A 144,179-nucleotide genomic window follows, 5' to 3' on the forward strand; every position below is an offset into this window, starting at 1 on the left:
CCGCCATTCAATAAGATCATGGCTGATCTTCTGCCTCAATTCAACTCCTTCATTCAGAGGGTGGTGTACCTGTGGAATTCTCTACCACAGAGGCTGTGGAGGCCAAGTCATTGAATATATTTAAGAAGGAGATAGATAGATTTCTAGACACAAAAGGCGTCAAGGGGTGTGGGGAGAGAGCAGGAATATGGTATTGAGATAGAGGATCAGCCATGATCATATTGAATGGTGGAGCAGGCTCGAAGGGCTGAATGGCCTACTCCTGTTCCTATTTTTTCTATGTTTCAACCTTCCCACACTATTCCCATATCCCTTGATTCCCGTAGTATCCAAAATTCTGTCGATCTCTGTCTTGAATATACTCAATGACTGAGCATCCACAGTGAGTATCTCTGGGGTAGAGAATTCACTTATGAGACTCCACAGGAATGCCCATGCAAAGCCAGGACCCAGCTTATCCAGATCCTGGAATATTTTCAGGATATTATAGTCTTACGTGTAGCATGTGTTTTGTCCACCACACATTGGGTATCACACTTCTCGGGTCACATCTATATAAATGCAAATCCCTGTGTCACACTTTTATTCAATTGGTTCAAATTTCATGTTCATAAACAGCAACATAGCAAACGAATAGGTAGAAACTATACCAATCAAAACTGCAATGAAAAATTACAAAGAATGCATAAAACTAACCAAACAACAATGAACAGTAAACAGATGCTACCAATAAAAACAGGAGAAATCGAACCAATCAAGCCATTCCAACTATTTCTGAAAATTCTTTCAGATACTATCTTGTCTCTGATGGTAGATTTCAGTTGCTTCCCCACAAATGATGTTAAACTGACAGATCTGTAGTTATCTAACTTCTCTCCCTCCAATCTTAAATAATGGAGTGACATTTGTAATTTTACAATCCAAAGGCACAATTCCTGAATCTAGAGAGCTTTGGAAAATTATGACTAATTTATCTGCAATTTTCTTATCTATTTTATTTAAATACTCTGGGGTCCTAGAGATCTGTCTATCTTAAGTCCCATCATTTCCTCTATTACCATTTGTTTTACTACATTCGTCCCCTAGACTTATTTTTAGGTTCCCTTGTACCGCTGGTATTTTGTCCTCTTTTTCTACTGTGGAAAGGATACAAAGTATTCATTTAATAAGTCTGCCCCTTTCTTATTATTTATTATAATCTCACATGTATCCACGTTAAATGGGCTCACATTCTCCATTACTACTCTTGTTCTCTTAATATATTTATAAAAACTATTGCTATTAGCTTTGATATCCCTTGTGAGATTTTTACATATTCCCTCTTTGCTCCTCTTATTACATTCTTTGTATCCCTTTGTTGCTTTTTATAGCTCTCCCAGTCTGCAGGATTTCCTCTAACCTTATTCTGGCTGGAGGAACATAGTAAGGGATTATTCTTTATGTGGAACTGTACAAGATTAAAGTGGGAAGGATTGTAGAGAATAGGGGCAGGCTTGTATGGGCCTGATGGCCGTTTCTCATCCTGGATCCATAATCATTGTGTTCACAGGGGCTATGGTGCACTTAAGTGGAACTGATCCATTATATTCTGAACAAATAAATTGTCTGCATATGTTACTGCCACTTCTAATGTTGCCTATAATTGGCTTCTTGATTTAGCCCCACCCTTTATGTACTGCCAAAAGGGTTGCTATGTTGTACTTCTAAATGTAGTTAACTGTTTGCGGAAATTTTCTGAGGTTTTCTTGAATGTATCTTGATATACTTGTTATGGAAATGCTTACATGGGTCACCCAGAGCCATCAAAATAACTTTATCTCCAGCTAAAAATGGCCCTCAAAAGGTAAATTGAAGCTTTCTGAATTGGTACCAAGTCTGTAAAATACAATCCCAGGAGCCAAGCTACTGGGGTCAGCCATAGAAGCCACATAGCTGGTTGTCCAACACAAATCCAGGTTTGATCAGGTAGTCAGTCTCATAGAATCAGAGATCTTGAAAATCCTGGGTCCAGAGAAGGCACAAAGACTGATTTCTGCCTGGTGGGGATGCAGGAATTTGGGGCAGAACCTGATTCTGCCATGATGTAAAACTGTTTACACTGGTCCTTTAAATTCCAGATCTTCCACCCACCCCCTATGTCAAGGGACTGTGCCTGGGGGAGTTCCCAGGCTCGATTGATTACCTTCCCCAATAAGCCCACTTGCTCCACTGGGACCAATTGAAGTGAAGGGGAGAATTTCCTTTGGGCCCTTACTGGACGTGCTTTCTGCCACTGGAGTAACGAGACGCTGCTCTGCCATTCCTGCCAGTTGCGACAGGGTCTGCTTCTTGAGTAATGGCTGGATGGGGTTTCTGCTCCACTGCACTTGCGCTGGCAGAGTAAACTCCAGAAATGTTGTGGTCATAGAGTGTTACAGCACAGAAGGAGGCCATTGAGCATTAAGCCTATATTGGTGGTTTTATCCACATGGGCTATCTACTCTAACTCAACTCTCATGTTTTCTTCCAAAGACCCCAGCCACAGCCATTCCCTCAGAATACCAATTACCCTTCTTATATTCCTCTTTTTCAAACAACTAACTAATTTAGGGTGACCATATTTTCTAAACCGAATCTGGGGACACACAGGGAGCACAACAAAGCAGCCAGGATGGAAAATGTAGATTGTGCAGCGTAGCGAGGCAATTTTTTTTAGCAGCCTATATTTTAACAGTTGCACATATACACTACAATTGCCAAACGAATGTGCATATAACTAACGCGGATGTGACGTCACACTATTGAAGCGCATTCAGACACCTGACCCCTCCCTCCGTGACTGAGGTCACACCTGACCACCCTCCCCCAACTGATTGAGATCACACCTTAACATCCCCCACTCCCCGCAGTAACTGAGGTCACACCTGACCCTGCCCCGACCCCGCCCCCGGTGACTGAGGTCACACCTGACCCCCTCCCACAGTGTCTTGGATTAACCCGCCCCCTTCCCCTGGTTACTGTGACCGGGCCCTCCCCAGTGGCCTCTCCCTCACCTGCTCCGGTTGCCGTGCTCCCAGGCACTTCCGGCGCAGACAATCCAGCAGCACGAGCCCAGCGGGAAACTCAGAAACAACAACCAGCACGTGCACAGAAAGACCGTCCAGTCGCGCATGCGGTGTGAGTCACTCTTGGCCATTATACAAGTTGCTGTTTAATTTAGCCTTAGAGCCACAAACTGACAGCTCTGGGGGGTACACTCACTGCCCAGGGGTACACTTCGGGGATGAGTTTGTGAGCCGGGGACTCTTCCGGGGATATTGTTTGCCTAGGGGCACAGTACCTCATCCAGGGACTGTCCCTGAAAAATGGGGATTTATAGTCACCCTAACCTAATTGCCTTTTAAAAGAATGTATTGATGAACTCTGCTTCAACAATGCTTTGTGGCAGAGAATTCGAATTCTAGCCATCACCTGTGTAAAAGGACTTTTCATATCCTGAGCTTTAATTCATATCTATTGGAATTCCAAACCCTGAAATTTCACAGGGATACTACCAGTCTGTATGGCATGAGGCAGGAGTTGGCTAGGATGGATTGGGGAACGTTACTTAAAGTGTTGACGGTGGATAGGCAATGGCAAACATTTAAAGATCGCATGGATGAACTACAGAATTTGTTCATCCCTGTTTGGCATAAAAATAAAACAAAAAAGGTGACTCAACCATGGCTAACAAGGGAAATTAGGGATAGCATAAGATCCAAGGAGAGGACATATAATTTGGCCAGAAAAAGCAGCAAACCTGAGGATTGGGAGCAGTTTAGGATTCAGCAAAGGGCGACAAAGGGATTAATTAAGAGGGGGAAAATAGATTATGAGATTAAGCTTGCTGGGAACATAAAACTGACTGTAAAAGCTTCTATAGATATGTGAAGAGAAAAAGATTGGGGAAGTCAAGCGTAGGTCCCTCGAAGTCAGAATCAGGGGGATTTATAATGGGGAACAAAGAAATGGCAGACCAATTAAATACATACTTTGGTTCTGTCTTCACAAAGGATGACACAAATAACCTCCCAGAGATGTCGGGGAACATAGGGTCTAATGAGAGGGAGGAATTGAATGAAATCAGTATTTGTAGGGAAATGGTGTTAGGGAAATTGATGGGATTAAAGGCCGATAAATCCCCAGGGCCTGATAATCTACATCCTGGGGTACTTAAGGAAGTGGCCCTAGAAATAGTAGATGCATTGCTGGTCATCTTCCAAAATTCTATAGACTCTGGAAGAGTTCCCATGGATTGGAGGATAGCTAATGTAACCCCACTATTTAAAAAGGGTGGTAGAGAAAAAACAGGGAATTATAGACTGGTAAGCCTGACATCGGTAGTGGGGAAAATGCTAGAGTCCATTATAAAAGACGTAATAGCAGAGCACTTGGAAAACAGTGACAGGATCGGATAAAGTCAACAAAAGGTAAATCATGCTTGACTAATCTACTGGAGTTTTTTGAGGATGTAACTGGTAGAATAGATAAGGGAGAACCAGTGGATGTGCTTTATTTGGATTTTCAGAAAGCTTTCGATAAGGTCCCGCATAAGAGATTAGCGTGTAAAGTTAAAGCACATGGGATTGGGGGTAAGGTACTGTCTTGGATAGAGAACTGGTTGGCAGACAGGAAGCAAAGAGTTGGAATAAATGGATCTTTTTCCGAGTGGCAGGCAGTGACTAGTGGGGTACCGCAGGGATCGGTGCTAGGACCCCAGCTATTCACAATATATATAAATGATCTAGACAAGGGTACTAGATGTAATATCTCCAAGTTTGCAGACAACACAAAGTTGGGTGGGCGCGTGTGCTATGAGGAGGATGCAGAGAAACTCCAGTACGATTTGGACAGGTTGGGTGATTGGGCAGATGCATGGCAAATGCAGTATAATGTGGATAAATGCGAGGTTATCCACTTTGGTGGCAAAAACAGGAAGACAGATTATTATCTGAACGGCAATAGATTGGGAGAAGGGGAAGTGCAACGAGACCTGGGTGTCCTTGTGCACTAGTCACTGAAGGTAAGTATGCAGGTGCAGCAGGCGGTTAAGAAGGCAAATGGTATGTTGGCCTTCATAGCGAGAGGATTCGAGTACAGGAGCAAGGGTGTCTTGCTGCAGTTGTACAGGGCCTTGGTGAGACCACACCTTGAGTATTGTGTGCAGTTTTGGTCACCTTATCTGAGGAAAGATGTTCTTGCCATGGAGGGAGTGCAGTGAAGATTCACCAGACTGATACCTGGGATGGCAGGAATGACGTATCAGGAGAGATTGGGTCGATTAGGCTTATATTCGCTAAAGTTTAGAAGAATGAGAGGGGATCTCATTGAAACTTATAAATTCTAACAGGACTAGACAGACTAGATGCAGGAAGGATGTTCCCGATGGTGGGGGAGTCCAGAACCAGGGGTCACAGTCTAAGGATAAGGGGTAAGCCATTTAGGGCAGAGATGAAGTGGAATTTCTTCACCCAGAGAGTGGTGAACCTGTGGAATTCTCTGCCACACGGGGCAGTCGAGGACAATTCATTAAATATATTCAAGAAGGATTTGGATATATTTCTTGAGGCTAAAGGGATCAAAGGATATGGGGAGAAAGCAGGGACAGGGTACTGAATTTGGATGATCAGCCATGATCTCATTAAATGGCGGAGCAGGCTCGAGGGGCCGAAAGGCCTACTCCTGCTCCTATCTTCTATGTTTCCATGTTTCTATGTTTCTCCCACTTTAAATCCAGCAGGAGACTGGCAAAACCCAAGAATACAGTGGAAGCCATTGTTTATGCTATTTCCCTAGGGGCTTCTGCCATGGAAGACTGGTAGAATCATCACAAAATTTCAGGGCCTCAATATTTTGCAGGAAAATGTATCCATTTAGATAATGAGCCAAACAGAACCAGTAATCTATGAGGTTGTGTCTGTATGGTTGTAAATTTACCACTGGGCTAGGGAGCATATTTCAGTGAATGGGTCTATTTTTGAAGTAGCACTTATAAGTTAATGAGGTGCGTCCGTCTCAACCAGGTAGAGCTGTATGTTCCTTTGCTATTTACCAAACCAAAATATGATAATAATTGCCTTGTTTCTGTAGCTCTTAGTTAATTTTCACTCATGAGCATTTAGTAGAAAGCACAAAAAAAGTATCACCATCAGAGTATAAGATAAATTGGAAAAGAAAATATGTCATGTACAGGAGAAGTAGGGTCATAGGGGGAGAAATTTGGGAGCGCTCCGTTTGGGGCACTAACTTTTGAAAGTTGGAAAAATTAGCGCCAGATGCTAATAATTCACAGCTTTCTCTAAATTTGGTGCTAGCGCTCCACTTCCTTCCTGGAGCGCTAAAGGTCGCAGGTGGGATGGTAGGTGTGAAGCGCTGCACAATGTCCCGTGCAGTGCTGCCGAGATCCGAGGCTCCTTCCCTCTATTAAAGGGAAGGGCCATCGCTGCAGGCTCTGCATTGGGACCAGTTAGCTGGTCCCTGACGGCAGCCGTGATCCGGACCGACCAGCCCCATGCACTCCAGCAGAGTGCCGGGCTGATCGATCGCGGCTGAAGAAAAATGGAAACAAATTGAAATAATGCATTGCAACAATTTCTATACTTACAGCGTCAACATCCCCTTTACCTTGCGCCCCTGAAGCGCCCGGCCTCCCAAACAACGCCTCCTGCAGCTGTCGGTGTTGTCGCCCGGCGATGCTGCGGGGGGGGCGGAACCGAAGTTCGGGTCCGGGGCGCTACCGGGGCGATGCGCACAGCAATGATGTCACAATCTCTGGGCATAGGAGATCGTGGCACAAAGTGTTACCGCCGCCGCAAACCTCTCGTCCAATTTAGCGGGAGTCGTTCATTTCGCCGTGCCCGGTCGGTAAGTCATTAACGCCCCATTATCGGCCCCCAGAGGTGATAACAGGAGGCTCTAAGGAGGCCAATTTCATAATCTTTGTGACTGAAAACAAAGAACGAGTAATGTGCCCCTTTATGCCATCAATCAAATCATTAACAGCATTCGCTGCAAAGAAAGGGCAACTCATACTCAGAAATACTCTTTGGAATTAAATAATGAATGTAACTGTCTCCAGAACATCTGAATAACTCCATTTGAAGCCGTGGCTGGTTCCTCCTTGGCACCTTTCCATGGTTTTGTCTGACCACCTCAGAAACATAGGCCTGGATTCTCCTCTGAGTTACCACCTGTTTTTAAGAATATAAGAAATAAGAGCAAGATTAGGCCATTCGGCCCTCAAGCCTGCTCTACCATTAGATCATAGCTGAACTTCCACATCAACTCCACTTTCCTGCTCTATCCCCATATCCCTTGATTCCCTTAGTGCCCAAGGGGCTTGGGACAGTAAATATAGGAAATTAAATTCTTAAAGGCTCAATAAGCCACAAAGAAGCTGAACCTGAATTTTCCTCCGAAAAGAATCACCAGTTCCCTTTAAGAGCTGGTACAAGTCTGGCCCACCACATGTGAATGGGGTCAAAGGAGCATGGTTAACCCCTCTGCCCCATTCCCCTCCATTTCAGCCCCAAACCAACTCCATATAATTACCACCACTATATTAGTGACAGGATGAGCTGCTGCAAGGTATCGCTGAGTTGGATACCACATTGAGGCAGCCATTTTGTGTGCTGCTACTGAAGGTGGGTGTTTCTTTGCCTGTAAAGTTATCTTTCTAGTCTTTTATGTGTTGAATCAGTGCTTTTGCTGCTACTTTTACTCAGCTCTGTTCAAAGTACCACTTTGCACTCTAATCATGGATTTTATAATGGGAATATCTGTATTTTGATATTATGCAGAAGAGGAGGATGAATACATGGAAGAGGAATTCCCTGTCTTTCTTAGGAATTCCAAACTTTATGCCCTCCTTAGGCTTTATCAGAATTCATAGCAGCCATGAGCTGGCATGAGTTCCCCTGAGAGCCTTAAGAGGTCCCAAACCTTTACTAGGAACAGGTTATCTATGCTGTAGGCACTGCTCCAACATTGCAGTTCCCAGTTCTGGGCAGGTGCCACTGATATGCCTACCCCGGCCATGCAAATGAACCTGTCCCCAGGATTTGGGACTGGATCTTTGACTGGGTCTTATGGCAGATGGGGATTTCGCTCTGCTGTACCTGCTCCGGTGGAGCAGACCTTTCAAGACTTTGCGGCCCAGGACTTTTACAGCTGCCAAGAAAATATATCTATTTAGAATGAGGTATTTTGAATTCTGTGAGATGTGTCACAAGTGCTTTCACTTGTGGGTGTAAGGGGTGGTGTGTGTGGTCAGCTTTGTCTCTGACTCCTGAGCGGTTCGAATCACTCCCAGTCCCTTGGTTCTAGACCCTGGACTTATTTGGGGGTTGGTGAGCTGGTGAAAAGAACTTGGATTTTATTTGAGACAAGAAAATATACACAACACAACAATCCTATCACTCTAAAAGGGGGAACACTTCGGAATATACGAGGGAGAATAACAATAGACAGAATACTTCACCCCTCCCAATCCCACTACACTAAGTTGGACTCCAGAGGACCAAGGATAACGCTCACCAAACGACTTCCTTGACAGTTGTAGAGGTTCGCGATTTCGGGGTTCTCTAGGTGTGGCAGTTGGGGCCTGCCATACCCCGGATGCGATAGAAGACTTCACCTGCGTGGCTTTTTCAGTCTTCGCGTGTCCGCTGATGCGGTCGGGTGCGTATTGGATCTATCGGGTAAGTACCCAATTTTCTTTGGTCAGAAATAGGGTTTAGAGTCTTTTCATCAAATCTTACCCAGGGGTAAGTCAGAATAGTTTGTAGAGTGGAAACAAACTTGCGGATCTTCGGTTTCTTCCAGGTTGGTTTCCTGTTGGTCGCGGTGGCCCAATATTACCTAGTTGCTGGTAATATTTTTGGTTGTTGGTTTCTTGGAGCCCTTGGTTGCCGCGATTCCTTTCTCCTTTCCTTTCGTTCTCCTTCTGTTGTCCTTCCATCGATGGATTGTTGTTTCTCCGATTTTCCGACTGTTGTTCTGAATGACTCTCACCGATTGACTGTGTTCAATTAACTGTCTTGAACTGAAAAAGCAGGCCTCAATTATACCGTTTGAGGCCTTGCTTACCTGCCCACCAAATCTTCTCTGGCCCATTGTCATTTTTGACGGGCTCGTTAACATTAATAGTTTAAAATTCTTTAACGGGTTTCGAGCTGGTCCCATCTATTTTTAAATGATTTAAGTTGGTGTAAACTAGGTTCGGGATGGTCCATCGAAACCTAAATTGGTTTTAGATGACTGTTTAATCTTTGGTTCGATTAGTAAGTTTTGTCTTCTCCTGCTGGGGTCAGGGTCCCTTCTGTTGGTCAGTGGCATGTACTGCATTATGCATACTCTTGATGGCTCTGTAATTTTGGCGGGAACTGCTCTTCCGTGGGCCTATTGTCATTATGTAAAATGACTGAGACAGCTCAGAACATTCCCAGACAGTTTGGCTTATGCCAATACCCAAACTGCTTGTTTTACAGAGGCCCATCCCAACCCCCTTGTCGCAGCCTTCCACAGGCCTGGACATGACCTTTTAAAATAGCCAAAATCCTGGGGTTTTGACTTTGAGCCCCTTTTTGGCCCAATATTCTTTTTTTTAAACAGTCCAAAAATCTCTTCTTTGGGGTAATCTTCTTGGTATGGGGGAATCTGCAGAATTTTGTTAATCTTACATGGGACATTCCAAAACTAGGGGCCATAAGATAGTCATTAATAAATCCAATGAAGAATTCAGAAGAAGATTATTTACTCAAATAGTGGTAAGAATGTGGAACTCGCTACCACATGGAATGGTTGAGGCGAATAGCATAGAGACATTTAAGGGGAGAAAGGAATGATATGTTGATAGTGTGAGATGAAGTAAATAGAGTGGGAGGAGGCTCGTGTGGAGCATAAACACCGGCATAGACCGGTTGGGCTGAATGGCTGGTTTCTGTACTGTACATTGTATGTAATTCTATGTAACACTGTCTGAAAACTGTACACAAGACATAACACCCTTCCTTTCAATGCACGCTGCATACACTTTTGAAAATTATGACAATTTTTGACAACCCCTTATTTAAAAGGTCTCTGCTCACAAAACGTTTATGTCACAGATGAAGTATGCTTTCTTGGTGCTGCTGTTACTGGTGATGCATTCTACATTTTTTTTTAAATTCAATGGTAACAGTAAAATAATCAGAGCATCAACCAGTCTGGAGTTAGGAGATGAGGAAGCAATATCACCATGAGAACGAGACTTGTTGGTGTCAAAGATGAGCGTGTGCACTTCTGAAGATAATACTGCATGGGTCCATCCTTCTCCAACGCCTCTGCACCGTCGTCCAGCTGGGAGGGACTGCATTCACCTGGTCCCATTCTTATCTATCTAATCATAGCCAGAGAATCACCTGCAATGGCTTCTCTTCCCACTCCAGCATCGTTACCTCTGGTGACCCCCAAGGATCTATCCTTGGCCCCTCCTATTTCTCATCTACTTGTTGTCCCTTGGTGACATCATCCGAAAACACAGCGTCAGTTTCCACATGTACGCTGACGACACCCAACTCTATCTCACTACCTCTTCTCTCGACCCCTCCACAGTCTCTAAATTGTCAGACTGCTTGTCCAACATCCAGTTCTGGATGAGTAGAAATGTTTTCCAATTAAATAGTGGGAAGACCGAAGCCATTGTTTTTGGTCCCCGCCACAAACTCTGTTCCCTAGCCACCGACTCCATCCCTCTCCGTAACATCTGTCTGAAGCTGAACCACACTATTTACAACCTTGGTGTTATATTTGACCCTGAAATGAGCTTCTGACCACATATCCGCAGCATAACAAAGACCGCGTATTTCCCCCTCCGTAACATCGTCCGTCTCCACCCTTGCCTCAGCTCATCCGCTGCTGAAACCCTCATCAATGCCTTTGTTACCTCTAGACTTGACTATTCCAACGCACTCCTGGCTGGCCTCCTACATTCTACCCTACGTAAACTTGAAGTCATCCAAAACTCAGCTGCCCATGTCCTAACTCGCACCAAGTTCCATTCACCCATCTCCCCTGTGCTCGCTGACCTACATTGGCTCCCGGTTAAGCTGCGCCTCGATTTCAAAATTCTCATCCTTGTTTTCAAATCCCTCCATGGCCTCGCCCCTCCCTATCTCTGTAATCTCCTTCAGCCCCACAACCGCGCCCCCCCCCGAGATATCTGCGCTCTCTAATTCTGCCCTCTTTAGCATCCCTGATTATAATCGCTCAACCATTGGTGGCTGTGCCTTCTGTTGCCTAGGCCCTAAGCTCTGGAATTCCCTGCCTAAACCTCTCTGCCTCGCTACCTCTCTTTCCTCCTTTAAGACACTCCTTAGAACCTACCTCTTTGACCAAGCTTTTGGTCACCTGGCCTAATTTCTCCTTATGTGGCTTGGTGTCAAATTTTTTGCCTTATAATACAACTGTGAAGCGCCTTGGGATGTTTTACTGTGTTAAAGGCACTATATAAATAAAAGTTGTTTTCAGCTTCAAATTATGAGTTGACACACTGGTGAGCGTTAAGGTGGATTATTGTCCCCAGAAAGATATGGGTCATTGGGACTAATCTTGGATTTTCAGGAGGAGTCAATAGTTCTCCCAAAGTGTGAACGTGCATAAAGGTGTAATCTATGTCTGTGTGAAATTATGTTCCATACTGACCCAAATAGTCATTGTACACGTATACAGCAGGGTCTTTATTCAACAAGAAACAAGATTTACAAATAAATTGATGATCCCCAGCCTCCCCCACCACAAACAATCAATCCCTTGAAGTTTACATGTGAAATATCCTTAAACTAGTTTTTTTCCATCTGTATTCCACGCTCATTATTGTGAGCTTAAAGTGGTTTCAATGCACATCTTACTGTTGTTTACACTTTATTACAGATTCCTTTTATTTCAACACTTCTTTATGCAGCGGAACATTTTATTTTACAATCATTTCAAATGTTCCCTTTTATTATAAGTTTGGTCTGCTCAGGCTATTTACAATGGGTGAATCTCCTGCGACAGAAACCTTGTTCGGACAAGGTTCGGAGGTGGAGCAAGAGCAGCTACGAATATTTTTTTCCATAGAAGTCCAATAACAACTGAAGTGCTTGTCAAGTGATCAGGGCTGTCATTTTGTTCATGTAGGTTTTTGCAAGCAAAGTTACCTCTAAATCAACTGTACATGCAGACTTATTCCTGGTGATACATCTGCATTAATCTACAATTTAATACAATATACCTTATTTACCTCTTTTATCAAAAATGCGACATTTAACAACCATAAAAATATTCCAAAGTTCTAAAGAAAATGTCAATTCTGTATTTGTAAAATTTATTTAAACTTATATTTTACCCAGAAGCCTCTGCAATGATTAAATCTGTTGATTGAATGTTGCACAGTCTGAATATGGTTAATTAAAATGTGTTAATTAAAAAACGACCTTCAGAAAGTGTTTATATACAATACAAGGGGCAATTTTAACTCTCCCCGATCGGCCGGAACAGAGTGTGCGAGCAGTTAAAATGGAGCGGCTCCATTTCCCGCTCTGTTCCTGCTGATCTGCAATCTTATTTTGGTTTTGGTGGAAGATGAAGCTCCCGCTGGATTCTGCCAGGCGCCTCATTAAGAAACGCAAATCCAGGTCCCATAAGGTACATGGGACCCCGGTGAAATTTTTTACCTTCTCCTGAGTGAGACGCCTGCCACAGCCAGCCCCGCCCCCCCCCCCCCACCCCCAGGTGAAGCTGCTCCTCCGGGACCAGGGCTCATCACCCCACCCTCCCACTGGCTGTGATACCCTCGCCACAGCCCCCTTCCCGCACACACCTTGCTGCCAGCAGTCTTCGCTTGATGCCAGCGGGCCCGATCTTCATCTACCTCCCACCGCCCAGCTGTTGCTTTCCACTGGAAATGGCTGAGTGGCTGACCCACTCCCATGCAAAATTGCCCTCAGCTCCTGCCGCCTAACTTCCAGCAGTTAAAGTCGATCCTACATTCATTCACATTAGAAAATGTATGAATGAAGTCAAATTTAGGCCAAGTCAGCAATCTAGAACCTTGCCATTCCCTTCTAGAACTTTGAAGAGAGGTCAAGGCTAAATGACATTGACTTTATGTTAATGTTAACATATAAAATGCAAATAAATCTGTTATAAAATATAGAAATTGCAGGTATGGTGTGCACAATTTAGAAAATTGGATGGATCAATATGCTATATATGTTAGTTAACCATACAGAATAGGAACTTTCTAGGCTTGATCCTTGGTCTATGCTGGGATGACTGAGGTGCCAGAGGACTGGAGAACAGCTAATGTAGTACCATTATTCAGGAAGGGTAGTAGAGATAAACCAGGGAATTACAGGCCAGTGAGCCTAACATCAGTGGTAGGGAAATTATTGAAAAAATTCTGAGGGACAGAATTAGTCTCCACTTGGAGAGGCAAGGATTAATCAAGGATAGTCAGCATGGCTTTGTCAGGGAGAGATCATGTCTGACCAATTTGATTGAATTTTTCGAGGGGGTGACTAGGTGTTTGGATGAGGTTAGTGCAGTTGATGTAGTCTACATGGACTTCAGTAAGGTTTTTGACAAAGTTCCACATGGGAGACTGGTCAAGAAGGTAAGAGCCCATGGGATCCAGGGCAATTTGGCACATTGGATCCAAAATTGGCTTAGTGGCAGGAGGCAGAGGGTGATGGTTGAAGGTTGTTTTTGTGACTGGAAGCCTGTGTCCAGTGGTGTACTGCAGGGATCGGTGCTGGGTCCTTTGCTGTTTGTAGTGTACATTAATGATTTAGATATGAATGTAGGAGGTATGATCAGTAAGTTCGCAGATGTCACGAAAATTGGTGAGTGGTAAATCGCGAGGAGGGAAGCCTCAGGCTACAGGATGATATAGACGGGTTGGTCAGATGGGCAGAACAGTGGCAAATGGAATTTAACCCTGAAAAGTGTAAGGTGATGCATTTTGGGAGGACTAACAAGGCAAGGGAATGCACAATGAATGGTAGGACCCTAGGAAGGGCAGAGGATCAGAGGGACCTTGGTGTGCATGTACATAGATCCCTAAAGGCAGCAGGACAGGTAGATAAAGGCATATGGGACACTTGCCTTCATTAGCCGAGGCATAGAATATAAGAGCAGGGAGGTTATGATGGAGCTGTACAAAACGCTAGTTAGGCCACAGCTGGAACACTGTGTGCAGTTCTGGTCACCACACTATAGGAAGGATGTGATTGCATTGGAGAGGGTACAGAGGAGATTCACCAGGATGTTACCTGGGCTGGAGCGCTTCAGTTATGAAGAGAGACAGGACAGGCTGGGGTTGTTTTCGTTAGAGCAGAGAAGGCTGAGGGGGGACCTGATTGAGGTGTACAAAATTATGAGGGGCATAGATAGGGTAGATAGAAAGGAACTTTTCCCCTTAGTAGAGGGGTCAATAACCAGGGGGCATAGTTTCAAGGTAAGGGGCAGGAGGTTTAGAGGGGATTTGAGGAAAAACGTTTTCACCCAGAGGGTGGTTGGAACCTGGAACTCACTGCCTGAAAGCTTGGTAGAGGCAGGAACCCTCACAACATTCAAGAAGCATTTAGGTGAGCACTTGAAATGCCATAGCATACAAGGCTATGGACCAAGTGCTGGAAAATGGGATTAGAATAGATAGGGCTTGATGGCTGGTGCAGACACGATGGACTGAAGGGCCTCTTTCTGTGCTGTATAACTCTATGAACTGACCTCATCCAGGATAGCAGTCGGGTGCTGCAAATGGCATTAATGCCTCTGGGCAACAAAGGGAAAGCATCAGCCAAGGTTGCCGCTTCCAATTCTGGAAAATGCCCTTCTGTCAATGTCAGATGAAGACAGGGTCATGTTCCCCTATGGCTAAATAACCTATCGATGGTCACTGTCCTGCACATGCATAATGGCCACTGAAGTGAGGATAGGTTATTTGCACCAACAGAATTACACTGCAGTATGGGTGATTTATCTTCAGGAGAACACAGGAGAAAACTGGGTGGGGAGGAGAGAAGGAAAGGAATATGGGAGCAAGCGCATAGAAGTTCTAACCTTGCACACACAGAAGAGTGGGAGGTAGAGAATGGGGAAAGAGCTAAATGGCAATTGAGAAATATCATCAATCAACCAGAAAAAGAAAGATTTGTATTTATATAGTGCCTTTCTCAACCTCAGGGCATCCCAAAGCACTTTACAGCCAATCAAGCACTTTTGAAGTGTAGTCACTGTTTAATGTAGGAAACGTGGCAGCTAGAAAAATCAGAAAAATTACATATGGCCATGCAGAGTGAGGGGAGAAATTCAACTCACAGCCATCCATTCTGCACCTAAGTAATGGGTGGCCAGCAGTTGAGAATTGGGGAGACACCTTGGCTGCCCTTTTCAGGTCCAAGGCCTGCCTGATGGGATATTCAGGCAGGCCTGTAAATGGGCGAGCAGTGTAGTCACCTGGAGCAGGCGAAAGACTGTTTGAATATGCAAATTAAGGCTCTGTGCCAGTTCTAGGACTCCAATTGCAAAATTCAGATACAAATGGGTGCTAGCTTGTGCTGTGCTCTTCCTAGTTGCACTAGGCACTGAGTGGTCTAACTAACGGTCCTTAAATGGAGGCCACTCAAAAAAAGCCGAAGAAATCCTTAATTTTTATTTTTGTGTTGCAGGTGTGCTCCTCCTGGGCCCATAACAATCTCTGTCCACGGCCAGCACTTTCAAGGCCCCTCATGGAATTGCCTCCTCCCCCCGCCCCCCAAGACCCTAGATGCCAGCCAGCACCACCTGTGAACTGGCCGATTTCCCGCCCTCCCTGACTGGTGAGCTGGAGCGGGGCACCGGCAGCTCGCGTGTGACATTGAAACGAAATCCAAAGCCAAATCTGACTCAGGCCTCTGGTCGGTATGGACCGAAGGGTAGAGCCATTGCTCTGCCAACTTTGCATCCGTTTTGGGCGCCAGTCAAATTTCTTGGTCTCGGTTTTCAAAATGGAACAAAATGCAAATTTAGTTGGACAGTTGATTCAGAATTTTTAAGATATGATCAGTAGTTTGCTGACAGTGCCTAATTTTGTATTGGATCTGAGTGACATTCATTGTTGTTTTCTTTTTTGTGTTTTAAGAAAACCTTTGGAACAGTCTTCAAATATTTCAAGTGCATTTAACTGTCCAATGAACAATTGCCTATTTGCTCCATCATTTACTCATCCTTTTTTCTCCCTTCCTGATCCTGTCCAAGTCACCAGAGATTTAAAATAATGTCTATATTCTCCTAAATCCAAATACTTTGGGGTATGCTTGTAAATCTAATGTATTAAAATGTTCTAACTCATTAATTACAACTCTGCAAAACATGGTATATATATTAAAATGGTCCCTGACATTGTGCTCAGGGCAATTCCATACACACCTTGATTTCCTTAGTGAATCCCACATGACTGACCTGACATATGTGTATGTATTATTAAGATCAAATGTTTCAATCTTCAGCACTATTGATGTTTCCTGTAAGAACATCAACACATTTCCACTGCTAAATAAAAGAAAAACTCCCATGCAAAGTGCAGAGGAAGTGAAAAAGAGGGAACAGTAGAACTCAAAGGGATACAAACAATTAAATTTAAGTCAAAAGCAAAATACTGTGGATGTTGGAAATCTGAAATGAAAACAGAAAATGCTGGAAATACTCAGCAGGTCAGGCAGCAACTGTGGAGAGAGAAACAGAGTTAACGTTTCAGGTGAGCAGGTTTCACCTGTCCCTTTACCTCCTTCCTTCCCACCATCCAGAGCCCCAAACACTCCCTCCAAGTGAAACAGCGATTTATTTATACTTCTTTCAATTTAGTATACTGTATTCACTGCTCACGATGCGGTCTCCTCTACATTGGGGAGACCAAATGCAGATTGAGTGACCGCTTTGTGGAACACCTCCGTTCAGTCCGCAAACGTGACCCTGCGATTCCTGTCGCTTGTCATTTTAATTCTCCATCCCACTCCCACTCTGATCGCTCTATCCTTGGCCTCCTACATTGTTCCAATGAAGTTCAACGTAAGCTCGAGGAACAGCACCTCATTTTTCGATTAGGCACTTTACAGCCTTCCAGACTCAACATCGAGTCCAACAATTTCAGATCATAACCACTGCTCCCATTTTTTCAGACAGCAGCTATTGGTAATGATTCTGCTGTTGCCATTTACACCTCCTCTAGTTTATTTTACTTTACTTCTCCCATTACCCATCATCCCTTTTGTCATTTAATCTCTCCTGCCTTCCACCCTATCACAGACCTTCCCTTTTGTCCTTTCCTCTGCTCCCCCTTTCTCTGCCTCTGTACCTGCTTAAAACCTGTTACATCTCTAACTTTTGCCAGTTCTGATGAAAGGTCATCGACCTGAAACGCTAGCTCTGTTTTTCTCTCTCCACAGATGCTGCCTGACCTGTTGAGTATTTCCAGCATTTTCTGTTTTTATATTAGATGAGATTAAAGTAATGCACACATCATTGCTTCTCCTGCCAATTATATACAGTAACATCAAGATCAATTTCCTGAAATAGAGTTGCTAGAAATCAAAGTGAAGCTTGTTTATAACAACTCGAGTTGAGACTGTCTTTGGGCAACCGAGTCCTAATACAGAATCCAGAATAAATAATTCACACACTAATATTATTCCAAACCTGAGTACAAATCTCATGAGCTGAGGTGCATTGACTAATGTTGGCTCAGGTTCACCAGGCAAGTTACATTTTGGAGCAGGACCGTGCTAATGGCAGCAATGTATACCCTGCATCATATGGCACATGTATACCTAGACAAGTACAGTGGTGGTCTCAGTTTTGGAAGATGCCAATATACCTGTTGTATGCAGCCAATATCATCAGGCCACACAGATGTTTTAACTAAATATTGGCACATCATTTGCCAATGTATATAGTTGGAACGTCTTTGTCGGCTGATTCACCATTGGTAGGTAGGCGTAAATAGTGCGTCTTAAACAGCGACATTGTAAAATCATGAAGTGAATTGGATAATATAGAGCTCCTTATTTTACATTGGAGAAAACACAATGGGGGTGAATTTTCTCGGGACTTTTCCCACCCTGCTGCCATGACATCAGCGGAAGTTTGTTAGAAACTCTGTTTATGTGCGGAAACAGGGTTTCCACCAAACTTCCACCGAAGTTACAGTGACAGAGCAGAAGAATCCCTGAGGAAATTCATGCCAAATGTTACGCCACTGTCACATCACTTGGTTAGTCGTTGGAGGAACCAATGCAGTCAGAATCATTTTGAATCAGCCCTATCCTGGGATTTTCACAATTAGTCACACCATTGTCAGGAAATGCATGCTGTGTTGCTACTAATATAAGGGTAATGCTTACTGTTGAGGCTGTCACTAATTGATCATAATAGACAGGTATCTATGCAGATAGACTTTAAGGCAGGTTTCAGACAGATTTCACTACACATGTAATACCGTAATCATTATTTCCTCTTAACATTAAAGGCTGATTTTGCACTCTTTGAGACATTATTTTGAACATAATGGCTATCTAGAATGATTATGAGGCAGACTAATTGAGGGTTGAGACTATCATAAGCTTAAGCAAACATTTAAGAATAATTATCTGAATCAAGAGTTAGGATTGCTACCCAATATTAATTCTTGGCATCTAATATTTGTTTTTATAGAACGTACTCCTTTAATTTCATGGAGGAGGGATTATTCAGTCGGCCCTGTTTTAGTTTCAATAACAGCTGATTTACACGACTGCTAACCTGCTGTATCTCACTCTATGCATTCAGATTGGAGTATTAACATATCTTCATTGCAAGCTGATGGAGGAATAATTTGCAGTTGATTATCAGGGTATTCAATGGTCAGTGTATATTATATTTTCAAAAGCTTATCTTAAGGTATTCATTATAGGTGAGAATAAATTTATGAATTGATTCAGATTCACAGTTTTGGCAAGGTAATCCTTGTGTACATCATAATCACAAATGGTCATTCTCGACTTATCCTTACTCAATCAAAATTGTGATGTTTCTGTGACAGCTACAGCGTCTGACTTATCTACATCGAATGCCCCATTGACATACGCTTCCTTTATCTTCATTTCCTCTTTCTCAGATGCAGCAGTTTCCAAAGCAAATGGATTCACTATATCAATGCCACTTGTGAGGTCCATCTGCTGCAGTTCTTTTCTGGATAGCTTCTCCACAATTCCAGCTCCAAACGAATCTCCAAGTACGTTTACCATAGTCCGAAACCGATCCCTGAGGAAGCGAACATGAGAGGTTAGGGATCAACAGCAAGCAGAATGAGTATCTGTGCAAAGTGAGGTAGACTATTTTCTGACCATTCTATCTGTAATAAGATATAATCCTGAAGTAGTCTGGCCATCCATGATTTTTATGCACTTTTGTAATAAACTAAAGTAAGTGCTCTGAAATATAATTGTTTCTATTTAGTTTGTTATCAATTTCTCGGTTTCCAAAAGCACTTTTTGGAATCCAGTGATTGTTACAAATATTTGACTTTTGTGTTGCTACTCTCTTGAGTTCAGGATCACCAGTCACTTCTGTAAATCGACCTCATGTCTCCAATGATTCTGAGAGTACCTTTCTACTGCTCAACATCTAGTTAAACAGTAGTGTGATCCAGAGATCATAAAATAGAACATGTGCATTCTACTACTGTAACTTTCCACATGCTACCATGTGCATTCACCTACCTTTCTGAAAGAGACCCTAACAGGATGAGACATGATTTTTAGCCAACAAACTGGTTTTATTTAAATAAAATTCATGGCACATGGGATTGGGGGCAAGGTATTGACTTGGATAGAGAACTGATTGGCAGACAGGAAGCAAAGAGTTGGAATAAACGGCTTTTTCCGAGTGGCAGGCAGTGACTAGTGGGGTACCGCAGGGATCGGTCCTTGGACCCCAGCTATTCACAATATATATTAATGATCTGGATGAGGGAACTAGATGTAATATCTCCAAGTTTGCAGATGACACAAAGCTGGGTGGGCGTGTGTGCTGTGAGGAGGATGCCGAGAAACTCCAGTATGATTTGGACAGGTTGGGTGATTGGGCAGAAACATGGCAGATGCAATATAACGTGGATAAATGCGAGGTTATCCACTTTGGTGTCAAAAACAAGAAGGCAGATTATTATCTGAATGGCAATAGATTGGGAGAAGGGGAATTGCAACGAGACCTGGGCGTCCTTGTGCACCAGTCGCTGAAGGTAAGCATGCAGTTGCAGCAGGCGGTTAAGAAGGCAAATGGTATGTTGGCCTTCGTAGCGAGAGGGTTTGAGTACAGGAACAAGGATGTCTTGCTACAGTTGTACAGGGCCTTGGTGAGACCACATTTTGAGTATTGTGTGCAGTTTTGGTTGCCTTATCTGAGGAAGGATGTTCTTGCCATGGAAGGAGTGCAGCGAAGATTCACCAGGCTGATACCTGGGATGGCAGGAATGACATATGAGGAGATATTGGGTCGATTGGGATTGTACTACTGGAGTTTAGAAGAATGAGAGGGGACCTCATCGAAACTTATAAAATTCTAACAGGACTGGACAGACTAGATGCAGGAAGGATGTTCCCAATGGTCGGGGAGTCCAGAACCAGGCATCACAGTCTAAAGATAAGGGGTAAGCCATTTAGGACAGAGATGAGGATGAATTTCTTCACCCAGAGAGTGGTGAACCTGTGGAATTCTCTACCACAGAAGGCAGTAGAGGCCAATTCATTAAATATATTCAAGAAGGAGTCGGATATATTTCTTAAGGCTAAAGGGATCAAGGGATATGGGGAGAAAACAGAGATATGGTACTGAATTTGGATGATCAGCCATGATCGCATTGAATGGCGGAGCAGGTTCGAGGGGCCGAATGGTCTACTCCTGCTCCTATCTTCTATGAATAAGCAGAATACAGTTTTCACAGTGAGATCCATTAATTTTCTCTTTGTTCCATGAAAATAACAAAAACATAAGCCTTACTGACACTCTGGTCAAACTGTAACTTTGAAGCTAATTAATCTTAAACTGACTAGCTTTCTATTTTTGGTTATAAGCTGCACAGGTTTGTGCACCCAATCTGTCTGAGAGACAGCGATATCGAAAAAAGCTAGCCGCTTACGAATAATGTCCGTGGGGGTGGGATTAGCCCACTGAGCTGTCAATCAAAGTTACCTCTGATCAAAATGCTTCTTTCTGATGTGTTTGTCCAAATAGCTTAGCTAAACCCTCTGCTGGTTGCAATGAATGAACCAATGCCTGGTTGCTTAGGTGTCATAGAAAAACTAATCCATCATAATGAGATTAAATGCTTGAGATTTTACACAATAATCTCCACCGTTAATTGATTAACATTTCAAATGCCACCGTCCTACTTTCATGTCTGCTAGTTCATGTGAACCAAAAATGCTACATAGAGTCATAGAGTTATACAGCACAGAAAGAGGCACTTCGGTCCATCGTGTCCATGCCGGCCATCAAGCCCTGTCTATTCTAATCCCATTTTCCAGCACTTGGTCCGTAGCCTTGTATGCTATGGTGTTTCAAGTGCTCATCTAAATGCTTCTTGAATGTCGTGAGGGTTTCTGCCTCTACCATCCTTTCAGGCAGTGAGTTCCAGATTCCAACCACTCTCTGGGTCAAAAAGTTTTTCCTCAAATACCCTCTAAACATCCTGCCCCTTACCTTGAAACTATGCCCCCTGGTTATTGGCCCCTCTACTAAGGGGAAATGTTCCTTTCTATCTACCCTATCTATGCCCCTCATAATTTTGTACACCTCAATCAGGTCCCCCCTCAGCCTTCCCTGCTCTAAGGAAAACTACCCCAGGCTGTCAAGTCTCTCTTTATAGCTGAAGTGCGCCAGCCCAGGTAACATCCTGGTGAATCTCCTCTGCAGCCTCTCCAATGCAATCACATCCTTCCTATAGTGTGGTGACCAGAACGGCACACAGTATTCCAGCTGTGGCCCAACTAGCGTTTTGTACAGCTCCATCATAACCTCCCTGCTCTTATATTCTATGCCTCGGCTAATGAAGGCAAGTATCCCATATGCCTTTTTAACCACCTTATCTACCTGTCCTGCTGCCTTCAGGGATCTATGTACATGCACACCAAGGTCCCTCTGATCCTGTCCTTTCTAGGGTCCTCCCATTCATTGGGCTGGATTTTGTCAATGGGGAGCTTTGGAGGCGGGACTCCCACTTGTTGGGTTTTAGTCCCGCCTCCATTGACTTGTGGCCAACCCACACTATTTTCCCTTGATTGACCTTGTTAAGCCCGCCCAGAGGGCTTAGCAGGCCAATTAAGGGAAAGCCAGTTACAGGTGACATCAGCGAGTGCTGTTTCATCTGTCAAGAACTTTTGACAGATGAAATGTCATCATTTGACAGCTCTGTGAAGCTGTCAAACACTGACAATCTGTCTTCTAAGTTGTGTTTTTACTCAAGACTCAATTAGAAAGCCTTCCTGACCACAAAGCAGAAGGCTGCAGCTTTTGACAGTTCAGCGGCCATTCTGCTTTCTGTGCCGGTGAGCTGAGGGACTCCCGAGACCTGAAGGGAGGAAGCCTGCAAGAAGTAAGTAAAACTTATTAAAACACTTTACACACACCTCACACACTTACCTCTGCACACATGCACCCATTACTCACCTGCACACCGGACATCTCGGCCCCCCCGACCCCCGCAGATCGATGGCCCACCTTGCTGACCCTGGCGAGGTTCGGAGCTGTCGGGAAGCCCGCATTTTAGGGCTCAAAATAGGGATTAGCCAAAAAACTGCCTGTTAACAGGCAGTTAATTGGCATTAATCCCCTTCCCGCCTCGAGGAGGCAGGACCCGGTGCGGATCGGCTACCCGCCTCCTGGCAAGATGGCACGGAGGTGGGTTGGGGGCGGATTGGGCACCCGCCCCCAAATTCTGCAATTTTCCCGGCAATCCCGCCTCCAAACCCGCCTCCCCAGGGCTGGCAAAATCCAGCCCATTGTGTATTCCCTTGCCTTGTTAGTCATCCCAAAATGCATCACCTCACACTTTTCACATTTCACTGAAAGTTAATTCCTTAGAAGCTGTGTCTAACATGATGGGAATATCATACATCCCTTATAAATACAGGTAAACCCCTAAAACATTGTATTGTTTTGAAATACTGTGGTCTATAATACCTCTGTTGCCAAGAATTTCAACATGATGAGTCACACTACTTTTAAGCTAATGGTAAAAGAGTTGATGGCCTGCACACGAGAATTTGCTGGTCAGCTCATTTGTATATACTTTGGAGTAGTGATTGGCGTAAAACCTATGTAAAATGGGAATAGTCTTCTGAGGTGTTGGAAATTAGTGTGAAGCCTTGAGAAAGCCAGCTGAAGAAAGGGTTTCGACCCGAAACGTCAACTCTAATTTCTCTCCACGGATGTTGCCTGGCCTGCTGAGTTTTTCCAGCATTTTCTATTGTTATTTTGAAGATTGTAGCAGCAGGTTAGGGGAGTAGCAGGTCAGTAAGGAACAGTGCTTAGTTCACTCAGTTGACTGCTAGCTTATCTGGATACCTCATTACTGTTTTTGTATTTAACACAGGATCAGCTGGCACAGGCAGCCAAACAAGGGACCAGGGCACAGCACAGAGACATACTGCTGGGTGTTTGTGGCAGAAAGTCTGTCAAAAATGTCTCTCTTGCCATGTTGTGGGGGTGGAGCAAACACTGAGTGCCATCTCTCACCCCCAGGACTACAAATCAATGCTGCAAACAATATAATGGCCTGATCAGGGCAGACAAAGTGACACACTGGCTACTCTCCCTTTTTTTCCTTGCGCACCCCAATTACCAGTCCACTCTTCAAACTCTAAAAGTAACAGTTGTTCATCTAACCTTTCACAATGCACTCTGGTTAAGGGGCATTAACTTGGAATCTTAATTATGGCCACCCATCTCCCCTAACATAATGTTTCCTCATTCCCAAGAGGGTAATGTTCATCAATTCTTAGCTCATACACTCCTTTCCTGAAGACCACAGCCACTTGAGTAACAGGAGAAGGATTAGGACAATGATGATGATGAAGACGAGCACTGGGGCATACATTTCTTCCTCATTGACTATGACAATAATGATGAAGAGAACCAGGCCACACAGGAGTCTCTGGAGCGTAATCTTCCCCATGTTTCTCTGCCTCAAACCCCTCAAAGTCACCCACGATGTCACTGCTTCTCACTCCCAGACACCAGCTCAGATACTTTCACCCAGGGCAGTTAGATAGTGTTAATGAGGATGTGGCACACGGTGATTCACAAAGCATGAGGGAGCCAAAGGAGTGTGAACTGCATGAGGGTGTGCCACATTCCAAGTGGAAACTGAGGAGAAAGCTGCCTATGGCTTTGGAGTCATGTGATCCAAAGCTCATGGATACTTGCCCGAAAAGGTGAATGTTCCAGGAACATTGGCTGCTAAATTGGATAGCCCCCAAAAATGGGCACGGGGATCTTGATGTGCGATTAACCCATGCCCGTTGATTGAAATGCAGGCAGCATGCCATCTTCGTGCCGCCTGCTGATTAGCATGATTGCTGTGTCCAACCAGCGCTGGCGCTTAGCTCAGTCTTGAAGGATGTGCAGCAACTGACATGTGTGACTCTTAAATCAGCAGTTCTCATTTGAGGCAAAATCAGGAAAGCTATTTACAGACATCAATGGAGCTTTTCTTCAGAGCACTGCATCAGCAACACCCAACAGGTGATATCAGGCTGCCCAGAAACAAGCTCCAGATATGCAGCCAGGAGCAAACTGCCATGAGAAGAAGGCCACTGTAGTCCCATGAGCTTTTTGTAGAGCATGAGCAGCCAATCATCTCTTAGACTGTCTCTCAGACTACAACTAGGAGAAGCACTAGAATAGGTAAAAGAAAGGCCAGTGGTAGGAAAGAATAGGTTGGATTGTGTTCACTTTGGACTTTAATCTAATAAAATAGAATGTGCATTGACATCGGGCTTTGTTATTTATGGCAGTTAGAGTCATACAGAAAAAGGGTGCATTTATTTGGTGCTGACTTATTAAATCAGGTAGTGATTATTGGCACTCTCATGTAGAGGGCTATTGTGTTGTCATGTTGTAAGATGGGTAGTAGATTGAATGAATGTTCTTTTATTTGAAAGTGGGGAGATGGAGATAGGCTCTGGTGTCAAAAGTAGACTGTATGATGCAGAAAAGAAGATTTCAGTAATGAGATATGCTGTAATGCCCATGCATCAGTCACTGCAGATTCTGAGTGTAAATAACATGCATCTTGACCATTGGCTACAATTTTCTTTTCCATTCCAGAATTATAATTCATTTCCTACGAGATGGATTTGTTCCTTCATGGACACTTACAGAAGCCAATCTACGGCAATGATCAGAGTGACGTCATTAGCAGGTAATCCAACTGCAGTAAGAACAATCACCATGGTGACCATTCCAGCCTGAGGAACTCCAGCTGCTCCTATACTAGCTGCCGTTGCTGTAATGCTAGAAATAAACAGACACACGTTTAAAAGTTCAATTGAAAAACATTGAGATCATACTCTACGTCATTTGCTGATGTTCCTTCTGTAAGAAAAATTCTAAAATCCTGTCACAGCTCGTCCAAATGTAGCACTTTGAAACTGACCACAGCCTCAGGATGTTGCGCACGTGCATCCTAACGTGGAAATCCTGAAGTTGCGGTCAGTCACTCACTGCTTTGACACTGGCTGCACTGTGCCCACTGCCTCCATAGTCAGCAATCAGTGTAATCTGTCAAATCATGGAAACTGACAAAAACTTTGGCTTTTCCATGGTAATACCGCGTATTGACTGATAATCAAATGTTAAAACCACGAGATCTTTGTGGGAAGCTTACTTTGGGGCCAGAGGCGAATACCACAATTTCTTCAAGTGCATTATGCATGGAAAATAATAGTAAAAATGTGAAAAATAGCTCAATTCTAACAAGGCAATACAGGTAGACTATCCTTTATCCGAAAACCTCGGGACCAGCCGTGTTTCGGTTTTCGGAAAATTTCGGATTTCGGAAGGTGGGTCGGCGGGGGTCCGCGGGGGGGTCGGCGGGGGTCCGCGGGGGGGTCGGCGTCGGCGGGGGTCCGCGGGGGGGGGTCCGCAGTCGTGGCTTGTCCGTCACTGCTAGCCTGGAATGCAATGAAGTTCCGCATTTCCACCAACAGGTCATCGTGCTCGGTCGGAACAGGGGCCGGCACCGCCGCGGGCTCAGAGCTCTCGTTGCTTTCGAGCCTTTGGAAGAGAGTCAGGTGGTTCCGCGGGGGGGTCGGCGGGGGGTCGTGCGTACGACTTACGCTGACCCTCTGCTCAGCGTAAGTCGGCGGGGGTCGGGGTCGGCGGGGGTCCGCGGGGGGGTCCGCGGGGGTCGGGGTCGGCGGCGGTCCGCGGGGGGGTCCGCAGGAAGGTCCGCGGGGGTCGGGGTCGGCGGGGGTCCGCGGGGGGGTCCACGGGGGGTCGTGCGCCACTCTGGTCATGTCGTGCGCACGACTTACGCTGACCGAAAAAACCTTCGGTTTTTAGAGGGTTTCGGTTTTCGGAAGTTCGGATAAAGGGTAGTCTACCTGTATTATAATTTTGACAGCACCAGCACCTTCAAAATAAAAGCAACAAAATCCTTACACCTTGATTGAAGCCAGAAATGGAGGTCTCACCTGATAGTGACTAACTGTCCTGCATCCAATGGATAGTCATTAAGTTGAGCAATAAATATAGCAGCAACTGCTTCATATAGAGCTGTTCCATCCATGTTTATTGTGGCACCCACTGGCAACACAAATCTAGTGATCCTTCTGTCCACTTTGTTTTTTTCCTCAGCACATCGGAATGTCACTGGCAGAGTCGCCGAGCTGAATATAAGAATGAGCGTTATTGCCAGAGCAAAATTCTCTTTAAAACAAGCATTTTCACATCTTTGTGTAATCCTCTGCTCTGTTGGAAGTATCTATTTTGTGACTTCAGTGATCTAAATCTAACAGGAGTATCTATCGCCTCTTGTTCCCCTCCCCCCTTCTCACAAATCCACTTTCTCCACATACACACTAACAACAGCAGACCAGCATATTTGGTCAATTACATAGAAACATAGAAACATAGAAGATAGGAGCAGGAGTAGGCCATTCGGCCCCTTGAGCCTGCTCCGCCATTCAATGAGATCATGGCTGATCATCCAAACTCAGTACCCTGTCCCTGCCTTCTCCCCATATCACTTGATCCCTTTAGCCTTAAGAAATATATCTAACTCCTTCTTGAATATATTTAATGAATTGGCCTCAACTGCCTTCTGTGGTAGAGAATTCCACAGGTTCACCACTCTCTGGGTGAAGAAATTCCTCCTCATCTCTGTCCTAAATGGCTTACCCCTTATCTTTAGACTGTGACCCCTGGTTCTGGACTCCCCCGCCATTGGGAACATCCTTCCTGCATCTAGTCTGTCTAGTCCTGTTAGAATTTTATAAGTTTCAATGAGAACCCCACTCATTCTTCTAAACTCCAGTGAGTATAAGCCCAATCGACCCAATCTCTCCTCATACGTCATTCCTGCCATCCCAGGTATCAGTCTGGTGAATCTTCGCTGCACTCCCTCCATGGCAAGAACATCCTTCCTCAGATAAGGCGACTAAAACTGCACACAATACTCAAGGTGTGGTCTCACCAAGGCCCTGTACAACTGCAGCAAGACATCCTTGTTCCTGTACTCGAACCCTCTCGCTACGAAGGCCAACATACCATTTGCCTTCTTAACCGCCTGCTGCACCTGCATGCTTACCTTAAGCGACTGGTGCACAAGGACACCCAGGTCTCGTTGCACTTCCCCTTCTCCCAATCTATTGCCGTTCAGATAATAATCTGCCTTCCTGTTTTTGCCACCAAAGTGGATAACCTTGCATTTATCCACATTATACTGCATCTGCTGTGCATCTGCCTGTTATATCGCAAGAGTGTATAACCTTGCTTGTATAACAATTAAAAGTGTACGCAGGAGACAGAGTTCAGTTATCAGCCATCTTTACTTCCAGAAGAACCTCTCACTTAATGCACTCTATTTCCCATAGTGCATTGCACATCACAACTATGGTAAGCTATGTGGAACAATTCAAATAGAACATTCAAAATACACAACACTGCCCAATCACCCAACCTGTCCAAATCATACTGGAGTTTCTCGGCATCCTCCTCAAAGCACACACGCCCACCCAGCTTTGTGTCGTCTGCAAACTTGGAGATATTACATCTAATTCCCTCGTCTAGATCATTAATATATATTGTGAATAGCTGGGGTCCTAGGACCGATCCCTGCGGTACCCCACTAGTCACTGCCTGCCACTCGGAAAAAGACCCGTTTATTCCAACTCTTTGCTTCCTGTCTGCCAACCAGTTCTCTATCCAAGTCAGTACCTTGCCCCCAATCCCATGTGCTTTAACTTTACCAATTCCGATGCATGTTGGGGGGAAAATGTTTGCCTTATTGCTTTTATCTTTAATTTAAATAATCACTTCAGCACCAATATAAAGGGAAACAGGGGTTACTCAAGAGAAAGTTCTCAACAATAATTTCTGCAAAGGATTCACTATCTGCTAGCTCCTTAGCGAGGTACTGACTCATGCCAGTGTCTGTTTCTAAAGGCTCCAGCACCCCTCTGGCACCTCACCCAAGAGGTCATTCCCCATATTAGAAGATACAGCGAGTGTATAAATGGAGCATCAGCAACCTGTGCAACAGCAAGGAATATCGCAACCAAGCCTGATCCAGTCCTTGCCCAACATCCATACACTTGCACTTTCCAACAGGGATCGCTGGATAGCAAGCAGAACCAAGAACCTTGGATGATTATCATTCTTCCTGGTCCAGGGATGCTGAAGACAATTATAGCAACTTTACTACTGCCCCAGCTGAGAGCTGTTAAACCAGCATGTAGGGATTAAAGTTGCAGCCTACCTGATCTGTACGCTTCAGCAACAGATCATGAATTGCATTAACTCAATAAGTCTTCAGGGATTCAGTATTTTGAATTTTAATGGGTAAGCCTCTTAATTACATTCAGTTGCAGAATAAATGATTAATGAGGGTAAATTACTTCTTCTATTCTGTGCAGTCACTATAAATTCCTATATCAGAAATGTCCCTGCTGCTTACAGAATTGTACTCCCTTACTATAATCTGTCCTGTACCTGGATGAAATCATGACAGATGTCAGTAATGCCTCAGCCATTCCTCCAGCGAATATGAAGGGGTTTTTCCGTACCACGATAAAGTAGATCATGGGTAGAATAATAGTACCATGGATGGCTAATCTGCAAAAGCAAATTAAAACAAAGTTAAAATGAATCAGGTGTTATATTTAGTTTACAAAAAAGCAAAATACTGTGGATGCTGGAAATCTGAAATAGAAACAGAAACTGCTGGAAATACTCAGCAGGCCATGCAGCATCTGTGGAGAGAGAAACAGAGTTAACGTTTCAGGTTGATAACCTTTTGTCAGACTGGAAAAAGTTAGAGATGAATAGATTTTAAGCAGAGGCAGGGAAAGGGGGGAGGGGAGGAAAGAACAAAAGGGAAGGTCTGTGATAGGGTGGAAGATAGGAAAGATTAAATGACAAAAGGGATGATAGTACAAAGCAAAAGGAGATGTTCATGGGACAAGTAAAGAATCAAAAGATGAGTCTAGAAGAGGTGTAAATGGGAATGGCAGAATCATCAACAGCTGCCATGTGAAAAAATAGGGGCAGAGGTTATGATCTGAAATTGTTGAACTCGATGTTGATTATGTTATATTTAGTTTACTAACTCTCAAGTACTCTCTAACCAATAAATGCTAATAAAATCCAATATAAAACCATTTTACTTGACACAATTTATGTCAAACACTACATGGTTACTCACTAATTCTTTGTTGAGGTCCTCAATCGTATAATTGCAATAGCTATCATTCTCTTGCTCTCTGTCTCTCTATTACATACACCCCTGGTCCAGCCAACATCATAGTTTCCAGGAGATCCAGGGATACATAGAACAGTAGGGGTCCTGAGAGCCAAGATGATCCCCAGCCCATGTTGTGAACATCATTGAACTGAGATGAGGTACGTTCCTGTGAAGCACCTTGGGATATTTTACCACATTAAAAAGTACTATATAAATGCAAGTTGTTTTTGTAGTAAACGTGTAAATCTTTTTCACTAAAACTTTCTCTGTGCATTTGCTCAGCAAGGTAAAGAATAATAGCACTGGAGGATGGAACACCTTTCAATTTTACACTCTTATGTCCCCCTCCTGGAACTCACATATACACAAACACACACAAAAATGACATTACAATACACCTCAATCCTTATCCCAAAAGAGAACTCTCACTAATGTGAGATTACCATTGTCACATACTCTCAGTCCTCACGTTATGGTTTTATAGAGTGAGATACCTAAACCAATTTGAATTAATGATGAATTTGAAGGCAGTTTTATTCTCTGAATTCTTGTCCAGTGCAATCTGGATTAAGACTGCTTCTGCCTATTTAATATAGAGATGTCAACAACTATCACCCTATCCATTTGTAGTAGATTTAAAATAGGCCTTAGAGATAATTAACACACAGAACCACCCAATCATATAATATTTAATCCTGCATCATCACTGAAAGATTTCAATCCAGCTCTAATACTTAACTCTATAAAGCAGCATTAGTCCATACATTTTCTCTGAAATGACTCAGTAACCTGGACTCTCTTTCTTTAAATAACAATTGTTTTTGTTACTATTCAAAATTTGGTTCAGTAATTCCCAAAAGCATTTTAAAGAACTGTGATACCTACCCACTCAGCACTGTAGCCATATAAAGTCCAAGTCTACGGAAAATTTCCCAGTCATCCACTTCCATTACTTTTGCAGCAATGAGGAATAATATACCTATTGGCATATACCTAAAAAAAATCATTGACAAGTGGTCATATTAGGAAAATAAATTTCAACTGAATCTCAGTACATTTACATTTCTGATACTCATTATATTATTTCAGAAATAATAGTTAATTTCATTTGATTTGCAGCTCAAATAAATAGTACTGATCAGCTATGATCTCATTAAATGGCGCAACAGGCTCGAGGGGCCGAATGGCCTACTCCTGCTCCTATCTTCTATGTACTACTGAAGCAGCAAAGTTATACACTGCAGTAGGAGGTTAAATAGTAGGTGTAACAGTGAAACAGTCATTGCTGGGGATTATATAAATTCCCATTTATGATGGTAAAACCACATTTAAATATGTGGACTTAATATAGTGTAGTAGCAAATTTTCTTCACTGGCACCAAACTACAATGGCTGAAGTCTTGGTCCAGGGGTTAAGTAGCTTTTAGTTTGTTTTTTCACACTTTACTTACCCTTCCCCCATAATATAGTTGACAGGACTCTTTGGCTGTTGAAAGGTGGAAAGCTACTCAGGAACTTGATCCCTGGGACTACAGTGGGAGTAAATGTAACTTTTAACTGGCTGTGTCTCCACCAAAACTGGAAACAACCATTAAAGGAGAAATATGGGTCATAGGTGACAATGAGAGTTTTCACCAATGTTCTCTCTTATTCTTTTTTTGGGTGTGCAGCTCCTGTAAGGGGCTGCGCGGTCCATTCAAACTTCCACGCATATGTGTTTTTTCCATTGAGAAACCGGCAAGCAGCCTGCGCGGGAGCTTCAGACAGCTGCGTGGTCGTGTGGCCACTCAGCTAAATGGGAACATTGGTTATCACCCCTTGCTCTTGTAGACCAGTCCAACCCTTTCTTGCTAGAACAATAGCAAAATACTGCGGATGCTGGAAATCTGAAATAACAACAGAAAACGCTGGAAAAACTCAGCAGGCCAGGCAGCATCCGTGGAGAGAGAAACAGAGTTAACGTTTCAGGTCTGGGACCCTTCATCAGAACTGGAAAAAGCTGGAGATGTAACAGATATTAAGCAGGTGCAGAGATGGTGGGGGGGGGAGGGTGGGGGGGTGGGAGGGGGGAAGGAATTGAAGGAACATACTGTGCTTTTGTAAGAGGCAGGAGAGATAAAATGTTGCAAATGGGAATGGCAAAATCATACAGCATGAAAAATGGGGGCAGGGGTTATAGTTTGAAATTGTTGAACTCAATGTTGAGTCCAGAAGGCTGTAAAGTGCCTAATCGAAAGATGAGGTGCTGTTCCTCGAGCTTACGTTGAGCTACATTGGAACAATGTAATAGGCTGAGGACAGAGAGATCAGAGTGGGAGCGAAGCAGTGAATTATAGTGACAAGCGACCATAAGCTCAGGGTTACCCTTACGGACTGAACGGAGGTGTTCCACAAAGCAGTTGCCCAATCTGCGTTTGGTCTCCCCAATATAGAGGAGACCGCATCATGAGCAGCGAATACAGTATACTAAATTGCAAGAAGTACAAGTAAATTGCTGTTTCACCTGGAAGGGGTGTTTGGGGCTTTGGACAGTGGGAAGGGAGGAGGTAAAAGGGCATATGTTGCATCTCCTCCGCTTGCACGAGAAGGTGCCGGGCGAAGGGGAAGGGCTGTTAGGGCTGATTGAGGAGTGGACCAGGGTGTCGTGGAGGGAGCGGTCCCTTCGGAATGCTGAAAGGGGAGGTGAGGGGAAGATGCGTTTGGTGGTGGGATCACGTTGGAGGTGGCGGAAATGGCAGAGCATGATCCGTTGAATGTGGAGGCTGGTGGGGTGAAAGGTGAGGACAAGGGGAACCCTATCATGGTTCTGGGAGGGAGGGGAAGGGGTGAGAGCAGAAGTGCGGGAAATGGAACGGACATGGTCAAGGGCCGTGTCAACCACAGTAGAGGGGAATCCTCGGTTGAGAAAAAAGGAAGACATGTCGGAAGCACTGGTATGGAAGGTGGCATTGTCAGAACAGACACGGCGGAGACGGAGAAACTGGAAGAATGGAATAGAGTCCTTACAGGAAGCAGGGTGGGAGGAAGTGTAGTCCAGGTAGCTGTGGGAGTCAGTGGGCTTGTAGTGGATGTTTGTCGAAAGCCGATTGCCAGAAATGGAGACAGAGAAGTCAAGGAAGGGAAGAGAAGAGTCAGAGATGGACCATGTGAAGGTGAGGGAAGGGTGGAAATTGGAAGTAAAGTGAATGAACTTATCTAGTTCAGGACGAGAGCAGGAAACGGCACCAATACAGTCATCGATATACCGGAAAAAGAGGTGAGGGAGGGGACCTGAGTAGGACTGGAACAAAGAATGTTCCACATATCCCATGAAAAGGCAGGCATAGCTAGGGCCCATGCGGGTTCCCATAGTAACACCTTTAATTTGGAGGAAGTGAGTGGAGTCAGAGGAGAAGTTGTTCAATGTGAGAACAAGTTCAGCCAGGTGGAGGAGGGTGGTGGTGGATGGAGACTGGTTGGGCCTCTGTTCAAGAAAGAAACGGAGCGCCCTCAGGCCATCCTGGTGGGGGATGGAGGTGTAGAGGGATTGGATGTCCATAGTGAAAAGGAGACGGTTGGGGCCAGGAAACTGGAACCTGTTAAAGTGATGGAGGGCATCAGAAGAGTTGCAAATGTAGGTGGGAAGAGACTGGACAAGGGGAGAAAAAATAGAGTTGAGATAGGAAGAGATAAGTTCCGTGGGGCAAGAACAGCCTGAAACGATGGGTCTACCAGAGCAGTCCTGTTTGTGGATCTTGGGAAGGAGGTAAAAGCGGGCTGTGCGGGGTTGGGGGAATATGAGGTTGGCGGCCATGGAGGGAAGATCTCCAGAGGAGATGAGGCCAGTGACAGTGTTGGAAACAATGGCTTGATGTTTGCTAGTGGGGTCATGGTCCAGGCGGAGGTAGGAGGAGGAGGAGGAGAGTTGGCGTTCAGCTTCCGCAAGGTAGAGGTCGGTTCGCCAAACAACAACAGCACCACCCTTATCAGCAGGTTTAATGATGTTAGACATTTTTTGCTAGAGCTGTTTCTGGCATTAAGGGGAAGGAGGAATCAGAGACTTGATCGTAGTTTATGGTTCTTTTTATTGCCAAAGGGGAAAGCCAATCCACAGATGGTGTCAATGCCTCCCTCAGTTAGCACAAGTAGAATGGTGTTGAAATAACGCAGAGCATAATTTTAGTGCAACATCCTACTCACCACATGATGATCTGTACTATTTTCATGGTGGCTTCATTCAATGCATCAAAGAAGTCAAGCAGAATTTTGCCTTTTTCGCCCATCTGTCCTATGACAATCCCAAAAACTAGGCAGAAGACAATGAGGCCCAGTACATTGATTCCATCAGAGTATGCGCCAATCACTTTGTAGTCCTTGGTTTTAGTCTATGAAGATTTTTGAAAAGATTAAAAATAAGAATTGCAGCCTAATTTATAGTTTTGTTATTTGTATATGATTTGTTTTCAATTATTCAATACAATTTCAGTGTCTTTAGTAACTCACTAATGGACGTGCACCAGACGACCAAGGCTCATAAATGTTATTTTTATATGATTAAAAATAAAAAAGGATCGTACGCGCAGGGCCATACCAGGAAAGACCCCCATAGCTGCACAATATTTTTTTAGACATAAATATTATTGTGGTTCGCAGGGAATCACAGCCATGTTTTCAAAATTGAATAAAAAGTGGTTCTGCACTTTTCAGCGTGGGCCATTGAATAACTATTAAGCAGATTAAACGCTGGGACTGAATCCACCCCCACTCCCACCCCCTCCCCACCGCAACCCAACGACACTGAAGCCAATTGCAGTGCACACCAGGTGAGATCAGGTATCAATCTTGGGATCTTCCTGCTCTGTTTGGCTCAGTATCTATTGTGTAGGAGAGATAACCATCTGGTAATTAACATCTTTGGTGCACCAATTAACAGGTATTTACAAAAACTCAAAAATCCCATTATTTTTGCCAAAGAGATATCTGAGTGAAAGTGGCATGAGCAGTGTCCCTGCATTGCCACAGTAGTGGCATTAGAGGATAATGCCAGCATGGTGGGGAAACCATCACTGGAGAGGCTATTAGGATAGAAGTTAGTTGTCAGTTTGCAGCAAAACTGACTGATGTTTATAAATTACAGATTTATGTTGTCAAAATTCTTGAAGTGGAGTGGAATGTGGAGGGGCAGGCAACTGGGAGATTCTATGCTATACTGTAGTCACTCTAGGGGGCCGAATGCTGTGGGACCAGACCTTGTGAGTCTCCACATTATATTTATGTTTCCTTCTTCCACATTGAGAAAGCAGTTAAAAAAACTTATGGGATCCTGGGCTTCATGAATAGAAGTATAGAGTACAAAAGCATGGAAATTATGATGAACCTTTATAAAACACTGGTTCGGCCTCAACTGAAGTATTGTGTCCAATTCTGGGCATCGCACTTTAGGAAGGATGTGAAGGCCTTAGAGAGGGTGCAGAAAAGATTTACGAGAATGATTCCAGGGATGAGGGACTTCAGTTATGTGGACAGACTGGAGCAGCTGTGGTTGTTCTCCTTAGAGCAGAGAAGATTAAGAGGAGGTTTGATAGAGGTGTTCAAAATCATGAGGGGTCTGGACAGAGTAGATAGAGAGAAACTGTTCCCATTGGCAGAAGGGTCGAGAACCAGAGGACACAGATTTAAGGTGATTGGCAAAAGAACCAAAGGCGACATAAGAAAAATCTGTTTTACGCAGCGAGTGGTTAGGATCTGGAATGCACTGTCTGAAGGGGTGGTGGAGGCAGACTCAACCACGGCTTTCAAAAGGGAATTGGATAAGTACCTGAAAGAAAAAATATTGCAGGGCTACGGGGAAAGGGTGGGGGAGTGGGACTAGCTGAATTGCTCTTGCAGAGAGCCAGCACGGGCTCGATGGGGTGAATGGCCTTCTTCTGTGCTGTAACCATTCTATGATTCTATGGGCTGGATTTTCATTCAGGAGTCGGGTTGGAGGCGGGACTACAACTTTTGGGGTTGTAGTCCCGCCTCCATCGAGATGCGGCCAATCCACGCGATTTTAACTTGATTGACCTTGTTGAGCCTGCCCAGCGGGCTCAGCAGGCCAATTAAGGGCCACCCAGCAACAGGTGACGTCACAGACTGAAATTTCATCTGTCAAGAGGTTTTGACAGATGAAATATCAGCGTTTCACAGCTGTTTGAAGCTGTCAAACACTGACAGTCTTACTTCTAACCTGAGTCCTTCTCCACAGACTCAGTTAGAAATCTCTGCTGCACACAAAGCTGAAGGCTGTCACTTTTGGCAGTTTGCAGCCATTCTGCTTTCTGTGTCAGTGAGACGAGGGACTCCCGAGACCTAAAGGAAGGAAGGCTGAAAAGGTAAGAAAATGTCATTTAAACTTCTTTAATCACTTTAGACACACCGAACACACTTACCTTTGCACTCATGCACACATAACTCACCCGGACACCGACATCTCGACCCCTCCAAGTCCTTGAACCCGACGGCCCACCTCCTCTAACTTGGCGTGGTTTGGAGCCATCGGGAATCCCACACTTCAACCTTTAAATTAGGGATTAGGCTATAAACTGCCTGTTAACTACCTGTTAACAGGCAATTAATTGCCACTAACCCCTTCCCGCCTCGGGTAGGCGGGTCCCAGTGCGGGGTGGGTACCCGCCTCCTTTGAAACTGGCATGGAGGCGGGTTTGGGTGCGGGATGGGGTCGGGACCCCTGATTTCAGGATTTTAACCCCCCCACACGCCTCCAATCCTGACTCCACGGCCCAATGAAAATCCTGCCCTATGATTCCAGAAATCTTATCAAAATTGTTAGGTTTTCCCTAGCGTCAGCTCTTATCTTTAAAAGGCTACTATAAGAAAAATGTAGCACCCGTTTAAAGGATAAAGGCCTTTCCTCTTTCCTTGCTCATGTTTTGCTCAGATACCTTGAGAAAGGATTCACTTTTTCTTTACATTTTTAAGTAGAGAAGATGTGGAGCTGTTCAAAAATTAAAAAATCAAGTCCACGATATGCGTGCATTACACTGTGATGTTATGACATATGTTTTGTGCTGTAGCCATACTGACATATCATACTGCTTATCTCTAGGCCCAATTTTTGGCAGAAAATGAGAAGAAGGCTGTGCAAACTGAATTTTCATTAAATGGGACCGGGATCTTCTTTAGCTACTGCTGTGAAGGTAATGCTGTTTACACATTAGCAAACAATGTTTGAAATGAAAACTAGCTTTTACTGATTTTCTCTCAATTTACATAGGCTTTTGGGGGTCTAATTGTATTCCCTACTGATTTTTCCCCTTTTTTTTACACACTAAAAATAAAAATCAGAAGAATTCCAGGGTTTTAAATTGACAATACAAACCTCAGTTTAATGATCCTTATTTATCTTTAAAAATTAAGGTATGAAAATCTGTTTTGTTCCTATTTTTCCTCCTACAGCCTGACCAAATCACACACTTCCTATGTTCACAGTTCACAATTGTCCCATTTAAAACAAGGCTGCTGAGAAAAACAGTGGAAGCTGTGTTCCTTCACTCTGTGGTGCTATGTATTGGTGTTCTGAGATGCTAGTGGATTAAAGCTTTTTTCCTTCATTCTGTTGTAAGGTTTCACAAGAATTTCCAAAATTTCTACAGCCCCGAAGATTATATTTTTGATTAAAGAAAACCTGGGTAGAATATACCTTAAAAATCCAGGGCATCAAAAGATGGCTGTCCGGCCTCGTGGCAAAAGACACAAGGCAGCCTGTGTGTATCTGAAAAGGAAAATCAAAGATGGCTGTCCGGCCGCATGGCAAAAGACACAACACAGCCTGTGTGTATGCGAAAGGAAAATCAAAGATGGCTGATAAAGGATTTGAAAAAAAAACAGCCTCTGAAGTAATGAGCTATTTAAACTGTCAATCAACTGCAGTTTAGGAAGTCTCACCGCAGGACAATGGATGTTTGTTTACACAAACTCTCTACAATGTTGACTCAAGAGATTAAGTACTTGAGACTGTCAATCAATTGCAGTTGGGCGGTGACTGCAGGACAATGGGTTTGTTTACACTAACATCCAAGGGCTGTTTACTCAGCACTTAAGGAAACAGACATTTTTTTTCAATCTAAGACAGCTTTATTCAAACCATTCAATGAATGGGGAATACATTCAAGCCATCACAGTCAATGGGGACAGATCGATTCCCTTTTGTATAACCCAGATACATCCGGATTTGGGCGCGAAGATTATGGCTCCCAATGGGTATAAAATAGCCTCTCAGGAAGCCATCGCTCTCTCTCTCTGCCGCCTCACCTCCATGCTCTGCCTACAGAAGAACAGCTCAGCAAGCCCACCGAAAAGAAGTGGAATACCAGCAGTTACTTTTAAATACTGGGGTATCTCTACTTCGGGGCGGTGAAGAATAAAGACCGCAGGGGCACGGAGCAGGCATTTCACTGGTGAGCATAGATTTTCTGGCCCATTACAAGGCAACTTAGATAAGTATTAGGGGTGGGAATTAAGGGGAATTTTGTTAAAATTGTAATTTTAGTCAATTTTCCCTCGATGTGTCCGTTTCCTCTCCCCTATTAAGTAAAAGAGTGTTGTACTAAGCAAAAGAGTGCTGTAGTAAGCAAAAGTGTACTGTATTAAGTAAAAGTGTGCCGCACTAGGTAAAAGTGCTGTAATAAGCAAAATAGTGCTGTATTAAGCATAGGTGTGCTGTATTGATTATTTTCAATTTATTTCCCTTTTATTTCAATAAATACTGGTCTTCTTTGCACCCAACCACGAGTCTCGTTTTGTCTACATCGCTACTGAATAAGTCCGGCGGTCAGAACCAAGAAAAGGGGAGCGATTCAAAACCGCACGGGGCTCTGGAGCAGCTCAGATACTTCTGACTGGCCAGAGACTATAACCCCAGTTATAACCCCATCCCCCTTTAATTTCTACAAAATGGCGACCGTGGCAGGACCGTCGGCAACGGTATGCGATGTAGCAGATGGTGGTTTGGGTCTGGAGAGAGCAACAGTTATTGGTTTTCTTTTTATCACCCCACTGGTCTGTTTGTGGTTAGGTGCCCGCAGGATTGGGGAAGTTACCCACAGGCTTAGGGAATCTAGAGCAGAGAGTTGGGATAGGGAAAGGGAGGTTGAGGAATACCAGGCCAAGATAGAGCGCCTGGTGGTCCAGTTTAGTGAGGGCAAAAGCCACACGAGGCATGAGTCAGAGTACCTGAAGTGCCTAGTGGCAGAGGCCAAGAGCAATGAGATGAGGGTGCGGGAGGAGAACACCTGCCTCATCATACAAGAAATAAAAGAGCAGGAGGAAAAGGTTAGGGAGGTAAAGGCAGCATATAAGCTGGCCTGCGAGCAAGGGTTTGAGGAAGCAGATCATGGTCCCTGTAGGGAAGAGAAAGAAAGCTTGAATATGGCTTTAAAGAGGGCAAAGGGGATGATATGTCTGATCAGCCCGAAGGCAGGTCAGCCGGATTTTACCGGCAACCCAAATAAAACCGTCCCACAGGCAACACCCAGGAAAAGGTTGGTCAGGGAATCAGAGGTCCCACGACCACCACCCACGGCTCCGAGCTTTCAGGAGCTCTGGCAGCAAAGGGGGGTGGAGGATGAGGTGGTAGAGGAAGCACAGCAGGCCCCGCTAGATAGGCCGGGACCAGGACCAGTGTACCCTCTCCGACAACGGAGGTACGGTCGGCCCGTTGATGAAGATGACCCAGAGGCCCTCCAGAATCAGTTTGTGGTGCCGTATGGCACCCACCAGCTCAGGGACATGGTTAGCCACATCCCCAAGCTCACTAAAAAGGGGGACCCCTCTCTGCACTTCAGGGAGATAGAGCAGGCAGCTTGTGTAAATGACTGCGATGACGCAGCGCAAGCAAAAATGCTGCTGTTTTCCCTGGCAGGTGATCTCCTCCAGGCCCTGTCTGGTGAGTGCAAAAGGGGGCAGAGGGATTATGAGGGTCTCAAGAATGAAATATTGGAGGCCATGGGACTCAATGATGGTAGTCCGTTCGCCCGGGTAGAAAGAACGGTGCAGCTCCCAGGGGAGTCCCCGCAGGCGTTCGCTGACAGGCTGTGGCCAGTCTACCAGAGCGCATGCCCGGGAATGCCAGGGCGGGCAGCACTGGACCCAGTCTAATTGACCCACTGGCTCCGTTGTCTTATGACAAATAGCCGACCCCAGATCCAAGCCCAGGTCACGGCTTGGTTTGACCCCCGAACCCCCCAGACCACCGAAGAAGCGGTGATCCGCCAGCTCACAGTAGCCTTTAGAAACCTAAGGTGTATCGAGATGCCCCAACCCAAGGGAAAGGGCCATGAGGTTAAACCTGGGAGCCAGAGTAAGAAAGAGTGGCACCAGGAGGGGAACCGTCCCTCCCAGGCTAGGTTAAATTGTTATGGGTGCGGGAAAGACGGTCACTGGAGAAAAGACTGTAAGAATCCCAGAGCCCCGAGACCGGAGAAGCAGCGGACCTGCGCGGGAGCAGCCCGAGGCGGCTGAGTATAAGAGGGAGCAGTCAGAGGCACCGAGGCCCACAGCCCCGAGACCGGAGAAGCAGTGGACCTGCGCAGGAGCAGCCTGAGGCGGCTGAGTATAAGAGGGAGCAGTCAGAGGCACCGAGGCCCACAGCCCCGAGACCGGAGAAGCAGCGGACCTGCGCGGGAGCAGCCCGAGGCGGCTGAGTATAAGAGGGAGCAGTCAGAGGCACTGAGGCCCACAGCCCCGAGACCGGAGAAGCAGTGGACCTGCGCAGGAGCAGCCCGAGGCGGCTGAGTATAAGAGGGAGCAGTCAGAGGCACCGAGGCCCACAGCCCCGAGACCGGAGAAGCAGCGGACCTGCGCGGGAGCAGCCCGAGGCGGCTGAGTATAAGAGGGAGCAGTCAGAGGCACTGAGGCCCACAGCCCCGAGACCGGAGAAGCAGTGGACCTGCGCAGGAGCAGCCTGAGGCGGCTGAGTATAAGAGGGAGCAGTCAGAGGCATACCAATCCAGTTTCCGGGAGAGAGGTAAAAAGTAATCCAAGTGTGATGTCAGCAGGAAGCAGGTAAGTGATTGGTTGGTGAGTATTTCTCTCTTTTCAAGACAAGCTTGAATTCTGTGGTGTTAAATTTCTAGGTTCTCTGAGGTGTAGTGGGGACAGTTGGTAAATAAAGCGCCCTAGAATATACCTGTAACTGGGGTATTGAATAAATTTTAAAATTAATTAAAGGAGTAAGTCATGGCAGGAGATTTCAGACCCGTGTTCTGCTCCTCTTGCTCCATGTGGGAAGTCAGGGACGCTGCCAGTGTCCCTGACGACCATGTGTGCAGGAAATGCATCCAGCTGCAGCTACTTGTAGACCGCATTGCGGCGCTCGAGCTGCGGGTGGATGAATTTTGGAGCATGCGCGATGCTGAGAGGGTCGTGGATAGCACGTTTAGCGAGTTGTTCACGCCTCAGGGTAGGGCTGCACAGGCAGAAAGAAAGTGGGTGACCATCAGGCGGAGCAACAGAGGCAGGCAGGAAGTGCAGGGAACACCTGCGGACATCCCCCTTTCAAACAGGTATACCAAGTTGGATACTGTTGAGGGGGATGACTCACCAGGGGAAGGCAGCAGCAGCCAGCTTCCTGGCACCAGGGACGCTTCTGCTGCTCAGGAAGGGAGGAAAAAGAGTGAGAGAGCAATGGTGGTAGGGGATTCTATCGTAAGGGGAACAGATAGGCATTTCTGTGGCCACAAACGTGACTCCAGGATGGTTTGTTGCCTCCCTGGGGCCAGGGTCATGGATGTCACTGAGCGGCTACAGGGCATTCTTAAGGGGGAGGGGGAGCAGGCAGAGGTCGTGGTCCACATTGGGACCAACGACATAGGTAGGAAGGGGGATGAGGTCCTGCATCAAGAATTTAGGGAGCTAGGTAACAGATTAAAGAGCAGGACCTCAAAGGTTGTAATCTCTGGATTACTCCCAGTGCCACGTGCTAGTGAGTATAGGAATAGGAGGATAGTGCAGATGAATGCGTGGCTAAAGAGTTGGTGTAGGAGGGAGGGTTTTAGTTTCCTGGATCACTGGGCCTGCTTCTGGGAAAGGTGGGACTTGTACAAGTCGGACGGGTTGCACCTGAACCAGAGCGGGACAAATATCCTTGCGGGGAGGTTTGCTAGCACTGTTGGGGGGGGTTTAAACTAACTTGGCAGGGGGATGGGATACAGAGGGGAGCTGAAATAGGGGGTGATGTGCTGCCAATTATAGAGAAAAAAACAAGTCAGCTTGGTAGACAGGGCAAATATATAAGGGCAAGGCTGGATGGCATCTATTTTAATGCAAGGAGTCTTGCAAATAAGGTGGATGAACTGAAGGTGTTGATAAACACATGGGAGTATGATATTGTTGCTATCATGGAGACATGGCTGAGGGAGGGGCAAGACTGGCAGCTCAATATTCCGGGGTACAGAATCTTCAGGCGAGACAGAGGGGGAGGTAAAAGAGGAGGGGGTGTCGCAATATTAATTAAGGAGTCAATTACTGCAGTAAGGAGGGATGATATATTAGCAGGTTCCTCTAATGAGGCCATATGGGTGGAGCTTAAAAACAAAAAGGGGGCAAGCACTTTGCTGGGAGTGTACTATAGGCCTCCAAACAGTCAGGGGGAGATAGAGGAACAGATATGTAGGCAAATCTCAGAGAAATGTGCAAATAATAGGGTAATAATAATGGGGGATTTCAACTTCCTCAATATTAACTGGGATAGTCAAAGTGTGAAAGGCTCAGAGGGTGTAGAATTTTTAAAGTGCATCCAGGAGAGCTTTTTGAGCCAGCATGTAGAAAGTCCTACAAGAGAGGGGGCGGTACTGGACCTAATTCTAGGGAATGTGGCCGGCCAAGTGGAAAAAGTGCTAGTAGGTGAGCACTTTGGTGACAGTGACCATAATATGGTGAGATTTAAGGTGGTCATGGAAAAGGACAGGGATGGGCCGGAAATAAAGGTTCTAAATTGGGGGAAGGCCGATTTTAATAGGATAAGGCAGGATCTGGCCAAAATGGACTGGGATCAGCTACTTGTAGGAAAATCCGCATCGGAGCAATGGGAGGCTTTCAGAAGGGAGATTGAGACCATACAATGGCAACATGTTCCCGTAAAGGTCAAGGGTGGTTCCAAAAACCACAGGGAACCTTGGATGTCAGGGGAGATGCGAGAATGGATTAGGAAAAAAAGGAGGGCTTTTGGCAGATACAAAAGGCTAAAGACAGAGGAAGCCCTAAAGGAGTACAAAAAGTGCAGGGGGATACTTAAAAAAGAAATTAGGAGATCAAGGAGGGGCCATGAAATAACACTGGCGAGCAAAATAAAGGAAAATCCTAAGATGTTTTATAAGTATATTAAGGGTAAGAGGATAACTAGGGAAAAAATAGGGCCCATTAGGGACAAAAGTGGCAATCTGTGTGTGGAGCCAGAAGATGTAGGAGGGGTTCTTAATGAATTTTTTGCATCTGTTTTCACTATGGAGGAGGACGATGTAGACATAGAAATAGGGTGGGGGACTGTGATATGCTCGAACATATTAACATCGAGAGGGAGGAGGTATTGGCGGTTTTAGCAGGCCTAAAAATGGATAAATCCCCAGGCCCGGACAAAATGTATCCCAGGCTGCTGTGTGAGGCAAAGGAAGAGATTGCGGGGGCTCTAACACATATATTCAGGACCTCTCTGGCCACAGGGGATGTGCCAGAGGACCGGAGAACCGCTAATGTAGTACCATTATTCAAGAAGGGAAGTAGGGAAAAACCGGGGAACTACAGGCCAGTGAGCCTAACATCAGTGGTAGGAAAATTATTGGAAAAAATTCTGAGGGACAAAATTAGTCTCCACTTGGAGAGACAAGGATTAATCAGGGATAGTCAACATGGCTTTGTCAAGGGAAGATCATGTCTGACTAATTTGATTGAATTTTTTGAGCGGGTGACTAGGTGTGTGGATGAGGGTAACGCAGTGGATGTGGTATACATGGATTTCAGTAAGGCCTTCGATAAAGTCCCGCACAGGAGACTGGTCAAGAAGGTAAGAGCCCATGGAATCCAGGGTGCCTTGGCACATTGGATACAAAACTGGCTTAGTGACAGAAGGCAGAGGGTGATGGTCGAAGGTTGTTTTTGTGACTGGAAGCCTGTGGCCAATGGGGTACCACAGGGATCGGTGCTGGGTCCCTTGCTGTTTGTGGTCTACATTAATGACTTGGATATGAATGTAGAAGGTATGATCAGTAAGTTCACGGATGATACAAAAATTGGTAGGGTGGTAAATAGCGAGGAGGGTAGCCTCAGTCTGCAGGACGATATAGATGGGTTGGTCAGATGGGCGGAACAGTGGCAAATGGAATTTAACCCGGAAAAGTGCGAGGTGATGCACTTTGGGGGGACTAACAAGGCAAGGGAATACACAATGAATGGTAAGACCCTAGGCAAGACGGAGGGGCAGAGGGATCTGGGTGTGCAAGTACACAGATCCCTGAAGGCGGCGGAACAGGTGGATAAGGTGGTAAAAAAGGCATATGGGATACTTGCCTTCATTAGCCGAGGCATAGAATATAAGAGCAAGGAGGTTATGATGGAGCTGTATAAAACACTGGCTAGGCCACAGCTGGAATACTGTGTGCAGTTCTGGTCGCCACACTACAGGAAGGATGTGATCGCTTTGGAGCGGGTGCAGAGGAGATTCACCAGGATGTTACCAGGGCTGGAGCGCTTCAGCTATGAAGAAAGACTGGGCAGATTGGGTTTGTTTTCCTTGGAGCAGAGGAGGCTGAGGGGGGACATGATTGAGGTGTACAAAATTATGAGGGGCATAGATAGGATGGATACTGAGGAGCTTTTTCCCTTAGTAGAAGGGTCAATAACTAGGGGGCATAGATTCAAGGTAAAGGGCAGGAGGTTTAGAGGGGATTTGAGAAAGAACTTTTTCACCCAGAGGGTGGTTGGAGTCTGGAACTCACTGCCTGAAAGGGTTGTGGAGGCAGGAACCCTCACAACGTTTAAGAAGCATTTGGATGAGCACTTGAAATGCCATAACATACAAGGCTACGGACCAAATGCTGGAATATGGGATTAGATTAGACAGGGCTTGATGGCCGGCGCGGACACGATGGGCCGAAGGGCCTCTATCCGTGCTGTATAACTCTATGACTCTATGACTCTATGACTCTAATCCCTGGAAGGATAACCAGGGAAAGGATCCCACAGCCCCAGCCCAAAAGGCAGGGCCAGATATCCCTCCCGCTGCGATTGAGTCATTTTTACAGTCCCTATGGTCTCTTCTGACTGGCCAGGGTAGAGTAGCAGCCACCACCGGTGCTTTGACCCCATCTTCCCCATCCCACTCCCAGCAATGACTAGAGCCAGCGCAGCCTGTTGACCTGTGTCCCCGCGTAAATGCTCAGGGGAGCAGGCCCTATGTTAAGATGGGGGTGAAGACAGTGCAGGGGAGATATTTGGTGGACATTGGAGCCTCCAGCATGGTGGTCCACTCGGAAGACCTGACCAATTCACCCCAGTCTAACAAGGTCCCATTTAGCTTAATGGGACCCACAGGGAAACGGGCAGCTGGGAGTGAACCTGAGGACAGAAATGCTCAGCCTACAGTGGGTACAAGCTCACAGGCTGCACAGGCAGGCGCTGTGGCTTGTGTTAGGAGAGGAGCCATTCATGACCAGTGTAAGTTGTTCAAGCAGGGGGACAGGGAAGGAGAATTCTGGGACCCTTGTAGAGCAGGTCCAGTAGCAACAATCTGGGACAGGGGAGGCACACAGGGGATAGCTTTGGCCCTGGACCAAAAGCAGCTCCAAGCCCAAGATTCCACCTTTAAGGCCGCCCTGGTAAGGGAAAAGGATTTAGAACAGGATTACTGGCAGGCAGCCAGTTATATTAAACAATGCAGATAGTTTGCGCCGGAGGCAGGGAAACAGGCAGCTGGGATTGAACCTGAGAATAGAAGTCCTCAGCCTGCAGCGCATACGTTCACACAGACTGCACACGCAGGTGCAGTCGCGTGCGGGAGAGGAGAAGTTCCCCAGCACTTGGCCCGAGCGATTCCCCCTCTCTTGTGGGACTCCGGGGAGGAGCCTGAACCAGGTTTTAGACCTGAAGGGGCAGGCTCTCAGCCACCGACAGCCGGCGGCAAGGGATTGCCTGTCCCCAGCCTAGGTTTGAGAAGGGAGGGACCCGAAAGAGGAGGTCCCCAGCCAGCAAGGAGTGTGACCCAAGCTAAGGGTCCGCTCACCGGGGTAGCCCCACCAGCGACACTCCCTAGGAGGTCTCTTTGGGTACCCCAGCCCAAGAAAGTATGGTCACCAGCTTTCCAGTGGAAGAGAGCGGTCTCCCGAGTCAGGGAGAAGCCAAAAGACAGAAGTCCCCAACCAGCAGCCATAAGCTGCAAGGGACTGAAAGTTGGGATCAGTCCAGCCATGCCGCAGGGAGCAGCCTGTGGTAGCCCAAACAGGGATTAGGCTGGCCGCCCGGAGACAGGCAGCGCTTGTATATAGCTTTGTTCAAGTAATGTGTATAAAGGATTAAGGTAGAACTGCGTAATTTTAAATTTTATATTGCAATTTCGGTAGTGTTAATTATTAGAATATAAGTTTTATGTATGGTACCATTCCAGAAGTTGTATTATGTGAGCCAAGGTCACGGGACCTGATCACACTTCCCCGAGCCAGGGGACCTGTTTTCTTTTTAAAGTCTTTTTCAGAGTTCCGGAAGGTACACAGGACCATCGTGTCTTTGGATGCTCGAGAAAAGGAGCACCCCTAGCCCACGACGGGAGGGGTCTGCAGGAGGCAGATGCCCACAGCATTTAAACTGTTATTGGAGATCCCGATTAAGATTAAGAGTTTACAAAAAGCTTGTTAATTATTTTATATTTTGTATTATGTATTGGTCCCAACTCCAAAGGAAATAATGTGTGAATTTAGTTCCTAACTGTAAGATTGTACTACTTGTTTGGAGTTAATTGAACAAATTGCATATGCCTATGGATTGTCGTGTTTGCAGATTGTAAAATTTGAAATACATTTATGGCTGTAGAATGGTGCCATTTATTAAAGTGTCAGGCTATTGCATTATATAAAGAAAAGGAAAAGGGAAGCTCGTTTTCTTCCATTTGTTTTTTTAACAGATATGTTTTGGCTTGGTGGTAATCCCATTAAATATGTTGTATTGTGTTAAAACTATGTCACAAGTGGTGCAGGGGCATTGGACCCCCTCCATGCTTGAACTATTGTAAAGACTCAGTGGTGCAGGGGCATTGGACCCCCTCCGTGTTTGAATTATTGTACTAATCATGTTTTTCTGTCGATAGATGCCTGCCGTGTACTGCAATTCTCTCTGGGTAGGGGAGATGGAGGTGTCAGGGGATCAAAGATAGATATAGATAAGTATAAGGGAAGGTTGTTTGTGGGGGGTCAGAAATTATTTCTCACCTTTGGACAGGATACTACAAGCAAGTTTTAGTATCCGATGGGGGACTGTAAGGTTTCGCAAGAATTTCCAAAATTTCTATAGCCCCGAAGATTATATTTTTGATTAAAGAAAACCTGGGTAGAATATACCTTAAAAATCCAGGGCATCAAAAGATGGCTGTCCGGCCTCATGGCAAAAGACACAAGGCAGCCTGTGTGTATGTGAAAAGGAAAATCAAAGATGGCTGTCCGGCCGCATGGCAAAAGACACAACACAGCCTGTGTGTATGTGAAAGGAAAATCAAAGATGGCTGATAAAGGATTTGAAAAAAAAACTCAGCCTCTGAAGTAATGAGGTATTTAAACTGTCAATCAACTGCAGTTTAGGAAGTTTCACCGCAGGACAATGGATGTTTGTTTACACAAACTCTCTACAATGTTGACTCAAGAGATTAAGTACTTGAGATTGTCAATCAATTGCAGTTGGGCGGTGACCGCAGGACAATGGATTTGTTTACACTAACATCTAAGGGCTGTTTACTCAGCACTTAAGAAAACAGACATTTTTTTTTCAAACTAAGACAGCTTTATTCAAACCAGTCAATGACTGGGGAATACATTCAAGCCATCACAGTCAATGGGGACAGATCGATTCCCTTTTGTATAACCCAGGTACATCCAGGTTTGGGCGCGAAGATTATGGCTCCCAATGTGTATAAAATAGCCTCTCAGGAAGCCATCGCTCTCTCTCTCTGCCGCCTCACCTCCATGCTCTGCCTACAGAAGAACAGCTCAGCAAGCCCGCCCAAAAGAAGTGGAATACCAGCAGTTACTTTTAAATACTGGGGTATCTCTACTTCGGGGCGGTGAAGAATAAAGACCGCAGGGGCACGGAGCAGGCGTTTCACTGGTGAGCATAGATTTTCTGGCCCATTACAAGGCAACTTAGATAAGTATTAGGGGTGGGAATTAAGGGGAATTTTGTTAAAATTGTAATTTTAGTCAATTTTCCCTCGATGTGTCTGTTTCCTCTCCCCTATTAAGTAAAAGAGTGTTGTACTAAGCAAAAGAGTGCTGTAGTAAGCAAAAGTGTACTGTATTAAGTAAAAGTGTGCCGCACTAGGTAAAAGTGCTGTAATAAGCAAAATAGTGCTGTATTAAGCATAGGTGTGCTGTATTGATTATTTTCAATTTATTTCCCTTTTATTTCAATAAATACTGGTCTTCTTTGCACCCAACCACAAGTCTCGTTTTGTCTACATCGCTACTGAATAAGTCCGGCAGTCAGAACCAAGAAAAGGGGAGCGATTCAAAACCACACGGGGCTCTGGAGCAGCTCAGATACATCTGACTGGCCAGAGACTATAACCCCAGTTATAACCCCATCCTCCTTTAATTTCTACACTGTGGATTTATGTATTGGTGTTCTGAGATGCTGGGAGGCTAAAGCTCTGATCCTTCACTCTGTGGTGCTATGTATTGGTGTTCTGAGATGCTGGGAGACTGAGCAGTGTTCTTTCACTGTATGGTGCTATGTTTTGGTGCTCTGAGATGCTATGCCAATTCAATGCAGACTAAGCACACGTAGAAACTTTGATCTTGAAATGGCGTTTCATAAAAATTACTTGGCAAATATCATGATACCAATGAATAGCAAGTAAGTTATGTTACCTCATTTATTTGTGTTGTCATGACAACAGTAACTGTTGGCCCAGTAGTAATACTGGTATTGTTTACAGGTTCAATTTCTTGTCGTTTGCTTTTATACTGAAAAAAGAAAAAGGAGGTCACACACAACATGTTTTGAATTATACCTGGATCGACCATGACATTATACACAGCTGTAAATAACTATCAAAGCTATTCAATTCATTCCTGTTTTTAAATCACCCAAATGCAGCTTGAGTAAATATGAAATATTTTAAGGGGCAAGAAAGGTTATTGGTGTCTAGTACAGGAGTGAAAGTATGGTCTTTCATCTCTGGGATCAGAGTACAAATCCAGCCCAGCCTGCTGGGATGAGTGTCTCTTCTAACTGTTGGCTATATGGGTCATGTGTGGGGCACATTGATACAGTCTCAACCCAGTTCCTAGTAGACATGGACCTATAGCACAAAACTGAAAATAGTTGACAATCTCACTCAGAGATGCCACAGGATGGCACAGGGGTGCTCTTCTGAGATTGGAGCCAAGGAACTGCCATCAGGAAAAAAGGCCATCAGTTAGCATGCTGCAGCAACACCACTGGAGCAGCCTTATGGCAAGAGCCTTGAAATGACAGTTCTCTGTTGGGTTAGATCATTTTGAAAACATCAAGGATATTTTTCCAATTATATGGGGGTAAATTTCCACGCGGTGTTTTTACATCAATGGAAAAAGTTTGTGTCCGCTGATGGTTTGCAGACACAGGCACAAAATATTAAAGGTTTATTGTCACTTGATTTTATTTATGCCTTAATGATACATTTTTCACTTGGCTATAAGTTGGTATTTTAGATCACTCAGCAAGTATCAATATTTAAGAGATATTTAAGTGAATGTAGCATCAGCTGGGTTATTTGGCTGATACAGAAGTTTTCCACTTTTATTCCTGGTACATTATGTATGATTTTATTTACAAACTATGGCAGGATTGTATTCGGATTCATTCTTTTGCAATATTTTCATGATAGTAATTTTGATTTTTCAATCATTTACAGGAAACTTTCGATTAACCGGCCCCTAAATAACCGGAAATGTCGGTTAACCGGCAAAATTCAGGAGTCGGTTTCAGGTAAGTTTTATAACTTTTATTACTTGCACAGTAACAAATGGAGGAAGGCAAGGGTTTGGCTGCAGCTGTTGCTAAGCTACAGAGATGCTTGCAACTTGTGGACGTTCTTCTGAAGCTGTTGCTAAGCAACAGGGTTTGTTGCTTTTTACGGAGCTCTGAGCTCCGTATAGCGTTCGGTTATCCGGAATTGTTGCTGAACCGGCACCACGTCGGTCCCGTCTGTGCCGGATACCAGAAAGTTTCCTGTATATGGCAGCAATTTCAAACCAAAGCAAAGTAAAGTTAATCCAATGCTGCGCAACTGGCTGAATCTGATGGTTTTCAAGTACCCGGAGAAAATAGCAACTCAATTACCTGCTGAAAGCTGGCCTGTACCAGGTTTTCTGGGAATGCATTCCTGTGTGAAAAAAACATTGGCTATAAGAGTACTTCACAGAGAAGTGGATATGTGGAACAAACTCCTACCAAAATGTAGTTGATGCTGCAGTGATTAACTTCTGCAAAAAGAGCTGAATAAATGCCTGGTACCGCTCACAACTGACTGCCATCAGTCTAATGTAAATCTGGAGTATTATAATGAGCTGTTCCTCTTGCAACTATCTTGTTACATTTCCAATCAGCAGACCTCATGTCCCTTATGATCAGAAGCTGGAGCCACTCAGTTTCCTGCTCCTGAAAAGGCCTTGTACCTTTAGGACTCACAAAATCCTGTATTGACAGTGCCCGCTGGGCACCACACTGTAATTTTCTCTAAGCCACTCTGGAAAATGTTATTATCAACATGCTACATTTGAACTGGGCTCAAATTCTAAAGTAACTAACTTGATTTATTTACAGAAATTAAACACATAGGGAGTGATAGGGAGCATAGTCTAAGAATTAGAGCCAGATCTTTCAGGAGTGAAATTAGGAAACACTTCTACACACAAAGGGTGGTAGAAGTTTGGAACTCTGTTCTGCAAACGGCATTTAAGAACATAAGAACATAAGAAATAGGAGCAGGAGTAGGCCAATCGGCCCCTCGAGCCTGCTCCGCCATTCAATAAGATCATGGCTGATCTGATCCTAACCGCCAATCCACTATCACAGAACCAGATCAATTGTTAATTTTTAAATATGATAGTTTTTTGTTAACCAAAGGTATTAAGGGATATGAGCCAAAGGAATTAGGTCGCAGATCAGCCATGATCTCATTGAATGGCAGAACAGGCTCGAGGGGCTGAATGGCGTACTCCTGTTCCCATGTTCCGCTGTTCCTAAGGTTAAAAGAGATAATGAAGGGGAAGGGTAGAGACGCAGTGGTGATAAGCCACGTATGGATAAATGATATAGCGAGGAATGATATATGGGCTTTAAAAGTCACTTACATGAGAATCGTCTCAAAATGCAAAGAAGGGGATGTAAGGTAATGCTCTCAGGATGTAAATGAGTGACTGGGGGTATGCTGTAAAAACCATCATGTGACTCATAAATAACTGCCCATAATTTCAGAACAGAGTCTGTTACAAGAGAGATGGGTTGCACTATAACCAGGTAGAGACTGTAGGGTTCTCAAAATTCCCACATTCCCCAAAAGTTATGGATAAAGGGACCCTGTATGGACAAGTTATTAAAAAGGGTACCCAAAATGACTTCTGAAACCTCATGACCAAGGCTTGCAGGATTTTAAAAGCAAGGCCCTGCAGAAGGCAGGCCCATTCAAATCCTGAAACAAAACCTAACATGCATGGATCTGTGAAAGACTTTACCATTTTCTAGAGCCAGACAGCTAGGTAAACACAGAATATGCATTCTTCACCTTGGAACAGATCAAGTCAGGATGGCCCTAATCTGAAGGCCATTAACTCTTCACATAAATAATCGGTAACAGCTCACAGGTAGCTGCCAAGCCAGGAAAGACGATTAAAATTCATAAATGACAAACAGCCAGGATATTGAAGCCATTAAACAGATCGGACCAGGAGAGCACCGAGGCGGCAGATAAAAGGAGGAGCGAGGCGAGGCCCGGCCAGATCGGACCAGGAGAGCACCGAGGCGGCAGATAAAAGGAGGAGCGAGGCGAGGCCTGACCAGATCGGACCAGGAGAGCACCGAGGCGGCAGATAAAAGGAGGAGCGAGGCGAGGCCCGACCAGATCGGACCAGGAGAACACCGAGGCGGCAGATAAAAGGAGGAGCGAGGCGAGGCCCGACTAACTCAGCAACGGGGAGAGAGGTAAAAAGTAATCACAGTGTGACGTCACCAGGGAGCAGGTAAGTGATTGGTTGGTGAGTATTTCTCTTTTTTAAACTTTAACTCTGTAGTTTATAGTTACTAAGGTCTTTTCTGGTGTAGCAGGGACTGTTGGTAAACCATACAAGCGCCTTAGAGTTATCTTTAATTGGTGATAGTGAATTAATTTAAATTAATTAAAGGGTAAGTCATGCCAGGAGAGCCCAGCCCCGTGTTATGCTCCTCTTGCTCTATGTGGGAATTCAGGGACACTGCCGGTGTCCCTGATGACCACGTGTGCCAGAAATGCATCCAGCTGCGGCTACTAGCAGACCACATTGCGGCGCTGGAGCTGCGGATGGATGGGCTTTGGAGCATTCACGATGCTGAGAGGGTCGTGGATAACACGTTTAGTGAGTTGGTCACACCGCAGGTAAGGGCTGCACAGGCAGAAGGGAAATGGGTGACCATCAGGCAGAGCAGTAGAGGCAGGCAGGTAGTGCAGCGGACCCCTGTGGCCATCCCCCTCTCAAACAGGTATACCAAGTTGGATACTGTTGAGGGGGATGACTTACCAGAGGAAGGCAGCAGCAGCCAACTTCCTGGCACCAGGGGTGCTTCTGCTGCTCAGGAAGGGACGAAAAAGAATGGGAGAGCAATAGTGGTAGGGGATTCTATCATAAGGGGTACAGATAGGCGTTTCTGTGGCCGTAGATGTGACTCCAGGATGGTTTGTTGCCTCCCTGGTGCCAGGGTCAAGGATGTCACTGAACAGCTTCAGGGCATTCTGAAGGGGGAGGGTGAACAGTCAGAGGTCGTGGTTCACATTGGGACCAATGACATGGGTAGGAAGCGGGATGAGGTCCTGCAGCAAGAATTTAGGGAGCTAGGTAGCAGATTAAAGAGCAGGACCTCAAAGTTTATAATCTCTGGATTACTCCCGGTGCCACGTGCTAGTGAGTATAGGAATAGGAGGATAGAGCAGATGAATGCGTGGCTAAAGAGTTGGTGCAGGAGGGAGGGCTTTAATTTCCTGGATCACTGGGCCTGCTTCTGGGAAAGGTGGGACTTGTACAAGTCGGACGGGTTGCACCTGAACCAGAGCGGGACAAATATCCTTGTGGGGAGGTTTGCTAGCACTGTTGGGGGGGTTTAAACTAAAATGCCAGGGGGTTGGGAACCTGAGCAGGGAGACAGAGGAAAGGGAAACAGGGATAAAAGCAAAAGATAGGAAGGAGAAAAACAAAAGTGGCAGTCAGAGAAATCAACGGTTTAAATCAAACGTGGCCACAGTAAATAATAATTCTAATAGGTCTAAGTGCATTAAAAAAACAAGCCTGAAGGCTTTGTGTCTTAATGCGAGGAGCATTTGTAATCAGGTGGACGAATTGGCTGCGCAAATAGAGGTAAACGAATATGATTTGGTTGGGATTACGGAAATGTGGCTCAAGGATGGCCAAGACTGGGAACTCAACATCCAGGGGTATTTGATATTCAGGAAAGATAGGCAAAAAGGAAAGGGAGGTGGGGTAGCATTACTGGTTAAAGAAGGGATTAATACAATTGTAATGAAGGATATTAGCTCTGATGATGTGGAATCTGTATGGGTAGAATTGAGAAATACTAAGGGGAAAAAAACATTAGTGGGAATGGTATATAGACCTCCCAACAGTAAGGCGGAGGTTGGGGATGGCATTAAAAGGGAAATTAAAGAAGCGTGCAATAAGGGCATAGCAGTAATCATGGGTGACTTTAATCTACATATAGATTGGGCCAACCAAATTAGTAACAATACTGTGGAGGAGGAATTCCTGGAGTGTTTACGGGATGGTTTCCTGGACCAATATGTCGAGGAACCAACCAGAGATCAGGCCATCTTAGACTGGGTATTATGTAACAACAAACGATTAATTAGCAATCTTGTTGTACGAGGCCCCTTGGGTCTGAGCGATCATAATATGATCGAATTCTTCATTAAGATGGAGAATGAAGTAGTTGACTCAGAGACTAGGGTCCTCAATTTAAATAAAGGAAACTACGATGGTCTGAGGAGCGAGTTGGGTAGGATTGATTGGGGGATGGCACTCAAAGGGTTGACGGTGGATAGGCAATGGCAAACATTCAAAGACCGAATGGATGAGCTACAGAATTTGTTCATCCCAGTTTGGCATAAAAATAAAACAAAAAAGGTGACTCAACCGTGGCTAACAAGGGAAATTAGGGATAGCATAAGATCCAAGGAGACGACATATAAATTGGCCAGAAAAAGCAATAATCCTGAGGATTGGGAGCAGTTTAGAATTCAACAAAGGAGGACAAAGGGATTAATTAAGAAAGGGAAAATAGAAAATGAGAGTAAGTTATCAGGGAACATAAAAACTGACTGTAAAAGCTTTTACAGATATGTGAAGAGAAAAAGATTGGTGAAGTCAAGCGTAGGTCCCTTACAGTCAGAATCAGGGGAATTTATAATGGGAAACAAAGAAATGGCAGACCAACTAAATTCATACTTTGGTTCTGTCTTCACAAAGGAGGACACAAATAACCTCCCAGAGATGCCGGGGCACATAGGGCCTGATGAAAGGGTGGAACTGAAAGAAATCAGTATTTGTAGGGAAATGGTGTTAGGAAAATTGATGGGACTAAAGGCCGATAAATCACCAGGGCCTGATAATCTACATCCCAGGGTACTTAAGGAAGTGGCCCTGGAAATAGTAGATGCATTGCTGGTCATCTTCCAGAACTCGATAGACTCGAACAGTACCCATGGATTGGAGGGTAGCTAATGTTACCCCACTATTCAAAAAAGGTGGTCGAGAAAAGCGGGGAATTATAGACCGGTAAGCCTGACATCGGTAGTGGGGAAAATGTTAGAATCTATTATAAAAGATGTAATAGCAGAGCACTTGGTAAGCAGTGACAGGATCGGACAAAGTCAACATGGATTTACAAAAGGTAAATCATGCTTGACTAATCTACTGGAATTTTTTGAGGATGTAACTGGTAAAATAGATAAGGGAGAACCAGTGGATGTGGTGTATTTGGACTTTCAGAAGGCTTTCGATAAGGTCCCACATAAGAGATTAGCGTGCAAAATTAAGGCACATGGGATTGGGGGCAAGGTATTGACTTGGATAGAGAACTGGTTGGCAGACAGAAAGCAAAGAGTTGGAATAAACGGGTCGTTTTCCGAGTGGCAGGCAGTGACTAGTGGGGTACCGCAAGGATCGGTCCTAGGACCCCAGCTGTTCACAATATATATTAATGATCTGGACGAGGGAATTGGATGCAATATCTCCAAATTTGCAGACGACACAAAGCTGGGTGGGAGGGTAAGCTGTGAGGAGGATGTCGTGAAACTCCAGTACGATTTGGACAGATTGGGTGATTGGGCAGAAACATGGCAAATGCACTATAATGTGGATAAATGTGAGGTTATCCACTTTGGTGGCAAAAACAGGAAGGCAGATTATTATTTGAATGGCAATAGATTGGGAGAAGGGGACGTGGAAAGAGACCTGGGTGTTCTTGTGCACGAGTCGCTGAAGGTAAGCATGCAGGTGCAGCAGGCGGTTAAGAAGGCAAATGGTATGTTGGCCTTCGTAGCGAGAGGCTTTGAGTACAGGAACAAGGATGTCTTGCTACAGTTGTACAGGGCCTTGGTGAGACCGCACCTTGAGTACTGTGTGCAGTTTTGTTCGCCTTACCTGAGGAAGGACGTTCTTGCCATGGAAGGAGTGCAGCGAAGATTCACCAGGCTGATACCTGGGATGGCAGGAATGACGTATGAGGAGAGATTGTGTCGATTGGGCTTATACTCACTGGAGTTTAGAAGATTGAGAGGGGATCTCATCGAAACTTATAAAATTCTGTCAGGCCTGGACAGACTAGATGCAGGAAGGATGTTTATGATGGCCGGGGAGTCCAGAACCAGGGGTCATAGTCTAAGGATAAGGGGTAAGCCATTTAGGACTGAAATGAGGAGGAATTTCTTCACACAGAGAGTGGTGAACCTGTGGAATTCTCTGCCACAGAGGGCGGTGGAGGCCAGTTCATTAAATATATTCAAAAAAGAGTTGGATATATTTCTTAAGGCTAAAGGGATCAAGGGATATGGGGAGAAGGCAGGGACAGGGTACTGAATTTGGATGATCAGCCATGATCTCATTGAATGGCGGAGCAGGCTCGAAGGGCCAAATGGCCTACTCCTGCTCCTATCTTCTATGTAGGAGACAACCACCCCAGAAGTCATTAAAGTAAATGACTGTAATCATTTTTGACGAGCCCGCCAAAAGTTAGACAAAGAACTGACTTGATTTGGCGCGCAGATAAGGGGTGAAGAACCGGGTATAATTGTAGGTCCACCGGTAGTGCTCGGTCTCTTGTTGCTTGCCTCTTGCCTCTCGCTCTCTTGCTCGCTCCCGACACCAAGGACGCCCATTACAACACCAGGGGCCAAACACGGGGAGGAGAACGAGACCTGAATCGAAAACGCACAGGATATATGGGGCCACAAACAAACGAGACGAGACGAGACGAGAAAAACGGTAAAACTGGTAAAGACAGAGAAGGGCAGCGGAAAGACGCATTGGGGGACAAACGGCCTAGTTATAAGCTGGCGTTTGATGAATAAGTCGGCGTTTGAAGCATGGATAGCAAAGTCAATTAAGAATAAGCTGGCGTTTGAAGCTTGGGTAGAAAAATCATAGTAATGTTAAAAACCGCCAACCGAGCCCCAACTGCAGCAAAACCGTCGGCAACCGAACCGCCCGAAGAAGACCCATCGTGACAAAGTACTCAACGAAGACATTAACAGAGGAAAAGGAGGTTGCTTCGCACAAACAACTCCATCGCCGCACCCTGTGACCACGTGACAACGACGAACCCCAAAGGACAACAAGGGTGAACCTCAAAACCCACAACCAGTTAAATCAACAGGTTTCGAATTGGTGAGCATGAATTCCTGGCCCCTCGTAGCTCAATCTAGTTAGGTATTGGGGGTGGGATAAGGATAAGGGGATTTTTAATGTATCTGTTTCCCTCGATGTGCCGTGTGTTCCCCATTCCCATATAAGTGTAATTTTATATGCCTGTAATTATTTCAGTAATTCTCAGTAAGATTGTGTTTTATTGTGCCTTTAATAAAAATTGCGGTTTTCTTGCACCAAACCACTTGTCTACTCGATTTTCTGTATCGCCGCCTGTACCTAAGTCCGGTGTCTAGAACCCAGGGGTGTGGGAGTGATTCGAACCGCTCAGAGACAGTCAGGGGCAAAGCTGACTGGGCACACGCCACCCCCTACAAGACGAAGAGACTTCAAAGTAACATTGAAGCAGAAATTAAGAATAATTTAAAGTAGATAGGTGGGGGAGGGCAGGGAGGAAACACTATTCCAAATGAGATCAAAGCAGAGTAGAAGGTAGTCAGCATGTGAGCAATATCACAGAGACTCAGAGATATATGCATGAACTGGGGACCAGCAAATGGGTCACAAAAGGAGGTAAATGTATATTAAGATCTACATATATAGCATTAGAAATAAGATGTTGAATATAGAGGCTGTTGTGGCAGCAGGGAATTGCAGTGCAGTAGAAATATCAGCAACATGGCTAACTCCAGAAGATGGGAATGAGTTTACCATTCAAGGGTGTAATGTCTTCAGAAAAGATAGAGCAGATAGCATAGGATGTGGTGCAGCCTTACATGTCAAGGACACTTGGAAGGTTAATGAATTCATTCCTACAAGAGGTAGAAAGCTACAAAATGAACTAGTCTGCTTGGACATGCATATAAAAAAAATCCAAGCTAACACTAGGGGGTATGCTTTGGACCTCCAAGTCAGTGCAAGAAGGAAGACAGTTCACTCTATGAAGAGATAGGAAGGATATGTGGGAACAGAAAATTTGCTTTAATTAGACATTTCAATCAACCTGTTAAAATTTGGAAAAGCTAAGTGGTTTAGAATGAGTTGGTAATTGTGATGCATGATTGCTTGTTGATCTACAATGTGAGAGAAACCACAAGGAGTAATGCTAATATTCACCTGGTATACTTAAATGATTAAGTTCAACATGATCTGGGATTCAGGAAAAACAAAATCAGGAACTAGTTAAATAGCTTTAGCAGGGCTAATTTCAATGAAATGAGGGAACATAAGCAAATAGATTGGGGGCAGTTGTTCAACAACACTTCAGTTTAGGCCAAGTGGAACACCTTTAAAAGTACAGTATAATGCTAAGCTCTTCGAGTCTCTTCGCCGGGAGCAAGTGGAAGCCAAGTGCACATGTCAACCCAAGCACCCCACCCACCTGCCCCTTCAACCACCTGTCTGCCCCACCTGTGACAGAGACTGTAGGTCCCGCATTGGACTCATCAGTCACCTGCAAACTCATTTTTAATGTGGAAGCAAATCATCTTCGGTTCCAAGGGACTGCCTAAGAAGAAGAATGCTAAGCATACAGGAAAAGTACATATGTAAAACCAATAGATACAGACTAAATAGGCATGATCCTAAATGGATTAACAAAACAATCAAAAGTGAAATAAAGAGGGAAAAGTCCTCTATAGATCTGCAGAGAGAAAAGGGATGGGCTTCACTGGAATGAACCTAAGAACATACAGAAACATGTTAAAATGTTGATAAGTGGTGAGCAGGGACCTAGAGAAAAACAAAGGGAGCAATTTTAACCCTACCCGCACAGCAGAAATCAATTGGGTGGGTAGTTAAAATCGCAAAATACATATCTGCCGGAAATCAACCAACAACTCAACATTCTGACTTTTAACCTGCTCCCCTGAGCAGGCAGAAGGGACACCCGCTGAAAGTTGGTGGGGTCCTTCTTTGCATGTTGAATCCTGATGACGGCATTGAGACCCGACTGCAATTTTAACTGGTGGCCTGAGTGGAGAAGCCACTATAACTTTTCCACCAGGTGAAGACAGCGGGAAGATTAGCCGGGGCCAGTAATGTTTTTTTACTTTCCCTGTATGCCACGAGGAGCAGGAAAGCTCCACTAAGACCCACAAAGAAAGCTATGGCTCTGCCCGTTTTCCAGGCATGGATGGGGCCTAGCAAGTGGCTGCAAACCAAAAGGGTAAGTTTCATTTTTTTTTAGTTTAATTTGGTGTCAGGGGGAGCAGAAGTGCTCCTCCTGGTTCCACAGCAGTCCTGATGGCTGCGTTCGGATCCCCCTCCCGGTACTGACCTGAGGACTGCTGCCAGTGAGGCAAGCAGCCCAAAAGTGGTTGTCTGAAATTGGCAAGCTGCCTGTGAAAGCGCGGCAGACGCTGGCAGCTCGCCCGCATTATTTAGATGAGGTTTGAGGCTCGATTTCTGGCAGGCCATGGGCCTTCTAGTCTGGCCCCGTATGTCTACCCCAACATGTCCAACCAATGTAGAGCAACAATCAACAAAGCCAATAGAATGTTGAACTATATAGTGAAAACAGTAGAATACAAGTCAGAAGAATTCATGACCAAACTTGGTAAGACCACACGTTGTGATACTGGATCCAGTTCTGGTCACTGAAACACAAGGGAGACATTAAAGTGTTGGAGGCGGTGCAAAGAAGAGCCAAAAGATATATCTCTGGGGTTAGGAGCCTGAGTTATGAGGAAAGACTGAAGAGATGTGGGCTTTTTAGCCTAGAAAAGAGGTGATCTTTAAGTGGTATGTAAGATAGTTAAGGTAATAGAAAAGGTAAATCCAGACTATTACTCTACATAAACCATGAATGTAGAACAACGGCCCAAATTAGTAAAAGGCAAATTTAGGACTGATAGCAGGAGGTTCTTTTTCACGCAAAGAGTGAGCAACACTTGGATGGACTTCTGGTAGGGTAATGGAGCTGAGAACCCAGGAATAATGCTGCAATGGGGGACTTTGGGGTCATTCTGGATGGACGAGTTAAGATGGGTTGAATGGCCTTGCTAATCCATAATTATTTCATGATCTTGTGAACAGTGGGGCCTACCCAATGAAGGAGCTGGCACCTTGGAGCAACACCCTGCTGCTTTGAGAAGGGGAACCAAAGGCCGGTGGAGCCAAAAATGACAAGGTTCAAATTTTATGTTTGCTTTCCTCCTGAAACACAAAGCCCTCAATGCAACAGCAATTGATCCCTCTGGGATCAAATGCCATTTGCACCTGTACTTCTGGGGTCCTTAATAGCTGTCAGCAGACTTAAGTTCTACTGGGCAAAACAGAGGCCTATCTGGATGGATTACTGTGGTAGCCTCAGACACAGCCCCAAACTATGCCAAGATTTAAGGGATGGCCTAAGAAGTGCTCACTGTCCTGATGAAATGTGTTGCCATTGTAGTGATCGAGTTTGATCCCATTTCCTAACCTCCCTGGTCTCATCTTATGATTTACATCACACAATTTATACCCTTCAATCTTTAAAAACTGCACTCTGCTCCTCACAGCAATGAACGTCGTCAGACTCAGGTTACTAACAGTTTTTAATATGCACCAGCCCGCACTTTCGAATCCGTTTCAATTGGACCACTTTGGTTTCCACACTTTTTGGTGCAATCTTTCTTTCTGTTTCCGCACCAGAGGTTTGATTGTCCCATTAGCCTTTGAGCTGCCTGGAATGCATGTGAATTCTGGCAAATGTAAGAAAATGCCTATTAATGGTCTAATGATTCCTTTGACAGTTCCATTTCCAGGCTGAATGGTCCCGAGGATAGTGTTGCTCACATGATCCAAATGACACCTTTCTGATTTAATTAACACTTTGATACCTTAAGTTGAAGACAAAAGCCACCTTCTGAAAACAAGACACATTTTAGCTGTGTAGTGATCTTAAGCTGTTCCCAGCCTTCACATTATATTTGTAAAGAGCACAAAGTAGTAATTTATATTAATACATAAAACTAATTCTGCCTCTATCTACCTAACTATAGTGACAGTACATGGAATTTGTCACAGATGTGTTGATTCCTTAGCTGCGAGGGGAATGTTGTCTGTGGAAGGTAGACCAGGGCTGAACAGTAGGGATGTGAGAATGGATGAATATTGTGGAATTTTGTTTGATAATTTTTGAAGATTAAAGGGTATTTATGCTTTCTTACCTCCTCAATATGAATATTTTGAATACAAACAGATCAATTCTCCTTTGTTAAAACCTTTGTGATTTGTTCTGTTCATAAAAAAAATTAGCTTTTTTGTGTACTCTGAATTTCTGAGGTTGTATATTGATTTACACAACTGAATACAGCTTTAGTCAATTAGAAGAGCAAATACTTGAGCTTGGAGTGATGTCTGATATAATATATTAAATAATTTATTTACACCGTATTGATTCAAGGACTACCTGCTGGTGTTACAGCAGTTTTAGCATGAAACAAATGCATTGCAGCCCACTCAACCTGTATGAAACTTTTGTCTGTATGTTACCAATAAATATAATTTAAAAAAGACACATGCAATTGGTTAAATGCTAAACTGGCTAAAAAAAGTGATAGCTGTGACACTTTTACATGTGGTGTAATGGGGAGTGAAGTGCGGTTAAGCTGTACCCACACAAGATGTGGATGTTAATCATAGATAATGTATGTAGAGGTAAAGGTTTACTAATGGCTGCCTCTATGGCATATGTAAGTGAATTACTCACCTGAGGAGGTCTAACATGGCATCCACAGTGGTGACCTGTGGGGTACTTCCACTCCTGTCAATTTCTTCAGCTTTTTGGGAGACGCCAGGTTTGATGGTCATCACCAACACAATTCCTTATACAAAATAAAGTATATAATTTGTATGTAAGGCCAGCTTTTAAAAGTATATTTAAACTTTGTTCAGTAAATGAATGTTGATGGAATGAGGTTTGTACATAATTTATATTCATACATTTAATTGTGTATATTAAAAAATAAATCTCACGATTTAATGCTAGTAATGATCTCCAAGATATGCACATGTCTGTGTTTTACTTTTGAAGCATTTATGTAGCATGCTGTTTTACCTTGCGCAAAAATACTCACTGGGTTGCAAAATTTAATCTATGGGGAAATTGCTATTCTCCTCAGGATTCTTTTTGAGCACGTTTACAGTGTCGCTACACAGCGTGACCAGAATAATTTTTTATACTTCATGGACTTTCTAAGTGAAACAGTAAGAAATTTCACCATATATGCAATATTATACAGCATAGTTTATTACCTAGAATTACAGCAATAACAGTGGTGGAAAAATAATATACCACTGCCCGTACTCCGACTTTTCCAGAGACATCTGAATCCAAAGTAGCAACTCCTGTGGAGAAAAATTCAGGTGCTTAGCATAATGTTTTGCATATATCTACTGCACAAACATTTTAAATTAGTTATTTGCTAATTTACTTAAAATATGTAAAAGCAAATCTGTAGCCCACCTCTCTTAGTGCTCCAATGTATTGCACCATTGTTTTGTTGTCCAAATCTTTTAAAATAATACTTTATGAGTTCTTCTTTATTTAATATAACAAAGTAAGAAAGCACTAGCATTCATGTAATGACTTTCATGATCTCGGGATGTCACAAAATGCTTCATAGTCACTGTAGTCACTATCATAATGTAGGGAAATGCGGTGGCCAATTTGCACAGAGCAAGGTCCCACAAACAGCAATAAGATAAATAACCAGATCATTTGTTTTAGTGATGTTAGTCGAGGGATAAATGTTTCCTAGGATGCCAAAAGAACTCCCCTGCTCCTCTTCGAATAGTGCCATGGGATCTTTTAAATCCAACTGAGAGGGTGGATTTAAAAAATCTAGGGGGAAAAATTCAGTTGCTTTGCGCCCCCCCATTAGCGCCCTAAGAGGGCACTAACGGGGAGCAAAGCAACTAGCGCCCGGGCGTGGCGCCACCAACGCCTCCCGCAAAATTCAGCGGGAGGTTAGCAGCGGTGGTAACCGTTAGTGCCTCGTGGCGCTGCGCCGCCGGCGATGACATCATCGCCGTGTGCAGCACCCCGGCCGCAATCTTCGGTAGCGCCCCTGGCTTACCGTTGGACACTATATCCGCCAGTGTCAGGGGGGCCTACCTGCAGCCGGGGCGGCGCTAATTAAAGGCGAGGTGCTAGGCGGACATTTTTGTTGCTGGCCGCCATCCAGCACCTGCCCCCGTTGCAGTCTCCGGCCTCCTGACCAGCACCCCCGCGGAGTGCCGGCTGTGCTCCATGAGCCCAGCACTTCTCTTGAGTGCCAGGCTCTTTTGCTGGCACTCCGATCCCTGGTGGCCCAGCTGGGCCCTGGGTCGTGTTGTGCAAGGCCCCTCCCCTTTAAGAAGGGGCGGAAGGCCTGCTGTACCACGGCACATAGCGCCGCGATATTTCCTCGCAGCGCCCCAAGAGGGAGGTGGGGCGCTTCCAGTAGTGCCCCGCTTCCCTCTTGGGGCGCTACCAATGAATTTTGGCCGCGGTGTTGCTAATTCTTTCGGGGCGCTAAAAGTAGCGATCCGGCGAAGTTAGCACCTCCTAATCTAAAAGACAGCACCCCCAACAGTGCAGAACTCCCTCAATACTGCACTGAAGTGCCATCTTAGATTCTGCACTCATGTCTCTGGAGTAGGGTTTAAACCCACAACCTTCTAACTCAGAGTAAGAGTGTAATGAAGGCTGCAGCTTTAAAATAATTGTAACATTAGAAACACAATTGAGATACATTCATATATAGTCAACACTATTGGATCACCTTATCACGATTTTACCAGCCCCGGGGAGGTGGGTTTGGAGGCGGGACTGCTGGGAAAATGGCAGAATCTGGGGGCGGGTACCCATCCTGCCCCCAACCCACCTCCGTGCCATCTTCCCAGGAGGCGGTTACCCGACTCGCGCCGGGTCCCGTCTCCTGGTGGCGGGAAGGGGATTACAGCCACTTCATGCCTGTTAACAGGTAGTTAACAGGCAGTTAAAAGGATTATCCCCATTTTTCCAGCAGAGGCGCGGGCTTCCCGATGTCGGAAAACCCCACCAGGGTCACCGAGGCGAGCAGTGGGTCTGCGGGGGTCGGAGGGGTCCAAAAGTGCGGTGTGGAGGTGAGTGATGGGTGCAAGTGTGGAGAGGTAAGTGTGTGAGGTGAGTGAAAAGTGATAGAAAATGTTTACTTACCTTTGTTTCTTCCTGCAGGCTTCAACAGTTGGGAACGTGGAGACTCTCGCATCTCACCGGCAGAGATGACAGATGGCTGCTGTATTCTCCAATGCAACAGCCATCTAATTTCTGCTCACAAAGGAGGTTTGATGAGTCTTGAATACAAGAACTCCTCAAACAACAGAGAATGTCAGTGTTTGACAGCTTCACAGAGCTGTCAAATGATGACAATTCATCAGATGAAACGTTATACGCTGACGTTCTCTGTAACCGGCTTCCCCTTAATTGGCCTGCTAAGCCCACTGGGCAGGCTTAACAAGGTCAATCAAGGGAAAATAACTTGGGTTGGCCACAATTCGATGGAGGCGGGACTAAAACCCGACAAGCGGCAGTCCCGCCTCCAACGCGCCCCCATTGACAAAATCACCCCCTTGGTTTCACTCTTACCTCTACACGAGTAGGTTGTGAGTTCAAGCTCTTCTCCAGGCCTTAAACATAGGTTGACAAGCCAGTACAGTCTGAGGATGGTTCAGATGAGATATTAAATTGAGACTCTATCTGCTTGTTTCAGTGGTTCAAATAGCAATGGGGTGTTCTCCTGGTGTTCTGGCCAGCATTACTCTTTCAACCAGTATCACCAAAAACAGATCAACTATTAATTTATCTCATTGCTGTTTGTGGGGTCTTGCTTATGCAAACTATTTACTCTGGTTGCAGGCATTGCACTTTGTTTCATTGTATGTGAAACACCTTACAGAGAATTACACCAGTAATGCATTTCACACCAATTAACACACATCGAAATAAAAATAGCAGGATTCTGAATCTCCCTGATTCCAATACTATCATTCAATAATGTGACTCAATAAGATTATTTACCTGTAATCATACTGGAGGCAATTAAAGGTAAAATAATCAGCTTCAGCATTCTCATCAGGATCTCTCCAGGAAACCCAAAGTAGAATTTGTCTAGGTTTGACAAAATGACAAATTCACGCACCAGAACTCCTGTCACAATACCTGGAAAGTAGAATATTATTAAGCTGGTAGAACAGCATTTGAGATTCTTTATCATTTCTAGAGACATTTGAAGCCTATCACATTCTGGGATTTTTGATCATATTTTACTCCACTGAAAGAATTTTGGAATTGATCTATGATGAAGTGTGGTGGTACAAAACAAAATGAATTCACACAGGTTTTTTTTTCAATACAAAGGACACAGGCTGCAGGAATTGAAGGTTTGTATTAAAGCCAGACAAGACAGTTTGTGGAATGTTGCAGCACACAGTCTATTTCAAATGAGGGCTCATTGTTTCTTCACAGACCTATTAGCCAGGATCAGTGGGGATGTTAAGTAATTCATAATCTTACCTCATATGACCAAATAATATTCAAAACCATTGCAGTGAGGACAATTCCATTCATGTAAATACCATGGGGGTATTTTTTAACTGACTGATAGAGCATAAAACCAGCATTGGGGTTCAGGCATTAGAAACCGCCCTATTCTCCTTTCCATTGGTTTGACAATACAGCTTATTACCCCCACCCCTATGCTCCTTGGAGCAGGATTAACAAAAAGAAGACAGTTTTTAAACAAAGGACAGCAAGGCATGGTTAAAAGGCAGGAGGTCAAATTTTGCAGTTAGATATTATCTAGAAAGAAAATAAGTCATCTCACAAAGGGGGCATGACAGGTTTATCTTTGTTTCTATTTTTGAGGAGAGAAGTCAGATTGAGCTAATTAAGTATAATGTGCTTTGATTATTATTCTGTATGCTCACTTATTTTGTGTTAAATTAAGCAGCTTAATGATTCATATCTGGCCGTATCTCACCAAATGTTTCATAGAAACATAGAAGATAGGAGCAGGAGTAGGCCATTCGGACCCTCGAGCCTGCTCCGCCATTCAATGAGATCATGGCTGATCATCCAAATTCAGTACCCTGTTCCTGCCTTCTCTCCATATCCCTTGATCCCTTTAGCCTTAAGAAATATATCCAACTCTTTCTTGAATATATTTAATGAATTGGCCTCTACTGCCTTCTTTGGCAGAGAATTCCACAGGTTCACCACTCTCTGGGTGAAGAAATTCCTCCTCATCTCTGTCCTAAATGGCTTACCCTTTATCCTTAGACTGTGACCCCTGGTTCTGGACTCCCCGACCATCAGGAACATCCTTCCAGCATCTAGTCTGCCTAGTCCTGTTAGAATTGTATAAGTTTCAATGAGTTCCCCTCTCATTCTTCTAAACTCCAGCGAGTACAAGCCCAATCGACCCAATCTCTCCTCATACTTCATTCCTGCCATCCCAGGTATCAGCCTGGTGAATCTTCGCTGCACTCCTTCCATGGCAAGAACAACTTTCCTCAGATAAGGCGACCAAAACTGCACACAATACTCAAGATGTGGCCTCACCAAGACCCTGTACAACTGCAGCAAGACATCCTTGTTCCTGTACTCAAACCCTCTCGCTACGAAGGCCAACATACCATTTGCCTTCTTAACCGCCTGCTGCACCTGCATGCTTACTATCAACAACTGGTGCACAAGGACGCCCAGGTCTCGTTGCACTTCCCCTTCTCCCAATCTATTGCCATTTAGATAATAATCTGCCTTCCTGTTTTGGACAGCAAAGTGGATAACCTCGCATTTATCCACGTTATATTCTGCCCAATCACCCAACCTGTCCAAATCATACTGGAGTTTCTCGTCATCCTCCTCACAGCACACACGCCCACCCAGCTTTGTGTCGTCTGCAAACTTGGAGATATTACATCTAGTTCCCTCGTCTAGATCATTAATATATATTGTGAATAGCTGGGGTCCAAGGACCGATCCCTGCGGTACCCCACTAGTCACTGCCTGCCACTCGGAAAAAGAGCCGTTTATTCCAACTCTTTGCTTTCTGTCTGCCAGCCAGTTCTCTATCCAAGTCAATACCTTGCCCCCAATCCCATGTGCCTTAATTTTACATGCTAATCTCTCATGCGGGACCTTATCGAAAGCCTTTTGAAAATCCAAATACACCACAAATAAGGGTTCTAAATTGGGGGAAGGCCGATTTTAATATGATAAGGCAGGATCTGGCCAAAGTGGACTGGGAGCAGCTGCTTATAGGAAAATCCACATCAAAACAATGGGAGACTTTCAGAAGGGAAATTGAGAGAGTACAACGCCAACATGTTCCTGTAAAGGTCAAGGGTGGGACCAACAAGCAAAGGGAACCTTGGATGACAAGGGATATACAAAAATGCATTAGAAATAAAAGGGGGGCTTTTAGCAGTTACAAAAGACTAAAGACGGAGGAAGCCCTAGAGGAGTATAAAAAGTGCAGGGGCATACTTAAAAAAGAAATTAGGAGGGCGAGGAGGGGCCATGAAATAACACTGGCGAGCAAAATAAAGGAAAATCCTAAGATGTTTTATAAGTATATTAAGGGCAAGAGGATAACCAGGGAAAGGGTAGGGCCCATTAGGGACCGAAGTGGCAATCTGTGTGTAGAGCCAGAGGATGTAGGCGTGGTTTTAAATGAATTTTTTGCATCTGTGTTCACTATGGAGAAAGACGATGCAGACATAGAAATCGGGCAAGGGGACTGTGACATACTTGAACATATTAGCATCGAGAGGGAGGAGGTGCTAGCGGTTTTAGCAGGCCAAAAAGTGGATAAATCCCCAGGCCCGGACGAGATGTATCCCAGGCTGCTGTGGGAGGCAAAGGAGGAGATTGCAGGGGCTCTGACACTAATTTTCAGAACCTCTCTGGCCACAGGGGATGTACCAGAGGACTGGAGAACAGCTAACGTAGTACCATTATTCAAGAAGGGTAGCAGGGATAAACCAGGGAATTACAGGCCAGTGAGTCTAACATCTGTGGTGGGGAAATTATTGGAAAAAATTCTGAGGGACAAAATTAATCTCCACTTGGAGAGGCAAGGATTAATCGGGGATAGTCAGCATGGCTTTGTCAAGGGTAAATCATGTCTGACAAATCTGATCGAATTTTTCGAGGGGGTGACTAGTGGGGTGGATGAGGGAAATGCTGTGGATGTGGTTTACATGGACTTCAGTAAAGCTTTTGACAAAGTCCCGCATAGGAGACTGGTTAAGAAGGTAAGAGCCCATGGGATCCAGGGTGCCTTGGCGCGTTGGATCCTAAACTGGCTGAGTGGCAGGAGGCAGAGGGTGATGGTTGAAGGTTGCTTTTGTGACTGGAAGCCTGTGTCCAGTGGGGTACCTCAGGGATCGGTGCTGGGTCCCTTGTTGTTCGTGATCTACATAAATGATTTGGATGAGAATGTAAAAGGTATGATCAGTAAGTTCGCAGATGACACGAAAATTGGTGGGGTGGTAAATTGCGAGGAGGAAAGCCTCCGGCTACAGGACGATATAAACGGGTTGGTCAGATGGGCGGAAAAGTGGCAAATGGAATTTAACCCTGAAAAGTGCGAGGTGATGCATTTTGGACAGACAAATAAGGCAAGGGAATACACAATAAGTGGTAGGACCCTAGGAAGTACAGAGGGTCAGAGGGACCTTGGTGTACATGTACATAGATCCCTGAAGGCAGCGGAGCAGGTAGATAAGGTGGTTAAAAAGGCATATGGGATACTTGCCTTCATTAGCCGAGGCATAGAATATAAGAGCAGGGAGGTTATGATGGAGCTGTACAAAACGCTGGTGAGGCCACAGCTGGAGTACTGTGTGCAGTTCTGGTCACCTCACTATAGGAAGGATGTGATTGCTTTGGAGAGGGTGCAGAGAAGATTCACCAGGATGTTACCTGGGATGGAGCGCCTCAGCTATGAAGAGAGGCTGGACAGGCTGGGGTTGTTTTCCTTGGAGCAGAGAAGGCTGAGGGGGGACCTGATTGAGGTGTACAAAATGATGAGGGGCATAGATAGGGTAGATAAAGAGGAACTTTTCCCCTTAGTGGGGGGGTCAATAACAAGGGGGCATAGATTCAGGGTAAGGGGCAGGAGATTTAGAGGGGATTTGAGGAGGAACTTTTTCACCCAGAGGGTGGTTGGAATGTGGAACTCAATGCCTGAAAGGGTGGTAGAGGCAGGAACCCTCAACATTCAAGAAGCATTTGGATGAGCACTTGAAATGCCATTGCATACAAGGCTATGGACCAAATGCTGGAAAATGGGATTAGACTGGACAGGGATGGATGGGCGGCGCAGACACGATGGGCCGAAGGGCCTCTTTCTGTGCTGTAAAACTCTATGACTCTATGACATCCACTGGTTCTCCCTTATCTATTTTACCAGATCCATCCTCAAAAAATTCCAGTAGATTAGTGAAGCACGATTTACCTTTTGTAAATCCATGTTGACTTTGTCCGATCCGGTCACTTTTTTCCAAGTGCCCTGCTATTACATCCTTTATAATGTACTCTAGCATTTTCCCCACTACCGATGTCAGGCTTACCGGTCTGTAATTCCCCGTTTTCTCTCTACCACCCTTTTTGAACAGTGGGGTAACATTAGCTACTGTAGGATTCGCAAAAATCCAGGTAAATACAGTCTACATTGTAAAACCCCTGAAATGGCCACATTTTATGAACACAAGATGGAGTTGACAGATCACATGACTCATTTCAGAAGGACATACCACTGCAGTATCTTAAAGAAACCTGAGTCGCCACCGATTAGAAGATTCCAGAACTGACTGCAATTGATATGGTAAAATGGTTACAGTAATAACGGAGTCAAAACAAAAGTATTTACACCTCAAGGTGTGTTAATTGCTAGCAAAACGCAAAACCATCTCTGAAATCGCAGAGCACAGACAAAACCTATTGGCCTAGAAATTGGGTTTTGGCTTAGCCAGGGCTTTAGCGCCGGAAATTAGTGCCGGCGCTAAGTCCCCTGCGCGCGCCAAAAATTCAGTGGCGCCGCGCCCAAACGGCTGCCGGCGCTACTGAAGGGTCTTAGCACCTGGAAAAGGGCGCTAACTGCCGTTTCGCGCCGCAATTCCGGCGCTGCGGCACCCGATGCGGTGCGGCAGGCTGGGGAAGTGCAGGCCTCCTCCTTCCGTTAAGGAGGAGCTGCCTGCACCCGGCCGCGGCCCGCGCAAATCTGCTTAAAAATGAGCCTGGCACCTCGGACAAGTGCCGGGCTTGCATCTGTTCCGGGGGTGGGGGGGGAGAGAAGTCCGGGGAGGGAGCTGCGGGCAGGCAGCCGGCGGGAAAGCGGCCGGCCGCCACGGGGCCTTTAATGCGCCGGCGCTAACTGCAGTAAGGCACCTCTGACAAAACGCTGGTTGCGGCTGCCACGGGCGAGGCGGCCGCAACTCAATTTCGGAGTTCGGGCGGGTTACCACGGCAACCGGGACGCTGCGCACACCGATGACGTCATCGGTGCCGGCGCAGCGCTACCAGAGCAACGCCGATTTAGGGCCCCAGGGAATTTCACTACTGGCCATAACTCCGGCGCAAGGCCCTCTAGCGCCTCAAATGAGGCGCTAAGGCTACTGAATTTTCAGCCGATTATCTGTACCAAACTCAGAGGGACACAGGACAGATCCCATTAGTTTCATTTACAAGACATTAAAATAAAGTACCCGCTTTTGTCAAAGCAGCCTGCCCATTACTTTAACAAAAGAAAACCCCTGATTTGGCGCCAAGATAAGGGCAAGAAAACAGTATAACTGTTGGGGGAAAAGAGACATTCAAAAAAAACAAACAGTTTCACACAGGCACGAGGAAAAAAGGCAGAGCGAGTGGAGAGGTTCGATTACGGTTCGAGGAGCACGGAGGGCCTACAAGTTCGAGCAGGAGAGCAGGTTCAGGAGCCGATCCCATAAGGAAGATTGGAGATCCCGGACGATACAGGAGCACCAAGGTCAAGGACAGTTTTAAAAACCCTGGTGAGCATAGAGGCCGAACTCCACCTAGCTGATCTAGTTGAGGCATACTGTAGAGACAGGAGGGTTTTTAATATTAAGGGCTTTGTAATTCGGGAGTGTTATTCATCCTTCGTTGTGCCGTGCGCTTTCTCCACCCCCGTTTTATTATATCGCTGATCTAGAATTGATGTATTATGATAGTCAAAGTAACTCTTGTGTGTTAAATTTTAGTTCCCATTGAGAGGCGTGTTCATGATTTTTGTCTGCATTGTTTCTTCATTCTCTATGTTTTATTCTCCTTAAAAATAAAGATACCTTTGATTTAAAACTTACCTTGTCTCACCTGATCCATTTGTCTTCCGAGTCACAAGTTGGGCCAACACATCAAGGTGGTCTGGCAATAAGCCCAGTGTCTAGAACCGGTGAGGGGGGAGCGCTTCGGAACCGCTCACGAGCAGTGTGAAATCAAAAACCGATCTCGCACACCACAAGCTCGTTAAAACAACCCCTTACACTACCCTGCTAATGTTACTTCTCAGTCTGCCTTCAAAAAGATTGGACAAGCGTGCAAGGACACATGCAAAAGACACAATATCCACTCCGGACCGCAAGGAATTCATATTGTTAGACCCCTAGGTTAGGCTATTGTATAATTAGATATTGGACAATATGGGCACACTTCAGAACATAAGACACTTCGGGCTAGAAATTCGTCTCGGGCGGTGGCAGAAAGTGGGCGATATCGGATCGACCGGTCTTTACATGCAGTGCCTGATATTCAGTTCTATTACAGACAAGGGAACTGAATTTCAGGCATTGCATATAATGGGCGGCTGATCCGATACCGCCTGTTTTGTACAGTGGAGACATTTTAATAGTAATTGACTGTGTATATTAGTAAAGCAATAAAACTCATGATTCATTTTTGTACATTTTAAAGGCTTCGTGTATGCAAAATCAACAGTTTCTGAAGTCCAACTTGATGCAGATGACCTAAGAAAATGAATCAGTGATTTCAAGTATACTGCGAGCGATAAAGTGGCACATAAAAATAAACAGAGTCTCGATGAGCAAAGAGGGCAGAATGCTGCCAAACAAATCGTTGACATTGCAAACATCAAAATTTTCAAACTGCCTGACATTTTAAGAATAATAATTGAGCCAACACCACGGGCTGCATTTTCAGGCCTCCAGCCAGCCAGAAACAGAGCGTTAGCGCACCAAAAATCTGGGAAAAACCTACCACTCCCTGCCCCCCCCCCACCCCACCCCCCAGATTTCATCATTGCTGTGACCTTGGCACTCCTCTCCCCAGGCAAACTACTGGGTCGCCACAGTGACCCCGAGTCAGGCAGTAAGTCAGTTAAAATGCAAATTGGGTACTATGATGTACCTAGGACCCCAAATACCATTTTAGGAGAGCATTGGGTGGAGCGTGCACTGCGCATACTTTGTCCAGTATCAATTGGAGGTCCAGCTGAAGAGGATCCCTCAGGTAAGTCTGTATCTATTTTTGTGAGTCTGGAGGAAATTTTAACTTTAGGATCCGCCGGGAGTGGGGAGAGGGTGGGGAGCCCAGTAGGGCGCGGGAAATCTGGGTTACCCCGCAGACTGAGGAGTTTTAACGCCATAGCATGCGTGTGACATCACTGACAGGTTCCCCGCCCAGATGACAGCTTGGCTTCCAGTAGGGCTGGAGAAGAGGCCGCAGCCCCAGGGAGGTATGATCCCGGGGTGGTCTGATTCCCGACCCCGGAAGGGGGTCTTGTTCCTGGCAGGTCCAACACTGGGGGGATCCAAACTCCAATCCTGGGGGGGGGACTGATCCCAAGGGAGGTCTGGTCCCCGACCCTGAGGCAGGTACGATCTCGGCAGGGGCGGGGGGGGTCTGGTCTCCAAAACCGAAGGAAGGGGGGTGGTGGCCGTCCAATCCCCGAGGCTCCGATTCCAGGGGGAGGTTTGTATGGGGTGGGCTGATGGTGGGAGAGCTTAGGGAGCCAGGGAGAAGCACTCCTGCTCTTTCTGGCCCATGAGGAATGCTGCCCGAGGCTGTCCTCACCTTGCTGTAGCTGCCGGGATTTCTTAGACCCTGGAACCCTGGCCGTCTACAGTAAAAACTGTAAAGCAGGTTAAAGCCAAGGCTTCTAGCCTCATTACCATATTTAAAGTGCCAACCCCCATCCTGGGAGCTGGTTGGCTGCCCGCCCTCTATCTGATCTCCGTTAAAACCGGAAATGGGCGGGTTGGATGCGGGCTGGGTCAGGATTCAGATTTTTAACACTTTAACCTCCCAATCAACCCAAATCTGCCCATTTTTGGGGGTTAAAATCCCCCCCCCCCAGGAGTGGCCAGCGTGCTCCTCTGGTCGCCAAAATATTGTAGGTACCACCCCCCCCCCACCATTCCACAGTCCGCCGGCCTGCGCCCCTGGTCAGTCCCCCAAAAGTCCAAATCTTCCTCCAACCCAATTTTCCCTTTAAGCTGTGCAGCTGCATGGCTGCGCAGTGCTCTCGACGTCCTGTGCAGCCAGTGAACCGGCTTTTAAATTGAAGAAAGCACGTGTGCGCGGAATTTTGAAAGGGCCGCGCATCCCGTTAAGGGGCCGTGTGGCCCAAAATAAAATTACATGGCACATTGCTCCCACCTCTTCTGAGACTTCAGGTATTGGTAAGTGAGATATAGGTTTTCAAAGCTGCTGAGTAAGCAGTAATGTCACAGTAAGTTTTATCATTTGATTTATAGCATGCTGGTCAATGATATTTATTAATCCTTGCCAATCTCATGTATAATGCTCTTTGTCCTTAATTGTGTGCTGTGAGTGCAGCAGACACATTTATTATTAGCCCTCTGTCATCTACACAAGCCTCATGGTAAAAACATTGCAGTTCATGTATAATTAAAAATCAATAAAAATATCCTTTCATCTCCCCAGCTGATGTTTGCACATCCTTGGAATTATTCCAAGACTCAAAAGAGGAAAACAAAGAGATGACAAAGACAATGTTGAGATGTCTGGCAAGGGGATACACACCACAGTGTTTGAATACAAGAGATCTATTAACCAGTCCACAATCTATACACTTCAGCTGCAGGGAACATATGTTTGACGGGATCTTCCACAGTTTTGCCTCCAGATAGTGTCTTGCAAACCGTCAATTCCAGTATCATTCTGACAGTGACTTTCAATTTAATCTCAAGGTCCTTAAGCTATAATCAACAACATTAACTTGTATTTATATAACACCTTTATCATAATAAAGCCTTCATTATCTGGTCATTCACTCATTTGTTGTTTGTTGGATCTTGCTGTGCGCAATTTGGCTGCCGGGTTTGCCTACATAACAACAGTGACTGTTCTTCAAAAATAATCCACTGGTTATTAATAGCTGTTAAAGAAAGGAAATTTTTCTTCATTTAACCTGAAGTTGAAAAGAGAATCCCCACTGTACCTTTTACTATTTCCTGTACCAGCCATCTTTGTAGCCTGTGTCAAGAATGGTGAATTAATGAGTTTCAACCAATAACATTTTTTAATGAATATTGGTTAGTTTTGTTATACCCTGTAGGAACAGTAAACCTCATTTCATGTAGGACCCCAATAGCCAGCACACTTTCATCTATTAGTCTAGCCGGGAGTCAAGCCCAGGTCTCACATGTGAAATGATAATGTGCTAACCCACTGTGCCATCCAGCTATCTTCTAAGCAATTTCTTAAATCTCACAGTATTTCCCCCTTGGTAGGCTCAATGCTACCAAATGTTCATTCTTTAGTTTTGCCATTAAATTCTCTTTTCCATTCTTTTTTTTTTCAGTCAGATTCTCAGACTTCAAGCCTTCACGGCAACAACCTCAATCTTTATCTGTTCTTGTATTCATTTAATTTTCTATCTTTGGATTGTGTTAAATTTCTATAAAAGTACTTGACAGTTTCCAATTCATTATTTTACTAAATAAATTACAGGTATTCAGTGGTGTATGTGAACGTTACATTCTGTACAGTCCAATCAGTTTATGTTATTTACTGCTGTCCACTGTATTATAATCCTTGTTATATCTATTTCTAAGCAACCTTTCTTGGGTGCCCATTAATCAGGTGCCTATTCACTCGTGGGTTCATCTTGTACATGATGTTATTTTCTCCAGGTGACTTGCACTGTAACAAAAGTGAATTAAAATGCTTCACCCTTCATCATGCCATAGTTTGAATATAGAACAAATACACTTTAGAGCTGAATTTCCCATTAAAGCTGTGATGGTGCTATCTTCAGTACAAACTCAGCACAAAAGGGTACAACATGATATAAATCTCCAATGCTGGCTTGCATTTTAAATGTATTTAAACTGCATGTATATAGAAATGCAGAGTGATGACCTGAGCAAAACTGGATACTGAGCACAGCACATCTCGGAATGTATGCAGCCAGAGGCGGCCTTAGGACCATGCAATTACACAGGATCCCCCACCAGCTATAGGCCCCATGTAGATCCAATGATATGTTTGTCTAGTAAAATATAGCGCCCAAAACCGAACGCTTGTGTGGGGCCCCAGCAAGGCAAACGCTGCTCCTGTATGCAGCTAAACATCTGTAAAACCCCAGCTTTAGATAATTAAACAACTTGGTGGGAAAAATGTTCTTTCTGCTTTGCCAGGAACAGAAATATGTTTATTATTTTACATCAATGATATGGGAGTCTCTGCTCTGCTCAGCACCAATTCTCAGTTCTCAATTTCAGCTCTAACTGTTTCTCGCTACTCCCTGGGGCAATATTCGTATGTGACATAAATCGGGTGGGTGGTCACTGGGTCGTGCGCTCGATGGAGTTGGTGAGGGGCCTGTCTCATTTTGTAGCAGTGACTAATTTGTAAAGGTCTTGTGACATCCTGAGGTTGTGAAAGACGCTAAATAGATGCAAGTTCTTTCTTGCTTTACATGTACCACACACTCTCATTCCGTGATGTGCTGTGCTCCAGGGTTCTGTTCCTTGCCGACTTGTTATACTCCATATAAATACAAGTTTTTTCTTTCTGTCTGTAATTTAAATCCAACCAGCAAGCTACTAGCCTATATCATGCTCCCTAAAGGCACATCTCTCTTACTCGCTGCACAGCCCTGCACTTTATCCCCAGCACTCTCAATCATCCCCTCCCCGTGCTTCCCCGTGTCTTTTCTCCAATCAGAATGGGACAGTTCATTGCACCTCATTTTGCTTACATTCACACGCTCAAAACCGGCTACTGCTTTTATAAGCTAAGCTAAGCTGCTTCATACATCTTTAAAGCACTTCAAGAGGGCACAGACTATTCCCATTCTTGCAGGAAAAGCTACCTCAGAACAGAAGGGAAAGTAAGAGAACAGGAGGAGATCCTGACACCAATGAAAGAGACTGCCATCAGCAGAGGGAGGGCACGTAGCATTGGAGCCGGCCAGGCTGGAGGACACACACAGATGTTTGGGCACCTGCCTTTCCTTTTCTCTTTCTACTTGTGGTGTCAGTCATGGTTCAGTTGGTAGCCCTCTCGCCTGTGAGTCAAGTCCCACTCCAGAGATTTGAACACATCATGTATTGTTGTTAAATTGACTTCTCTTCTGTAGATCCCAAGTTAAGGCAGCAGATTGATGCAAAAACGAATTAAGCTATTAAAATAAAAGCTGGTGGTAGTGATGCAAATAGTACACTTAAGGACTACTTGAGTTCTTATTAGATTAATTTGTAAATGAATATGGTACAAAGGTGCACAACATCAGTCGTAAAAAAAATTCTGAGCCATAATTTAAAATATATTTGTATAACAACCCTCGTTAGGTAAGGGTATTAAGAGTTATGGAACCAAAGCGGGTAGATGGAGTTAAAATACAGATCAGCCATGATTTAATTGAATGGCGGAACAGGCTCAAGGGGCTGAATGGCCTACTCCTATTCTTATGTTCCTAACTGATTATATAGTACTAGCTGGAGTACCCGGCATTGCCGAGGGAACTGAAGAACCCTCTGCCATGTTTATAAAACTGTTTATGAAACTGTTGGGATTGAAGAACTCTTCCTAAGCGAGAGAGGGGGAAGGAGAGAGAGAGAAAGGGGGAAGGTGAGAGAGAGAGGGAAGGAGAGAGAGAGGGAAGGAGAGAGAGAGGGGGAAGGAGAGAGAGAGGGGAAGGAGAGAGAGAGAGGGGAAGGAGAGAGAGAGAGAGGGGGATGGAGAGAGAGGGAAGGAGAGAGAGAGAGGGGGAAGGAGAGAGAGAGAAAAAGAGAGAGAGAGGGGGAAGGAGAGAGAGAGAGAGAGGGAAAGAGAGAGAGGGGGAAGGAGAGAGAGAGAGGGGGAAGGAGAGAGAGAGAGAAAAAGAGAGAGAGAGGGGGAAGGAGAGAGAGAGAGGGAAGGAGAGAGAGAGAGGGAAAGAGAGAGAGGGGGAAGGAGAGAGAGAGTGGGGGAAGGAGAGAGAGAGAAAAAAAGAGAGAGAGAGAGGGGGGGAGAAGAGAGAGAGAGGGGGAAGGAGAGAGAGAGAGGGGGAAGGAGAGAGAGGGGGAAGGAGAGAGAGAGAGAGGGGGAAGGAGAGAGAGGGGTGATGTGCCTCAATGAATCCGAGACTCGACGTTAACGGAGCAAAGCAAGGCTTTTATTAACTAAGAAAGTAATACACAGTGGAGAAGTGTCTCCCATCCAAAGATCTGCTGTACTGCCTGTGAGACAGTGCAGCCTGCTTAAGTAGTGGCCAGGTATGGGCGGAGCCCTACACACAATACAGTACCGGAGGGGAAATGAAACTGAAACTAAACTAAACACAGAGAATACAGTGCCTGAGAACACAGAGAATACGGTGCCTGATGAATGGCATATTTCATCACAAGGGGGAAGGAGAGAGAGAGACAGAGGGGGAAGGAGAGACAGAGGGGGAAGGAGAGACAGAGGGGGGAAGGAGAGAGAGAGGGGGAAGGAGAGAGAGAGAGGGGGAAGGAGAGAGAGAGGGGGGAAGGAGAGAGAGAGAGAAAAAGAGAGAGAGAGAGGGGTAAGGAGAGAGAGAGAGGGGTAAGGAGAGAGAGGGGTAAGGAGAGAGAGAGGGGTAAGGAGAGAGAGGGGTAAGGAGAGAGAGAGGGGGAAGGAGAGAGAGAGAGAGGGGGAAGGAGAGAGAGAGAGAGGGGGAAGGAGAGAGAGAGAGAGGGGGAAGGAGAGAGAGAGAGGGGGAAGGAGAGAGAGGGAATGAGAGAGAGAGAGAGGGGGAAGGAGAGAGAGGGGGAAGGAGAGAGAGAGAGAGGGGGAAGGAGAGAGAGAGAGGGGGAAGGAGAGAGAGAGAGGGGGAAGGAGAGAGAGAGAGGGGGAAGGAGAGAGAGAGAGGGGAAGGAGAGAGCGAGAGAGGGGAAGGAGAGAGAGAGTGGGGTAAGGAGAGAGAAGGGGAAGGAGAGAGAGGGGGGAAGGAGAGAGAGAGAGGGGGGAAGGAGAGAGAGAGAGAGGGAAGGAGAGAGAGAGGGAAGGAGAGAGAGAGAGAGAGAGGGAAGGAGAGAGAGGGGGAAGGAGAGAGAGAGAGAGGGGGAAAGGAGAGAGAGAGGGGGAAAGGAGAGAGAGAGGGGGGGAAGGAGAGAGAGAGGGGGAAGGAGAGAGAGAGAGGGGAAGGAGAGAGAGAAGGGGGAAGGAGAGAGAGAGAGGGGAAGGAGAGAGAGAGGGGGAAGGAGAGAGAGAGAGAGGGGGAAGGAGAGAGAGAGAGAGGGGGATGGAGAAAGAGAGCGAGGGGAAAGGAGAGAGAGAGGGGGAAGGAGAGAGAGAGAGGGAAAGAGAGAGAGAGAGAGGGAAGGAGAGAGAGGGGGAAGGAGAGAGAGAGAGAGAGGGGGAAGGAGAGAGAGAAAGAGGGGGAAGGAGAGAGAGAGAGGGGGAAGGAGAGAGAGAGGGGGGAAGGAGAGAGAGAGAGAGAGGGGGAAGGAGAGAGAGAGAGAGGGGGAAGGAGAGAGAGAGAGAGAGGGGGAAGGAGAGAGAGAGAGAGAGGGGGAAAGAGAGAGAGGGGGAAGGAGAGAGAGAGAGGGGGAAGGAGAGAGAGAGAGAAAAAGAGAGAGAGAGAGGGGGAAGGAGAGAGAGAGGGGGTAAGGAGAGAGAGGGGGAAGGAGAGAGAGAGAGGGGGAAGGAGAGAGAGAGAGGGGGAAGGAGAGAGAGGGAATGAGAGAGAGAGGGAATGAGAGAGAGAGAGAGAGAGAGGGAAGGAGAGAGAGGGGGAAGGAGAGAGAGAGAGAGGGGGAAGGAGAGAGAGAGGGGGGAAGGAGAGAAAGAGGGGGAAGAGGAGAGAGAGGGGGAAGGAGAGAGAGGGAGGGGAAGGAGAGAGAGAGAGAGGGGGAAGGAGAGAGAGGGGGAAAGGAGAGAGAGAGAGAGAGGGGAGAGAGAGAGAGGGAAGAGGAGAGAGAGAGAGAGAGAGTGAGGGAAGGAGATAGAGAAGAGAGGAAGACACCCCGGGTAAGGGGTTGGACTCAGAGCCCGGCCTTGGTGACCCGGAGCCCCCGTGCGCGGCGTAGCGCCTCAGGCCCGGCTCGAGTGACCCCAGCTCAGCTCCTGCTCCAGCCCGTCGCTGCCGCTCCCCCGCTCGATGTCTTTCGGGCTCTCAGGCTGCGCGGGTGTATCTGCGCTCCGGCCCGCCGCCGCTGCTCGCCCGCTCAATGTCTTTCGGGCTCTCGGGCCGCGTGGTTGTCTTTGTCTATGTCTGTGTATCTGTTTTCCCGCTCCCGCACTCACGGCAGGCTGCAGGATTAGGCCCTGCCCACACATGCCATGGAACATCCCCCGTGACGCACCGCGCTTCCCCCATAGGACTGGTCAACCATCACGTCACTCAACGCTAATGAGCGGATTTTGTCCATTTTTTGAAAGTTTTCTGTATACTGTCCGAGCAATTTTTGTCTGACCAAAATGTAAATACACCTGTGACACTCCCCTAATCATAAGCTTTCTTTTGATATAACATATGTGTAGGTACGCTCTATAACTTTAGAGTTTACCGCGGACATACACACAAACAGACAGACAAACTCATTATATATCTATATATATAAATAAGATGGTGTCACTTTGAAGAATAATGGTGGATTTAATATGCATTAATGTTGGTAATCCTACAATAATACAAGATTGTGAGTAATCAATGATTCCACAAATGCATGAGTAGAACATTAGATTTTGCTTGCCTTTTGCATGAGTTGTAATACGTTAATAACTTAGAGTAAGGCTTATTAGCACTTTCAATTGATAAACATTCTGTCCATCATGTGGACCATTTTGATCTTGCCAATAACAGAAGTTGCATTCCCATTCTATTACCTAGTATATGTTTTTTGTGTTTTATAAAATAAATTTTGTTAAGATTTTACCCAGAGAGTGGTTAGAATGTGGAACTTGTTACCACAATGAGTAGCTGAGACGAATAGCGTGGATACATTTAAGGGGAAGCTAGATAAACACATGTGGGAGAAAGTATTAGATATGCTGATGGGGTTAGATGAAGTAAGGTGGGTGGAGACTTGTGCAGATCATAAACACCACATAGACCATTGGGTCAAATGGCCTGTTTCTGTGCTGTAAGTTCTATATAATTTAGGCTGACACTCCAGAACAGTACTAAGGGGGTGCTGTGCAGTCAGAGGTACTGTTTTTCAGATGAGATATTAAACCGAGGCCCCATCTGCCCTCTTAGGCGGACATGGCACTATTCAAAGAAGAGCAGGGGCATTCTCCCGGTGCCCTAGAATCATAGAAAGTTACAGCACGGAAGGAGGCCATTTCGGCCCATCGTGTCCGCGCTGGCCAACAAAGAGCTATCCAGCCTAATCCCAATTCCCAGCTCTTGGTCCGTAGCCCTGCAGGTTAGAGCATCCCAAGTGCACATCCAAGTACTTTTTAAATGTGGTTAGGGTTCCTGCCTCTACCACCCTTTCAGGCAGTGAGTTCCAGACTCCCACAACCCTCTGGGTGAAGACATTTCCCCTCAAATCCCCTCTAAACCTTTCCCCAATTACTTTAAATCTGTGCCCCCTGGTTTTTGACCCCTCTGCTAAGGGAAATAGGTCCTTTCTATCCACTTTATCTATGCCCCTCATAATTTTATACACCTCAATAAGGTCTCCCCTCAACCTCCTCTGTTCCAAGGGAAACAGACCCAGTCTATCCAGTCTTTCCTCATAGCTAAGATTCTCTACTCCCGGCAACATCCTTGTAAATCTCCTCTGTACCCTCTCTAGTGCAATCACATCTTTCCTGTAATGTGGTGACCAGAACTACACACAGTACTCTAACTGAGGCCTAATTAGTGTTTTATACAGTTTAAGCATAACCCCTCTGCTCTTGTATTCTATGCCATGGCTAATAAAGGCAAGCATTCCGTATGCCTTCTTAACCACCTTATCTACCTGGCCTGCTACCTTCAGGGATCTGTGGACATGCACTCCAAGGTCCCTTTGTTCCTCTACATCTGGCCAACATTTATTCTTCAACCAACTTGACTAAATCAGATTATCTGGTCATTATTCAATTCAATTCAATTCAAATGCTTTATTGGCATGAAAGTTTACAGAGAACCATATTGCCAAAGCTTACATAGCAAAAAGGTACAGTTTTCCAGCATTCTGTAGGTGTCAATCGATTTGACATTTGTTGGGTACATACAATATTACTTTTAACAATATTAATTTTAAACAGTCTTACTTTTAAACAGTCCTCAGGTTGTGACATGTTGTTACATATTTGGCCCCAAGGTATGGTCTGTCTCCTTCTCCCAGGACTAATCTCAATTATTGCATTGCTTTTTTTGGGACCTTGCCCTGCACAAATTGGCTGCTGTGTTTCATACATTGCAACAGTGACCACATTGCAAAAGCATTTCATTGGATATAAAACCCTTTGGTATGCCCTGAGGTCATGAAAGGAGCGATATAAAAACTTGATACAAAAAGTTCTTATTATTTTCACTTAACTCTCTCACTCATATATTCCCATACTGTGCATGACAACCTGATGGTGCATTATGTTAGTGCTCATCTGCTACTGCTTACCCTTGCCACTACATGCTAACTCTTGTCCCTCTACCCTTTTCCTAGGTCCATCAGGCATCTTGGGCTTGCAGTCGCACAGACCTAGGGGAGAACCTGCTTAAGATGCACCGTCAGTCGCTCTTGCCTTCCAAGCACAGAAGTATATGATACAGATAATGAAATGGCGGAGTCTGCACTGGATGAATCACAAATGAGCAGGAGCAGTTGCAGATGGAAAGTACAGCCCAGGAAACAGCTCCCGGATGACAAGTGTATGTCCTAGCTCTACTGAAATGGACAGAGATGCAGACTTTATGGCCCAGCCTTTAAAAGAAAACTGCTTTCTGTGCACCAGCAATTTCTCAATGAAGTGGACTGTCTGCCAGGAAACACTGCATGGCATCGACACTCTGCAGTGAACCATGGAGCATGTGGTCACCTCGGTTGACACTACACCTGGGACCTCCCTGCATGAGTCTATGGCATCATTAATAGCATCTCTCAGGGATGTTCATACTGGGGCCGTGCAGCCTTTGAGCTCAACCACCTCTTCCACTTTGGACAGGCTGAATCTCCTCATCTGCTCTCCTGCAGATTAGTGGGAGTGCTGAGCCACAGCCCAATAGCAGGGGCAATCATACATTGGGAAGGGAACATGTTACCATCTCTCAGGATGACAGCATGTGTTGGCCCTCGTGGCTCACTCAACCAATGCCCACCCTGGTGTCGGAAAGCCAGCTTGGCCTGACTGCCACAGCAGCCACTGGATTTGCTGTCTGCAGCCGGGCCCTCTCAGACCCAAGCTCCTAGGGCTCACTGACCAGGAGCATCTCACAAGCCCTTGATTTAGCCGCAGCAGCCTTCTACCTTCCATGCTCAGACATTGGGGGAGCACCTATAGGAGCGCTAGAGTAGGAACGAGAGAATTTAAGATAGGCATTAGGGCTCACACCAGGCTGATAATTAATAAGGCAGTAAAATTATAATCCTTTCTGAAATCTTTGCATACAGAGAGGGTGAATGCAATTTATTTGGAAGGGGTATTGGTCATAACTATTAATGCAAGGGGGCTCGGATTGTTCAACTGAAGTGGTCTTCAATGTACTGCTGCCTCTGTCTTCTCTCCCTCATTATGCTAAAGGTCCTTGCCCAATCGTGGGTCCATATGTTGCCCTGTAGAGCAAAGTTATGCAAGATGGGTGTGACACGAATCTTGTCATTCATGTGAAAATGACTTATGTAATAATACTGGGCGGCCTGCTGGTGGCGCTGTCCAGGGAGAGTATAAATACTCGGGCATGGGCCCAGCTTGTGCAGGACATTCTTTAACAGGAACTAGTGAAGGACACAACTAGATCTCCATGTTGAAAAACAGTTGATTAAAGCCTTGTTTAATACTCAGACCAAGTGTCTAGTAGTTTTCTTACGTCAGGGTGCATTTCCCGCCCCCCCCCTGCTCAAAGTGGCATGTGAGTGGCTGGCTACCTGGTAGTCCCGTCGGAAGGCTCGGTGCATTTTGAGGACCGGCCTTATTTGCATCGGGTTGGTGGGCTATGCCCAGAAACCGAGCACCCAGGAACAGGCTGGCAGCTTCAGGCTGCTGCGATATCAGGTGGCATGGCCATCCTCTGGACTAGGAGAAAGTAAGTTCCTGAGGGGGTCCCCGATCTCTGGAAATGGTGGAGCTACAACGGCTCAGGCTATGTTTATGGAGCTTGGATGACCTGCTCCTCTTCGCCCCACAAAAATGAAGAGAAACTCACCTGCAGAATCTTCTTAGGCTGGACCACCCACCTGATGCTGTTCAGAGCATGCATGGTTCAAGTTCTGCCCAGCTTAATCTAAAAATGGCAATTGGAGTCCTGTGTACATCACGGGACCCTGATTAGAATTTTAAATGGACCTACTGCCTGACTCAGGGGCCACTCTGGCCACCCAATGGTAGGCCCAGGGAAACATTGCTGTGGCCACAATGACGATGGCAATGGAGTGGTAGGTCATTGTCCTCAATTTTCGAGGCGCTACTGCCCCATTTCCGCTGGAGGCCTAAAAATTCACCAAAATAGCAAGTTGCTATTATATGGAACACTTTGTTGGCTGTATTACAGGAAGCCACCAGACCTGCTTAGGCATCAGAATTATTGACGGGGGCACAGGAGTGCAAAATGACTCCTTAGTTATGGAAAGAAACTCATAAAACTGAATTTATTTTCAGTGGTGAAAAGATTGAAAGGGTACATGACCCAGGTGCTTGAAGTGCTGAGAAGCATAAAAGATGTAGCTATAAGCTGACTATTTGACTTAGACTGTGAATGCAGAAGAGAAGACACAGATTTAAAATTAAAAAGCCTCAAAGGAGACTAGAAAAATATTGTAGATATGTGAAATAGATTCCCAGAAAATGCAATTGAGTCTGAGTTTATTAGCTCCTTCAAAAAAAGGCTGAATAAATGCCTGATTGGAAATAGGATTAGACGCTAATGGGTTAGTTATAGATTGAGATGATCAAACACAACATACATTTCCGCTGGAGTTCTGTACTGCTAGGACTGGACACAGGCATGTTGTCAATGCAGGGTAACAGGCCAGGGTTGAATAGTAAAAATGTGCAGATCGATAAATATGGCAACTGCCAAATTTCACAAAGTTGTGTTTGCCTTTCAGCTTTGCGTATTGTTCCACTGTTAATTTTTAATTATTTTTGTTGCAACTTACACCAAATTGTCTGAGTCTTCTGTGCACCTTAGTCAATGAATGCCGCACAAAATTGAAACTCAACTAACTGCATAGAACAAGAAAGATTACAAATCAAATCTGAGAAACAGATCTATGGATCCTATTGCAAATAAAAGGGGGTTGGGGGTGGGTTCTGTACTAAGATGCTCCCAGCAGGAGCGTTTCTCTCAGAGATCACAAATGCATGGCTGATTATTTTCTGTCAATTATGGACAGAAAATCACAGGTTGCGCACCTGTGATTCCCTGAGTTGCATTCTATGTGTGCACCATTCCCTGCTGGGAGCCAGATTGTGGAATTACTCCCATTGTTTTCAGCTAGCTAGAGAACAAGCTAGACATGTTTCACAAGAGAATGGGAGGTCAAAACCCTTGGTTCATTCAAGAGGCAGTTAGGCTGTAAGGGATAGTAGATTTTAATGAAGGGAGAGCTAGATAGACCAAATGGCCTCTCTCATCTGTACTTATCTTTATGGAGATCCTCAGAGTTTAGTTGCAAAACTCACAATTATCAATAAATTGTGGACAAATGCTAATATATGGATATAATAAACCTTACTTCTAAGAGACTTAATTTAATACTCAACCTCATTTGAAGGATGACTTTACCCTCCGGCTGCAGAAGTGCTATTTTGTGATATGAAGTAGGATACCATCTTACAGTACCTGAATTGCAATAGAGTGCAAAAACTTTATTGGGCAGTTCTAAAAAGGTTCTCAGCAATCTTTCAGACCCTAACTGATACACTTTGCATTTCTAGCTTTTTCTATTCATGTTTTACTTTTTCAGCTTGGGCTACATTTAAGATTGCTGGATGTGGCCACCTTATTAGATATTTGTATGGGTGTGAACAGAATGCCATAGGCCTACGTCCTCTAACTTATTTATTTAAAATATATTTAAAAAGTTAACTATCCTTTGTATGGAGGTAAGACCTGCTTTTTGTTTAATTGATTTTACCATTAGATCTGCTGTGTATGTCACACCAGTTGTAAAGTTGCCATTTTGGCAAGAACCCTAAAAGCTGCACTGATATATAAGTGGCTCACTTTGAACTCGGCGAGATGTGAAAGGTGGATGAGCCTTGTGAAGAAGACTAATTTTACTGACTCCAGCAGGAAAGCATGGGCCCTGCTCCGTTAACTTGGCAGGGTAAACCTCGCCTATAAACACAGGACGACCATCAGAGTGGACGCCACTTGATGCAAACATCAAAGGCTCCAATGGACAAAAAATTTTGATGCCAAGTGAAGCGGCAGCTTTCGACAAACTTGATGGCGGCACCAGGATCGTCTACTGTGCCTGATCCATTCACCTTGGATGAACTAAACGCAGGCCTGTTGATGACCAAATCTGAAAAAGCTGCTGGTCCAGATGGTGTTTACTCAGAATTCTTAAAAGCACTGGGACCCACAGCGCAGAGCTGGTTGACCTCCTTCTTCTCTGCCACGTGTGTGCAGTCAATGGCGCCCTGCACCATGGGGAAGCCCGCCATCCTCGCAAAGCCCAATGCGCGTTCATGCTGTTTGGCCTGGATCATCGGGAAAGAGATGTACTGTCGTTTCCTTTTACAGAGGGCATTTGTGACCTGACGGATAGAGCAATGGACCGTGAATTGGGAGATATTGGCGATGTCCCCAGTAGCTGCTTGAAAGGAGCCAGTGGCATAAAAATTCAGAGCCACTGTGACCTTCACTGCCACCGACAGAGACGTCCTGGTCTTCAGTTGAGGCTGCAGATCTGGCTGCAGCAGATGGCAGAGCTCAGTGACCACCTCCTTGCTGAAGCGCAGCCCGCGCAAACACTGCTCCTCAGACAAATTAATGTAGGAGAATTGTTCCCAGAATACCCTGGGAAGGTAAGGTCTCCTGTGCAGAGGCCTGTTGGCCCTCCTCCGTCTGGCCATGATTGCCACTCTCTCTCTGCGTCTCTGTTGCCTCCGATTCTGCAGGCGCAGGATGACGCCCAGAATCATTGCAGCCCCCATAGACTCTTAGCAATCAAAGTAATGAAGGTCAAATCCAAAAGTATCTGCAAAGTGATGCTCAGTAACCAAAACTACTTCACACAGTGTTGATTCTATGCAGAAGTCTCTCTATCTCTCAGAATCTCTCTCTCTGTCAGAATGAGTGGTGCAAAAATGTCTGCTACAGAAAAAGCCAGGAAGAGGGCGCCTTTAAATAGTGCCCCCCCAGCCCCTCACCAACTGTGAAACATTCCAGTCTCCCTGTCATTGTTTGCGCCAGGTGGAAAGGAGGGGGGCGCCACTCAATATCCGGTCCGGAGCGCCACCAGGGCGTTGCACGCTCGACTGATGTCACGATCTGTGGGCGCAGGAGATCAGGGCGGAAAACTTTTGCGCCACTGCAAAAACTCGTCAATTTCGCGAATGGCGCAAACATTGCCGCACCCAGGCGCTAGTTGCCTTGCGCCCCATTAGCGCCCTCTTAGGGTGCTAATGGGAGGCGCAAACCAACTGAATTTTTCCCCCCAACATCTCCAGAACCTTGGGAAGAAACTAAAGATTAGGGTCAACTTGATCCAGAAATTCGCCGGATCCACATGAGGAGCAGACGTTCAAATCCTCTGTACGGCTGCACTCGCCCTGGTGTACTCTACAGTGGAGTACTGCTCTCGGCATGGCTATCAAGTCCGCATGTCAAATCCATTGGTGTCCAGCTGAATTCTCCTATGAGAATTATCACCAGTACGCTTTTATTGACACCAACACCTTGGCTGCCTGTGCTTGCAAATATCGCACCACCACACCTAGCTGCAAATATGCAGTCTCCAGCGAATACAACCGCTACACCAGCAAAGACATACCGATCCAGGCCGACTTGAACAACCTATAAGCAACCCGTCTCAAATCCAGAAGGCCATTTTGGACTGTCGCCGAAGCCCTTCAGCGATATCCCCTCAGCCTTGATGACTGATAGAGAAATGCTTGGATAACTGCGACATACGGAATGGATTCCTTATAGAGGACCCCACAGTAAAACCTGAAGGATCAAACCCTCCTCGCAAACAGTGGACAACCATCAACTGCCTCAGAACTGGTCATGGTAGATGCTGCCAGCTTCTCCATAGATGGAAAATTAAAGCATCCCCATCATGCAACTGTGGAGCACTTAATCAGACCCTAGAGCACATCATTGCGCACTGCCCTCAGAGGAAATTCGCAGGCAGCCTACAAGATATCCACACTGTTACACCGGAAGCTTTGGCCTGGATATCCAACTTAGATATTGAGATTTGATTTGCTTTGCTACTACCATACGAAAGAAGAAGTGGCTCACCTATATTCAGAGGGTATAAACTCATGCAAGAAAATCTTATACATCAGATTTCACCTTGGGGGAGGAGATAGCAGAATGGCTTGCCATAATTTTCCAATCTTCCCTAGATGTGGGGGAGGTGCCTGAGGATTGGAAAGTGGCAAATGTGACACCATTGTTCAAGAAAGGGTGCAAGGACAATCCTAGTATCTACAGGCCAGTCAGTTTAACATCAGTGGTGGGTAAAGTTTTAGAAACAATAATCAAGGAAAAAATTAACAGGCACTTGGAGAGGTTTAAACTAATTAAGGAGAGCCAACATGGATTTGTAAAAGGCAGATCGTGTTTGACTAATCTAATTGAATTTCTTGATGAAGTAACAGGCAGGATCGATGAAGGGAATGCAATGGATGTTGTCTACGTGGATTTTAGGAAGGTGTTTGACAAAGTACCACATAGGAGGCTGGTTAATAAAATTGAAACTCATGGAATAGATGGGCCAGTGGCAGCTTGGATAAGGAATTGGCTTAAGGACAGAAACAGCGAGTTGTGGTAAATGGCTGTTTTTCAGACTGGAGGATGGTAGACAGTGGTGTTCTCCAAGGGCCAGTGCTGGGGTCACTGCTTTTTTTGATTATTATATATATAAATGACCTGGATATTGGAATACAGTATAGAATTTTTTAATGTGCCGATGACACCAAACTTGGGGGTGTGGCAAACAGTGAGGATGATACCAATCGACTGCAACAGGACATAGAATGGCTAGCAGAATGGACAGACACGTGGCAGATGAAATTTAATACAGAGAAGTGTGAGGTGATGCATTTTGGCAGAAGGAACAGGGAGAGGCAATATACACTTAATGGCACAGTTGTAAAGAGTGTGCAGGGACAGAGCAAACTGGGTGTTAATGTGCATAGGTCCCTGAAGGTGGCAGGACATATTGAGAGAGTGGTTAACAAAGCATATGAGATCTTGGGCTTCATAAATAGAGGTATTGAGTACAAAAGTAGAGAAGTTGTGCTGAACCTTTATAAAGTGTTGGTTAGGCCACAACTGGAGTATTGCATTCAGTTCTGGTCACCACACTTTAGGAAGGATGTGAAGGCCCTTGAGAGGGTGCAGAGGAGATTTACCAGAATGGTTCTGAGGATGGGGCATCTTAGCTCCAAGGACAGGTTGGAGAAGCTGGATTTGCTTTCATTAGAGCAACGGAGTTTGAGGAGTGATTTGATAGAGGTGTACAAGATTATGACGGGTTTGGATAGGCTAGACGGGGAAAGGCTGTTCCCATTAATTGATGGCACAAGGACTAGAGGACACAGATTTAAGGTTTTGGGCAAGAGATACAGGGGGGACGTGAGGAAAAACTTTTTTATACAGCGAGTGGTGAGGACTTGGAACTCGCTGCCGACGGAAGTGGTGGAAGCGGAGACACTCAATGTTTTCAAGGGGAGAATGGATAGGCACTTGAGGGAAATAAACTTGCAGGGTTACAGGGATAGAGCGGGGGAATGGGATTGACTGGATTGCTCTACAGAGAGCAGGCATGGACTCGATGGGCCGAATGACCTCCTTCTGTGCCGTTATGACTCTCTATCTCCTTTGACGGTAACAGGGAAACATTCAGTTAGATTGGGAAGATCATGAGAATTGATCTATTGAAGTACTCTCTGTTGTCAGCGCTGAAGGACACAGGAATTGCAAGAGCAATGCAATTCCATAACTTACGGCAGTGCCTTGTAAAAGTCACTTTTACTTTGATTCATAGGTGACTGGGGATTCAAAAAGGATGAATTCAGTCCTATATCCTTTTTAAAGGTCAAGTTTGGGGTAATAAAAAATTGGACTTATGGAGAGTGGAGGAAAAAATCTACACCAGTCACAACATTGTAAAAGAGCTAAATAAAGATTTCCCCCAGTTGGTGTTTCTAGCACAATCATAAACACCTTCTTCTGTAAGAATACATCATTTGCTGTAACTTGATCAAATTTAAAGTTGACCACATTTTATGTACTGGCATGCTTTGCGAGGCCAAGCGACTGGTTACTGAGAGAACATTTGCAAAAATAAGATGCTACGGTTAAGGCTGTGAAGGCTGCCAGCTGTCCTTCAGCAGCTAAGTGAACAGATCTTGAGAGTTCTGTAGGAACAGACTATTGAACTGTGGAATCACTGCAAAAACAGGAACATCTTCAGACTTTGGAATGTAACCGGCCTTGAGGCCTGCTGACTGACCACCGATAAGAAGAAGAGAACAACTACTGACCATTATTCACACAGTTTGGGACACGTATGCCCTGGGCGGGTTGCCAAGTTTTGGTGTATAAAAGGTGCTGTTAAAAGACACTCGGGGCTGCAGTCAGGCAACTTAGTCAGTTGCCAGTTAAAGAAGTACTACTAGTCACAGCTGAACCAACCACTTGTATGTATGGCCCGTATTTTCTAATCGGAGGCTTCCCGCATGCGGAGGCCTTCGATCTGGAAAAAATCTACAGACTTACCTGAGGACTCCCGAGGTGCGTATATTCCTGTTCCTGGGCCTCTCCAACTCGAAATGTGCAGGGCCCACGTATCCCAGAGGCACATGCAGTTCGCAAGCATCCCTGGGATCATGTGGGCCATGGGGAGCCAATAGGAGAAGGGAATCTCCCTTCATACACTTGACAAGATAGAACTGTCAAATATATGAATGAAGATCACCCCAAAAACACTGTAAAACATTAAATAAATTGAAAAAAAAAATCACATTTTTAAAATGAGTTGAAATTACAATAAATTAAATATTTTAAGCAAAAATTTAATCTTTTGAAAAAATAATTAAAGGTTTTTACGAGGCTAAAAATAAACTTACCTTTTTTTAAAGTATTGAGTGAAATTTTTAAAACTTTTTTTCAACTCTTATCAACTTCAAAGCAAAAGTGGAAGGCAGAGAAATCAAGGGTGTAAATCAAACAGGGCCACTGTAAATAAGAATTCTAAAAGGAATGAGAGTGTTAAAAAATCAAGCCTGAAGGCTTTGTCTCTTAATGCAAGGAGCATTCGTAATAAGGTGGATGAATTGCTGCGCAAATAGATTTAAACGGATATGATATAATTGGGATTACGGAGACATGGCTCCAGGGTGACCAAGACTGGGAATTCAACATCCAGGGGTACTCATTATTCAGGAAAGACAGGCAAAAGGGAAAAGGAGGTGGGGTAGCATTGCTGGTTAAAGAAGAGATTAACACAATAGTAAGGAAGGATATTAGCTCTGATGATGTGGAATCTGTATGGGTAGAGCTGAGAAATAGCAAGGGGCAGAAAATTTTAGTGGGAGTTGTATACAGACCCCCAAACAGTAATGCTGAGGATGGGGATGGCATTAAAAGAGAAATTAGAGACGCGTGCAATAAGGGCACAGCAGTTATCATGGGTGACTTTAATCTTCAAATAGATTGGGCTAACCAAATTAGTAACAATACTGTGGAGGAGGAATTCCTGGAGTGTATACGGGATGGTTTCCTGGACCAATATGTCGAGGAACCAACTAGAGATCAGGCCATCTTAGACTGGGTATTCTATAATGAGAAAGGATTAATTCGCAATCTTGTTGTGCGAGGCCCCTTGGGGCGGAGCAATCATAATATGATAGAATTCTTCATTAAGATGGAGAGTGAAGTATTTGACTCAGAGACTAGAGTCCTGAATTTAAATAAAGGAAACTATGATGGTATGAGGCGCGAGTTAGGTAGGATGGATTGGGGAATCTTACTTAAAGGGTTGATGGTGGATAGGCAATGGCAAACATTTAAAGATCGCATGGATGAATTACAGAATTTGTTCATCCCTGTTTGGCATAAAAATAAAACACAAAAGGTGACTCAACCGTGGCTAACAAGGGAAATTAGGGATAGTATAAGATCCAAGGAGAGGACATATAAATTGGCCAGAAAAAGCAGCAAACCTGAGGATTGGGAGCAGTTTAGGATTCAGCAAAGGAGGACAAAGGGATTAATTAAGAGGGGGAAAATAAAGTATGAGAGTAAGCTTGCAGGGAACATAAAAACTGACTGTAAAAGCTTCTATAGATATGTGAAGAGAAAATGATTGGTGAAGTCAAGCGTAGGTCCATTGCAGTCAGAATCAGGGGAATTTATAATGGGGAACAAAGAAATGGCTGACCAATTAAATACATACTTTGGTTCTGTCTTCACAAAGGAGGACACAAATAACCTCCCAGAGATGTCGAGGAACATAGGGTCTAATGAGAGGGAGGAACTGAATGATATCAGTATTTGTAGGGAAATGGTGTTAAGGAAATTGACGTGATTGAAGGCCGATAAATCCCCGGGGTCTGATAATCTACATCTGAGGGTACTTAAGGAAGTGGCCCTAGAAATAGTAGGCGCATTGCTGGTCATCTTCCAAAATTCTATAGATTCTGGTACAGTTCCCAAGGATTGGATGGTAGCTAATGTTACCCCACTATTCAAAAAAGGTGGTAGAGAGAAAACAGTGAATTATAGACTGGTAAGCCTGACATCGGTAGTGGGGAAAATGCTAGAGTCTATTATAAAAGATGTAATAGCAGAGCACTTGGAAAACAGTGACAGGATCGGACAAAGTCAACATGGATTTACAAAAGGTAAATTGTGCTTGACTAATCTACTGGAGTTTTTTGAGGATGTAACTGGTAGAATAGTTAAGGGAGAACCAGTGGATGTGGTGTATTTGGACTTTCAGAAGGCTTTCGATAAGGTCCCGCATAAGTGATTAGCGTGTAAAATTAAAGCACATGGGATTGGGGGCAAGGTACTGACTTGGATAGAGAACTGGCTGGCAGACAGAAAGCAAAGATTTGGAATAAACGGCTCTTTTTCCGAGTGGCAGGCAGTGACTAGTGGGGTACCGCAGGGATCAGTGCTAGGACCCAAGCTATTCACAATATATATTAATGATCTAGACGAGGGAACTAGATGTAATATCTCCAAGTTTGCAGATGGCTCAAAGCTGGGTGGGCGTTTGTGCTGTGAGGAGGATGCCGAGAAACTCCAGTATGATTTGGACAGGTTGGGTGATTGGGCAGATGTATAGCAGATGCAGTATAATGTGGATAAATGCGAGGTTATCCACTTTGGTGGCAAAAACAGGAAGGCAGATTATTATCTGAATGGCAATAGATTGGGAGAAGGGGAAGTGCAATGAGACCTCGGTGTCCTTGTGCACCAGTCGCTGAAGGTAAGCATGCAGTTGCAGCAGGCGGTTAAGAAGGCAAATGGTATGTTAAATGTAAGAAATCACACAACACCAGGTTATAGTCCAACAGCTTTATTTGAAATCACAAGCTTTCGGAGCGCTGCTCCTTCGTCAGGTGAAGTGGAGAGATGCATAAAAACACAGCTTATATAGTCAGAGAATAATGTCAGATGTTTACAGGTAATCTTTCTAACTGCCATTTATCACACCTCAGCAGAGAGATAATCACAGCAATCAAAGGTGTAAATGGTGTCCAAACAGGTCAGTCAGGAAAACATGACATCAAAGAACAATGAGGTGGGGTCACAAGGGGTCAAATGTTGCAGATGCTGGGGTCTGTATGAAAAACAAAAAAACAGACAAAAAACAAAAGCCAAGTTCCGCACCCATGAGGACGGCCTCAACCGGGATCTTGGGTTCATGTCACGCGACATGTAACCCCACCTGACGTAGGGTCATCCAGACTCGAGTCGTCGTTGGCTTGTTCTCTCCACACAGATGCGGCCGGACCTGCTGTGATTTCCAGCAAAAAAAATGTTTTTTGTCTGTTTTTTTGTTTTTCATATAGACCCCAGCATCTGCAACATTTGACCCCTTGTGACCCCACCTCATTGTTCTTTGATGTAATGTTTTCCTGACTGACCTGTTTGGACACCATTTACACCTTTGATTGCTGTGATTATCTCTCTGCTGAGGTGTGATAAATGGCAGTTAGAAAGATTACCTGTAAACATCTGACATTATTCTCTGACTATATAAGCTATGTTTTTATGCGTCTCTCCACTTCACCTGACGAAGGAGCAGCGCTCTGAAATCTTGTGATTTCAAATAAAGCTGTTGGACTATAACCTGGTGTTGTGTGATTTCTTACATTTGTCCACCCCAGTCCAACACTGGCATCTCTACACAATGGTATGTTGACCTTTGTAGCAAGAGGATTCAAGTACAGGAACAAGGATGTCTTGCTGCAGTTGTACAGGGCTTTGGTGAGACCACACCTTGAGTATTGTGTGCAGTTTTGGTCGCCTTATCTGAGGAAGGATGTTCTTGCCATGGAGGGAGTGCAGCGAAGATTTACCAGACTGAATCCTGGGATGGCAGGAATGATGTATGAGGAGAGATTGGGTCGATTGGGCTTATACTCGCTAGAGTTTAGACGAATGAGAGGGGATCTCATTGAAATTTATAAAGTTCTAACAGGACTAGACAGACTAGATGCAGAAAGGATGTTCCCAATGGCGGGGGAGTCCAGAACCAGGGGTCACAGTCTAAAGATAAGGGGTAAGCCATTTAGGACAGAGATGAGGAGGAATTTATTCACCGAGAGAGTGCTGAACCTGTGGAATTCTCTGCCACAGAAGGCAGTTGAGGCCAATTCATTAAATATATTCAAGAAGGATTTAGATATATTTCTTAAGGCTAAAGGGATCAAGGGATATGGGGAGAAGGCAGGGACAGGGTACTGAGTTTGGATGATTATTGAATGGTGGAGCAGGCTCGAGGGGCCGAATGGCCTACTCCTGCTCCTATCTTCTATGTTTCTATGTTAAAAGCAAGCCTTATGCCTGCTTTTACCAGGCGTAAGATTTCTAAGGGTTTTCTGCGGGCGGAGGTTCTCCAGAAAGCGGAACTATTCGCCCGCAGAGGCCCTTCTCCGGGGCAGGCGACCGATTTGTGAAGAGCATTCTTGGCAGATCGGAAATGCTGGTTTTCAGTGCATGCGCCTGGCATGCCTGAAACCTGCATTTCTGATGTCCCTATGGGTGTGTACACAGACCATACACACCCGTAGGCATTGGAATATACGGCCCTATGTGTTTGCTTATGATCGCTTGAGCTTAAAGTAAAAGAGTAAATCCTGCGTGCTCACTTGTAATAAGTAAAGGAAATGAGTACGGGTTGTAGCTTTTACTATATGTAACAGTTTGTGTGTGCTTACTTGTAACCTCTTGCTGATTTATAAGTAAAAGAAAGTTTCCCCTGAAATCCGTGTTTTGTGTTGTCTGTTCCACGGGTCTAGATTTCAGTAACTGTTGGACGGGTTAAAGGACCTGGTGAATTTAAACATCTTATATTTCTTACTGGTGATACCAGCCAGAAGAAATCTTCATGAATATATTTTTAATGTGACGTCAGCAGCTCTTCCCGTTGGCAGTAAAGGAACTGCAATCTTTGGATAATATTGCTAAATGTTTAAATTTGCTGAAAATTTGTGTCACAATAATGGCGCACCTACAGTGTACACCATTATACTAGCACAGGACTTTGAGGAAATGATAGTGCAAGTTGCTTATGCCATTACTTATGCAACTCCATAATTTCCTGGGACTTTTTCTCCACTCCACTGTTACCCCTCACCAGCTGGATGATAATGATCCTAGCTCCATCCTACTAAACTGAATGGCGACCATGAATTAGTTGCATTTAATGAAGTCTTCACGTCTCTGCTACTTATTATTGTGATGCAGACCTGGCAACCGTGTGATTTATGTCTTTATTCAAGATGGCTGCAGGAGGGGTGTCCTTTCTGCTTCTAATGCCTCATTATCCACACTTTGTGCACATAAGATCAATTCAAAGACAATCCCCAGACCTAATCTCATAAATGGAATCACAGCTACCACATCTGTCTACAGGAGTATAGAATTCAACTTAGCAGCCAATAAGTCACCTATCAAAGAAATCTCATTGAGATACATCATTTGGCATTGTAATCATTCCCATTGTAATAAGCATTAGGGTAACTGAATATTTCATATTACTTTATTGCTGTTGAGTTCAGAGCTTCAGTATTACCACCATAACAAAGAAATCGCACCATTATATTATCTCTTACAGATGTGCTAAATTCTAATTATTCCCATATTGCATTCACAATGAGGGTTCAAAGCAAACCACACTGTACTGTGTTTACAGGCAAGTAAACAGACAATAATCTTGCTCACATTGTGTAGAATATCAGGTAACTAATTGTGGCCTCAATAAAGTTTAACAGAATAAATAGTAGCAGAATAATGGCAAGTGTTTGTATATCCCATTAACTTTCTCCATTCCATTTATTAAGTGGGGTAGTGAAATCCATCTACAGTATAATGCTCTGATGACTCTTAAATTCACATTTAGAGATGAATTGATTGATGAAGAATCACGTAGGGCTTCTCTACACGTTTTGTTACAGGTGGTCATCGAAGTGGGTTTTACCATAAAGAATTAAACAAACCTCAAAAATCTTTGTGGTACTTTAGGCAGCTAAGCTTACAATCTGCCACTAAGGCATCTTTATAACCATAAAGTAATCTATTGGTATATTAAACAGGGTTGATGGAAACTCAATGGCAATCAGAATTATTTACATACTACATAACCAGGGTCAATACATTGGCCATTGGCTGTGCCATTTCTGATGCTCGCTGCAGGATATTCTAACCAGTTCTCCAGCAATATCTGGCATAAATTCACCATTTGAGGACTGGTCTAACATATGTCATTCATCGTCGATATTGCCATTGCATCAAATTCTGGGCCTTTGTTTCCAAATAATGTTTTAATGGTTGTAGTGGTTTTAACATTAACCAAGGAAACTGTGCTTTGAAACAACTTGGACATCAGGCTCTTCTTAAATGGTGCTATGGGACCTTTTAAGGGCACCAGAACAGGCAGACAAGACTTGGGTTTAACATCTCATTAACTACTCAAATCAACAGTGGAGCATGAGCCCACAATCTTCTGATACAGAGGTGACAGTGCTATCAACCAAGCCAAGATGACATTTTTAAATTGGAATTTAACAAGTCATTTTAGATTAATCATCAACAGATGTTTTCCTGTTCGACATACCTTTTTCAGAAGAATTTTGAAACAAAGTATCCATTAAGCTTCTCTGAAGTTCAATAGCCTGTTTCCCATTGAACTTTTTTAACCTCTTCCCTCCCTCATTCACGTGACTGACTTTATTTTCCACAGCACAGGGAAATTTGTTCTTCTGGATACGGTGTATGTAAAGTTGAGGGGTCTGGGGCATTGCTGAGAAATAATGACACAGACCTACTCTGTAAAGTACTCACTGAACCAAACGCAGCGTGCAAAAATGCTTCATAGTTTTTTTATCTTTTAGCATTGGGCCAGAAATTAGGATCGGGTGCTTGCCGCACGTGCAAGCCCCCGATCTGCACTCACCCTGCGCGCTGACATCTGAAGCCCGGGCCTGCTTGCATTTCCTGTCACAGGCCCGGTTCCGATGTCGGCGCGATGTGCTTACCTGATCCAGCGGCGTAGTTAGTGCGATGTGCCGGCTGGGATCAGGTGAGCACTCTGCAGCCAATCAGGGGAGGGGAAACTCATTCATGAGTTTGATAGTAAAGACTGTCAAACTCATGAAAAGTACGGGCACCCAAAAGACTACTTTAACTTTAATTAAAATTTTTAAAAACATCCCAATAATTAAATAAACTATAATTAACTTAAAAAAAACTATTTAAAACAAATAATAACATTTTTGAAATTTTTTTTTTTTCACGGATTCGTGTCTAAAAATAAACTTACCTTACTGTAAAGTCCTTAAAAACAATGAAGCTGTGGAAAAAATGTAATAATTTTAAATATTAGACCACTTACCTTCAAGAATCCACTGCTTACGCCTCCTTTTTTCATTTCCAAAAAGTTCAGTCCCTTGCACACGCGCAAACCTGTCTAAACGAAGGAAGTTCAACGTGCGCGCGCAGAGTCCTGCACGCACGCGTTGGACCTCTTAACCCCTTAGTTCAATGGAGAGGAAATGCCGGGTTCCCACGCATGCGCTGTGCATGCTGGAATCCGGCACTTCCAACAGGCCCACACGTGAGTACACCGTCCGTACTCACGCGTTGGGACCGGAATTACTGGCCCATTGTGTTTTTCCTTAATTGATTTTGTGATTAAGGTTTGATTTTTAAAAGTTTGTCCGTCTTTGAGTAAAAATTAAATAAACATATCTTTGGATAGGTTAGCACCACTGTGTACCAATTTGGTAAGTATCGGCAGGACATGCCCACATAATAAGCATCTGCTTTAGTGGAGGTACCAAGTGGGTACATGTTACTGGGTGAATGTTTCCAGGCTGCTCCTTAATACCAGACAATGGTAGCTGACAAAGTTGCATTGGCAGGCCCTTGCAGCAGTGTAAAAAAAAATTGAAGATTAGTTCTAATCTTCACTCTGAACCTCGAATTTTAGTTTGATTTTACTTATTAGGGGTGGTTTGGGATCCCCTTCATTTGATTTTGTTCAATAATTTCCAATGCATCCTTCCAGCACTGGGTGTGTCATTTCATCAAATTACCCCTGTAGTTTTCAGTAGAAGTTTGGCCCTGGTTTTAACCTTGTCTTTTGTTTGCAAATTTTAGTTTGACATGCTTAGAAAAAATGGGATAGATTTTATCTATTGGGCAGCCGACCAGCGGAAGGTGCATTCTCCAATTTTTTCGAAGGTGGACTGATATACTTGCAGAAACCAGGCCAGATACGAATCATTAAGCTGCTTTGTTTCACAGATAGCAAGGGAACAGAGTAACAGTCAAAACAAATTCCACTGATTTAACTCAAAGCTCATTTCTTTCCTCAAAAAAATGTGAAAAATATAATAAGCCATGTGCCCCGTCCCTTTTGTGGGCTGACTAGCATTTTACATAGGATTATGTAGAATGTACAGCACAGAAACAGGCCATTCGGGCCAACTGCTCTATGCCAGTGTTTATAGTCCACACGAGCCTCCTTCTATTCCTTTCTCCCTCATGTACTTATCTAGCCTCTCCTTAAATGCATCTATGCTAATTGCCTCAACTACTCCATGTGGTAGCGAGTTCCACATTCTCACCACTCTCTGGGTAAAGAAGTTTCTCATGAATTCTTTATTGGATTTATTAGTGACTATCTTGTATTTACGGCCCTTAGTTCTGGACTTCCCCACAAGTGGAACCATCTTCTCTATGTCTACTCTATCGAACTCCTTCATAATTTTAAAGACCACTATCAGGTCACCTCTCAGTCTTCTGTTCTAGAGAAAAGATCCCCAGCCTGTTCAGTCTTTTCTAATAATTGTACTCTCGGTTTTTGGCATGCCATTTTCCCGAGACAACTTCTAATTGCAAGACATGACCCCCTGCACTTTTAGCCTCCAGCTTTCGGCCAACTGCTGTGTCTCACAAAAAAATTCAAAACCTGACTTCCTCCCGAACCAGGATTTTTCCTTCTTTTCTGTTAAATCTGAACCCAGGAAACAGAGAGGGGGTGTCTCAAATGCCTTCCCATGCAGGAATTTGCCAGCAGGATTTTAATCAAACTGACTGACTCTCACCCAAGAATATAGGGAATGGTAGCATAGTGATAATGTTACTGGATTAGTAATCCAGAGGCCTGGACTAATGATCCAGAGATAAGAGTTCAAATCCCACCACTACAGCTGGGGAATTTAAATTCAGTTAATTAAATAAATCTGGAATAAAGGCTAGTAATGGTGACCATGAAACTACTGGATTGTTGTAAAAACCCATCTGGTTCACTAAATGTCCTTCAGGGAAGGAAATCTGCTGGCCTATATGTGACTCCAGACCCACAGCAATGTGGTTGACTCTTAACAGCCCTCTGAATGACCTAGCAAGGCACTGAAAGGCAATTAGGGATGGGCAATAAATGCTGGCCTCGCCAGCGATGCCCACATCCCGTGAGCGAATAAATAACAAATTGCTTAATGTCCCTGGTCATGCTGGCTAATAGGATAGCAAAATACTGCAGATGTTGGAAATCCGAAATAACAACAGAAAATGCTGGAAAAACTCAGCAGGTCAGGCAACATCCGTGGAGAGAAATTTGAGTTGACGTTTCGGGTTGGACCCTTCTTCAAAACTGAAAAGAAAAGAAACTAGATCGGAGGCAGGGCTGCGATTGGACAAAAGAATAAAAGAAACAAAAGAAGTAAAAGAGATTAGAAGCTAGACGAGACAGTAATAGGCCTGGGATGAAGCAATAGATTCTTTGTTGTATCAGTTTGAAATAGACTGAGTTGTGACATTCCTCCAGACTGGCTCATCTTCAATGTCTGCAACCTATGCTTGTTTTAAAAACCTGTGTGAATTCACTGTTTTAAAACGTAACTGTTAAAATACCAAATCCTTTTTGTGAATAAAAATTCAACAAAAATCCCAAAACGTGAGTCACATAGAAGGTAGCGCATAATCTCCAATAACATAATCTCCAGTGTATCGTATTCAGAATTACACATGGCTTAGAATGCACCAAATAGAGTTACAGTTTATTAAAGTCTGCATTATTTTACGTATTGAGAAGTTGAAATGACTATAGATGTCATGGTTTACTACTGTCAACTCATGAGTTACAGACTTAGAACACACTTCAGTGTTTACATATATACAGTAATATAATAATTTCTTACCACTTGGCTTATTATTTTCTGTTTTACCTTCTAGTGTCATGGACGATGGTGATATTAGGATGTAACTTATATTATTACTTGATGGTATTAATTGATAAAAAATAAGAGAATGATTTTTGTAGCTGCTATAGCAAAGCTGGAAATGTGTATTAATAGGACCTAAGCCAGTGTTGTCCAATCGAAATTGCTGATTAGCTACAAGTGTGGCAACAGCGACACAGTTCAGTATTCACAATGACCAACAAACACTCACACACTCTACTTCTCATTTTACCATTTTACCAGCAGTTGCACAAAAAGGATAAAGTACACATGCATACACCATGTGAGTATGGGCATTGGGATCACACGCCCAATGATGGTGTCTATTACTCATTTTTTCTTTACTAATCAGGAATTAATTATCCAAATTTGGATTCCCAATTACCCATATGTGGCTAGTGGCTAATGTATTGGACAACACTGTCCTAATCACTAATCACGCACAATACTAGTCTATGTAAGCTATCTAAGATATATAATCAAGACAATCAGTGCTTGGGCCATCATCTTCCCACCCATTTATTCCATAGTAGCAAGCTGAGGGATTGCCAGACTTCCTATTCCAATGAATCTATCCTACATTCAAGGTAGTAGTGAGAAATAAAAGTGATATTAGTGGGGCATCTGGATTGTAGACAAATCACTGGAATTCAAAGTTTTCTCAAAGAAAAGGAGAGGAAAACAGGAGAGCCACTCAACCCATAATGTTTTTATGCAGCCCCTTAGCAGCCATTTCAAGAGTGCCTTTGGAAAAGGGATTAGAGTATCTGTAGCAGAAGTAACAATACTTCTCTTTGAAACAAAAGCAAAATACTGCGAATGTTGGAAATCTGGAATAAAAAGAGAAAATGCTGGAAACACTCAACAGGTCAGGTAGCATCTGTGGAGAGATCTGAAATGTTAACTGTTTCTCTCTCCACAGATGCTGCCTGACCTGCTGAGTGTTTCCAGTCTTTTCTTTTTATATTTAACATTTCTCGGTGCTTTGGCTTCCCACACAGATAGCCTTCCATCTCTGCTTTTGGAATTTGCACATATTTTTACAACCCATCAATTTTATTGTTCCAGGTCTCATTGTTGCAACCATACCATATGTAGGGAAACTTACCCTGTTATGCTTGGAATGGCAGCATAATATCTCTTTGCTTATGCCTGCAAGATTGTACCTCCAATTTCCTTCAAAAGTCAGAATGCCACTGCGCATGATTAAAATTCAGTGTGTGCCATACGTTTCACCCAGACACCAACACTGAAACATACTAGCCATGCATTTGTTTTTGTGCGACAAAGAAGGGGCTGCATCCATCTGAGCCAACACAATTTGAATCTGGCTCTGAATAGAGGTAGTCTAGGGTGCTGATTTCAAAAGGGCAGTTCACTGTGGTAATATACTAACATTAGAATGCTGGGTTAATGCAGATACCAGCATAACTTTGGCACTAAATTAGTCCTACGAAAACAATACCAAGAGTAGAGGTGGACTGGACAAAGTAATGAATCTTGCATTCCTCCGACAGAACAGACTTGGCTGGTTGTGTTGCTTACACAATGGATGGACCCAAGCACCAGTTACAGAGATATTGGTGATAAGCGACCCATGGAAGGCAGAGGCTACAGAGTGATGGTTATCAACTGATGTAGTTGGTATAGAGGATCTGTTGTCAAAAGGAGGTGGATGGTTAAGGAGTAAATGATTGGGCCACTTAGAGAAAAAATGACTGATGCAACAGAGAAGGGGTTATACATGTAACGCATTAACCCTTACAATTAATTTTTACAGGATCACATTGTAAGAAAAATTCAAATGCACACAGTTCGCAAACGTTACTTGGGAATTCCAGAAAAGGAATTATAATGCTTAAAAGCAATAACGTTTTTTTTAAAGTTAATTTCACTTTAATTGCAGATATGGTTATAAATTATAATATAGTTAAATAGCAAATCCAACAGTTGTGTTCAGACCTTTTACCTAACTCTAATAGTGCATCATATCAGCTAATATATATCTAATTTATTAACTGTATTCTCTCTCCCTGCCCCTATTATTCCCCATGAGACAAGTTCTTCAAGTCAATTAGGCTTTGGGCTCATTCTCTGTGTGGATGCACTCAATCAAGGTGAAGTTTCTTCCCCCAACAGACTAGCAGAGTAAATACTGTCAAATCACGAGAAAGATATCGATAAGGAGGGCCATCCAGCCCATCTTAGCTCAATCATCCAGAACAAACCTGCACTCCTCTATTACAATACCCAACTATTAAATGATTCTACGGTCTCCACTATCCTGTCTGGAAATCCATTCCATGTGTTAGTCAGACAGCATCTCAATCCATACCACTCCTAGCAGTTAAGTACAGAGTGCCAAGGCACCAGTCTGGGAGCGGGTTCTTTGCTCTCCTTCTGGGAATGGTAAGCGACATGAGGTAACTCGATGAGCAGTGTGGAGAATAAAAATTAAATGGGGAGAATAAAATCAATACACACCAATTAATAGGAGGTTTACTGGGCCTAGCAACTGTTACATTTACTGGCTTGTGCAGGATCTTTAATTCCAGAGAGACATTTTCCATGATAAGAAATTGCTATCAGGGTTTTGTTATTATGCAGGTCTAAAAAAGACTGAGGCACTGAGATAATAGAATTCTGCATAATTTGTCAAAGCAAGCAATTGATGCATGCAAATCAAAATCAGCTGTGCTAGAAGGGTGTTAATATAAACCCAGAGATATTAAAACTGATAGGATGTAGAGTACGGCTCCATTTTATACAGAATTTTACATACTAATATTACTAATAATTAGCAGTACTAATCTGTTCCTTCACAAAGAAATAACCATTGTACAAAAACAAAAAGGATTCAGGAATCTACAGATTCAATGCTTACCTAACACTACAGCGAGGATTGTGCACATGAGCAACCAGTTCTTCCTCAAAACAGCTTTAAAATCACAACGTTTTTTGGATTTCTTCCCCATGTTTGGTTGATGGTTAGAATTCAGAGGAACAGATTAAAAATACATGCATGCACACAGTCACTAACACACAGTGCTGAAGCCTTCACTTCGCTGCACTGTATTCCGTCACTGCAGACAAATCCATAGTCCAGCCACTTCATGCACTCAGTTGTAACTAAGTACCACCCCCTTGGAATGCAGTGTGAGGAACCTAACAATGGCTACCACTAAACATACAACCACGCTTTTTAAAAGACCCTGCCCATCATTTAACCGTGAATTCTGCACCTACCACAAACAGCTAGTGGAATCAAGCCGCCAATCACTGGTATATAATTCTTCGGGTTTTTTCATGATAAATGGGGAAATGAAAATGCTTTACATTGAATATAAAATGGGCCTTTTGAAAAGGAGAAATGTTTTTCTGATTACTTACAATATGTTTCTAAAAAAAACCAGGCAATTTATAAACCCCAGGTGACACTTTTGCAAAACTGTCAACATTGGGAAAATGTTATGTGATATTTATGATCAGAAAGAGTGAAATTGATCACAAGCCCATTTAAATACATGCAGCAGTGTACACTGAAGTAGGTTACGTATTTAAACCACAATGTGTGAATCTCACTCCAAATGAATGTAAGTTCAGAGGTCTGAGTTTGTTCAAAATTATCTTGCTCTTTTCCTCTCCTACACAAGGCAAAAGCCTTATTAAATCATCAGTCCTGAATTAATGAACCTGTTTCCGTGTGGAGATATGATATATCAAGAATGGACTCATCCAATATTAACAATAATTTTCTGACAGAACTGCTGTTTATGAAAATCTTACTTTTTATTAAATGTCAGAAGGCATCGAAACAGGAATCAAATTCACTTTTAAAATGTCTAGACTCAGTGGGATTTGGCCATCTATCACAATTGTAAGCATCAGAAAGCGTTACAATATTGAGAAGTGGCTCACTAGTAGTAAAAATAAAACAGACATTTCAGCAACTAAGCACTTGCCCTCTCACCAGAAGGTGAACCATTTTGAGTCACAAGGCTGCCTGCTAATTACACTTGTTCACTTCAATTGGAAGTTTGTAAACAGTTCTAAGTCTGGGTAGTGAGATTATGGGCCAGATTTTGCTGAAAAGTAATGGCGTGCTAACAACGCACACCGTTATTAATGTGCAAATTGGCCACCAAGTTCAGGGGATTAAGAGATATGCTGTGAGTTGCAAATCTCCAGAATTTGCTGGTTGATTCACGCCACTCTGCCGTTTGCCTCATACAAATGGTATCTTGCCCTCAGCCTCCCCGCTATTTTTAAGAATTTGCTGGATTTGCACATTAACTACCAATTAAACTTGCCGCAGAAAATTAGCGCTGGCAATTAACAGTGCAAGTACCAATTTAATGATGGGACAATTGTTAATGAAATGCCAATCAACCTCTCTGGCCCAGAAAGGGAATAATTTAAACTATTCAATCTCATTCCTGCATGTAGTAGATTGTTGTTAGAGATTTTAAAACTGTCAAATTTAAAATTTTACATTTTCTTCTCACTTTTCCTTTCTGTCTCGTTTCTCTCTCTCTCTCTCTCTTAATCCAACCCTTCTTTTCCTTCCTATATTTCTCTTTTTGTACCTGATTTGACTGTAATTCACCCTCCTTCTCCATCGTTTCTCTGTTTCTTTTTCAATCCTTAAATCTCATTGGTTAAGGAGAGAGACTGTTGGTCCCATCGTTCATTAAGGTTCCAGATGCCCTGTTGTCCTCACTGCGCAATTATCAGCTTGCACTTCCAACAAGTTATGGTGCAAAAAAATGTTAAAGCTGCCGGGTGTAGGAAAAAGTCTAACTAACGCCGCACGCCGCAAGATGCCCCAATCCAGCAAAATCTGGCCCATTATATCTCAGTGACAGGAAATAAAACTGACATTACCTAACTTACCTTATACGAATCAATTCTCCGGATCCTTCTTTCTACTGTTTAAAGATTATTAGGGCTAGAAATTCGATGTCTTAGCACCTCCCGTTAGTGCCTCCAGGGGGGCGATAATGGGGCGCTAAGGACTTTCCGCCCGGGTGCGGTGATGTTACCGCCACTTGTGAAATTCACCTGGTGGTTTGCGGCGGCAGTAACCCCTAGCATCACGACTTGCTGCGCCCGGACATCGTGACATCATCCGATTGCGCACCGTCCCGGTAGCACACCAGGCCCAAAATTCATTTCCGCCCCCTGCAGCAATGCCGGGCGAAAACACCGACAGCTGCAGGAGGCATTGATCGGGAGGATGGGCGCTTCAGTGTCGATAATTAAAGACGAGGTGGCTGAGGTAGGTGAAAAAAATCTGAAATGCTCTTTCCATTTTTTTTTTCTTCACCAGCCAATGATCAGCCCGGCACTCTGCTGCAGAGCAGCGGTCTGATCAGGCCAGAGTACAGCTGCCGTCGGGGACGAGATAAGTTTTGCTCTTGCTGAGCCTGCAGCGATGGCCCTTCCCTTTAAGGGAGGGAAGGAGTCTTCCAATGCGGCTGCTGCACGGCCCATTGTACAACGCTGCACACCTACCGCCCCGCCTGCTGCCTGTTGCGCTCCAGGAATGAAGTGGAGTGCTTGATTTAGCGCTCCACTTCCTTCCTGGAGCGCAAAACCGAATGTTTTGAAAGTTGAGAAACATTAGCGTCTGAATTTCTCCCCCTTTGGGTGTTGTAATATAAAGAGTATGCTCAGCAGACATTAACACTTCATTTTCATTTATGCTTCATTAGGGAAATGTGCCATATAGGGATAAAGACAAAAAGGCCATGAATTTAATTCTAGAGGTGGGATGGGGGCGGGTCAGCTGGTTTCTGGGTTACGGTCCCGCCCCCAGCTGCCTCTGCTTTGCAGACGTGATTTTCCTTTGATTGGCCTTGTTAAGCCTGCCCTGCGGGTTTACCAGCCAATTAACAGGAAGCGGGTCTGATGACATCATTTGATGACGCATCATCTGCCGGTTTCCTTAAAGGGACCATGCACAATTTTATTTTGACAGTTGATCTGTCAGTGTTTGACAGCATTGAGGTACTGCACAAAGGTGAACACTTGCAGCCAGGCTCTCCAATGACTCCCTCTATATGCTTATGGAGGGAGTCACAGCATGCATGGAGGTTCTCTTCCCTTCCAAGGGTGGGCGAGATCTTCCCAGGATACCAACTTACCTTGAACTTCCACCCAACCTCTCTATTTACTTTATCACATCCCCATCTCACTAGCTACCCCTCACACTCACCCTCATCCTACTGCAAGCATACCAACTAACAACACACAAGGGTGGGCACTTGAGAGGTTTAGCCAATGTCCATGTGAAGTTTCTGGTAATGTGTTGTCATACAGTGTAATGTCTTTTTCCAAAAGTGCCCCTTTTTTGGCCAGATCTGAGCGCATATTAAGAAGTGTCTTACTGAGTTCCAGTGATTGTTCAGTCATAATTCCCTCCCCCACCCCCCACCCACCCCCCCCACGCTATAGTGATGTGCGTACATGGAATGGCTTGGACATTAAAGGGATGCTTCATGGTTCACAGTACTGGTGTGGGATGGTGTCAACCTGGCACATCATGTGGCAGCCAGGGTTTATAGCATCAAGTGAAGAAAATCACGCCATGGTGATGCTATCGCTGGCTTCCGAGCCAGCAATTTTGTCAGGAGCTGATGGCTGTGTCCAGTGCAGCATCAGGTGGGTGAGGAAGAGGTTCGCGCTCCTGGTGCTGGTGCTGCTGTTGTGGCTGGTTGTGGTGCTGCTGTGGCTGCTCTTCCTCCGAATCTGATGACCAAGATGAGTGGATGTAAATAGTTCCCATCCCATTGCTATAGATTTAATTTGAGGCAAGAAGCTTGCAAGCGCACAGTTGAAGTGGCCTGAAATTATTCCAATCAGGTCATACTGCAGATGGCTGTCAGCTTGAACAGTCACAAGGTCATTAGATTGGCAAAGTCTTATCCCAAACCTCCAACAACAAAGCTGTTGTATTTGAAGGTCAGCCATGTTACAGGGGCGCTTTTAAAGTGCTGCACCAATGACTTCAAATCATGTCCTCCAGCAGATCATCTCCTTGCAGCTGACCTGTTTCTGACAAGACGGGAAACAAGAGCCAGAAGCACGAAAATGGGAACCCACTATCAAAATAGGATTAGTAAGGTAGTTAACAGGCTGTTAACTGCCTTATCTACCTGTCCCACCGGTTCCCGTTGGGTCAGTTTGGGAGCGGGTGACCCGACACTCATGAAAATCACATGGGGGCGGGATGGAAGCAGGTTGGTAGTCTGACGCCATTTTTTCCGATTTTTGCTGCCGACCCACTCCAAATCCGCCTCCTCAGGGCTGTTAAAATCAAGCCCAAAGTTTCAGTTTCGATCCCTGTTCTTTGTTGAGTTTGCTTATCTCAACCAAGGCAGGGTATGTCAGTGCCTGCAGATATGGTTGATGGCATAATTTTGGGTGTGGCCATCTGACAAATGCAGTCCTTTTTTCATAAAGGTAAAATGAAAAGCTACAAATGCTAGAAATCTGAAATTGTGCCTAATTTCATCATGTGCCACTTTAACCATGAAATATTCTAATTTGTGGTACAACTTACCCCAATGAGTAATTTTAACATAACTTGATAATCACCACAAGACTCGATACTTAGGTTATCTGCCTGATTTTCTGATATTTGCTGTGCCCGAGCGATCCTGTGCTTAGAACCAAGAAAATCTCCTCTTATATTGTGTGAGGTTCTACCATTTTCTTCCACGATGCTACCCCTTGGTTGCTGTATGTGATATCTGTGCTCTTAGCCTTGAATGACTGTTTAATCTGTGAGTTCTTCCAGCAATTGAGAGGTAACAGAAGCTTCTTTTGCTCTGGCTGCTATTTGTTAAATCCCATCTTGCAAAGAATTGCTGAGTTTAATAAACACAGAACACGTGCATAACAAATTTTGAGACGTTTAATTCCACCAGCACATAAATTCCAATTTTCCTGACAGTTCACATGATGCCTTCATTTTGTCGCAATATTGAGAGTACCTTCTTTTTAGTATGGATAGCAACGTGTAAGGATTGCTTTTGGGATACAAGGGTAATGCTGTGTTAAAATAGCTCGGCACTGAGGTACTCTCATTCTGAGGTGCAGAATAGGTACAGTGAAGCACACATCAGATCAAAGACTGTGATAGAAAGAATGTTAAGGACCTGAAGCTGTCAGGGTTGGGAGTCACGGGGCCGTGTAAACACGGGGCCGTGCTGTTCGAGCGAGGTAGGTTCTGGACCCAAGTGCAGAGACGAGGCGAGAAGTGAGTATACAGTCTTAAGTAACAGTACTTTATTTGAACTTTACACATTACTAGATTCACACAAGGAAAACAATAACAAATATAAGAGCTTAAGACAAGCTACCAAACAACTAGTCAAGATAGGAACTCAGGACAAGCCTCCATGAGGCAACCCACTTGTCCAGACTGAGCTTAAGACAAGCTACCACATAGGCAACCGGCTTGCTGAGATAAGACTCAAGACAAGCTACCCAAGGGTAATCGGCTTATCAATACAAAGCTCAAGACAAGCTACCAAACAGGCTTCCATAAGGCAACCCACTTGTCCAGACTGAGCTCGAGACAAGCTACCACCTAGGCAACAGGCTTGCTGAGTTAAGACTCAAGACAAGCTACCACAGGGGTAATCGGCTTATCAATACAGAGCTCAAGACAAGCTACCACACGGCTAGTCAAGATAGGAACTCAGGACAAGCTTCCATAAGGCAACCCACTTGTCCAGACTGAGCTCGAGACAAGCTACCACCTAGGCAACCGGCTTGCTGCGATAAGACTCAAGTCAAGCTACCACAGGGGTAATCGGCTTATCAATACAGAGCTCAACTTGTCAGCACCTTGTCAAGACCGAGATCAAAAGGAAGAACCAGACTTAAATACAAGCAACAACCATGGCAACCAGCTTGTCAAGGCAAGCTACCACAGAGCAAAAGGCTAGTCAAAACTGAGCACCTAGTCAAGACAGAGAACATTGCCAAAACTAACTCCCTTGTCAGGACTGAGCAAAGAGAGAAGAAACCACAGAACTTATATACTACAAATCACAGGTGAAACTCATAAGCCCAGTAACAGTCAATTAAGAATTAACACAGGAGACTAGAAACAATTAACAAGGAAACAAACAAGTGAAGGTGCCATCTAGAGGTTTCTGAAGGAACTGACCGGCACCCTCACAGAAGCAATGCTAAGATTGCCTCGATTAGTCAGGAAAGTGCTTCAGATGACGGTGTGACACGGAAAATACATATTTGCCACATCTTGATGAATAATTTCTCTATGCATTGAATTAAATGCCCTGTAAAGTACAATACAATTGAGAAGCAGCAATACACATCAGCTATTAATAGTAACATACTATATTGCTTCCACATTACACTTGTACATTCCACAGTTCTCAAACATTTCTAAACATCCTAATATTTGACCTGAGTTTCACATTCTGCCTGAACTCTCAATTTCATGCATACAAGAAAACCATGAATTTTTTTCAAACCTCTCAGCAAGTTCCTGATAGCCACAGGTATCCTTTTGTAATCATAAGCAGTTTAATCAGATGGCTGACTCTACTGTTGCTTGCCCAGTTACATTTCCTCCTTGTAAGGTGCAGTGAACCACAAAATGCCTGTGATGACATATTTGGTGCAGCATGGTACAGAAGCCTAGATATGGCTATGTGCAAGTAAGGAGTCCCAATATGTTGGTGATTCACATTTGTTCATTTGTGTAATGAGCATTGCCTTTTGCAGTGTGTCATAATCTGTCGCTGTTCCTCCCTTGTATTCAACAACAAAGTGATGCCTTTAAAGAAAGAAAGACTTGCATTTATATAGCGCCTTTCACAACTACCGGACGTCTCAAAGCGCTTTACAATCAATGAAGTACTTTTTTGGAGTGTAGTCACTGTTGTAATGTAGGAAACACGGCAGCCAATTTGAGCACAGCAAGATCCCACAAACAGCAATGTGATGACCAGATAATCTGTTTTTTTGTTATGTTGGTTGAGGGATAAATATTGGCCAGGACACCGGGGATAACTCCCCTGCTCTTCTTCTAGAGCGGAAGAGGTGGATATCATTGCCTGGAAGATGTGTTGTTGAATATCTCCAGATTAGGATGTGATGGCACTTCCAAATGCTAATGTATCATTGGAATCTGCAGACGTGGCCTCTATCAGACCACTGGTGGTCTGCATGGTGTTTGAATGCTGTGCACGCACTTATGCAGAGGCAGATGATGTCATTGAAGTGCTATGACGGACCCTGATCTCATTGACCTTTGGCCTCCCACAAAGTCTATGAAACCCTATCTCAAGATGTTCATTTCACCCAGGGAGTAAAAGCCAGTTCTTACAGCCTCAGGAATGCTGGTCTATAAGGCTACATCAGCATGACTGCTAATGTTCCCAAGACTTTCTGCCGCTGAGCTAGGCAGTCATGATGCTGCCCAGTATAGATAACACTGAGAGCACCGTAGAGTAATGGCAGCGTGCATTGCAGATCCTCACTCGATTATTGCAAATGTAAGCATAATTTCACAATCGTGCAGAATCCTCCTTTTGAAAAAGTCCCTGAGATACCCAAATCAGGAATGGAGTCTGCTGGACCCATGGACTGGATGTCCATGCAGAACATCCCAGGCATCGGGCAGCACCAACACTTGCTTCTTGTGTCACCTGTGGTGCTTTCTGTTCCCCATTATCTAAATGCTTTGTGGCATGTGTCTTTGCACTGGTACTTGTGTGGGTGTAGAATGGTGGTACTACTGAACAACATATTTCTGCTCTTGCACTTATGACTGCCCACTGCTGCAAACAGAATAGTTCTGACATTGACAATGATGATTTCCTCTAGTGTTCTACGTACTGACTAACACATGGCTGATAAATTAAACATACCTATAGCATAAAGTGCATTCTTGCTGTGGGTTCTTAACCTTGGTAATTTTTTTGAGGCTAAGAAACTTCTTCCTTGCTTCATCCCAGGTGCAGGGAGATGGCATTCACTTCTTCAGAGATATCCAGCCATGCCTGCCAAATGAAGTATGGCTTTTTAGCTTGTCCCTCCGATCCAAAAATCTTATTTTTTACATTGTTGAACCCCATTTCTAAGTGTCTGCAGGGCACCATCCTCAAACCTGGCTTTACTTGACCTTTTACTCCATTCCATTATTACTAGTGTAGCACAAATCTTCATCAAAAACTAACCTATTAATATTTCTTAACTACAGGTTAAGGCTTGTTCAGGGCATTAAAGGGTTAACAGCAGCTGTCTGCAAATGGCTGCTCAGGCTAACATACTTCAAACAAATGTGAGGTCTGAGAAAGGGCATATATTTTCAAAATATTCTTATCCCTCTTCTTTTGTTATGTGTTTGGTCCTGACAGTATGATTTTGAGGTAATTGAAAACTGTATTAGAATGTGGAGAAAGAAAAGGGGATAATAAATTGTAGCAAGCATTCATACTACTGCTGACTAGTCAAAACCTAATCAAAACATAGTTAGGGGTAAATTTCCTTGCCATTTTTGGCATACTTACCATGTAGGAACGGCACAAGAATTTCATTTATTTAGCAAGGACGTTCAAGTGGAGGCCGTTTCCGCCCGATTTCCACCTTTAAAACACACCCTTCAAGTTTTCACATATTTTGGAGCCTTTCGGCAGTCTGCCCGCATATGTCAAAGTGAGAGACAGTGATGTAGTTATTTCTTGGGTTTGCACTGTTATTGCACTTGGGGTAAATTAGACTGAGATATATTAGTCGCAGCAGTTGCCTGGATCAACTGATATAGGCAGAAGTGAAGAGTTCTTGATACAGAAGAGTCTGGAGATCTTTAAATACAGATTTCTGCAGCTGGAAATTGCTTTTCAAAGCTTTTCTTTTTTTTGCCACAGCTGTGTGCACTTGCTTCCGACTACTTCTTACAGGGTCACGCCACCGGTAGATGTTCAGACCACCTGCCCACAGTCAGAGCTCCTCAGAAGCAGGTGTGGCACCCCCCTGTGCCATTTTGATGGAAGGGGAGCAGCACTACAGGATGGAACAAAGGACACCAAGGCAGCATTTACTGCATGAGGCATAAGAGCACATGTCATCGCTGAGGTTTTCTCTTCTGTGATACAAAATCTACCTTCAACACCACAGCTTTACCTCCTTACAAGCAGCAATTCAACTGCCCATCCTCTTGAACCGACCTTCCCACCCGCTGGGGGCTAACCTTAACCAACTTCCTTCTCACCCTTATCACTCCACCAACCACCACCCCATTGGACTCTGTCCGCGGAACAATTATCGCCCTCTCCACATTTCTCTCCAGAATATCCGTTCACTTGTAAACGGGGTCCTAGTCGTCCCTGACGTCATTGTGGATGATTGCATTGACATCTTGGCTTTGACTGAAATTTGGCTCATGGGTGGTGACACTTTGCCTCTTACTAAAGCCTTCCCTTTCTGTCACCTGCCACACTTGTTATGTTCATAAATAAATAGACATTCTTATTATGAACAGCTAGCTTGGAGCTAGTCATTTATTCAGCCATGTGGACTAGTGTGCCGGCCTCCATCTTGACTACTGCCTTGTGGGAAGCCTAGTGCATCATGGGTAGCCCAATCTTATATACATACAGCTCCACCTAGTGTACCATTCTAGAATGACATGTTACTGATCATTACATCCCCCTTCCTTAGAGGTTAAACAAAATCAATATCAATCAATCATAATGACATAAACATCTTCACAACAGTCAATACATTTTCAATATAGTTTTCTTTGTACTCAAAGATTAGGCTTTGCCTATCAGGCTTTTTTACTTCACGTGTGGATCTTCTCAGCACGGGTAAGTCTGATGTGTTTTCATGAGAGCCTGTATGTGTGTTTGTGTTAGATTGTTCTGGTGGTGAGTGACAAGATTCAGTTGCAGCATTGTCATCGATTTGCTCTTGGATAGTTTCTTGTGTTTTCAGGAGGGAACGGCGGTTCCTCCTGAGAATCTGTCCTTCCTCAGTTCTAACAGTGTATGACCTTGGTCCTACTTGCTCAAGAACTGTAGCTTTCCTGTTCCATGCATCTGGATCCTCAATCCTGACAACATCATCCCTTGTCAATGGTTTCAGAGTTTTGGATGACTTGTCATAGTATGATTTCTGTTTCAGCTTTAACAGTTGAAGTCTGTCTCAGTTCCTTACTCTGCTTTTCTTTTGCACAGCAGGGTAGCGTGGTACGCAACTTGCGACTTATTAGGAGTTCAGCAGGTGAAGAACCATAGTCTAAAAGGGAGGCTCGGTAGCTCAGCAGGGCGAGATAAGGATCAGACTTGCTCTCTCTTGCTTTCTTCAGTAGCTGTTTGAGAACTTGAACACCTTTCTCTGCCTTACCATTCGACTGAGCATACAGAGGACTGGATGTGATGTGTTGAAAGTCATAATGTGCTGCAAACTGTTGCCACTCCTTACAGTTGAAGCACAGACCATTGTCGCTAACGGCAATCCTGGGAATTCCATGTCTGGCGAAGATGGATTTAACATGCATTATGACACTGCTTGCTGATGTGCTTGAGATCAGCGCCATCTCAGGATAGTTAGAATAGTAGTCAATCACTATTAGATAGTCTTTACCATTCAAATGAAAGAGGTCCAACCAACCTTTTGCCATGGTGCTGTTGGTAAGTCAGCTACTATCATTGGTTCTTTTGCTTGTTTGTTTTGGTGTTTCTGACATGTCTGACATTCGCCAATCATGTTCTCAATGTCCTTATTTATGTCAGGCCAATAAACAGTGTCTCTTGCTCTCCTTTTGCATTTTTCAATTCCGAGGTGTCCCTCATGAATCCATTTGAGCATGTCTTGACGTAGAGCCTGTGGAATGGCTATTCTGTTCTGTTTTAGTAATAGTCCACTTGCAACACTCAACTCTGACCTTATGTGATAGTACTTTGGACAGGAACCTTTTGGCCAACCATGATGAATGTTCTCTATTACTGTTTGTAACACTATGGCCTAGAAATTGAGTGGGCTTAGCGCCCATTTTGCGGCGCTAGAGGGCATTGCGCTGGACTTACAGCCGGTTTTGAAATTGACTAGGGCCCAACATCGGCGTTACACCGGTAGCGCTGCGCCGGCACCGATGACGTCATCGGTGTGCGCAGCGTCCCGGTTGCCGTGGTGACGGGCCCCAGCGCCGAAATTCAGTTGCGGCCGCCTCGCCCGTGGCAGCCGCAACTAAGACTCTGGCAACAGAGTCTTACACGGCTTTGCGCCGGCGCATAAAGGTGGAGCGGCGGCCGGCCGCTTTCCCGCCGGCCGCCTGCCCGCACCTCCCTCCCCGGACTCCCCCACGCCCCCCCCGCGGAACAGATGCTTCTCGGCTGCGAGCCCGGCACTTCACCGAGGTGCCGGGCTCATTTTTGTGGCAATTTAACCGGCCAGCGGGCGGGTGCAGGCAGCTCCTCCTTAACTGAAGGAGGAGGCCTGCATTTCCTGAGCCTGCCGCACCGCATCGGGCGCCGCAGCGCCGGAATAGCGCCGCAATGCGGCGCGTAGCGCCAGTTTTCAGGCGCAAACAGCCTTCAGTAGCGCCGGCAGCTGTTTGGGCGCGGCACTACTGAATTTTTGGCGCGCACAGCGCGACTTAGCACTGGCGCTAAATTTCCGGCGTTAAGCCCCGGCGCAGCGCAAACTCAATTTCTAGGCCTATATCTTTTACTGTTTCTTCTGCTATTTGCTTTGATTTTGTGTCTGACACGGACAGCGCAGCAGTGACCAGACTCACACGAACATCCACGTCTTCCTCAGTAGAGATCACATGACTCATTGTGGGTGCTCGGGATAGTGCATCTGCTAACACTATGGGCCAGTAATTCCGGTCCCAACGGACGGGATACTCACGCGTGGGCCCGTTGGAAGTGCCGGATTTCAGCATGCACAGCACATGCGTGGGAAACCGGCATTTCCTCCAAGGGGTTCAGAGGTTTGCCCGTGTGTAAGGGCCTGAACTTTTTAGAAATGTAAAAAGGAGACGTAAGGACTTGATTCTTGAAGGTAAGTGCTCTATTATTTAAAATTATAACATTTTTTCCACAGCTTTATTGTTTTTAAGGACTTTACAGTAAGGTAAGTTTATTTTTAGACCCAATTTCTTAAAAAATTATTTTTTTCAAAAATTTGATTAATTGTTTAAAATAGTTTTTTAAAGTTATTTATAGTTCATTTAATTAGTGGGATGTTTTTTTAACATTTTATTTAAAGTTTAAGTAGTGCTTTGGGTGCCCGTAGTTTTCATGAGTTTGCCAGTTCTTACTATCAAACTCATGAATGAAGTTTCCCCTCCCCTGATTGGCTGCCCAGTGCTCACCTGATCCCAGCCGGTACATCGCACTAACTACGCTGCTGGATCAGGCAAGCACAGCGCGCCGACAGCTGAACCGGGCCAGTGACAGGAATTCCAAGCAGTCCCAGGCTTCAGCTGTCGGCACGCCGGGTAAGTGCACATCGGGGGCTTGCACGCGCGGCAAGCCCCTGATCCTAATTTCTGGGCCATTGTGTTTGCCTGGTGTGTAGATCAGTTCAAAGTTATATCTTTGCAGCTTCATCATGAGTCGTTGAATCCTTGGAGACATCTCATTCAGGTTCTTCTTTATGATGGCAACCAGTGGGCTATGGTCTGTCTCAACTGTGAAGGTGGGAAGTCCATATATGTAGCCATGGAACTTTTCTAGTCCAACTACCAAGCCTAGACATTCCTTTTCAATCTGGGCGTATCGACACTCAGAATCAGTCATAGACCTGGAGGCATAGGCAACAGGCTTCCAATCTTCACCCTCTGCTTGTAGCAAGACCGCGCCTAGGCCATCTTTTGATGCATCCGTTGACACTTTGATTCTCTTTGTTGGGTCAAAGAAGGTGAGTACAGGTGTGGTTGTCAGCACTGTTTTGAGGTTCATCCACTCTTGTTCATGTCTTTCTGTCCATGCGAACTCATTTGTTTTATGTAGCAGGTCTCGCAGACAGGCTGTCTTGGCTGACAAGTTAGGAATGAACTTTCCAATGAAGTTTATCATCCCCATGATGCGTAGCACTCCTTTTTTGTCAGTGGGTCGGGGCATGTTGAGTATGGCGTTTACTTTTTCCATATCTGGCTCTATTCCTTTACCAGATAGATTATCTCCTAGGAAAGTGACTTCCTGGATGCCAAACTGACACTTGGCTTTGTTGAGCTTCAGTCCATTCCGGCGTATGCTCTGTAGCACTTTAGTCAGTATTTCAGTGTGGAGCCCCAGATGATGATGTCATCAACATAGACCCGAACTCCTTCCAGACCTTCAATTATGTGTTCCATCGCTCTTTGAAAGATTTCAGATGCAGATATTATCCCGAAAGGCATTCTGAGGAAACAATACCTGCCAAATGGTGTGTTGAAGGTACAGTATTTGGTGCTCTCTTCATCCAGTTTTAGTTGCCAAAATCCTTGTGAGGCATCGAGCTTTGTAAAGTATCTGGCACCTGACATTTCACTGGTGATTTCTTCTCGCTTGGGAATCTGGTAGTGTTCACGTTTTATGTTTGCATTTAAGTCCTTTGGATCCATGCATATTCTTAGATCATTGTTCTTTTTCTTTACACATACCATGGAGTTAACCCAGTCTGTTGGCTCTTCGACTTTCTTGATGACTCCTAGTGTGGTCATTCTGTCCAGTTCATTCTTGAGCCAGTCACGCAGGGGTGCTGGAACTCTCCATGGAGCATGTACCACTGGCTGAGCATCCTCCTTTAGCTGGATCTTGTAAGTGAATGGTAGAACTCCAAATCCTTTGAACACATCCTGGAAATTACTCACTACAGAATCCATCGAGTCATCTGGTCTGCTTATGGCACAGTTTATACAGTAGACTCTCTTGACCAGTTCTAAGTCCTCACAAGCGTTGTCACCTAGTAGTGAATCAAGTCCTTCAGCCACAACAGAAAACATGAGATGATGCGCTTTGTCTTTGACTGTCACTTTAAGTCTGCATACACCTAAGCTATCTATTTTATGTCCATTATAGTCCTTCAGTAGTACTGACTTTTTTTGTATTTTGGGCTTTTCTTTCATATTTTTAATGTCACTCATACTGATTAAGTTTGCTTTTGTCCCAGTGTCTAGTTTCAATGTAACTAATGCTCCATTTACCTGCAGTGGGATCATCCATTTGTTCTCTTTTACTCCATTAACTTTATGTTCAGCATTGTACATTCCTGATGGCTGCACATTTTCTGTATCCTTTTCTATGTTGTCAAATGACACCATTCGTACAAAAAATGTCTCACTTAAATCAGTGTCCTCAATCGCATTGACTTGTTGCCCTTTCTTTGTTTTTACTTTTGAAAAGCATTGTTTGGCAAAGTGATTCTTTCCATAACATTTTGTGTACATTTTCTCAAATGCAGGGCATTGTCGTGACTGGTGTTTGTAACCACAGCATTTACAATTAAAAATTCCATCCTCCGATTGCTTTGCATTTCTGTTCTGCCCATGTTTCTTCCCCTTGTAGGACACAGCACCGACAGCAGCACTATCACTTACTACAATCGCATTATTATTAATTTCACTGAAAGTCTTCGTGTGCTTTTGAGCTAGCTCACTGGCTTGGCATATTTTTACAGCATTTTCCAATGTTAGTTCGGTTTCTCTCAACAGAAGTTCCCTGACCTTTTTATCATGAATACCAAACACAATCTTGTCACAAATCATGGATAATTTCCGTTCAGAGAAATTACATGTCTGTGCTTTCAGTTTCAGATCGGTCATAAAGCTATCAAAAGTCTCATTTTGCTGCTGTGTCCGTGAACGGAACACGTACCTCTCATAGGTTTCATTCTTTTTGGGAGAACAATGTGGCCTAGAAATTCGGTAGGCTTAGTGCCGCTTTTGAGGCGCTAGAGGGCCTAGCGCCGGAGTTATGGCCAGTTTGGAAATTGAGTGGGTCCCTAAATCGGCGTTAGGCCATTAGCGCTGCGCCGGCACCGATGACGTCATCGGTGTGCGCAGCGTCCCGGTTGCCATGGTAACCCGCCCGAACTCCGAAATTGACTTGCGGCCGCCTCGCCCGTGGCAGCCGCAAGCAACGTTCTGGCAGAGGTGCCTTACTGGACTTTGCGCCGGCGCATTAAAGGCCCCGCGGCGGCCGGCCGCTTTCCCGCCGGCCGCCTGGCCGCAGCTCCCTCCCCGGACTACTCCCCCCCCCCCCCGGGACAGATGCAAGCCCGGCACTTGTCCGAGGTGCCGGGCTCATTTTTCCAATGATTTTCGCGGGCCGCGGCCGGGTGCAGGCAGCTCCTCCTTAAGGGAAGGAGGAGGCCTGCACTTCCCGAACCTGCCGCACCGCAGCGGGCGCTGCAGCGCCGGAATAGCGCCGCAATTCAGCGCGTAGCGCCAGTTTTCAGGCGCAAACAGCTTTCAGCAGCGCCGGCAGCCGTTTGGGCGCAGAACTAGTGAATTTTTGGCCCGCCCAGCGCGACTTAGCTCCGGCACTAACTTCCGGCGCTAAAGCCGTCGCTGCGCCAAAACCCAATTTCTAGGCCAGTGTATCAAACTTCTTTAGCACATCTTCCAATTTTTCTCTGTTCTCCTCTTGATCAAATACAAATGTATTAAATACCTCTATCGCCTGCGGGCCTGCAACCGTGAGCAGTAATGCTATTTTCCTTGCGTCTGGCTTCGTACCGAACCCGATGGCAGCAATGTAGAGTTCGAATTGTTGTTTGAAAGTCTGACAATTGCAGTCGACATTCCCCGTGAGTTTCAAACCCTCCGGTGGCTTCAAAGTCTCCATGTCACGTTTCACAATATTCAGCAGATTTTACCAATTCTGGTACTATGTTATGTTCATAAATAAATAGGCATTCTTATTATGAACAGCTAGCTTGGAGCTAGTCATTTATTCAGCCATGTGGACTAGTGTGCAGGCCTCCATCTTGACTACTGCCTCATGGGTAGCCTAGTGCATTGTGGGTAGCCCACTCTTATATACATACAGCTCCACCTAGTGTACCATTCTAGAATGACATGTTACTGATCATTACACCACTCACACTGCCATGACATTAGTGTGGCTAATCAACAAATCACAACTTTGTCTCCACCCCTATTCTTCTTGCACCATCTCCTCCTTCGAGCAACTAATGTTGTTCCTCCCTTCTCACTTCTCCTTTAAAATCCTTGTTTCTCCATGCTCCCAAAGCCCCACCTCGAGTTTCTCGCCAAGATATCCTCCCTCCTTTCCTTCCTCAGCCTCGGCACTGAACGGCTCCTCATCCTTAGTGATTTAAATCTCCACCTCATCTCCCCTTGACAGTTTTTCTTTAAATTCACTGCCCTCCTGCCATCCTTAAATCTCTCCCTCTATATATACTCTCTAGTTCATATTCACGGCCACCCCTTCAGCCTTGGTACCTCTTGTGGCTTCTTTATTCCCATGGTCTTGATCTTTGACAAGGCTATCTCTGACAACTTTCTTGAATCACCTTTGTTGCATTTATCCCCAGCCAAAAATTCTGGTCATTCCCCCAGTATTGTCCCCATTTTCACTCCCTCAAAGCCCTATGGGGGACAGCCTTGACTATCTTTAGTACGCAACTGGTTCAGCCATTTTTCACCAGATCTGAGTAGATCACATCAAGTTCTGTTGAGCCAAAACAACCACTACTCCTTGATCATCCTGGAGAGCAAAGTTAACCCCAGCCTCTCCACTACCAACCATCTTCTTAAACCTCTCTCCTCTGCCGCCTGCAACTTCAGCTCCAAAAGCAATTGCAAGGACTTCTTTGTCACAAAGGCCGAGACCATCATTCAGTTGCTTCTGCTTCTTTTCCCCTTCATTTTGCCCTTCAAGCCAAACCTCTGCCCCAATACCCCCACCCTAACCTTGAATCCACATCTCTCTGGTTTCTCTTCCATCTCCCCTCATGCTCATCCAAAAGGAAACATTGGACCTCCCCTGCTCCAGCATTCCATCTCCCTCTCCCAACAATGATGCCATTCCAACCTTCCTGCTAAGGACTTACTGATTGCCGATGACCATTCCTCTTGCTGCCCAAATTCCCACACACACCCGCCTGCCAGCTAACATTTTGGGGTCGGGCGGGAGACTAATGTGGCCCATGCGGTTGAGTCCCAGGAGTTAAAATTTCCCGGGCTTCACGTTGCAGAAGGCCAGATGGTTTCTGGTCTACCTTGGCCCCTGTTCAGAGTAAAAATCGAATCAATGTAATGAAAATCAGGCAGGGTCTATAATGGCTGGATAATGCACTCCACCAGATTTCTGCCCATGCAGTAAAGACAAAAATGTACCCCTTTGTGTTTGATTGGCCTTAAAGAGCATTTTAGTGCTATTTGCCTTTTACACATTTTAGTAGGAAAGATTTAGAGTAATGATGGAACAACAACTTCTTACATATATAGAATCTTAGCAAAACATTCCAAGGCACATTGCAAAGGAGAGATCCCAACACCAAGCAGGAATTAGGAAAAGAATTAGAGGAGGTAACCAACAGTGAGCGCTAAGAAGTAGGTTTTGAGAGGGTTTTTCAAGGTGGGGAGAAATGAGCAAGATGGAGGAGGTTTAAGAAGAGAATTCCATAGAGTAGAGTCATGATAGTTGAAAGGTCTGCCAATAATGGTAGGTGAAAGGGTAGGACGATGCCAAGTAGTCCAGATTCAGTCCAGAGTGAAGGATATAAGCCGGGATACAGAACTGGAGGAGGTTGCAGAGGTCAGGTGGATGACACCATGAAGAGATTTATAAACAGGAATAAGGAGTTTTAAAACAGTGCACTGAGGGATGGGAAGCCAGTGGATGACAGTAAAGAGAAGCATGATAGGCAAATGGGACTTAGCTTGGAAAAGGATGCAGGCAGCAGAGGACTAGAAAAGGTAAAAAGGCAATTCCAATTTCTACTGGTCGAGCTCACCTGTTTACTCAAGTCTACTTTTTTTTAGAAAATAGGCCTTTTAGTTCAAATCTCAGCAAACATAATCTGTTCTTATGGTGGACATTGTTGAATGACTATCCCAGTTTTAACGTCTAAAAATTCTGCTTAATGTGCATGATTAGGGAAGTGAACCAAGACTGCACTGTTTACAAATGCAAATTATAGCAACCCTTCAGCTTGCAAATCACCTGCTTCTAATATGGTAAAGCTATTATCAGATCTTTTTTTCAGTGAAATCATTAGCATTTCAGTCAGCAGACAAAATTGAGCCGCAGTGCATTAAATATTCACAGGTATGTGAAGATCAGGTTAGAATATGAATATTTTTCCATTCCACTAAATAAATAGGGTTGTGCTTCATTCAGCAGCAGTAAGGAGTGGCGATGCTGTTGGCAATAACACAATTTTTTATCTGGTGAAAGCACCAACAGTATGGATCTTAAACCAGGATTCAAGGGAAAGGGGCAAGGGTGCTAATTGACAAACCAATTTTGGAGCTCAATTGTACTATTGGCCCATTTGAGTACTTCCCCATTTTTGGTTTCCTTTAAACTGGTTTTATCCCTGTCACTATACCAAAACACTGCTCACATTGTTAAATAGAATTACATCGAATTTTACACCTCGGAACCAGGCCATTCAGCCCAACTGGTCCATGCCGGCGTATATGCTCCACATGACTCTCCTGCCATCGCTCTTCATCTAACCCTATCAGCATACCCTTCTATTCCTTTCTCCCTCATGTACTTATCTAACTTTCCCTTAAATGCATCTCTGCAATGTCTACTATGGTTTTCATATTCAAATTGTGAATGAGAGAGATAATTTGTATTCTTTTTCTTTTTTAAAGTATTGTTTACAAATTGGCATACTTACTGTGACTGAATGAGTTGACCTATTTTTGTGTGTAAACACAAGAAAGAAGAGAAGGATAAAAAGAGCATCAAAACATGTTTTGTGAAACAGCAGTATCGGGTGAATTTTGCTAGGCATTGATTTTGTCTGCAGTACTCCTTTGGGAGAAAAACAACCAATATCTTTGAAACGTGCTAATTTTGTGCTCGGTTGTACTAGTCCTGGTGGAACTTGCTAACTTTAACATAGTTACAAAATGGTATGGTGGTGTGTTGGAATGGAGTGGTGTGAATAGATTGGATCTCCCATTCTGCTGAGTATGATCCTGGAGTAGTGAACTGTTTTGGCAGAGGAGCACAAGGCCCGATAATGCTTGATGTGGTCCAGCCAAATCTGGTCCTCATGGCCTCACAAAAATTCACCCCCCAAAAATTTCTGCAGCAGCCTCCAGCAGTCCATTGGTTAGGCCACACTACCTGGTAAAAATGGGCAGAATATGCGTGGCACACACTCCACCAATTTGTACCGAAGAATTGCAAACATAGGACCCAGATTTGCCTATTTAAGCAGCCTTCCATCTGCCTCGGGCAAACATACAGTGCACCCATTTACAGGCCTATGTCAAAATTGCATCAAATGACCCTTGGGTGACCGAGGGGCGGCGATGTGTCCCACCGTCTGATTTTCCAATACTCGCTCCCCATTTATTAGGTGAGGATCAGGCAGGTGACAAATTAAAAATAACAACAGAAAATGCTGGAAATACTCAGCAGGCCAGGCAGCATCCGTGGAGAGAGAAACAGAGTTGGCAAATTAAATTTGCTCCACAAAGTATTACCAGTCCACAGCGCTTAGGCTTTTCTTCAGATAGGCACAAGGAATTGTTAAAGTGTGGGTTGGGAAGAGTTTTGATACAAATTCCAACCTGCACCCGTTCAGAGGAATGCAGGCAGCATGTGAATTTTGTGCTGCCTGCTCATTTCTATGATTGAGGCATTCAGCCCAGTGCTGAACATGCTATTGAGTGGCTGAACACTCAGCAGGGGACTCAAGTGCGTGCGAGGCTAGCACCATTTAAAGCTAGCCTGCACTAGTTAAAGGCAGTCTGTACCTCTTAAAGGGGAGGTGCATTCTGCCTGCAGCAGCTCATTGAACTGGCTGGGGAAGTGAAATAAAGAATAGATTTGCCTTTCTAATCTAGGCTATTATTAACTTAAAAATCCGGTAGCACATCTTCAACACCCAGTCCCAACTAAAGGCTGGAAAGAACTGAATTTAAGATGGCCACCACAAATCACATGACATCAACTACCAATGAGATTACAGCATATATCCCAAGGCAGGAAACAAACAACCAATCACAATGCTTCTTACTAAACATAAAGAATAATCACCACATTCACCCCTCCTTTTAAAATATACTCCAACCTAAATAACCTTTACAATTTATAATTAATTATTTACAACTAAAACTATGCACAGACAAAATAAAACTATTCAACATGACACAATACTAAGTGAGCAACAAATAGTAACATTGCACATAAGTATTAAGTATCTCTCAACTAAAACAATATAATATAATATTTCAACAATTTTAAAACATTACTATCAATTTAAAAGTCAATTTTCAATCGGTCGACCGGATATCTTGTTCGTGTCGACCTTCTTAACCTTGGTGAAATTCTTTGCCCTCCCACACCAGGAGACACAGAAGTATCTTCTGCAGGAAGGCTATCCATATCCCAATTTTCAACGGTTTCCGGATTAGAAATCCCATCAGGAGGTAAACTGGGACGGTCATGAACATCCATCGAAGGCTGACTAATAGAAGTATAATTATCTGCAGTCGGATTGGAAATATTCGTAGTATCTGTAACAGCATCCACATTATCTGAATCAGGACTATTGTTAATATCCTCAGAAGAGGGCTGGCCACCACAAGGAGCCAAGTCTTTAATTGAAACGGTACTTTCTTTCCCATCTTGGAATCGAATATGAGCATATTGGGAATTTGCCTCCAACAGCTCCACCTCCTCCACTAAAGGATCATATTTTGACAATCTAACATGGCGTCGAAGCAGCACAGGTCCCTGCATAATAAGCCATGAAGATACCGAATATCCTGTAGTAGATCTCCGCAGATAGTTAAAGAGCCTTTCATGGGGGGTCACATTAGTAGCCGTTGAAAGCAATGATCTAATGGAATGCAGGGCATCAGGCAGTACCATTTTCCACTGTGTATTCTTAAGGTTCCGGGATGTCAAAGCCAACATAACTGCCTTCCAGATCACCCCATTGTATCGTTCGCACTGTCCATTACCCTGGGGATTATACGGGGTAGTTCTGCTAGTAGAAATTCCCCGACTCTGAAGGTATTCCTTCAACTGGGAAGACATAAAAGAACTTCCCTGATCCGAATGGATATACGCAGGCATCCCAAAGATGACAAAAAGTTGAGTCAGACATTTGATAACTGTAGCAGCTGATACATCTGCGCAAGGAAAAGCAAAAGGGAACCTTGAAAACTCATCCACAACAGTAAATATATATCGGTTTTGAGTAGTTGAAGGAAGAGGCCCCTTGAAATCGACGCTCAAACGTTCAAAAGGAGAAGTAGCCTTTATAAGATGAGCGCGTTGAGGCTTAAAGAAATTCAGTTTACACCGAGCACAGATAGAACATGATGAAGTCATCCGCTTGACGTCTTCAACTGAAAAGGGCAAATTCTTACTGCGTACGAAGTGTATCATCCTCGTAACCCCAGGATGGCATAAGGCATTGTGAAGATTAATAAGCGTATCTCCGTGAATCACAGAACAATAAGCCCTCGACAGCGCATCAGCAGCAACATTATCCTTCCCCGGACGATAAACTATATCAAAATGGTAACATGCCAGCTCAATCCTCCACCTCATTATTTTATCATTCTTAATCTTTCCAAAATGTTTGACATCAAACATAAAGGACACAGACTTTTGATCAGTTACCAACGTAAAATGTCGCCCCGATAAATAATGTCTCCATTTACGCAGTGCTTCTACTATTGCATACGCCTCTTTCTCTATTGAAGATTGCCTTTTTTCACTATTGTTCAAGGTACGTGAGAAAAAGGCCACAGGTCTTCCATTTTGGTTCAGAGTAGCCCCAATTGCAAAATCAGAAGCGTCCGTCTCAATCACAAAAGGGACCTGCTCATCAATAGAATGCACAACTGCTCCAAGGATATCCTTTTTAAAATTATCAAAACACATCCTGGCCTCCCATGATAGAGGATATGTCGTAACCCGAATAAGAGGCCGGATCTTCTGTGAAAAATTTGCAATCTAATTAGAATAGTAAGAAAACAGTCCAACAACTCGTTGCAAAGCCTTAGAATTAGTAGGACAAGGTAAATCAATCAATGGTCGCAGACGTTCTGGGTCTGGTTTAATCTTGTTTCCCGAGATAATGTACCCCAGTAGATTTACCTCAGTGGTCAAAAAGATACACTTCTCTTTATTGAAAGTTAAACCAACTTTTTCCGCAGCTTGAAGGAATCTTTCTAAATTAGAATCATGCTCCACCCTTGATTTGCCACACACCGTGATGTCATCTAAATATGAAAAGGTGTCAGAGAGAGAGTTATCACTTATAAAAGCATCCATTGCCCGTTGAAAACAAGCAACACCATTAGTAACACCAAATGGTATTCGGCAAAACTGATACAGCTTTCCACCAGCCTCAAAGGCCGTATATGGTTTATCCTTCTTAACAATAGGAATCTGATGATAAGCACTCTTTAGGTCAATAGTGCTAAAAACCTTATACTGAGATACTTTATTGATAAGCTCATCAATCTTAGGCAAAGGGTACGCATCTAATTGAGTATACCTATTAATAGTTTGGGAATAGTCTATCACCATTCGTTTCTTATGTCTCTCGTTAGTCGTGACAACTACCTGTGCCCGCCAAGGCGAACAACTAGGTTCAATGATTCCTTCCAATAAGAGACGTTGAACTTCAGAATTAATAAATTCACTATCCCAACTGCTATACCTTCTTGACTTGGTAGCAATTGGCTTACAATCCGGCATCAAATTGGAAAAAAGTGATAATGGAGAAATGGATAAAGAGGTTAATCCACAAATAGATAAAGGTGGCTTAGTCCCTCCAAATGAAAGACTGAGACTCTCGTGTAACTGAAGCACATCATGACCAATCAAAATATCTGCACAGAGATTAGGCAAAACAGATAGGCGTATATCAGTATACGTATTACCTAGAAGAATCAATTTCACAAGGCAACAACCAGCTACTTGTGAAGTGAGAGTCGTCTGAGCCATACACACCTGATAGGAAACAGGCGAAATTTTCAAATGCTTCTCCTCTGCAAACTGAAGACTTATAAAACTCTCGGTACTGCCCGTATCTATAAGGGCCTTCACTTCCAACCCATTAACTTGGGCCGTAACTATAGCTTTGTTTAGGCCATGAGCAAATGCAGCAGAAATTGATGCAATAAACGCCCTATCTAAAGGCTGAATAGTCACAGAGGAGGTAATTGAACCTGATGATTTACACACACATGCGTAATGACCTCTCTTGCCGCATTTACTACACACAGCCTCCTGAGCAGTACACTTCAGACGAGGATGCCGGACGTTCCCACAAAAATAACACTTCTGAATCCTAGAGGCAACAGCCGCTGAAGTAGAAACTGTTTCAGAATCTAGTAAACCACTCCTATTAAGTCCACATAATTCCTTTTCATCCGGAACTGCCGAAACCACAGTCACAGGCCGATTAAAAGAGCATAAGAATCCGAACTTCTCTGAGCCACATCCAATGTAGAAGCTTGCTCAAAAGCACTCTTAAGATCCAAAGTCTTATTTTCTAACAACCGCTGACGAATTGATCTAGACAGTAATCCATTAATAAAAGCATCCCGTACCGATTCTTCCTTATATTCTTCAGCCGTCACGGCCTTATAATTACAGTTAACACTAAGGCACCGAAGTGCTTGTAAATAAGTATCCAAAGATTCTCCCACCTGCTGCCTACGGACAGATAGAAGGTGACGTGCAAATACCTCATTCTTTGGTTTAACAAAAATCTTTTCCAATGTAGAAATAGCCACTTCGTAAGTTTTACAGTCCAAAATATACTTATACACATCCGGAGCAATGTAGTTGATCAGCATATTCAGCTTATTTAGAGACTCTTGATCCAACACGCCCAAAAAGTTTTTAAATGTACAATACCAATGTTTCCATTTATCATCCACTCCTGCAGAATTAGGGTCAGCATTGAATCATTCTGGTTGAAGATATCGCTCCATTCTGACATAAAGTTAATAAATTGAAATAAAGAATAGATTTGCCTTTCTAATCTAGGCTATTATTAACTTAAAAATCCGGTAGCACATCTTCAACACCCAGTCCCAACTAAAGGCTGGAAAGAACTGAATTTAAGATGGCCACCACAAATCACATGACATCAACTACCAATGAGATTACAGCATATATCCCAAGGCAGGAAACAAACAACCAATCACAATACTTCTTACTAAACATAAAGAATAATCACCACAGGAAGACAGTGAACAACAATCAATGATGGCACAACAGGGGAGAGAGCGTGCACCAAGATTCTCAGATTTAGTACTGGAGGCCTTGGTGCAATACATGAATAGGAGGAGAGAGGTGCTGTTTCCACAGGGGGCCAGGAGGCACTCTAGGCAACTGTGTAAAGTGTAATGGTGGTGGACCATTAAACAACTAACCGGAGGAGGAGGCTCCATGAATATCTTCATCCTCAATGATGGTGGAGCCCAGCATATGAGTGCAAAAGACAAGGCTGAAGCATTTGCAATCATCTGAGTGGATGATCCATGTCGGTCTTCAGTAAATTCAATTCACTCCTCGTGATATCAAGAAATGGCTGAGCACACTGGATACAGCAAAGGCAATGGGCCCCGACAACATCCCAGCTGTCGAGCTGAAGACTTGTGCTCCGCAAATAGCTCCGCTTCGAGCCAAGCTGTTCCAGAACAGCTACAACACTGGCATCTATCCGACAATGTGGAAAATTGTCCAGGTATGTCCTGTCCACAAAAAGCAGGACAAATCCAATCCAGCCAATTACCAGCAATCATCAGCAAAGTGATGGAAGGTGTCATCGACAGTGCTATCAAGTGGCACTTACTCACCAATAACCTGCTCACTGATGCCCAGTTTGGGTTCTGCCAAGACCACACGGCTCCCAGCCTCATTACAGCCTTGGTCCAAACATGGAAAAAGGAGCTGAATTCCAGAGGTGAGGTTAGAGTGACTGCCCTAGGCAGCATTTGACCGAGCATGGCATCAAGGAGCCCTAGTAAAACTGAAGTCAATGTGAATCGGGGGGCGAATTCTCCACTGGCTGGAGTCATACCTAGCACAAAGGAAGATGGTTGTGGTGGTTGAAGATCAATCATCACAGCCCCAGGACATTGTTGCAGGAATTCGTCACAGCAGTGTCCTAGGCCCATCCATCTTCAGCTGCTTCATCAATGACCTTCCCTCCAACATAAAGTCAGAAATGGGGATGTTGGCTGATGACTGCACAGTGTTCAATGCCATTCACAACTCCTCCTAATGAAGCAGGTCATGCCCGCATGCAGCAACCTGGGCAACGTTCAGGCTTGGGATGATAAGTGTCAGGTAACATTCCTGCCACAGAAGTGCCAGGCAATGACTATCTCCAACAAGCGAGAGTCTAACCACAGCCCCTTAACATTCAACAGCATTACCATCGCCGAATCTCCCACCATCAACATCCTGGGGGTCACCATTGACCAGAAACTTAACTAGACCAGCCACATAAATACTGTGACAACAAGAGCAGGTCAGAGGCTAGGTATTCTGCAGCGAGTGTCTCATCTCCTGACTCCCCAAAGCCTTTCATAGAAACATAGAAACATAGAAGATAGGAGCAGGAGTAGGCCATTTGGCCCCTCGAGCCTGCTCCGCCATTCAATGCGATCACGGCTGATCATGCAAATTCAGTACCCGGTCCCTGCTTTCTCCCCATACCCCTTGATCCCTTTAGCCTGAAGAAATATATCCACTCCTTCTTGAATATATTTAATGAATTGGCCTCTACTGCCTTCTGTGGTAGAGAATTCCACAGGTTCACCACTCTCTGGGTGAAGAAATTCCTCCTCATTTCTGTCCTAAATGGCCTACCCCTTATCCTTAGACTGTGACCCCTGGTTCTGGACTCCCTGACCATCCTTCCTGCATCTAGTCTGCCCAGTCCTGTCAGAATTTTATATGTTGCGATGAGATCCCCTCTCATTCTTCGAAACTCCAGCAAGTACAAGCCCAATCGACTCAATCTCTCCTCATACGTCATTCCTGCCATCCCAGGTATCAGCCTGGTGAATCTTCGCTGAACTCCTTCCATGGCAAGAACATCCTTCCTCAGATAAGACGACCAAAACTGCACACAATACTCAAGATGTGGTCTCACCAAGGCCCTGTACAACTGCAGCAAGACATCCTTGTTCCTGTACTCAAACCCTCTCGCTACGGAGGCCAAAATAACATTTGCCTTCTTAACCGCCTGCTGCACCTGCATGCTTACCTTCAGCGACTGGTGCACAAGGACACCCAGGTCTCGTTGCACTTCCCCTTCTCCCAATCTATTGGCATTCAGGTAATAATCTGCCTTCCTGTTTTTGCCACCAAAGTGGATAACCTCACATTTATCCATGTTATATTGCATCTGCCATGCTTCTGCCCAATCACCCAACCTATCCAAATCACCCTGGAGTTTCTCGGCATCCTCCTCACAGTATACACGCCCACCCAGCTTTGTGTCATCTGCAAATTTGGAGATATTACATCTAGTTCCCTTGTCCAGATCATTAATATATATTGTGAATAGCTGGGGTCCAAGGACCGATCCTTGCGGTACCCCACTAGTCACTGCCTGCCACTCGGAAAAAGAGCCGTTTATTCCAACTCTTTGCTTTCTGTCTGCCAACCAGTTCTCTATCCAAGTCAATACCTTGCCCCCAATCCCATGTGCTTTAACTTTACATGCTAATCTCTTATGCGGGACCTTATCGAAAGCCTTCTGAAAGTCCAAATACACCACATCCACTGGTTCTCCCTTATCTATTTTACCAGTTACATCCTCAAAAAATTCCAGTAGATTAGTCAATCATGATTTAGCTTTTGTAAATCCATGTTGACTTTGTCTGATCCTGTCACTGTTTTCCAAGTGCTCTGCTATTACATCTTTTATAATGGACTCTAGCATTTTCCCTACTACCGATGTCAGGCTTACCGGTCTGTAATTCCCCGTTTTCTCTCTACCACCTTTTTTGAATAGTGGGGTAACATTAGCTACCCTCCAATCCATGGGTACTGTTCCAGACTCCATCGAATGTTCGAAGATGATCAGCAATGCATCTACTATTTCTAGGGCCACTTCCTTAAGTACCCTAGGATGTAAATTATCAGGCCCTGGGGATTTATCAGCCTTCAATCCCATCAATTTCCCTAACATCATTTCCCTACAAATACTGATTTCTTTCAGTTCCTCCCTTTCATCAGACCCTATGTTCCCCGACATCTCTGGGAGGTTATTTGTGTCCTCCTTTGTGAAGACAGAACCAAAGTATGTATTTAATTGGTCTGCCATTTCTTTGTTCCCCATTATAAATTCCCATGATTCTGATTGCAAGGGACCTACGCTTGACTTCACCAATCTTTTTCTCTTCACATATCTATAAAAGCTTTTACAGTCAGTTTTTATTTTCCCTGCAAGCTTACTCTCATATTTTATTTTCCCCTTCTTAATTAATCCCTTTGTCCTCCTTTGTTGAATCCTAAACTGCTCCCAAGCCTCAGGTTTACTGCTTTTTCTGGCCAATTTATATGTCCTCTCCTTGGATCTTATGCTATCCCTAATTTCCCTTGTTAGCCACGGTTGAGTCACCTTTTTTGTTTTATTTTTATGCCAAAACAGGGATGAACAAATTCTGTAGTTCATCCATGCGGTCTTTGAATGTTTGCCATTGCCTATCCACCGTCAACCCTTTGAGTGACATTCCCCAATCAATCCTGCCCAACTCGCGCCTCAGACCATCGTAGTTTCCTTTCTTTAAATTCAGGACCCTAGTCTCTGAGTCAACTACTTCATTCTCCATCTTAATGAAGAATTCGATCATATTATGATCGCTCCGACCCAAGGGGCCTTGTACAACAAGATTGCTAATTAATCCTTTCTCGTTACATAATACCCAGTCTAAGATGGCCTGATCTCTGGTTGGTTCCTCGACATATTGGTCCAGGAAACCATCCCGTAAACACTCCAGGAATTCCTCCTCCACAGTATTGTTACTAATTTGGTTAGCCCAATCTATATGTAAATTAAAGTCACCCATGATGACTGCTGTGCCCTTATTGCACGCTTCTCTAATTTCCCTTTTAATGCCATCCCCAACCTCTGCATTACTGTTTGGAGGTCTATATACCACTCCCACTAACATTTTCTGCCCCTTTGTATTTCTCAGTTCCACCCATACAGATTCCACATCATCAGAGCTAATATCCTTCCTTACAATTGTGTTAATCCCTTCTTTAACCAGCAATGCTACCCCACCTCCCTTTCCTTTTTGCCTATCTTTCCTGAATATTGAATACCCCTGGATGTTGAGTTCCCAGCCTTGGCCACCCTGGAGCCATGTTTCCGTAATCCCAATCAAATCATATTCGTTTACCTCTATTTTCACAGCTAATTCATCCACCTTATTACGAATGCTCCTCGCATTAAGACACAAAGCCTTCAGGCTTGTTTTTTTAACGCTCTTAGAGCTATTAGAATTATTATTTACTGTGGCCATATTTGATTTAAACCGTTGATTCCTCTGACTGCCACTTTTGTTTTTCTCCTTCCTGTCATTTGCTTTTATCCTTGTTTCCCTTTCCTCTGTCCCCCTGCTGATGTTCCCAACCCCCTGCCATTTTAGTTTAAACACTCCCCCAGAGCACTAGCAAACACTCCCCCTAGGACATCGGTCCCGGCCCTGCCCAGGTGCAAACCATCCGCTTTGAACTGGTCCCACCTCCCCCAGAACCGGTTCCAATGTCCCAGGAATTTGAATCCCTCCCCCTCGCACCATTCCTCTAGCCACGCATTCATCTGAAATATCCTGCTATTTCTACTCTGACTAGCACGTGGCACTGGTAGCAATCCTGAGATTACTACCTTTGAGGTCCTATTTTTTAATTTACCTCCTAACTCCCTATATTCATCTTTTAGGACCTCATCCTGTTTTTTACCTATATCGTTGGTACCTATATGCACCATGACAACTGGCTGTTCACCCTCCCCTTCCAAAATGTTCTGCAGCCGCTCTGAGACATCCTTGATCCTTGCACCAGGGAGGCAACACATCATCCTGGAGTCTTGTTTGCGGCCGCAGAAACACCTATCTATTCCCCTTACAATAGAATCCCCTATTACTATAGCTCTACCCCTCTTTTTCCTCCCGTCCTGTGCAGCAGAGCCACCCCTGGTGCCAGGAAGTTGGCTGCTGCTGCCTTCCTCTGATAAGCCACCCCCCCCAACAGTACTCAAAGTGGTGTATCTGTTTCAGAGGTGGATGTCCACAGGGGACCCCTGCACTACCTGCCTGCATCTAGTACTCTGCCTGTTGGTCACCCCTTCCCTTTCTGCCTGTCCAACCTTTGCCTGCAGTGTGACCAACTGCTTAAACGTGATATCCACGACGTCCTCCGCATCACGAATGGTCCAGTATGTATCCAATCGCAGCTCCAGCGCCGCAATGCGGTCTGCCAGTAGCTGCAGCTGGACACACTTCCTGCACACATAGTTGTCACCTTTCCTTTCCACCATCTACAAGGCACAAGTAAGGAGTGTGATGGAATACTCTCCACTTGCCTGGATGAGTGCAGCTCCAACAACACTCAAGAAGCTCGACACCATCCAGGACAAAGCAGCCCGCTTGATTGGCATCCCATCCACCACCTTAAACATTCACTTCTTCCAGCACCGGCATACCGTGGCTGCAGTGTGTACCATCTAAAAGATGCATTGCAGCAACTTGCCAAGGCTTCTTTGGCAGCACCTCCCAAACCCACGCGCTCTTCCACCTAGAAGGACAAGGGCAGCAGGTGCATGGGAACACCACCACCTCCAAGTCCCCCTCCAAGTCACACACCATCTTGACTTAGAAGTATATCGCCATTCCTTCATTGTCGCTGGGTCAAAGTCCTGGGACTCCCTACCTAACAGCACTGTGCGAGTACCTTCACCACACAGACTACAGCGGTTCAAGAAAGCGGTTCACCACCACCTTCTCAAGGGCAATTAGGGATAGGCAATAAATGCTGGCCTTGCCAGCGACGCCCACATCCCATGAACGAATTTTTAAAAAAGGAGCAGATAGCCGCTGTGGTGAATGCCAGTAGTGTAGCCCCGAGGACATGCACACAGTGCAGGAAGAAGTTTAGTGACCTCACACGACTGGTCAATGTCAGTGAATTCATCTTCAAATGCCATATCCCACCATCTGTACCATTAGCCTCACACACTGCTCAATGCGCCACACCCGCATCTTTCACCTACTAACAGTCTCTACCAAACACAATTCATACCTCACATTCATAGCTTCACCTCACCCTCACACACTTACCACTGCTGCAAGCCTCACACCCACATCTCACGCCTTGCATACACAGTCAGCGATTCAATCATGTCAGGCATATCACAAAAACACATTGCACCACACTCACTGCCACACTTCCCTTTCTCTTGCAGGAAAAGGCAGCTCACATCTGGTGCCAGCAGCACCTAACCGGCAGGTCCAGGCACGCCTGCATAACCTCACCCCTATGGTGGAGACAGTGCTGGCCGTTCTTGGGAGAGGCATCGCTGAACCCGTGACCAGCGGCGGGCCTGAAAGAATACAAGATGCCGGTATCCTCATACCTAATCCTCCTTCTCACATCCCACTTCCCGCTCATCCCACAATCTCTTCTGACTTACAAGCTGCGCATGGTGTAAGCATGCACCTCTTGCTTTCCCCCCCATCCCCTCCCCACAACCCTTCCCTCGTGCCATTCTTATTTCAGAAACCCAAGAAATCCAACCTGCCCAGCCAGTGGTGCAAGAAGAAGAGGGAGAGGAGAGTGATGATGAAAAAGAAACACCGTCGCTCGATCTGACACTTACAGCCACCAGCTCAGATACTGGCACTGTGGGGAGTTTAGAGGGTAGCTTAGAGGCGGGATCTGTACGTGGTGAGTCACCAGGCACGAGTGGGCTGCAGCCAGGGCAGGAGGAAAGGGTAGCTCAGGTGCCAGTTCCCCAGAGGGCAAGGTTGCACACAGGTTCTGTTGCAGAGGACTCAGAGGAGTACTTTGATGGGGTGGCCTACAGAAGAACGCTGATGGGTATGCACAATGAAATGTTTGGTGCAATGGCAGGCCTGCCACAAAGCGTGCATGCAATGTCAAGGAGCATGGAGGAGTATGGCACCAACTTTGCACAGGGCTTTGCGCAGAGCTTGGAGCCCATGATTTCCAACATGGAAGGGGTGGGCAGATCTCGTCACGCACTTGTGGAGCCAACCATGATGCAGCGTCTGATGGCTGATGTCTCAGCTTCCATTGTAGCACAAGCACAAGTCTGAGTGCTGCAGTGGAAAGTCAGACTTCTGCCACGCAAGCTCAGGCTGCTGCTATCGTGGCTGCATTTACCAGTGTGAAAAGGGGCTTGCAGGGTGTCACAGCAGTCCAGCAATCTATCCTCCAACAGATGGCTAGGAATGCTGAGGTGCCACCTCGGCGGAGTGGCAGTGGCACCGTGGAGTAAGAATCTGCTGTCCTCTCTCATGATGACAGCATTCGTCCTCCTACCACTGCCACTCTGCCACTGCCCTTTCTGCTGCCTGTCAGCCGGTCAGCTCAGACTGCTGCCACCCGTGCCGAGGTGGTGAATTCCACAGCCTGGTCTTCTTGGCCAAGAGGTGCTCAAGGTCATACTGCAAGGCCATCTGCAGTCTCCCAGCAGGATTCCACCAGCCATGCTGCAGCCACTGGGGTAGCACTTCGTAGGAGCACTAGGACAGGCAAAGGTACACGCGTGACAGGCATTAAGGGAATACACAAGCCTGATTAGTTGACTTTGTTATGTAATATTGGATGGATTGACGTATAAAGTTGTATTGAATGTTTCTTTTGTGGTGGCTTTTATTTCAGTATGTGGCCAAGAGGACACTGTGATGGTGATTACCAGAGGGAAGGGAAATGTGGGACTACTGTTGAATGGGGAATTGGGGTTGCGTTCACTGGTATTGCAATCGGATGAGTAGATCACGGACAGCCAGGGCAGAAAGAGGCTGTCTGGGTTGCCTCCTCCCTTCCGCTTCCACTTCCTCCTCCTCCTCATCTTCCTCAGCTGGTCACCGTATTCCTGGTGGCAAGGGTTGTGCCCTCATGATGGCGAGGATATGCAGCATGCAGCATACCATGATGAAACTTGAAAGGTGCTCTGGTGAGCATATGAAAAGGAAGAGGGTAGCTAAAGTAAACATTGGTCTCTTAGAGGATGAGACTGGGGAATTAATAATGGGGAACAGGGAAATGGCAGCGACTCTGAACAAATATTTTGTATCTGCCTTCACAGTAGAAGACACTAACAACATCCCAATAATGAATAATCAAGGGGCCACAGGGAGAGGGGAACTAAAGACAATCACTATCACTAAGGAAATAAAACGTGGTAAAATAATGGGGCTAAAAGATGACAAGTCCCCTGGACCAGATGGCCTGCATCCCAGGGTCTTAAAAGAAATTGCAGCAGAGATAGTGGATGAACATAAGAACATAAGAAGTAGGAGCAGGAGTAGGCCATACGGCCCCTCGGGCCTGCTCCGCCATTCAATAGGATCATGGCTGATCTGAACCTAGACTCACATCCACTTCCCTGCCCACTCCCCATAACCCTTAATTCCCTTATCAGCTAGGAAACTGTCTATTTCCTTTTTAAATTTATTTAATGTCGCAGCTTCCACAGCTCTGTGAGGTAGCAAATTCCATAGATTTACTACCCTCTGAGTGAAGGAGTTTCTCCTCATCTCAGTTTTGAAATGGCAGCCCCTTATTCTAAGATTATGCCCCCTAGTTCTAGTCTCACCCATCAGTGGAAACATCCTCCCCGCATCCACCCGATCAAGCCCCCTCACAATCTTATATGTTTCGATAAGATCGCCTCTCATTCTTCTGAATTCCAATGAGTAGAGGCCCAACCTACTCAACCTTTTCTCATAAGTCAACCCCCTCATCTCCGGAATCAACCGAGTGAACCTTCTCTGAACTGCCTCGAGAGCAAGTATATCTTTTCTTAAATATGGAAACCAAAACTGTATGCAGTATTCCAGGTGTGGCCTCACCAGTACCCTGTATAACTGCAGCAAGACTCCCCTGCTTTTATACTCCATCCCCCTTGCAATAAAGGCCAAGATTCCATTGGCTTTCCTGATCACCTGCTGTACCTGCATACTAACCTTCTGTGTTTCATGCACCAGGACCCCCAGATTCCTTTGTACTGTAACACTTTGCAGTTTCTTTCCATTTAGATAATAACTTGCTCTTTGATTTTTTTCTGCCAAAGTGCATAACCTCACACTTTCCAACATTATATTCCATCTGCCAAATTTCTGCCCACTCACTTAGCCTGTCTACGTCCTTTTGCAGGTTTTTTATGTCCTCCTCAATCACTGCTTTCCCTCCCATCTTTGTATCGTCGGCAAACTTGGATACGTTGCACTTGGTCCCCTCCTCCAAATCGTTAATATAGATTGTAAAGAGTTGGGGTCCCAGCACTGACCCCTGCGGAACACCACTAGTTACTGATTGCCAACCCGAGAATGAATCATTTATCCCAACTCTCTGTTTTCTGTTAGATAGCCAATCTTCCACCCATGCCAGTATATTACCCCCAATCCTGTGATTTTTATCTTGTGCAGTAATCTTTTGTGTGGCACCTTGTCAAATGCCTTTTGGAAGTCCAAATACACCACATCCACTGGTTCCCCTTTATCCATCCTGTTTGTTACGTCCTCAAAGAATTCGAGCAAATTTGTCAAACATGACTTCCCCTTCATAAAACCATGCTGACTCTGTCCGATTAAATTATGCTTATCCAAATGTCCTGTTACTGCTTCCTTAATAATGGACTCTAACATTTTACCAACCACAGATGTTAGGCTAACTGTCTATAGTTTCCAGCCTTTTGTCTACGTCCCTTTATAAATAAGGGCATTGTATTAGCAGTTTTCCAATCTGCTGGGACCTTTCCTGAATCCAGGGAGTTTTGGGAAATTACCACCAATGCATCCGCAGTCCCTACCGTTAATTCTCTCAAGACCCTAGGATGTAAGCCATCAGGTCCAGGGGATTTATCCGCCTTAAGTCCCATTATCTTACTGAGCACCATCTCCTTAGTGATTTTAATCTTGTTTAGCTCCTCCCCCCCCCATAGCCCCCTGTTTGTCCAGTGTTGGGATATTTTTAGTGTCCTCTATTGTAAAGACTGATACAAAATATTTGTTCAGCGTATTTGCCAACTCCATGTTCCCTACTATTAATTTCCCGGTCTCATCCTCTAAGGGACCAACATTCACTTTAGCCACCCTTTTTCTATTTATATAACTGTAGAAACTCTTGCTATCTGCTTTTATATTTTTTGCTAGTTTACTTTCATAATCTATCTTCCCTTTCTTAATTAATCTTTTAGTTATTCTTTGCTGGCTTTTAAATGCTTCCCAATCTTCTATCCTCCCAATAGATTTGGCTACTTTATATGCCCTTGTTTTCAGTCGGATACTATCCTTTATTACTTTACTTAGCCATGGATGGCTGTCTTTTCTTTTACGCCCCTTTTTCCTCAGTGGAATATATTTTTCTTGAAAGTTGTGAAATATCTCCTTGAATGTACACCACTGCTCCTGTACCGTCTTACACCTTAATCTATTTTCCCAGTACACTTTAGTCAACTCTGCTCTCATACCTTCATAGTCTCCTTTATTTAAGCTTAGTACGCTGGTTTGAGATCCAACTCTCTCACCCTCCAACTGATTTTGGAATTCAACCATGTTATGGTCACTCATACCAAGGGGATCCTTTACTAGGACATTTTTTATTAATCCTGTCTCATTACACAGGACCAGATCTAAGATTGCCTGCCCCCTGGTTGGTTCAGTAACATACTGCTCAAGGAACCCGTCCCTAATGCACTCTATGAACTCTTCCTCAAGGCTGCCCTGCCCAATTTGATTTGTCCAGTCAATATGAAAGTTAAAATCTCCCATGATTATAGCTGTTCCCTTATTACAAGCCCCAACTATTTCCTGATTTATTCTCCGACCAATAGAGTTGCAACTGTTAGGAGGCCTAGAGACTATGCCCACTAGTGACTTTTTCCCCTTATTATTCCTTATCTCCACCCAAACTGTTTCACTATCCTGATCCTTTGACCCAATATCATCTCTCACTATTGCAGTGATTCCATCCTTTATTAACATAGCCACCCCACCTCCCTTTCCTTCCTGTCTGTCCTTCCTAATAGTCAAATACCCCTGGATGTTTAGTTCCCAGTCATGGTCACCTCGCAGCCATGTTTCTATAATGGCCACCAGATCATACCCATGTGTAGTTATTTGTACCGTCAACTCGTCTATTTTGTTACGAATGCTGCGTGCATTCAGATAAAGAACTTTTAAATATGTTTTGTGACAATTTATTCCTGCTTTTACCCCCTTTACTACTTTACCTTTATCTTTATATATTCTGTCCCTTCCTGACACGCTCTGGTTTTTAATTTCTCCACTGCTACTTTGCTCTATTGCCTTCTCCGCTGACATTTTTATTTTTCGTTCTCTTGAAACCTCCCCCCCACTAATTAGTTTAAAGCCCTCTCTATAGCCCTAGTTAATCGATTCGCCAGGATTCTAGTCCCAGCACTGGCCAAGTGAAGTCCGTCCCAACGGAACAACTCTCACCTCTCCCAGTACTGGTGCCAGTGTCCCAAGAAGCAAAACCCATTTTTCCCACACCAGTCTTTGAGCCACGCATTTAACTCTCTGATTTTATTTACCCTAGCCAAATTTGCTCGTGGCTCAGGTAGTAATCCAGAGATTATTACCCTTGTAGTTCTGCTTTTTTAATTTGGCCCCTAGCTGCTCATACTGCCTCAGCAGAACCTCTTTCCTTGTCCTATCTATGTTGTTGGTACCAACATGGAGCACGACAACTGGATCCTCCCCCTCCCACTCCAAGTTTCTTTCCAACCCAGAGGAGATGTCCTTAACCCTGGCACTGGGCAGGCAACACAACCTTCGGGACTCTCGCTCTCGGCTGCAAAGAACCCTATCTATCCCCCTTATGATACTATCCCCTACCACTACAACATTTCTTTTTACTCCCCCCACTTGAATGGCACCCCATTCCACGGTGCTGTGGCCAGGTTGCTCATCCTCTCTGTAGTCCCTGCTCCTGTCCTCACAGGGAGTAAGAGCCTCAAACCTGTTGGACAAGAGCAAGGGCTGCGGCTCCTCCAACACTACCTCCTGGATCCCCGTACCTGCCTCACTCATAGTCACACCCTCCTCTCCCTGACCACGGACTACATCTGAATTAGTTAATCTAATTGGTGTGACTACTTCCTGGAACACAGAGTCCAGGTAACTCTCCCCCTCCCTGATGTGTCTCAGTGTTTGAAGCTCGGACTCCAGCTCATCAACACGGAGCCGGAATTCCTCGAGCAGCCAACACTTACTGCAAATATGATCACCGTGAGCATCAATGGTGTCCACCAGCTCCCACATATTGCAGCAGTAACACATCACCTGCTCTCCCATTCTATGTAATTAATTAAATTTATTAATATTATTTTTAAATACCCTCTGCCCCGATTCTAGATGATGAATATCACACCTTAGAAACTATAAACCACAAAGTTTAAGTGTAAAAAGAGAGAAATACTCACCAACCAATCACTTACCTGCTTTCTGGTGACGTCACACTTCGATTTCTTTTTACCTCTCTCCTTCCCTCTGAGTTCCAAGTTCGGAGACTGGTACGCCTTACCTGGTCTCTGGAGCCTTTTATAGCCCCGCTGCTGCTGCTGAAATTCCCGCCAACGCTCTGAGGCCTTACCTGGTCTCTGGAGCCTTTTATAGCCCCATTGGTTGCAATATACCAAAATTCCCTGGACTCTGGAGAGGTCCCAGTGGATTGGAAAACCGCAAATGTAACACCCCTACTTAAGAAAGGAGGGAGACAGAAAGCAGGAAAATATAGACCAGTTAGCCTAACATCTGTCGTTGGGAAAATGCTGGAGTCCTTCATTAAGGAAGCCGTAGCAGGGCATTTGGAAAATCATAACGCAGTCAAGTAGAGTCAGCATGGTTTTATGAAAGGGAAATTATGTTTAACAAATTTGCTGGAGTTCTTTGAGGAGGTAACAAGCAGGGTGGACAAAATTGAACCAGTGGATGTGGTGTATTTGGATTTCTAGAAGGCATTCGATAAGGTGCTACATAAAAGGTTACTGCATAAGATAAGAGCTCACGGAATTGGGGGTAATATATTAGCATGGATAGAGAATTGGCTAACTAACAGAAAGCAGAGAGTCGGGATAAATGGGTAATTTTCCGGTTGGCAAATGGTAACTAGTGGGGTGCCACAGGGATCGGTGCTGGGGCCTCAACTATTTACAATCTACATTAATGGGCCAGAAATTCCAGAACGGGGCTTGCAGCGCGTGCAAGCCCCGTATTTGCACTTACCCCGCGCTCCTGCCGATCAGCTTCTGGGACGCCTGAACTTGGAGAAATTGAAAGCACATTCCCGGGCAGCGTATGACGTCACGCCGCCCAGGAGTGCAGCCAGCGCGGACCCAGGAGCGTGCAGTGTAAGTGAGACACGCCCCTTGAGGTCTCAGTTTCACTGGACACGCCCCCAATGTTTCTGTCAAGCTGCTTTGCTTTTTTACATGCAAAGCAGCAGTTTAAATAGGTTTTTGGAAGTTTTTTGAAGATTTTGGTAACTTTTATAAACTTTTAAAAATGTTTACATTATTTTGAGTAATCTGAAGTAGTTTTAAAGAGAATTAAAGCAATTTAAAGACTTTTAAAAGCCCTAAAAGAATTTTTTTAATTCCATTTATTTATTTAGCAATGTCGTCGTCATACGTGTCTTCACACTGTTCCCTTTGGGGAACTGTATGAAGTGGTGGAAGGATTTATGGCCGTGATTAACGCTCATTCCGTGACCGTAACCATCTTTGAACCAGCCATTAGGGCGGTTAGTCCTATGGCGGGAGGGTTTTACGGGCTCCCACAAGCTATACAAGGAGGGGGGGCCACCCACACCCACGGACGCAAATATCCCACTGGATGTCAACCCAGAATTTAGAGCCGGAGCTCCGACTCCACTTGCCGGGACTGTCTGGAGCGGGGTTCGAAACCCTACCCTGATCTGGCCCAGCGGCGGGGATCCTACCGCTATGACAAACGCCCAATCCGATTAGCTACGTGAAATGGCAGCAGAGGGCTCCAGTCACGGGGAGGGAAAAGGCGCAGGAAACGTATGGGTGTCACCTTTTGTGCGGAGTGGGCCTTTTGCGTAGCAGTAAGCACCCCCGCCGCTGGGCCAGAAGGAGTAGGGTTTTGAACCCCACTCCAGACAGTCCCGGCAAGTGGAGTCGGAGCTCCAACTTTAAATTCTGGGTGGACATCCAGCGGGATACTTGCGTCCGTGGGTGTTGGTGGCCCCCCCCCCTCAGATGGGTTGTGGTAGCCCGTAAAACCCTCCCGCCATAGGACTAACCACCCTAATGGCTGGTTCAAAGATGGTTACGGTCACGGAATGAGCGTTAATCACGGCCATAAATCCTTCCACCACTTCATACAGTTCCCCAAAGGGAACAGTGTGAGGATACGTGCGATGATGACCTCTTGCGCAATGCACCTCCTTGGACCCTCAGTCGCAGATGCGAGGGGGCAAGTCGTGCAAGTGTTAAATTTTTTATTTTATTGACATGTAAAATGTTGGCCCAATAATTCCCTTCCAAATGCGCTAGTACGGTCGGGGTACTTACGCATCTGGCCGGATGAAATGCCGGTTTTCAGCATGCACAGTGCATGTGGGGAAAACCGGCATTTCCTGTCCTCTGAATGAAGGGGTTCAGAGGCAGAACGCGTGCGACTGCACAGGCAGCGCGTGCGCAGTATAATTCGCCGCTTTCATTAATGCTTTCAGTGAGGTCCAGTCATTACAACTTACACATGAAAAAAGCATGGGTACAGTTGCTACAGAGGCTGCGGAGGAAGATATTTCTTATCGTGGAGCTTCTGAAAGTATGTATGTCTGTATATATTCCTTTGCGTGTTATGTATATATTCCTTTACTTATGTGTATGAATGTATTATTTAATTATGACTTTCAGAGAAAGTAACTTATTGGAAAATCATAATTAAAAACATACATTCATAGTAAAGGAATATAAAACATACATACATATACGTAAAGGAATATATGTGGACATACATACATAACTCATTCTCACATTCCATTCACACAGCCACAATTGCTCCTTCTACCTACCGTTCTGAAAACCCTTTAAAAAAAAAAAAATTTTAACTTTAAAACTTACTTAAAATTTCTTAAAATAACTTCCCTCCCTTTCCCAAACAAAAATATTGCATTTCAAAAGCTCCACGATAAAATATATCTTCCTCCGCAGCCAATGAACCACTTTACACTTGCTTTTTTTCAGTGTAACTTCTAAGGACTTAACCTCACGGATTTCATGAATGAAATCCACGAAGTTCACTGCGCAAGCGCTGCCTGTGCAGTCGCACGCGCTCGAGGTCTGGAAATGCCGGCGTTCCCCGCATGCGCTGTTCATGCTGAATGCCGGCATTTCCAACGGCCAGAAGCGTGAGTAAGCCGACCGCACTCACGCTTCTGGCCTGGAATTTCTGGCCCAATGACTTGGATGAAGCGAGCGAGTGTAATGTATCCACGTTTGCAGATGATACAAAGATGGGTGGGAAAGCAAGTTGTACAGAGGACTCAAAGAACCTGCAAAGGAATATAGACAGGCTAAGTGAGTGGGCAAACATTTGGCAGATGGAGTATAATGTGGGAAAGTGCGAGGTTATACACTTTGGCAGGAAAAATAAAAAAGCTAA

The 144,179-nt window shown here is 44.7% G+C and overlaps 1 protein-coding gene across 1 annotated transcript; it reads right to left on the reverse strand.

Moving 5' to 3' along the window:
* Positions 1-17,517: 17,517 nt before the first annotated feature.
* Positions 17,518-104,176, reverse strand: slc1a1 (solute carrier family 1 member 1). Its single transcript, XM_085984174.1, has 12 exons — positions 103,968-104,176; positions 65,387-65,527; positions 62,599-62,691; positions 62,054-62,168; positions 50,576-50,618; positions 49,120-49,215; positions 34,199-34,383; positions 30,905-31,012; positions 29,269-29,391; positions 26,751-26,945; positions 25,435-25,569; positions 17,518-19,317 (listed from the first exon to the last, which is right to left on the reverse strand). Exons 1-12 carry the CDS (start codon positions 104,056-104,058, stop codon positions 19,071-19,073), a joined length of 1,572 nt encoding a protein of 523 aa, XP_085840300.1. The 5' UTR covers positions 104,059-104,176; the 3' UTR covers positions 17,518-19,070.
* Between the last annotated feature and the right edge of the window lie 40,003 nt (positions 104,177-144,179).

The sequence above is a fragment of the Somniosus microcephalus genome, chromosome 1, assembly GCF_052327205.1.
Source record: "Somniosus microcephalus isolate GS21.2 chromosome 1, FLI_Smic_1.0, whole genome shotgun sequence".
Taxonomy (NCBI): Eukaryota; Metazoa; Chordata; class Chondrichthyes; order Squaliformes; family Somniosidae; genus Somniosus; species Somniosus microcephalus.

What these genes read in the sequence shown, in the direction of transcription:
- slc1a1 (XM_085984174.1), bottom strand. Translation starts at nt 104,058, where the DNA reads ATGGGGAAGAAATCCAAAAAACGTTGTGATTTTAAAGCTGTTTTGAGG. An exon ending in TGCCTCCAGTATGATTACAG is followed by an intron (nt 62,692 to 65,386) that starts GTAAATAATCTT and finishes TTTTCTCCACAG; the next exon opens with GAGTTGCTACTTTGGATTCA. An exon ending in ATTGCCGTAGATTGGCTTCT is followed by an intron (nt 19,318 to 25,434) that starts GTAAGTGTCCAT and finishes TCGCTTCCTCAG; the next exon opens with GGATCGGTTTCGGACTATGG.